Consider the following 101,340-nt stretch of genomic DNA (forward strand, 5'->3'; position numbering starts at 1 on the left):
GAGGATTATGATGTGAGAATGGACTCTTTCACCGGCAGAAGTGTTATTATGGATTATTTGGTCCATACATTATAGCTTAAAGTTATAATCCCTAATGATGGATGCGTTTCTTACAGACATGCACCTTTTCACTTCACAAGACATTGATGGACTGGAGTCGTATGGATTACTTGTGGATGTTTTTATCAGCTGTTAGGGCTCTCATTCTGACAGCACCAATTCACTGCATAGGGTTAGGGTTAGGTTAGGTTAGGTTAGGGTTAGGGTTAGTCTCATCCAGACTGCAAAGCATGGCAAAAATCTGTGCACTGTCATGTGAATAATCCCAGCCTTTAGTATGTAGAGAATATAAAATATCTAAAGACACTTTTTCCAATAAGAAGCTTTTGTGCAATGTAAAATTCAGTGTCTGTTAAACTTGCTTGATGGATTCATAGATGTTAATAATTAAGTTTTATTAGTTATAACAAAAGTGAATAGCACCACAAAATATGACATAATCTTTTATATGGTTTTTTATGTATTTTTGTTGTTCTTGTTTTTTTTTTTTTTTTTTTTTTTTTTGCATCATTAGGTGCTAAACAGATGTGGTTACTACAAACGGTTGTTTTACTGAAAATATGTTAGATAATATATATATCCTATTTTGCTTTTCCACTCAAAATCTATGGCATTTCCTAAATCAGAAAGCTTTTTATCAATATTATAAATGCTCTCAAGATGAATCTTTATTTCAGTCTCATTTAAGAGTTGCAGTGAACGGGTGACACCATCCGAATGTTAGCATGAATCGTACAGTGGCCTCAAAAGCGTATGAGATCAGACTTGCTAAATTTACTACCCTACTAAAGACAGGATGATTCTCTTGAGCTGCTCCCGCGGTCACCATATATTATTCAAAATAGTGCATATAGGTCCATATCCTATGCCTGTGTGTGTGTGTGTGTGTGTGTGTGTGTGTGTGTGTGTGTGTGTGTGTGTGTGTGTGTGTGTGTGTGTGTGTGTGTGTGTGCGCGTGTGTGTGTGTGTGTGTGTGTGTGTCTGTGTGTGTGTCTGTGTGTGTGTGTGTGTGAGAGAGAGAGAGAGAGAGAGAGTGAGACTGAGAAAGAGAAAGGGAGAGAATGTTCTTGCAGTGAGAGCTCTCAACCCAAACAGCACACCCTGCGGGAGATGAAGGGAGAGAGATAGAGGGTAAGAGAGAGAGAGAGAGAGAGAGAGAGAGAAAGGAAGAGGCAGAGATCGAGAGTAAAAGAGTGAGAGTGTCTAGGGAATGCAAAACTTGAACTAACTTTAGTATTTTCTGTCCATTTTGATAAGTGCTTACCGTCTCAAAGAGAGAAGAGAGAGAGAGAGAGAGAGAGAGAGAGTGTGTGTGTTTGTCTCAGCCAGCTGGTCCAACCCAGGTTGAAGAGGAAGCGTTTGTGTCAGATGGATGGAACATGGCTGAGTGGCCTGAAAATAATAAGCACTTTCGAACAAAAAATTTTGATTCACAATAAAAAATAAAAAGATTTTTAGATCGATAAAGTACAGTTCGTCGCAACTATACTTTATGGGACGTGGTGTAACTGAATCTAAGCATAAAAGAGCAAAGCTAAAGATATGGTGATAGATAGCACAATGGAGAAAATATATTTACAAAGTATCACAAATACTAAATCAGACTAAAGTCATAATAAAATGACTTTCAAAAACCCATTTTAGTTCTAAAATATATTTTAGAGCAAAATGAGATATTATATTTTCTACAAAAATAGCCTAAAACATTGTTCACAATATTTGACAGCCACATGACCTTTCCATTTATTTATTTTTTATTTGTATTTTTATTATTTATTTTATTTATTTTGTGATTTATTGGATAAGGATTAGAGATTTTTTACTCACAATCTACCTGATAAAATATTTTAAATAAAGAAAAATAAATATTTATTACTAAAAGGCAGATTTAATAACTTTATATATGAGAATTACACTTTTAAAATCTCATATATCCAGGGTTTAAGTGTGAATCCTGGTTCTCCAAAAAAATTAATAATAATAATAATTTAATAAAATATCTTAATTTTAGTTGCTTTTTTTTCGTATTTTAATGCCTTTTTATTGTTATTTTTAAATAATAAGTCATTTTGAGGCCTCCTTGAAGTTTTCAGAGGACCCATTGAGAACTAGTGTTATAGTTAACTAAAACTAAAACCATAAAAAAAATATTTTTGTTACTTGAAATAAAATAAACATTAAATGAAATCAAATAAAAGTGAGAAAAAAAATATTTCATTTCAGCTAGTTGCCAAGGCAAAATTTCTAATTTTCATTTGTTTAACTCTATATACTATAAGTCAACTAAAATCTAAAATTACTAGCTTCAGTAAAATAAAAGTAAAACTATATAGACATTTACAAACAACAACAACGACACAATTACTTTCCCAATAACTACCCAAATTAAAAATAAAAATATACAAATAAAAACAAGGCCTAGATGACGTCAGCTGTAAAGGAAAGTCATTTCAAAAGCAGAGAAAGTTACTTGGAATTGTAATATGAATAGGAATAGGAATATGTATTGTGGAAGTGAATATTCCTTTTTGATTTCATGTTGACTAAACAATATATATTTGCAATTTATCAATACAAAAACAAATCAAATAATCAAATATGAAAATGTGACGCTGCCTAAGAAGCCGTCTTTTGTACAGACATTCGCTCACAAAGAATCTAGTGATAAAAATAGGTTTTTGTTCACTCTGAGGCGTTTCTGAGATGCAGGTAATTTCACAGAACCAGCCTCGGGTCTCACTCTCACTTTGTGTGTGTGGCAGAGAGAGAGCCACAGACAGAGTTGGCCTTAGACAGAAGTAATAGTATTTGGAAAACGCTCCGGGGCTGGGTCTCACAGATCATTCGGTACATGAGAGGGACCACAGTATTTGTGTGTTTGCAAGTGGAACACAGCCAAGGTGGATGGGAGGACTCTGGCTGGGAGAGAGAAACATGTAAGACAACAGAGATAGGGGAAGGCCAGTCTGTATTTGGGTTAAAGGAATCTCTATGGTTTTAGTGGGGATGTTTTACATTTCTTGATCTTTTTTATACAATGGAAGTGAATGGGAATAGAGCGGTCATGCTGCAAAAAATACACTATGAAAGTAATTTATATGGCTTGTATGATTTTCAAGAGAAAGATTTAGGGAGATTTCAGGCCATCCAAGTTTTCTTCATTTGAACAGATTTTGTATTACAGCAGTTGTAAGTAGGCCTAAGTCAAGTTGTTTTAAAGCGATATTTCAATGATGGATTTGTTTCTTACAAACATGCAGCTTTTCACTACACAAGACATCAACTGATGAACTGGAGTCGGATTACTTGTGGATTATTGTGATGTTTTTATCAACTGTTTGAACTCTCATTCTGACGGCACCCATTCACAGCAGAGGATCCATTGCTGAGCAAGTGATGTAATGCTACATTTCTCCAAATCTGTTCCGATGAAGAAAGAAAATTATCTACATTTTGGATGGCATTAGATATTTTCAGCAACTTTTCTTTTTTTGGGGTCATCTATTCCTTTAAATACTGAGCATGACAGCCTGAGTCACCATTCATGTTGTAAAGATATAATAATAATAATAATAATAATAATAATAATAATAATAAAATAATAAGAAATTATTTTGATTGGTATTTTCATTATAGTCTATTTTGCCTGACATCTTTTGTGTTCGAAGAAAATCATTCAGGTTTAGAATGACAGGAGGATGAGTAGATGATGACACAAGTTTTATTGTATGTAATGTGTGCGTGTCGGCATTATTAAGTGTTTGTTGTGCATTATAGATAGGCACATTTATTTATTTATATACACATTTATTTCCTTCTTGTCTTTCTCTCTCCCTCTACCCACTCACGAAGCTTTGTTCGTGGTTTTTCTCATTCAGCACAGCACCAGTGAGCTCATCTTCTTTACAATACATTTCTCTCTCCAAGTCTCCCTCCCACTCTTATTTCTCTTCAAAGAGACAGAAAACCACCTTGTGTTGCCCTTTTTCACGCCAAAACTACTTTCAAACGAAGCGTTTAACTCATTTATAGACAATCTACGTCGACCAGACGCGATCTGCAAGAGCGATTTGGTGTTTTTTGGTGGATGTGGTTTTTCACGCGCTCGTCGTCACGCTTCTGTGTGTTGTTAACTGCTGCCCTCTAGTGGTGACTGATCGGCCTTACACCACAGAAGATAAAAACAGCCTCGGTTTCCCTTCGCTAGGAAGGATAAATAATACTTCTAGATATGTAACGTGTTGCTATGGTGATGGGCTCACGGTCGTCTGATTCGGAGGACACTGACAGCAGCGTAAAGGAATGCGGAGCCGATGACAGTGTACAGAGAGAGAGCGGGTGACCGATAAGGAAGCGTTCCACCCAACGCAACGCTTGAACGCTTATTTTATCAATGAACAAACAGGTTCCGCTTGAGAAAGAGGGAGAAGAGGATGTTGAGAAACCGGTGGAGAACGGTTGACTGAAACGTTCCGGATGTCAAGATTTTCAGTCTGTCTTATTGCTCCAGAAAACACAGGATTTTTTTATTTCATTTTTATATGTAATGTTTTATATTTAATTCTACTTCAATTATAGCCTATATTTAGAAGTAGTTTTGTCGTTATTTTAAATCATTTTGAGACTTCGTGTATTCAGTTATTGCTATTGCTTGGATCTTTTTTTTTTTTTACTTTAATGAGAAAAAAATGATGAAAACTTTAGTTTCAAAGTAGCAAAGATATCATAGTTCTTGCTACTACTACATAGTTATATTAAAATGTGTTTGCCTTCAATAAAGTTAAAGCAGTTTTTTTCTGAACTGTCATTTTGTGAAAATAGTTGTGAATATAGATGTATAGTTATAGAATTCATTGAACAGTGAAGAGAGAGGATAAAACAAATAATAATAAAAAAAAGTTAAGCGATAGTTTACCGAAAATGTATTTACCTACCCTTCATTTGTTCCAAAACTTTACGATAATTTTTTTTTTAAAAAAGTTGAGTAAATGTTAACAGAACTGTCGTTTTCGTGTTTAACTACTCCTTTAAGCCTGTACTAGGTCATATTTTTAGAATGATTTCAGCTTAAAATGTATATGACCTTATAAAGGAAAATCTTTATATTAAGTTTTGTTAAAGTTTTACTGGTGCTGTATCTGTAGTCCTTTTTTTAAGTTATTTTTTTAAATAAATTTTAAAGAATATTTAATATCATTTCAGAGTATAGCATGGCATACTGCTGACACCTGCCAGAGACATTTCAACAACTATCCGATTCGTTATGTTCCTTCAACAAAACTAATTTATTTTCCTTTTTAGTTCTACAAAACCCTATTAAAAGCCCTTTATATTTCCATTACGTTGGACATGACATCTTAAAAACTAAATTGTTTAATTGTAGCTAATATTGTGGGGCTGTAGCATCTCCGGCCTATGTATGCACATTCACTGAGTGTTCACACACAGCAGAACACATGGGAACAAGGAATCATTTTCAAAGCATTGTTATTGGCAGCTGTTGTTCACAGATTTTCAAGTGAACAGTAACAGATTGCACTTTTTTATACAACAGCATGTGCATTCAATATATTAGCATTTTAATCCAGTTTAATAATAAAATCCTATTTGTCCTGAAATGTGTCAGATGAAAAAGTTAACAGAAAAAAGGTAGTTAAAAGCTTGATTTCTTTAATGCAAGAATCATTATTGTACATTAACAATTCAATGGTCTCTGCACAGCTTTTATTTTTTTCCTTTTTTTTTTTACAATATGTACCACAAGTCTATGTCAGCACCTACATGTATTTACATTACATAATGTTACAGTGGAGACAAAGGTGCTGGGGAAAAGAGTGACAAAAGAGGATGAATGGAAAAAAGATGGATGCTCAGGAAGAATGAAGGGAAATTACTAAAGTAAGAGTGATTGAGAGATGTGCATGTCAGCGGATGTATGGCTATCACAGTCACACTTGTGCCTGCTACGAGAGCAGAATTAAGAGAAGAAGAAAAAACGCATGAATGACATTGACAATAATATTAAAATAAAACATTTGTTGCTTTTCAAAGCCGCAGCGTGGAAACTGAGAGCTGGGGCAGTGACAGGTGCTGGAGGAAGAGGCAGGTACCAAACACACGAACACAAAACTCATCAGTCATACACTCACACACATCAAGTACTTGTATACACACGCAATCATACAGACATTGCTCATTATGTTGCAAACATGCACACAAAAATGTTTTCTTGTTCCTGTATCCGATCGCATCTCAGTTCAGCCGTAACGCAACCTTACATGCACACAATCAGCTCACGCAGCAATATAGTGAATAAGTGTTGTGTGTTTGTCGACAGGATCCTATGAAAGGGCACTTAGGCCTCTGCACTTAACACCGTCTCCCACCAATCGCCTCAACTGGGCTCTTTAGACCAATCAGAGAACGTGCTGGGCTGTGGTGAGCACTGTTATTGGATGCTTTCATTTCCTGGTCTGAATAAAGATGGGAGGATGACTGAAGAGTGGCATTTGTTCACGTATTTCTCTGTTGTCGTTTTCTTTTCTTAAGAGCTCAGATCATCCTATTGCGTTTGTGAGTGGGCGAGTCTGTTATGACATCATTGCACTGTGCAGAACTTCGTTTCCGAGTTCCGTTGTCGAGGTGGAGGGCCATCTCCTCGGCAATAAAAGTGTTGAGGTCCACGTCGTGGAGACCATTTCTGCGGCGGCTGGGGGCGGAGCTGGCACTCAGGTGTGTAGGTGAACCTGGGGCTCCGGAGCGCATACTGATACTCGCCATGGCTCCGCTTAGACCTTGAACACGCACATAGGGAAACAAATACGAAATATAAATATATAATGCAAGCATTTCCATTTTGCAAATTGGACCTACAGCAATCAAGCAATTAAATGGCACTGTCGTCAAGCTCACTCACCATGCAGAGCAATGGCCTCCCTGAAAGGCTGCAGGTCTGTTTCTACAGATGAACTTGTCTCTGAGGACGTGGGTCGGCTTGGTGACACCATTGCAAGTCTTGGCGGAGCCCTGGAACTACGTGGCGGTGGGGCTTTACCACACAGGAAGCTGATAAGATCCTCACGCCGAATAGTCCGCCTCCTTTTCTTCACCCACGCCAGCACATCTTTATTTCGTCTTTGATGACCAATCTGAATACCCAGCTCATAACTCCGCTGATGGGCATCAACACTTTCTGGAAATTGAGGGGGGAAACTCAGCCTGAGCATTTCTGTACATATGTCAGGAATCAGCACAGCTGCATCAATTTCTCCTGGTGTTTTATGCTCAGTGATGTAAGTCTCTATTAAAAATTCTAATGACATTCAGAAAATGTTATACAGCATCAAGCAGAGAGCAAGTTTTTCTTATGAGGGGGAAACTGAACAGCAGGTAAATTATTGCTGATGATTAAAATAAGAAGCTTTTAATAATGTAATTATGTAAATGTTACATCATTAATTTCTAAAGAAATTGCGCAACACCATAAATTTAAATCTGCCAGAACAGCAGTATCATATCCGAAAAGAACAGCAGCAACTGTTCTACAATATTTTATTTTTAATCCATAACAGCAACAAATATACTGCTTCAACCATAACTGGCAGGCATGAAGGTTTGTTTCAATTTATAGGATTTCCATTGCTAGGCTGGAACCAGACTGAAGTGAATTATACGCTTACAGAATCGTGAGATGGGGTGCATGAAATGATTCAAGAGATCTCATCAAGGTAGTTGGAAGAATAGTGATGGACTAAAGAAAATACACATTCGAAATCCAGTCAAAATTCTAACTGTGAACTTGCACACTGAACTTTTGCTTGATAAATACAGAACTCAGTAAGCAAGCAGTCAAACTTGAACTGATCACATCCTATATGCTTTGAAAATGTCTTACAATAGCCAACTTGCTAAATCAGTCAATATGTAGGCAGTAATCTCCAGTAAACTGAACACACAAACACTCCCTGTTCCTGACAGCTGCTAATAGCGTGACTCAAATCATGCACATGACACATCTGACATCCTCCCCACCATATCATCTCTCATCACCCCAACCAAACAGACAAACTTTTGTATGACTCACGTTTTGCTAGCAGACAATGCTGTACAAGTCTGTGATGGGTTTAAGGTGTCATTACTGCAATCTATAATACACAACTACTGGAGTCTGAGAATCTATAATCTAGTCTCATTTGTTCCTGTGTTCTTTTCTGCAACGTACACAAAATTTATTTGTGCTCCAAGTTGTTGAATTTTTCACTTACCCCATTCAATAGAAAACAGTGTTTCACAACAAAACACTGGGCTTCACCCTTAGTATATTTTTTAACAAACATCATTATCATTCAGTCAGCAGCTATTCATTCAGGGACAAGCGGCCATGTCACTTCAAATGTTGCTCAATATTGCTCGATTATGACTCAAAATAATACATATTAGTACCTTACAGCAGAGGTGTTAAGTATTTGAGTAAATGTAATTCATTACTGTACCCGAGTATCTTTTTGGATACTCTGTAGTTTTACTGCGTATAAAAAAATCTTAGCAAACCTTTAATCTTTACTTCACTACATTTGTTATCGGTGTTGCAATTTCACATTACATTTTGCATGGCACCTAGCATGGCAAAAGTTTATTTGATATTGCCAACTACAGGGCACTGAAAGTACTATATCTTGTGTGTTTTGTCCTTACCTCACCCAAACCTGTCAACAAGGCTACTTTACGTGTATGTGAGTTCCTTAGCAATGGCATTGAGGCTGAAACCAGGTCATCCAGTGCAAGAATGCATTGACTTTACGTAACATTATTTTATCACTATTCTGTTATAATTGTAAAAGTTGAATAAACAAAGTAAAAAAAACAAAAAAAAAAACACTTAACATTGTTTATCTGTTATATCTTTTGGAAGTTTTTTTTTACCTTTCGATCTTTAAGTTTTAGAAAATAAAAGTGACTGCTCTCCTCAAAAATCAGCTCTTTTTTTCACTGGCATGTCTCTGACTACTCCACATTTGAGCCTATATTCAGTAAAATGCTTATCTGGTCTCACAGTGCAAGCATTTCACTCGCATTTGTGACTAAAATAGATGTTTGCAAACTGGAAATTGTATTTAGGAGCATGAGTGTGAATAAAATGTACAAAACATCATAACTTACACGGTAGCCTATAACAAATGTATTAATCTCATCAATTTATTCATGGGAAAACAGCGATACAGCACTTTGACCTCGGAACAGTAATATCACTCCTGAAAACTACCCCTTCCCCTCTAATTTCCGTCAATACAACCAACTTGAGGAGTTTTCAGGAGTGATGATATTCCTACGCCAAGGGTCGAAGTGCTGCTAAGTGCTTTTCCACCATACATTAGTTATAATTTTTTATCCACAAAATCGCCATGTTTTATTGTGTCACCATACTTACTCGTGTAACTACTCATGTAACCGTCTTCAAATAGGGAAAACATGGAAGTGTTTGGTGGCTTCTAAAGTCATCCCTGTTTGGAGCCTAAGGAATGAATGATGCTAAACTAAACAGTAGCATAGTGGCTCCATGCGATTACAGCAATAGAGTGCACGCACTGAGATAGGAGACGTACATTTCAACTCGTCTAAGTTGAGGAAAAAACAGTGTAATATAGAAAACTGTGGCATTTTTCTTTAATGAAATAGCAATGACTGCATTTATTAATCTTAGTTCATATTAAAGTACAGGTTGTAGGACCTGCCACTAGAGGGCGCACTACCAAAACAATAACAATCGCGATGTCCCATAATACTAATCTTGTTGATCGTTATAATAGCATATGTTTTCTGTAAAGATACAAATCAAAATGACTCACCTGTCGAGTAAAATACAAACTTTCTAGTTGAAGTTTGTCGTGAAGCTACTTCTGCATTTGTCCACGCGACACTGTTGTCAGGTGGTTTCTACATCAGTTAAGGCGGTAACAAGGGAAAACTACATCATTGACAGGCGACTGCACTGCCCCGTTTCACCGTTTAGAATGGGAATTTCTCATGATTTACAAGTGTTTGAAAACAGAGATATTGTTAGTAATCAGCTGGACAAAATATATAACCTAGTGGTTTTTGGATTTTTTTTTTTGTATCTTACAAAATTGTACCTTTAAATTCAACTTTTAATAAAACATTATATCAGCTATTGCACATTGTTAATGTTAACCTGCTATAAAGTTAACTAAAGGGTCCTTATAAAGTGTTACCTTATGTTATTTCATTCACACCAATCTTGAAACATTTGTTCAATTTACATTTGTGTATTTTTTTTTTTTTTAAATAAAGTATTTTAGTTAAAGATCTTTAATAAAGTGATTTAACCTGTTAGGAGGACAACACTTTTTACTACCTAAATTTTATATTGTGATAAAACCATATACCATCCAAAACTCAATAGTTCAACAACTACTGTGAAATGTGAAAATGTACATACAATTTAATAGCACTATAAATAATTACATAAATAGCCTATTAAATAGAGTCTGAAGCAAAATTATTTAAAAACCTTGTGTACTTTCTGTATTCTGGGAAATTAAATAATTGTGTTTGTAAATTTCTCCTTATATCCCCTTATTAAGATAACACATAATCTGAAAAATTTGTATTGCACCGCTAAAAATTTTTTATATACTCCTAACTTTTTCAACATAGGAGCACATGTGCTCCTTGGGAAAAAGGAAAGCGTCAAGCCCTGCCTAAGTACCGTTATATGATACTCTAAGACTTTTACTCAAGTTGTTTTGAGATTGGTGACTTGTAGTGGAGAGATTTTCACTGTTAGGTATCTGTACTTGTATGGTTTTAAGGTACGCTTTACAGCTCTTACTTACAGGTACATTTTAGAGAGTGTAGGTCCAACCAATGATTTTGCTCCTTACAGCCTAAGCTCAAATGCTATTGGTTTGTGCTATAGTTAATGCTCAATTCAACACCATTAACGTCAGCTGTAACGATAAAGTTTTAATAATCATTCTAATTCTATGAGAATAGGCAAGTTCACGCCGCAACTAGAACATTAGATTAGATTCAACTATATTCTCATTGCACAAGTAAGGTAACAAGGCAACGAAATGCAGTTAGCGTCTAACATGAAGTGCATTAAAGCAGTAAATACAGAATATACATTGTCTACACTACACGATGTTACAAATTTACATTAAATGTACAGATAAGGCTATGGACATTATTTACAGATATTTAAATACTTTAAATTATGTCCATAGCCTTATCTGTATATAGATAGATCTGTATAACAACATGTTGAAGAATGATATTGATGGAATCACTTTTTTTTCCAGCTGATGAACGCTAAAAACATTAGCCAATCAGAATCTACTTAACTTTAAAGAGCTCAAGCATTTAAAGCAACAGATGACATAACTGTAACGTGCTTATAATAAGTGGAATGCTTCCGTTGGTACTGACACCAGTTTATGTTGATCTGGACACTAATGTAGTTATCATTCGTAGTATGCATGGGTCTGTTGTCTTTGAAAGCAGGGAAAATGAACAAAAATAATGAGTGACTCCTTCACTTTGAGTTATTTAAAAACAGTGAGGTGTTCACACAAAAAAAAAAAAAAAAAAAAAAAGTAAACTGCAATCCTGCCAATTAAAGACAAAGAACTTAGAATACAACAGTTCATTTCTCAACTTACCTTTGTATAGGTTAGTGACGGCAGTTGCAGCATTTTGAAAGGGAACCCACAAGGAAAGGCCCTGTTGTTGACATACTCTATCTGAGGGAGTGAGCAGACAGGAAATGTTTACGTTGCAAAGTGGAGATACATCATTTCCCGTCCGAATAAGACACACATATTTACCCACTGTATTTAAAGACACTCAAGACAACTAAACCACCATCTGCTTTATATTTAGTACCTTAACAGCCTCTCACACTGACTGTGTGTCATGAGATACTGAGCTGCCTACTTACTGCACTTCTGGGCCGCATAAACGCGCTTGGAATGTTCCAAAAGCATCTATGATGACCATAAGTGCGGTCTACATGAGAAGCTCTATGTGTTTTGAGACAGCCATTAATTACACGACATCTAAATGTGATATGTAGCAAGAGGACTGACTCTACGCCATTTTGTCGACTAGCTTTAGTTTATCTGATTGTGCCGGTTTGTCCAAACCACAACTTTGTGTATGAAAACACGGCGTACTTGCAATTTAAATCAGCTTTTTAGTGTTTCATCAATACAACAACAAATGTCAACAAAACCCACTCTGACACAATAAATCACTCTCTTTTAACTTAGCCTGCTAATCCTGCCTTCGCCATTTTGTTTCGCATACTATTAATGTTGTTTAAGAAAAAACTCACGTCTTATTCCGTTCATAACGTAGTTTGTATTCCTAGATCTTTTCGTTTACATAAATGACGTCCGAGTTCATAACGGAGGAGTTTTCGCTCACAAATCGAGTTATTTTCATCAGATATACTCCTCCCTGCACTTCGCCATTTTGTTTTGCTGACAGACATCCAGCTGGGTGAAGCTTTTAATAGCTTTCAAAAATATCGTTAAAGACGTTGTAACTAGTTTGGTTAATAAACAAAGACGGGTAACCAGTGATATTCACGGACTGTATCCTCACAGAAACTGATTTGTGTGTCAATTTACGTCGCTCGTCTGCCACTTAGCATCAATGCTAATCTGTAACGACACCGACCTTCAAAACAGCCAAATAAGAGGCGAAATAATGTGAATAAAGCCCTGAATGTGTCTTTTACTATGAAATAACCCGTCTGCGTTTTAATTAGATCCCATTAGATTTAATTAGGTTACGTTAGTTATCCTACGAGCTTATGAGTTAGTGTCCTTTGTTTGCCAGTGTCAGCCGCGTTAGCCAGCCAAGGCTAGCTCTAAGTTACTTTTTATTATTCATTTCGCACCTTTATACAGTTGTGCGACGGCGGTGGCGGAGTTCTGAAAAAGATGCCAGAGTTTTTGCTGGCTCTGTTCGGTCTCCTCTTCACTCGGTTCCTCTTGCTCGGCCTCAGCTAGGCACTGCCGCTCCCATTTGGAGAACCAGTGCTCGGGTCCGTGTTCCTGGATCTCTGCTTCCCCCTCCTCCTTCTTCTCCTCCATGGCCAGAAAAACACTTAAACCGCTGCTGTAATGCTCAAACGTTCGCTTAAAAAGTTCTCCGTGGTGATTAAACCCGGCCGTGGTCGATTGTCGGCGGCGGCCTCATCGACAGCTTTTAGTTTACGTCTGCATAGCCAACGGTGCTTGCACTTCTGCCACACAGTCGATGAAAACAACTAAACGTTGCTGAGACTCAAACCCCGCCCTCATGAGTAATGCTCGACGCTCATTGACTACAGACATATGGGGGGCGTGGTTATGCGTCAACGCCTAACAGTTCATTAGATGCGTCAACTGTCTATCATCTATCACGGAGTGACGATGAATGAAGACACAGCCCCTGTTTATGTGAACTGCCACACTAAATACTTAAGCCTCAAGTACACTAAGTAGGAACATAATGACTCCCATTTCATGCAACCAGTGTCCTTTACAAAGTCTTATCCTCTTGCTCACCTGTTCATTACAGTATGCGTCGGTTAAACAAAGAGAAGAGAATTTGATTTTACTGCCTGTTGTGATTACCTTTTTTTGTCTCCAGAGGGCGTCATCATACAAGTACACGAATGCATCTATCGTGCTCAGAAGTCTGCACAGGTAGTAAACTAATTTAGAGAAAATACAACTTCGTGGTGGCATATTTTAAAACACTTCTCTTTTTTATGTACATACACAAGACTATAGATAATTCCTTCTAAGAAAACATGACAGCGTCGTTCTACATTTTTATGTAACCTTGTAGCTAAAAACTCACATATATTCTATTTACATAAAATGCACAGATATATCAGTTTACAGTTTACAGTCACACTTTATCGCCAAATAATATGTCTTGATATTCAATTTAAATTTTATAATCAAATCTTTGTAGTTGTCATTTTGGGGAGAAAATCATAATGCAGTACAACACAGTGATGATAGAGAGATATAAATGTTAAAGGCATAGAAGATTGTGGATAATTTAGAAATTTTCATATTAAATATGATTTAATATTCTTGGGTTAAATGAAACCCATGAATGAGCTATGCTAAATTTATCTTATTTCCAATTATGTTTTATTTTTTCCAATTTTTTTTTTTTTTTTTTGAAGGGGATTTAATTGAAATCGCATCTTATGACCCCTTTAAGGAGGATTTGATTACATTTCACAAAGCATAAAAAAGCATGTAGATGTTTAAACATTTAACACTTTCTGAACTGTGTTAAACACCTTAACCTTTTAAATGTTTTTGAAAGAATATTTTATGCTTATCAAATAAAATACGCTACGAATAGTAATATTTAGAAATATTGTTTACATTTTAAATACTTGTTTATATATATATATATATATATATATATATATATATATATATATATATATATATATATATATATATATATATATATATATATATATATATATATATATATAATTTATTCCTGTGATGCAAAGCTGTATTTTCAGCATCATTACTCCAGTCTTCAGTGTCACATGATCCTTCAGAAATCATTCTAATATGTTGAATTACTGCTCTATATTTATTTATATTCAGAAACATTTCTTATTATTATGGATCTCTCTGCTTAATATTTTTTTTTTTAAGTTTTTTATTTATTTATTTCAGGGATGAATAGAAAGTTCAAAATAATGGCATTTATTTGAAATATAAATCTTTGGTAACATTATAAATGTCTTTAATGTCTTTACTCTTTTTGTGTTTTTTTAATAAACATTTTTACAGTGCATTTGTGAGACTGTTTTGCTATTTCATGTTTCAATGATCATAAAAACCGGGTCTGAATGCAATTATGGGGGCAACAGGAAGTGGCAAAACATTGTAAGACAATCATCAGACGATAGAAAGCTGGCAACTGCACACAATTTCAAACTTTTATTTTTTGTGTGTGTGTGTGTGTGTGTGTGTGTGTGTGTGTGTATGTGTGTGTGTGTGTGTGTGTGAAAATTGTTAGATGTGATCACCCGTAGAAAGGATCCTCGTGATTTTCTGGTTGACAACAAGGTCGTGACCTCTGACCTCTGCCTATGTCATACCGGTGAGAATACAGAATTTTACCGTCATTAGTATGTCTTCTTTTGAATTTAAAGGAATATTCTGCTCTGTTGTGTAACACATGTAAGTGTTAATGCAGGAAATAATATTTTGTAACAGAATTATTTTCATGGTTTCATTTCACTGGATTTTATTCTTTAAATGTTCTTTGCTCTGTGTTTCACTGTCTGTCTCCTTCTGTAGGATGATATCCCGATGAGCTCTCTGACTGTGAGGGAGAATCTTTTATTCTCTGGAAATCTGCGGTTGCCAAGGAAACAGTATTCCACTGCTGATAAGGGAAAAAAAGTGGAGAGCATCATTCCAAATTTTATAATAATAATAATTAAAATATTATTTATATTTGAGAAATGTGTGTTCAGAAAATTAAGTCAAGGTCACAAGGTAACAAAAATCTTATAGAAAGATCTTTTTTATGACAGTGGCAGTTAAGTGTTAAGTTTGAAATGTATGTGTCCAGATTTTGCATGAAATTAACTTTGGTTATTAGTTGTTATCGGAAAATCAAACATGTTTTCACACTTTTGAGTAGTGGTTTGTTTTTTTCTCTTTAAGGGGAAGTTGTAGCCTAGTGGTTAGAGAATTTGACTCCTAAGGTTGTGGGTTTGAGTCTCGGGCTGGCAATACGATGACTGAGGTGCCACTGAAACCCCAACTGCTCCCTGGAGCGTGCACTTTGCATGGGTTAAATGCAGAGCATGGATTCTGAGAACGGGTAACCATACTTGGCTGTATGTCATATCACTTTCACTTTTTATTTAAAGTAATGTTTGCCTTAATTAATATGCTCTGGTTATGGAACATGCTTTTGTAACGGTGGCTTCCCTATAGTGGTTCAGGCTGTAGGATTGCCAAATGACTAAAAACGTTATTAGCACAATGGTATAAAACTGTATATTAGCACCCACTGCCATATGCCAACGACGGAAATAAGCACAGTTACAATAGCTAAATATGTAGGAGAGCGTTGCTATTGAGTGACTATATTGTATTGCAATCAGTAGCACTTCAAAATTAATATTGAATCTTCTTTTTCCCCTTCCTTGACCATGTGACTTCAACACAAATGTGAGACATTCAAACCGACCAATCAGCAGATTACAGCTTCACCCACTGGGCAAAAGGTGTGACAATTAGCAGACCCTCGATGTATACACATCTTGGCCTACAGGCCTTGATCGATATCAGCACTTCTGTGCCTTTAGGAATTTTTGATCTTTTGTTCAATGACATTTTTGACTAACAAGATAAAATTGAAATCTTAACAACCAAGCCTAAATTTTTACATCTTGTATTTGATCTCTTTCTTATGGTCAGGATTAAAGGAGAGATGGTCTGCAGTCTCAGGGGATCGACTAGTGTGTGGGGGGCTTCTGGGTATTATACTGGTGTGTATGACATTTGCACACAATCGCTGGAAATAATGCACATCTTTTTCATAACCGATTCTTTCATACACAGTATAATTTCATAACATCTTTATTTTTGTACACTAAATCCATGTAAATTATAATATTTTTCTTTCTGGGAATGACACTGATACCTTTGGAAATATTAAATACTCTCTGAATTTTAAATAAGTCATCTGTATTTAAAATGTATTGTGTATGTAAATGTTTTTCTGCTAAATAAGCAGATAAAACGGATAAAACGATTCACAAAGTTAACTAATTGTTTATCTAGCAAAATCACTGTATTTGTACAAGTGGATTGTTGATTTAAATTTATAGTATCTGGAATAAAGCCTTTGGGACATATGAAACGAAAATAAAGTTCTACATTTTTTGTGAACATGGAAGAAACTTATTTCAAAAAATATAAGGTCGTAGATTTCGGTCTGTTTAACTAAACAGTTCATTATATTTTAAATACATTTGACATATATTTTTATTTAGATGTTTTATAACTACATCAACATTAAAATGTACAGCCTATGAGTGAGCGAAAGTGATTCAATAGTATAGACGTTTTCTTGTAAGAAGTAATTTAACCACAAGGCGGCAGCACCGTTCTGAGTCTTGACCTGTTTACATTCTGCGTGTTTCTCCATGTCTTCCGCTGCCCTCGCATTAATAAAACACACTACTGTATGTTTGGATGTAGTTTGAATAATATATTTGAACATAGTAACAATAAGGCTTTTTTTTTTTGCTGTAGACTGAGCTCACACACATAAACCATGCAAGGCATGTTTACTGGATTTTTTCATGTTGGGGAAAATGCATTCTCAGCTCATCTTTGTTTATCTATAACACAGATGTAAGTGAAATCTGTCATATCATTTGACCTCCATTTGTTACTGTCTCTATAAGCTGCAGACAGCAGCTGCAGACATTTCTTTGTTATTGCCACATAGAATAGAATATTCACATCTGTTAGATATTAGTAAATCCTTGTGTGTGTTTGAGAGAGTGACCGTGTGTGTAGTGCAGTCTTCTTGAGTTTCATTCAGCCCCACTGTCAGCGCATATTTTTGGGAAACCCTCCAAGTTTGAGGTGGAGAGAATTCCAAGGAAAACAGGAACAGATGCACAAGATTGAGAAAAGTACAACTCACATTTGCACAATCTTTAAGTATTTACTTTCCAACATTTTATATTTATTTCATTGTCATGTCCAGTTACAAATGGCACATAATGAGAATAAAAATGAAGTTAAAAAAAATGAATTTTCACACCTTAGGAGATCTTGTCCCACTATAGGGAAGGCACAAACACTTCGTCTTTTTCTTTGAACACATTCACATGAAAAAGCTTTAGCCGAAAAAGTGCAAATCAACATGTTATCAACAATAAGAGTTATATTAAAAAAAACACTTGTTCCTGTAGTCAGAACAATGCCGAATAAAAGTCATGTAACCCAAAATGGCCACAAAGTATACATTTTTATCAAATAGATGATTTTCTTTTGACTCTTTGTGTGTGTGTGTGTGTGTGTGTGTGTGTGTGTGTGTGTTTGTGTGTAAGGAAATATAAACTTTGATAAAGAATATCTCTTTGTATTTGAGACTTTAGTCTTTGCAACTTTACTGATCTTCTTTATGCACCAAGAGAAAGGAAAACTTGAAATCGGATCATATGACCCCTTTAATGTCCCTGATGTGAACAAGGATATTTCTCCAGTATTCTCTGAGCCACGGTGCAGCTATTTAAAACATGGCCTGATTACAGAAGCCAGTTTACTCTAAAAATGTTTTTGGGAGAAGGAACAAACCCCATGGCTGAAGGCTCATGAGACACGACTGTATGCCCATTTTGCATTAGCAAATTATTGACCATTGTCTAATAGCACATTTAGATTCCAAATTACCTAGAAACAACTATTAAATTAAGAGAAATAAAGCCATGAAACCATTTGAGGGGCAATGAGTGAATTGAATGAGCCTACATTATGTGCATTAAATTGGGCAATGTATTTGTTTTCATGACAGAATTTCATCCAATTAATCTGTTATCTTGGTAAAACTTCATATTATGGTTGTATTCATTAACATTAGATAATGTATTAACTAACAAAAACTCACAGTGAGCAATATGTGACCCTGGACCTCAAAACAAGTCTTAAGTCTTGTTATTTTTAGAAATAGCCAAAAAACAATGTGTTGGTCAAAATTATCGATTTTTCTTTTACGCTAAAAATCATTAGGATATTAAGTAAAGAACATGTTCCATGAAGATATTTTGTAAATTTCCTACCGTACATATTCCAAAACTTAATTTTTGATTAGTAATATAAGAACTTCATTTCGACAACTTCAAAGGTGATTTTCTCAGTATTTTAATATTTTTGCACCCTGAGATTCCAGATTTTCAAATAGTTTTATCTCGGATAAATACTGTCTGATCCTAACAAACCATATATCAATGAAAAGTTAATTTATTCAGCTCTCGGATGATGTATCATCTCTTTTTTTTTTTTAAATTGACACTTAAAAGACTGTTTTTTTTGTCCAGGATCATATACATACATATATATATAATAAGTTGTTAAAAAGTACAGTTCTTCATTGTTCATGTTAGTTCAGAGTGCATTAATAATGTTGACAAATACATTTTGATTTAAAAATGTATTAGTAAATATTGAAAGATTAACTAAGATTAATAAATACTGTAGAAGTGTTGTTCATGTTCACTAGTTAACAAATGAAATCTTATTGTGACCATTATCTTAATCACTGAGCAAAGATCATCAACAGCTTGTGTGACAATAAAACTAAAAACTAAATATTATTATTATTATTAAGTGTACCATCAATCTGAGCTTCTCTTCAAGGGATAATTTACCCAAATTCTGTCATAATTTATTCTGGCATTCCAAACCTGTTTTTTTTCTATAGAACACAAAGGAAAAATGTAAAACATTTCTAAGATTAAAAATGTTCAAGTGTTTTTTTGTCCATTCAACAAAAATCTAAAGTGTTGTTTGCCCCCATGTTCTTCAAAATATTTCATTTTATGCTCCACAGAAGACAGAAAGTCGTTCAGGTTTCAGAATTGACAGAATTCATATTTTTAGCTGAACTATTGGTTACATTTAATACGTTTTTCTATTTAAGTTAATTTGTGCATTGTGATAACTGCTTTGTGAAAATTTTTGCATTTGTTTACTTTTACCTTCAGAGTAGTTTTTGTCTTGATTCATTATAGATTATTTTAAGCTATTTCAGTGTATTATGTGATATAGACTGTATGTTATCATCTTGTGCTTATGCTGTAGAGAATGTGTTATGCTTATGTATAGGTTTACAGAACACACATGTTTGTGTGTAGATTCATGAATGTTTCTCAGTATTCCCACAATGTTGCCTCAGCAATCCCCTGACCATTGGCCTTGAGCACCCCAGCATGGTCTCCCTTAAGATACTTGCCCTCCTTTGTCTTAATGGCCACTTTATTATAATCACAGAACTCAAAGTGGAAATATACAGGTGTGCTGCTACTGCTGATCACAGAGCCGTCTGCCTCTACAGTCCAGTATTTCCCCACTGAGTCTGACAAGAGAAATTACGGTCAGAGTAAGTAACAAACAACACAGAATTTCAGAAGAAAAAAATTCTTAGATCCCTGTCTATTATTATAAAAAATAAAAAGATTTCACCAATTAGATGAGCTTTTTGATTATTAAAATGTTAAAACTATTAAAACGAAATCAAGAAAAATGAAAAAAAAAAGAAATCACAGAATTTGGGATAAAACAAAACTGAAAAATTTAATTTCAAATGTAAACTTAAAATAAATTGTTGTTAAATAAAGATTCATGATTTCAATTATGTATGCTTTCTTGAGCACTAAATCTTAATTTAAACATTAAAATGAAATCCAGGAAAAAAAATGTAAATTTGAACATTTAAAATTTGATTTCAGTGATTTAGAAATGCTTTTTGAATACCAAACTGTAATTTAAGAATGAAAATTAAATTCCCCCAAAAAAGGTGAAAATTTTAAAGGACTCCAGAAAAAAACATAAAACAGAACAAACCTTTTTTTTTAAAAAAAAAAAAAGAAAAAAAAGAAAAAAGAAGATAAAACAGAATTTGGGGATATTATTGCCCTAAATAAAAATCCTACCAACTGTCAGTAAATCTACATGAGTCATAGTAGCACAATAACTGACCTCTCAGGCTGTAAGCGTTGTTGTTGTGCTCTAACTGGAAGACATCATAGGATGAGCGGCTGGAATCAAGTGTTCCGGTTCCTTGTTTGCGGCACCCAATGAAACCGTGTTCCCCACGCAGCACTATCAACGGCCTGTTGATGAGTTTCAACACAAACTCCTCTTGCTCACCTGTTAAACAAAACTTCGCCAGCTAAACATGCTGTACATAACCTATTATATATGTTGTATGTTAAGTACTTTGCTATGTGAGTTTAATGTTGTGAACTGGCCAAGATGAATTTCCCACAAATGGGAATTAAAATATATTCTATTTTATTGTATTGTATTCTATTTGCTGTGAATAATATGCATAGTCCTATTGATTTACCAATGCATGATAAAAATTCTATAATGCCATTGAGACACAAACCTGCAGAGTCCACAGCAGCCGCCAGCTGTCCGTTCTTCTTGGCTGCCAGGTATTTACCATTACTGGCCTTCAGTGCAACTTTTGACCCTTTCCACTCAAGCTCAAAGAAACAACTGGGTGATCTGGGAAAAACAGTCAGTTTCTTAAAAATCTACATGAAAAATAATCTACTTTGATTTAGTAATGTAGCCTACATATCTGTTCTTATTGAGCACAATTAAAAGCTTGTGTACTTTAGTGTATATACTACAAGTTATAATTAACAACTTGAGTAAACACATGACCATGCAAACAAATGTAAAAAAAAGACAAGCTTTCATATTTGCATTCCCTATTGCCTTTATTAATTAGCCTACTACCTTGTGTTTATTGTGTCCATGTAACATTTTCTGCACTTAGTTAAGTATATTTAATTGTTCTTACTTAGTGGAGGCAGAGCATTGGATGGCCCCACTTGGGGTCAGACTCCAGTACTTCCCATTACAAGATCGGAAGGCACAGCACTTTGTCTCCCTGTCCATCTCCATTTGAAATACCTCCTGATCAGACTCCTCATCCTGATTGGCTGATAAATCAACTCCTAAAATAAAATGATTCAATCAGACTGTGATTTCAGCACACAAACTGGGAGACATACAGTAGACTTGTATAAAACCTATTAATTTACATGTTACCATGTGAAGAATAGTTTAGGTTACCTGACAAAACATTTTCACAGTGATGGGTGTAAGACAAAAACTCAGATCCAAATTGGCCTAGGTTATGTTCTGTTCCATAGGTTTTGGAACAGTTCCATTTTTACAGTTTTCTCCGTATTTCTGTTTCCTTGCATTAGTTCGTTCCCTGGGTTTTTATTTGGCTCCACATGTTCTATTTTCATCTTTATACGTTCCCTGTGTATTTATTATTATTAATGTAAACTAACCCTTTAAAACTCACTTATGTTCGACCAAATAAGGTGTATACGTTATTAATAGTAGGCTATAATTGATTAATCAGCATGCTGCAGTCACATCTCACCCTGGCGCATGGAGATGTTTTTCTCGTTGCTGGCGGTAAGCACCACTTGCCCGTGACTTTGCTCGAGGACAAACAGCTCATCTTTCCCGACGCGCGAGCTCTTGCCAGACTTCATAGTCCCGGTAGGGCCCGTGGGCGCGATGTATTTTCCAGTGGCGTCCCGGAAAGCCACTTTCCCCGCGCGGAATTCCAGCGTGAAACCAGTGCCCGTGTCCGGTTTGGCTGTCAGGGCACCGCTGTACGTGAGAAAGCGATTGTCGGCGGTCTGCAGATGATACCGGTGGTCCAGGTACACGAGCGTGAGCAGCGAGTCCACACCCCACGGCACGTCGCGGTCCACGGCGAGCTCGTTCCTCTTGGTGCACAGGTGCGCATACCGTTTACGCGCGATGCTGTACACGTTCACCTGAGGATGGACGGCCAGGTGCACGTTCCATTTCTCCGCAGGCGAAATGCTTTGCGCAAAGCACGCAATCCGGTCCTCGGACCCGCCCAGGTAGCGCGAGTGGGGCTCGGACTGCAGGGACCACCGCCCGTCATCGTGGGCGATCACGAGGAACCGACAATCCGGGCCGGGCTGCTCGCTATCCGCGGTCACATTGCCGTCCTTATCGGTGGCGAGGTAGCGACCCAGGTGACTTTTGATGAACACGGCACTGGAGTCTACGTGGTCTCCGGACTGCTCCAGGGTCCACACCTGCTTCTTCTTCATGGAACTTGCGGAGGCGTTGATTTTAAAACCAAACGTCTCCGCTGTCAGATATTTGTTATCGGCGTTTATCAGCCCGAGCCGAATCACCAAAGTCTCGCCTAATCCTTCCGAAGACATGCTAGAGCTGTTTGGGTGTTACGGTTCGGTGAGAATCGGTGAGCAGCGGTTCCGAGGAGTGGGTGTGACGAGTGATGAACGATGGCGCGTGAGAGAGAACTCGTGTGAGAGAGAGAGAGGGAGAAAACGTGTGTGTGTGTGTGTGTGTGTGAGATCCTGATATGTAAGCTGTATGTGAACTTCTTAGATGTCTTGATATTTCAATCCACACTAAGAAGCATCATCTGGATAGCCGTTTGCACCATGTGATTTACTCTAGTAAAATATTAAGTGTTTGAACAGCTTCCCACGTCATCTCTTTGCTGTTGCTATGGGAAGAGTAGAAAAAAAGTGATCCTAAATTAAAAGTGCTTTCACTTGTGGAAAGAAGTAGCCTACACTTTTATGTGTCATTATGGAACGAATATAAGCTACAGTAGCCTAGTAAAAGAAAGTGGGAAAATAATGCGCTCACACAGTGTATAATGACTGATGCACATAATGCATAAAGCACTGTAATTAATTACACTTAAGCTATAATGCTTTTCATGTACATTAGAATGAAAATCTATTAAAGTTATATTAAATGCAACTAATTTAACCTAGGATTTTATTTATTTATTTTTTTGACCCATGACTTAAGTAGACTAATTGTATTTGCTTTGAAATAAGGTTAAAGTGTACAGTCTATTGGTTACAACAAGCAATGCACATTTAATTAATATATATTACATTTAATTGTTATATATCAAATAACACACCATAGATATTCAAATACGGTTGGGAACCAAGAACCGGTTCTTTATTCACAACCGGTTATTCTTATTCAGAACCGGTTCTGTTTTTTTTTTTTTTTTTTTTTTTTTTTTAAAGAACCGGAACCGTGAGCAATTTCTAAGTTTCGATTACGAAAACGGTTCTGGTGGGACACGTGACCAAGCGCTGTGAGCAGCCTTGCGCCGGTGTTCTGATGATTCGACGTTTCCCGTACTGGATGTCAAAAAAAGCACGCAGCACCTTTTGTAAATTACATTATATTTGTCTCATATTGTCATTAATATACATACTGACTTCAACTTGGACCACTAAATAAATAGACTGCTATTGTAATGTAAGTATGAGGGTTATATTATTTAGTGTACATGTCATTTCAAGAGTGATAAACAAAGGCATAGAAAATATTTATTTTTTAATGCATTTTAAATGTTTATAAATGTGGAAACCACTCATTGCATCACACCATCTCCTGACTGCATTCTTGTTTGTAAAATAGGGGCTTTGTGGAGAGTGTGTATACATGGTTATATAAGTATAACAGTTTATATTTCATTAATTTAGGAAAATGAACAAGTGTCTTCCTCAAGGTCCTATTTGGCCAACCAGATTATTCTGGCTTGAAAAGCAAAATGTTATTGTTAGTGTAAAAAACAAACTTTGAAGCACATAATGATTGATGGACACATTACTACCTTCCAGCAACACTATTCAATGAAGGTTTTTTTTTTTTACTGAAGTTTATTGAATATAATTTGCCAGCTTTACTTGACAAGTGTTTGTTCGGTCAGTGCAACATGAGTGAAATGCACAAAAGACAATGCAGAATGGCCACAGCTAAGATGAGCAAAATTTAAAAGACAGCAACCGATTATGAGTCTGCTTGTAAGGTGTGACCTTTTAAAATTATTATTATTTAATTTTAAAACTGTAAAATGTATTGGGGTGAATGGAATTGTGAAGAGACCTTCTGCAACAGATATCAGCCTGCTTCCCTCTGAGGACTTAAGCTTGGTCAGTATCTGAGGAGACACCTTCTGCGAAAGCTAAGGTTGCAGCAGAAGGAGGGCCAGAAGGGGGCGCTCATCATGTGCTCTATGTAATGCCCTACTAAAGTGACAATATTTAAAAGGCACCATTGTTCAAATGTGATGTTAAACCAAAGTTGTAACTCTCTGCTGTCAGTAAACCCTATAGGTCTTTCTCAGAAAGAATAGGGGTGTGACTCTGGTGTAAAAACTAATCGCAGCATTTGAACTATGGTGCGCCTTTGGTAAAATAAGATGTGTAAGAAAAACTGGTAAACTTCGGTCCGATTTTAACCAAAACAAATACATTTTTCAAGATTTACCTAAATAAATGTTCACATATTTTTATTACTATATAAAAATAAAATACCAAAGCTAAATCTAAGTTTTTTATCTAAATCTTCAATTTCAAATCTATCGAAATCTTCTATTTAAATCTAAATGTTAAATATTCAATTCTGAATGTTATATTTTAAGGTTAAATCTAAATTTAAATGTTAAGTGTAAATGTTAAATCCAAATCCTAAACATAACTGTGAATCCTACATGTAAATCTTCCATCTAAATATAAATCATATATATATGTTATAGCATCAAAAAAGTTCAAGTAAAACAGTTATATATAAGGAAATGTTGAAGGAAGCAGGAACTTGCTTAGGTTATTTTCAGGGCAAACAGCAGCTTTCCTCTTCCTCTTGTAAAGGACAGGATATTGATTTTGTCCTGTATGTTCTGCTGACTGTTTGATGGAAATTAAATCTCTCACTTATATTCTCTCCATTTCTTTTTTGCAAATGCACACATCAAGAGGTATAATTATTGATTGCATCAGGGATAATTTATTATTCACATCAGTTATTTTTTACACAGACAAATGTAGATGTAGTTGATTTCAGATTTCCAATTCTATTTACAAAATTTGCAAACATAGACTAAAAACGGTTATGTTTAGGTTACGTTCATATAAGAAGCTAATTAAACAAGCTTCATTTACGGTCTTAATGACTGAACTCTGATGTGGCCCAGGGTTACACATTGTTGACCTGCTTCCAGGCTTCCAGTCAGTTCTGTCAGTTCAAAATCAGCATGATGGAGATACACCCATAATCACTGTGTGCTATGAAGTAGCATAATTTTGCACAATGTGCAAATCTCTGGATTTAATGAGGTTAATCTGTCAAACCCAACTAATGAAACCATTATGTGAAAATAGCATCCTAATGCTGCAAGCTAGATTTAGTTTTTTCTTTCTGCCCAGTTAACTCAAAAATAAGTAGAATATATATTCTGAAATGTTGATGTACAATGTGGCATTCTTCTCACTTTGAAGTTAAGACTCTTTTGTTGGCCAATCAGCTCAAACAACATATTTTGTATCTCCGAATCAGTCAAAAACATGGCAACATCTGGACTGCTCCTTTCTCATTTTGTCTGTTGGGGATTTATTCCCATGATAAAGCAGGTATTCCAAAAAGTCAAGTGTGGCGAGTGGGGCGGGGCCGAGGGACGTGGGAACAAGGAGTGAGGCTGGCGGAATGATTGGGAAATCAGCGACACCTGCGCCCCACCGCCGGTCTCGAGTCCCACGTAGGAGATGGAAGGATATAAAACTGGAGCGACGATAGTGAAGGACGAGAGAGGACCAGGCCTGGGCATTAGATTATGTTTTGCTTTTTATTTGTGCGCATCAGTCATCCGTGAGGGGCTGATGCGTTTTGTTTATTTTGTGATTATTAAAGTTTCATTTTGATTGTGCGCCGGTTCCCGCCTCCTTCTTCCCGATGAATATGGAGATTTTATCATTACATCAAGGTATCTTGAAACCTTGAAACCAAACCCATTCTGTCATGAAAGTATTACATATCCTTGCATAAAATCTTGCATGATCTATAAGTGGTACTCAGACTCAACAGATCTCTCTGCAGATTATATTGTGCGTGTTGAAATTCAGCTCTTTGTAGTTTGCCCCTGTAGAAAATATGATTGTCAGTTATTTAAATTAGCACAGTTTTAATTTTAGTAATTTGTAAAGTTTATGTTGGTGAGATTTTAGTTGAAGTCTGAATTTATTTGATAAAAAATACAGTAAAAACAGTAATATTATGAAATATTATTACCATTTAAAATAACTTTTCAATTAATCCAGTCTGCACTGTTACACAATCTTTCAGAAATTATTCTAATATGCTGAATTGGTGCTTAAGAAACATCTCTTATTACTATTGAAAACAGTGATCAACTTTTTCAGGATTCTTTGATGAATAGAAAGCTCAAAAGAACAGTGTTGGAAGGGAAATTAAAATAATTATATAATTCTAAATATGATGAAAACATGTTATTATAAATATTATACAAATGATAATAATTTACTTTTAATTAGGTTATTATATACATTATATAAATAAGCTGTTCTGCGAAATAAACAGTATACAAAACAGAAATTAAACCTACTTACATTTAATTTTTCATTTTCATTAAATTATTTTTTTTATTTTTTTCAAGTGCTAAAATGGAGAAACACATGATTGCATTCATGTTTGCAGCCAATTGAAAAGTAAATTGAATCTTTTTTTTTTATGTTCCTGCGTTTATGCATGTTCTGACACATACACATTCCTGAAATGACAGCCACTTGAGCAACCATCCTCTATTCCTTTTTTAGTGTGTACAATCAGAACTTATTTGGAGTATAAATTGTGATGCATTATATAAAAGTTCCTTACCTTGTTGTTACAGTAGTAGCCTAATTAGGCAATATAATGTTGGCTTCTATCACATATCTCAACTAAATGCAAAGCACTGAGCTTTGAACTGCTCTTAGGATTAAGCAGGACTGACCCATTGCCATACACGGAAAACACATCGCAAAGGTCTGTACCTGCGGTAAACAAACATCAGGGTTACATCATGGCATGTGTGGTGTACCTTACTCAAAAGACCAATCATGCTTAGTTCCTTTCTTTCAACCTTAGTCATTTTTGGTTATATTTCCATATTAGGAGTCTACCTGTTCCCATTGCTTGAGCAGCATCCACCAGTAGATCTCATCAGATCTTTGCATGAGCGTGTGTTACCTGTCAATGTTTCCATATAGGGTACTTTAGGTCTGATAGGTGGAGACAGTCAGTAGGCCATTTATAGTGTTTTTGTATGTAATCTTATTGTGTATTTCTAGTCTCCTATGTTATATACAGTAAAGAGACAATAATGCTTTGAAAGGAATTAGAATCCTACTGAATAAATACAATGAAAGGAGAAAGAAAAGCAGATTCTCAATCACTCTTTCTAATTTCCGCTTTAAAGAGTCATGTGACTTTGCCTTGGCGTTCCAAAGTACAATACCATGTGACACATCCAGAGATTGCCTTATAAGGAAATTGGCTGAATATCTCTTAAAGGGGCCCTGAACATAGTTTCTCTGTAAACAAGACACAACACAAAGGTCATTTAATTTCCTTTATATTGGGCAACATAACATGTTTGAACACTGTGTATAGCTTTATGGAAGAAAATGTTTAATTTCTGGTTGATACGTATATGTATAAACATAAATAAACATGCCCATATGTCAAAACAGCTGCTTAAACTAATAAATGACTGAACAATCACCCTTTACAAGCTTACCACACAGTTCATGCTCTAGACTTAATTTCCAAGAGTGGCCTAAATGAAGCTTGGCTTACTTTATATTTCTTTTCTGATACAGGCTCCTGCGACTTCCTCTCAGAATTGTCACAATGGGCTGTGGGTGTAAGACTTTAAGTTGTCTATCTCTCTTCCTCTTCCTCTTTCAGTTTGAATCATTCTAAGGGCTTCAGTATTTTGCTGCTGAGAGAAACAATGTGGATTTTAAAACTGATACACCATCTTGAAAACACCATCATATACTCGTACATGATACTAACTGGTGGAGTCATAGACCCCCACACCCGCACATCAAGCTGATACTCACACACCCTGGAGACAATGAAGGCTGTTCCTATTGCATACATTAGGAAGCACTTTGTGAAAAAAGATGTGGCAATAGGTTGTAATGATGACTCATTCACCTTTGTGTCTAGGCTTATCTATTCTTTATGGAACCGGTACATTGTCAAAATTCAATATTAATACCATTGCACGCCTAAGCACATGTTTGTTTGGGGTGGGCAGTTGTACTGGGTGTCACTGCTGTTAAAAGGATCATTCCAGCAATCTCTTGTCACTAGATAAATCACACACTACACTGTACTGTGGTGACACTCTGATGCTTCAATATAACTAGCTCCTGAATGGTTCATTAACATAAAAGACACAGTTTGGTTGTCTTCGGTTGTCAGGTCCACACTGATAAGAGAAGAAATGCAGAGCACCCCCAGTCAAGACGTGTTGCCATGCGTCTAAAATTGCCCACATTGAAGGCAGTACAGGGATTATTACTTAGGCAATAAAATAAACTAATAAAATATGAACAGTTAAATAATAATCCATGTATATAAAGTGATAGTATATAACAGTATAACAAACTTTCATTGTTTTTTTTACTGGCATTTCAATTTCTTTCTTGATGACATTTGGGGCCAATACCAAGTTATCACATTTTTACTTAAACTGTTGAAGATAGCCTACCCAGGGAGATTTGGGCATCAAAATTGACGCATTTAATATTTAGGAAACATGTAAGACACATTCTATTAAATATATCAATATATTATATAAAGAATTTAAGTAACAAAGCATGTAATATATGTGCACTCCAAATATTGGTCTAAATGCAACAGCGTGAAACGTAATCGGCTATGACGTAATACGCAAAAGCCGGGTTGACAGGAAGTGTCCGGTTCAAGGGAGCAGCATGCCATTGTTTTGTATCCCCTGCATTGCAGACAACCCGATAACCTAAAATATTTCAAAACTATTTGACCTTACATACTTCTGAGCAACGATGAATAGAGGAGACGCTGGTCCAAACAAGAAACCCCCAACATTTCATTCATTTCTGAATTAACGTTACTCCTGAAGCATACACTGCCTGCAGTTTTACATTCACAGCATTACATTTAAGACAAACTGATACTAAGCGTTGTGCATAAAATTGGCCTCTGACTAACGTTACGTGAAACATTGCAACGGTGACAGATTAGTATATTTTGATGTTAATTTACAGTTGATCTTACAATGGTCATGAGAAATATATGTACTTTAAATGGGAGCCACGCCCACGTAGTTCATCTAATAGAAACTGAACAAAAAGCTTCTTATGAGCTAATCCTGAATGAATCGCTTTGAATATATATATATATATATATATATATATATATATATATATATATATATATATATATATATATAAAATGCATACATACATAATTGGAAAGTAAGCCGCTCAGATATGATACAATAGTGTCTCCTCTGTTTTGCAATAATGATGACTCCCATATAAGCTGCTACACCATAGACATCTATAGTGCAATGGCATTAAATACAAACAATCTATAATAATTAAAATATTAAAACAAGGACAGTATGTCGTAGGCTTCCAGTGTTATATGTCCTGACATTTCTGTAACCTGATTACAGGCTAATTTAAATAAATTTAAAGTTAACTATTCAGTCGCTATGTATAATGTATTTAAAAGTAAAAAGCCACAACCTACGTAGTACAGCATTCTACACTGAATCCCAAGGTATTGTGATTGCGTCCCATTCATGTCAGATTATGAAAATAGTCTTTGCTTTGTAATATATATGGCTATGTGGTATTAAAATTACCTATCGTGACTTTTGTTTCAAATAATTTCTTCTGTCCGATTAGCCCTGCCATACATTATTTCAATGCAGAACTTGAATTTCAAGCAACTAGCTTGAAACTCGCCAAGTGGACGACGGCTGGCCAATCAGATCTCTCGATGCCGAAAGTTTACCTTATATGGAAGGAGCCGGCCGCTGCGCCGGGTATAAAAGAATGACCCACCTCACACACACAGTATTGTGAGTTTTCAGTGCACGCTGAGGAGATCTTCACACCCGTTGTTCACAATAACCTACTAATACACAGGTGAGAATCGCTTTATATCAGTATTAAATGGTGTTTAGTATTATTTTAATATTACTAATGGCGCTGGTTTGGAGGCTGGTTTATTATTGCTGAAGTTTCATTGATTTGCATGTTAATGAGTGGCTTGAGTTTTAATTAAATGAGTAAACCGTGTAATTTACTATAACTGTATAACGTTAGGTCTAATTTCAAGACTACAAATAAGTGCCTTTTTTTTTCCTTTATCTCCGTAATTCAATCGATAGCATTTTAGCTTTCATGACTGGACGGATCTAACTTTTTAAACCTTCTTTCTGAAATCAGAGGGGCTTAATCCTAGCTTCTGCCAGTAAAGTGCTTTAATGCAATTACATGTGGATTTGAGTAACATTAGTGTCATTAGCTGCAGTGTCCGCACTTTGCAGTGTGAATGGTGGGTGTGGCTATTACAACACATAACCCGGCATCTTCCATCAGAGTCGGTTGATCCGTTCTAGAGGTCTACAAATCTATTTTTTTGTAAACCGTTTAGCTAAAACTGCATTTCACACGCCTGTCATTCACAATCGTCAAATGGGACCGCAGTAGCTATGTGCTAAAATGCCTGCATGTCATATCCTTTTGACACGTTATTTTGCAAGTATCATGATCACAATGGTGGTCGTCTGGTAAAGCGCTTATCTCGGCCTTTGAAACTGGGAGTGGTCCGTTGGTCTGATTCCACGCGCTGAATCGGCGGCATTGAGCTGCTCTAACATATTGCCATATAAGGCAATAGTGAGACTGCCTGACCACTTCCTTTGTCTCAAATCGCTTGGTTTCATCCCTGCGCCTTTGCGCCGCCTACTGGCCAGTCGTTAAATGCTTAAGACATCACCTACAAGAGATGCAGCCGATTGTCATTTTAACATTTCTCCTCTTTTACAGCCATGGATGAGGAAATCGCTGCCCTGGTCGTTGATAACGGCTCCGGTATGTGCAAAGCCGGTTTTGCTGGAGATGATGCCCCTCGTGCTGTTTTCCCCTCCATTGTTGGCAGACCCAGGCATCAGGTATGTAGAAACTAAAATTGTCATCACGGCATTAATGGTTTATTAGTGGTTTACTTCCCATCTCAAATATTTTATCTTAAAGTCAATGCAATACGTTTTTAAAGACACGGGTAGAGGTGTCTTTTGGGGAATATCAATTGTAAAGGTAAAGTTTTTAGCTTTACCAAAAAACTGTCACCAGTTTAGTTAAATGTTTTAATTCTGTGAGTCACTTTTACAGCTTCAATTATTTACTTTTAAGTCCTAGTTTATCTCTATTCAAACGAAGTATCCAATACTGTCAGTGCAGTGATAGTTGTCATTTTCTGAATTTTGACCTTTCCACCTGCATCCCTTTGAAACAAATTTTAAGTTCCTAGATTCCTTTTGGTTTCCTCATCGGTCTCTGGGATGATGCTTGATATATAAAATCTTCTTTCCTCCAGGGAGTGATGGTTGGCATGGGACAGAAGGACTCCTATGTGGGAGATGAGGCTCAAAGCAAGAGAGGTATCCTGACCCTTAAGTATCCTATTGAGCACGGTATTGTGACCAACTGGGATGATATGGAGAAGATCTGGCACCACACTTTCTACAACGAGCTGCGTGTTGCCCCTGAGGAGCACCCTGTCCTGCTGACAGAGGCTCCCCTCAATCCCAAAGCCAACAGGGAGAAGATGACCCAGGTTTGTCTTGATCAAGTATTAATCTGAATCGTACTGCTCTTCTCTTTTGTTCACTTCCTTTCTATCCACTTCCCCTCAGGCTTTCTGTCCTCTGCCATGATCTCCTGATAGGAGGTTCAAAAGGTTCATTCCTCTTTTGAAATGTTATTTCCTGCATGGTTGCTTCCCTAACTTAAATTTTTCTAACACTGCCTTGAGTTTGAGAGGTCTTAGCATGGTGTGCAAAGGAGGGTTTGCTACCTTAACCATGCAATGCCGTTTGGTTTAGATATGGATTGTTAACTTAAAGTGAAATATTTGACTCTAAATTTTGTTTTGTTTCTACAGATCATGTTTGAGACCTTCAACACCCCTGCCATGTATGTGGCCATCCAGGCTGTGCTCTCCCTGTATGCTTCTGGTCGTACTACTGGTATTGTGATGGACTCCGGTGATGGTGTGACCCACACTGTACCCATCTACGAGGGTTATGCTCTTCCCCATGCAATCCTGCGTCTGGATCTGGCTGGTCGTGATCTGACAGACTACCTGATGAAGATCCTGACCGAGCGTGGCTACAGCTTCACCACCACGGCCGAGAGAGAAATTGTCCGTGACATCAAGGAGAAGCTGTGCTATGTGGCCCTGGACTTTGAGCAGGAGATGGGAACCGCCGCCTCCTCTTCCTCTCTGGAGAAGAGCTATGAGCTCCCTGACGGGCAGGTCATCACCATTGGCAATGAGCGTTTCCGTTGCCCTGAGGCTCTTTTCCAGCCATCCTTCCTAGGTGAGTTTCATGCTGTGCATTAAAATGCAAGGCTCTTGTGTTAACCTCTGTGTCACTGAATTCCCAATGGCTAAAAACGCTTTACTTCATGCAGGTATGGAATCTTGCGGTATCCATGAGACCACCTTCAACTCAATCATGAAGTGTGATGTGGACATTCGTAAGGACCTGTATGCCAACACTGTGCTGTCTGGAGGTACCACCATGTACCCTGGCATTGCTGACCGTATGCAGAAAGAGATCACTTCCCTTGCTCCTTCCACCATGAAGATCAAGGTAATACACTTTTGCTTTGTCTGTAGTTGCATCTTTGCATGCAATGATTTAATGTAAGCTAACATGTCTCTTCTCTTGCAGATCATTGCTCCCCCTGAGCGCAAATACTCTGTCTGGATTGGTGGCTCCATCCTGGCCTCCCTGTCTACCTTCCAGCAGATGTGGATCAGCAAGCAGGAGTACGATGAGTCTGGCCCTTCCATTGTCCACAGAAAGTGCTTCTAAACAGAACTGTTGCCACCATTAATGGCCATGCAGTAGGATTCAAACGACCAACCCAAACCTCTCAAACAAGATGACATCAGCATGGCTTCTGCTCTGTTTGGCGCATTGACTCAGGATGCGGAAACTGGAAAGGGAGGTAGCTGTCTTACAGGGGTGGAGCTTTCCCTGAGAGGACTTCAATGTACATTTCTTCTTTTAGTCGTTCCAGAAGCGTCTACCACTCTGCCCTCACAGTGGGCATACATTACCTTTGTTATAGTGTTTGTAAATTATGTACTCCATTGTTTTTCTTGTTTTGTACTTCAGCCTTAAACTTGGCCCAGTTTGTTGCAATGATGGGGAAAGCTTTACCTTTTAAAATGTGGAGATCTTGCAGGACTCCCCTAGGGTATGTGAATGAGGGATGTCCCTTGCATCTGTAAGCCAGGGTGTCGCTGTACACTGACAAGTAAACCCAAATAAAACGTGCACATGTAAAACCACACTCTGTCTTCAGTTGTCTAAGCTGTTCCTTCAGTTTTAAACTAAACTTCTGCAGCATGCTATAGTCTTGGCCTCAAGTTTCCAGCTGGTGTCAATAGTGGTTTAAAGTTTATTTTTCTCTCTGGCTGCTGCAGTGTCTCAAGTGTCTTTCACATTTACATAGCGCTGCAGTTAAGGGCGCAAGTCTAAGAAGGCTAATTGATAGAACTGCTCTTGGTCACTAATAAGCAGGTCATATGTCTTCAAATGTAAGGTTTCAAATTCAAGATTTTTATTAGTCCCCTATATATATAGAGCCTATATAACCAATAATGAAATGTAAGTGGCTTTAATGTTGGTATGTAGTCTTAACTGCACTTTAAGTGTTTTTGGTTTTAGCCTTGCTTCATTGAGTGAAATATGCCTTTAACTGGTTTATTGTACCTTTCTGATGCTACCCACAATGTAAGAAGTCCCAAAAGCTTATGTGAACCATTTTAATGAGTTAAATGACAAATAGCACATTATAAAGCCGGTTATACTTACACAAGCTTGTACATTTCACATTTAGTCATTTATGAGAGGCTTCCATCCAAAGTGACTTCCAAATGAGGACAATGGAAGCAATCAAAATCAACAAGAGCAATGATATACTGTACAGGTGTTGGTTAGAATATCATCAAAAAAAAATTTCACTAATTCTATTCAAAAAAGTGAAACTTGTATATTCATTACACACTATGTTTCAAATGTTTATTTATCATAATTTTGATGGTTATAACTGACCACTAAGGAAAATTCTAAATTCTGTATCTCAGAAAATTACAATATTAAGACCAATTCAAAGAAAGGATTTTTAGAAATCTTGGCCATCTGAAAAGTATGAGCATGTTCAGCACTCAATACTTAGTTGGGACTTAGTGTTATGAGAGCCCATGTTGCTCTGATAGTGGCCTTCAGCTCTTCCGCATTCTTGGGTCTGGCATATCACATCTTCCTCTTCACAATACCACAAAGATTTTCTATGGGGTTAAGGTCAGGCGAGTTTTATGGCCAATTAAGAACAGGGATACAATGGTCCTTAAACCAGGTACTGGTAGCTTTGGCACTGTGTGCCAGTAAAATGTGTGCAGTAAAAATAAATCTGCATCTCCATAAAGTTGGTCAGTAGCAGGAAGCATGAAGTGCTCTAAAACTTCTTGGTATATGGCTGCATTGACAATGGACCTCAGAAAACACAGTGGACCAACATCAGCAGATGACATGGCACCGCAAACAATCACTGACTGACACATTTTTGAATGGGTTTCAGGGTGCAGTTAGCCCTATTGCTTGTATACTTTTTTTCTACCACATCTTTTCCTTCCCTTCGCCTCTCTATTAATGTGCTTGGACACAGCTCTGTGAACAGCCAGCCTCTTTTGCAATGACCTTTTGTGTCTTGTCTTTCTTGTACAAGGTGTCAAAGGTCGTCTTTTGGACAACTATGAAGTCAGCAGTCTTCCCCATGATTGTGTAGCCAACAGAAATAGACTGAATGACCATTTATAGGCCTTTGCAGGTGTTTTAAGTTAATTAACTAATTAAGAGTGTTGCACCAGGTGTCTTCAATATTGAACCTTTTCACAATATTTTAATTTTCTGAGAGACAGAATTTGGGATTTACCTTAGTTGTCAGTCATAATCATCAAAATTAAAAGAATTAAACATTTGAAATTTATCAGTCTGTGTGTAATGAATGAATATAATATACAAGTTTCACTTTTCGAATGGAATTAGTGAAATAAATCAAGTTTTTTTTTTAATGATATTCTAATTATATGACCAGCACCTGTAAGTGCTATAACAAGTCTCAGTTAACTTAAAGACAGTACACATAGCAAAGGCTTTTAAATAATATCAAAAGAAAACAGAATAGAGCAAGCTAGTGTTAGAAATAGTTAGAGTGTCAGTGTTTAAGCTTGTACATTAGTGTCCATGAAACCTGAAGTGAGGGCAACTTTTTAATTCATTTTGGGCTCATTAGAGTGGATGAATGTCTTACCTGTATAATACAGATTTATATATAAATATATTCACATTTCTTTATAATAAACCACATTAGTTAATTTATCTTTATAATTCTTGTGATAAGATATGTACACACACACACACACACACGTATATATATATATATATATATATATATATATATATATATATATATATATACATATATATATATATAGTCTATTGAAGTTTAGACCACACCATGGGATCCCTCAGATTCTTTTTGACTTTGATGTTAAATACCATAGTTTGTTCTATGAAAGCTATATATTAAAAAAGACCATTGGGGATCTTTTTAATAGTTGCATCGTACCGGAAATAGGTACGTCTTTCAAAAGTTCCGATGGTGCTACATCTGATCACCGCCTGCATTATTGTGTGCCTACAGCGGTAATCACGTTGTTTTCAATGGATAAATTATTACAAATTTGTTGAGATGGGAAGAATTAGTTTTTGTTTATTGCTGAAATACATATTCAAACACATTTCCTTAAAGCGTCATGGATAATCAAATAGAAACGGTAAGTTACACTTAATGCTGTGCATTAAAATGCAAGGCTCTTGTGTTAACCTCTGTGTCACTGAATTCCCAATGGCTAAAAACGCTTTACTTCATGCAGGTATGGAATCTTGCGGTATCCATGAGACCACCTTCAACTCAATCATGAAGTGTGATGTGGACATTCGTAAGGACCTGTATGCCAACACTGTGCTGTCTGGAGGTACCACCATGTACCCTGGCATTGCTGACCGTATGCAGAAAGAGATCACTTCCCTTGCTCCTTCCACCATGAAGATCAAGGTAATACACTTTTGCTTTGTCTGTAGTTGCATCTTTGCATGCAATGATTTAATGTAAGCTAACATGTCTCTTCTCTTGCAGATCATTGCTCCCCCTGAGCGCAAATACTCTGTCTGGATTGGTGGCTCCATCCTGGCCTCCCTGTCTACCTTCCAGCAGATGTGGATCAGCAAGCAGGAGTACGATGAGTCTGGCCCTTCCATTGTCCACAGAAAGTGCTTCTAAACAGAACTGTTGCCACCATTAATGGCCATGCAGTAGGATTCAAACGACCAACCCAAACCTCTCAAACAAGATGACATCAGCATGGCTTCTGCTCTGTTTGGCGCATTGACTCAGGATGCGGAAACTGGAAAGGGAGGTAGCTGTCTTACAGGGGTGGAGCTTTCCCTGAGAGGACTTCAATGTACATTTCTTCTTTTAGTCGTTCCAGAAGCGTCTACCACTCTGCCCTCACAGTGGGCATACATTACCTTTGTTATAGTGTTTGTAAATTATGTACTCCATTGTTTTTCTTGTTTTGTACTTCAGCCTTAAACTTGGCCCAGTTTGTTGCAATGATGGGGAAAGCTTTACCTTTTAAAATGTGGAGATCTTGCAGGACTGCAGCATCTGTAAGCCAGGGTGTCGCTGTACACTGACAAGTAAACCCAAATAAAACGTGCACATGTAAAACCACACTCTGTCTTCAGTTGTCTAAGCTGTTCCTTCAGTTTTAAACTAAACTTCTGCAGCATGCTATAGTCTTGGCCTCAAGTTTCCAGCTGGTGTCAATAGTGGTTTAAAGTTTATTTTTCTCTCTGGCTGCTGCAGTGTCTCAAGTGTCTTTCACATTTACATAGCGCTGCAGTTAAGGGCGCAAGTCTAAGAAGGCTAATTGATAGAACTGCTCTTGGTCACTAATAAGCAGGTCATATGTCTTCAAATGTAAGGTTTCAAATTCAAGATTTTTATTAGTCCCCTATATATATAGAGCCTATATAACCAATAATGAAATGTAAGTGGCTTTAATGTTGGTATGTAGTCTTAACTGCACTTTAAGTGTTTTTGGTTTTAGCCTTGCTTCATTGAGTGAAATATGCCTTTAACTGGTTTATTGTACCTTTCTGATGCTACCCACAATGTAAGAAGTCCCAAAAGCTTATGTGAACCATTTCAATGAGTTAAATGACAAATAGCACATTATAAAGCCGGTTATACTTACACAAGCTTGTACATTTCACATTTAGTCATTTATGAGAGGCTTCCATCCAAAGTGACTTCCAAATGAGGACAATGGAAGCAATCAAAATCAACAAGAGCAATGATATACTGTACAGGTGTTGGTTAGAATATCATCAAAAAAAAATTTCACTAATTCTATTCAAAAAAGTGAAACTTGTATATTCATTACACACTATGTTTCAAATGTTTATTTATCATAATTTTGATGGTTATAACTGACCACTAAGGAAAATTCTAAATTCTGTATCTCAGAAAATTACAATATTAAGACCAATTCAAAGAAAGGATTTTTAGAAATCTTGGCCATCTGAAAAGTATGAGCATGTTCAGCACTCAATACTTAGTTGGGACTTAGTGTTATGAGAGCCCATGTTGCTCTGATAGTGGCCTTCAGCTCTTCCGCATTCTTGGGTCTGGCATATCACATCTTCCTCTTCACAATACCACAAAGATTTTCTATGGGGTTAAGGTCAGGCGAGTTTTATGGCCAATTAAGAACAGGGATACAATGGTCCTTAAACCAGGTACTGGTAGCTTTGGCACTGTGTGCCAGTAAAATGTGTGCAGTAAAAATAAATCTGCATCTCCATAAAGTTGGTCAGTAGCAGGAAGCATGAAGTGCTCTAAAACTTCTTGGTATATGGCTGCATTGACAATGGACCTCAGAAAACACAGTGGACCAACATCAGCAGATGACATGGCACCGCAAACAATCACTGACTGACACATTTTTGAATGGGTTTCAGGGTGCAGTTAGCCCTATTGCTTGTATACTTTTTTTCTACCACATCTTTTCCTTCCCTTCGCCTCTCTATTAATGTGCTTGGACACAGCTCTGTGAACAGCCAGCCTCTTTTGCAATGACCTTTTGTGTCTTGTCTTTCTTGTACAAGGTGTCAAAGGTCGTCTTTTGGACAACTATGAAGTCAGCAGTCTTCCCCATGATTGTGTAGCCAACAGAAATAGACTGAATGACCATTTATAGGCCTTTGCAGGTGTTTTAAGTTAATTAACTAATTAAGAGTGTTGCACCAGGTGTCTTCAATATTGAACCTTTTCACAATATTTTAATTTTCTGAGAGACAGAATTTGGGATTTACCTTAGTTGTCAGTCATAATCATCAAAATTAAAAGAATTAAACATTTGAAATTTATCAGTCTGTGTGTAATGAATGAATATAATATACAAGTTTCACTTTTCGAATGGAATTAGTGAAATAAATCAAGTTTTTTTTTTTAATGATATTCTAATTATATGACCAGCACCTGTAAGTGCTATAACAAGTCTCAGTTAACTTAAAGACAGTACACATAGCAAAGGCTTTTAAATAATATCTAAAGAAAACAGAATAGAGCAAGCTAGTGTTAGAAATAGTTAGAGTGTCAGTGTTTAAGCTTGTACATTAGTGTCCATGAAACCTGAAGTGAGGGCAACTTTTTAATTCATTTTGGGCTCATTAGAGTGGATGAATGTCTTACCTGTATAATACAGATTTATATATAAATATATTCACATTTCTTTATAATAAACCACATTAGTTAATTTATCTTTATAATTCTTGTGATAAGATATGTACACACACACACACACACACACACGTATATATATATATATATATATATATATATATATATATATATATATATATATATATATATATATATATATATATATATATATATATATATATATAGTCTATTGAAGTTTAGACCACACCATGGGATCCCTCAGATTCTTTTTGACTTTGATGTTAAATACCATAGTTTGTTCTATGAAAGCTATATATTAAAAAAGACCATTGGGGATCTTTTTAATAGTTGCATCGTACCGGAAATAGGTACGTCTTTCAAAAGTTCCGATGGTGCTACATCTGATCACCGCCTGCATTATTGTGTGCCTACAGCGGTAATCACGTTGTTTTCAATGGATAAATTATTACAAATTTGTTGAGATGGGAAGAATTAGTTTTTGTTTATTGCTGAAATACATATTCAAACACATTTCCTTAAAGCGTCATGGATAATCAAATAGAAACGGTAAGTTACACTTAGGGCTGATCATTCATGCTAGTTAGCTGCTACATTTTGTTCCATGCAAAGCTTATTTTATTTTGCAAACAAAACATGTTTAAAACTATTAGGATACATGTATTTTTAATTATTGGGACAGAAAGATATTCAGAATTCATGTGGGACAGATAAGCAGAACCCCCTACAAAAGATCTTCATGTTAACCATAGTTTCTGCCTTCACATTACTGCCGGTTTTACTTCTGTAATACGCTGTAAATGCTACTAACACGCGTATAAATCGTAGAATAAGGTGACTAGCGTTCAGAAAGCCTTCTGGCATTTTTGACATCTGTTTTGACAGTAGTGGTTACCACAGTGGTATTCTCATAACATTATTTAGAAGTTGAGCATGCAGGAATTCAGCTTCACATTTAATAAACAACGAACTCCTTCTTTTAGTTAAAAACCCTGCTCATTCCAGTCAAACTAGTGCAATGTATGAATTACTCTTTCTTCTTGTTGCTCCACAGGCTCTGTGCTGCTCAGACAGCATTTCCCAGACCTCTGTCTCTATCTCAGACTTCTCAGATGAGATTTTACTGAATATTTTGCGATTCATACCAAGCCATGACCTGATGCTCAATGTGAGTCAAGTGTGCCAGAAACTTCAAACTCTCTGTCTGGACAAGAGCTTGAGAGCCCATGTACACCTGCATAAAGAATACACAGTAAGTCTGAAAAACACACTTACTGTCTCTCATGAACTATAAAGTATTTCTGACAAAACACACTGGTTTGATTAGTGCATCTATGTAAGGGGTGTGCTTTTTAATTTGAGATTACAGAACTGGCTTTTGAAATCTGGATTTTAATACTGTTATTGTGTAAATTTACTCTTGGGTTGTTTTTTTATTTCTGTGTTATTCAGCACTTTGGTCAGTCTTATTTGCTGTTTTTAAATGTGCTTTATAAATTAATTTAACTTGAAACTTAGTATTTTTCTTTTTCAACTGCCAACATTCTTACTGGCTCAATACACACACACATTTGGCTATCTAAAGAGACATTACACAGACTTCTATTTTTTTTTTCAAAGGGATGTACCCAAAGGGAGGTTCTTGGAGATTTTGTTAGCTCCCTTTTAGGTATACATTTGACCCCAAAATATGGATAAGTAGGTATACACACACACAAACACACACACAAATCATACATGAATGTTTTTTTTTTTGATAATTTAAATGTATAATTTGTAACAGTTATAGATTATAATTATTCAATAATTATTATGCAAGAAATTAACTTTAATTATTAAACAATTTCACACATTTTTCACACATAATGTAACTTATTTAATCAAATGCCTGAGAAAAATTTGCAATAATTGCTAGGAATTATACTGTTATTATAATTCAAGTGTAAAGTCCAAGACTCCGTAAGTTCATAAATACTTTTTCTGGAAAATAATGGCATACATGTCATTTTTATCCCATTTGTGTGCCACTAATATCATTCATCGATCAATTCTTGTAATTTGAAACAAAACTTCTTTATTAACTAATCAGATAATTTTACTTCTCTGATAGGTTTTTAAAAATGTACACACAGAATTTGCAACTAAATGGTTAACTATTCAAGGCCTGAAAATCTTAACTTTGCTTTGCTTCCTGTTCACAGGCAAATGACGATGCTGTGAAGCGGCTCTTGAAGAACTTTTCCAGTGACATCCAGACTTTAAACCTGAGTGGCTGCTACTGGTTGGCCGGCTCTACAGTGGATCAGGTCTCCCGCTGTAAGGCTGTGGTCAGCCTTGACCTTTCAGGCTGTCGATTGACTTCAGTTCGCCTCTCGCATCTGCTGACCTCTCTTCGTTCTCTTCGCTCACTGGCATTGGATGTGGGCCCGGGGTTTGACCTCCATCAGCTGAGTGCCGAGGGTAAGGCTGCTTTGGCACGCCTGCAGGAGCTCAAGCAGACATTGTTGACTCCCTCATACGGTGTGGTGCCATGCTGCAGTGCCCTACGCCGCCTGCACCTCTATCTAGAAGCCAGCGAGGGTTGGAGGGAAGCGGGTGGATGCGCGCAGCTGATGGTGGGCCAGAGCAGCGTGCCACACTATCAGAACCTGCGTTGGTTTTCCGCACGACTGGCACCTGGTGAAGTCAATCGCACTTTGTTGGCACTCTACTTGGCTGTTTTCAGTATGAGAGTCCCGGAGGGTCTTATGGGACTGGTACTGTCTGTGCCAGGCCCCGCGCCACCAAGGCCGGTTGCAATGACGGCCTTAATGGAGAGCATGGCGTCAACGGTGGGAAACACTGTTAGTGCTCTGCAGCTTCCACGTACGTGGTTGGATGGTGCTATACTTGGGCGGGTCTTGGCGCATGGCTGCCCTACTTACCTAAATGTCTCACGTTGTTCATCCCCAGGGTTCAACCCTCTTCATGTGCTCCTTAGTGCGGGTCGTGACCTCACGCCCCTACAGACCCTCAACCTGCGCGGCTGTGGCCGAGGGCCTCTCGCAGAGAGCTGTGGGAAGGGTGAGGAGGAGATGGACGCAGAGAGCATCAAATCACTTACTGAATGTTGCCCGCATCTTATTCATCTTAACTTATCTGCCACGCACTACCACCACGCTCTTCCCGCTGGGCAGGATGGACACTTGTGTGGTGCTTTAGGGCGTCTCACTGCCTTGTGCTCCTTGGCACTTCCAGTGTGTGCCTTGGCACAATCCCCTCCAGCACCTGTGAACCCCCAAGACTCCAACACAGACAACTCCTCAAGGTCACTACTTCTCGGCCTTAAAAAGAGCAGCCGGATCGGTGTGCCCACATATCGCACCGCAACAGAGGTCACTGCGGGTCAGGGTGAAGAGCAGCAAAATAGAGGCTTGTGCATTCAGCCACTGCTTCAAGGTTGCCCGCATCTAGTGGAGCTGGAGCTGATTGGTGCAGGATTTTCCTCTGCCATGCCACGGAATGAGCCGGCAATCCGCAAGGACCCTGCCGCGTGCCCCTGGTCCTACAACGTCGGAGACAGTGAGTTAGCTGCTTTAGGAGGGATGAAATTTTTGCGCAAGCTTACCCTCGCTCACTTACCGGGAGTCCTGAAGGGGACAGGACTGATCAAGCTGGTTCAGGGGTGCAAGGACCTTTCTTCGTTATCACTGGCAAATCTTGGATCTTTAAAGACCATGAACTACACGCATGCGCTGCTGGAGGCTCTTTCCTACTGTACACAACTCAGGGACTTAAGGTAAACACACACGCAACTGCACACTCCATGAACAAAATGTAGTCGACAGTCTAAGTGTTGACTTTGCTAAATATTAATATTTATCTATGACATTTCACTAGCCATGCCATAAAATCCTTTCATGTTAGCACTGTAGCTCACCTGTAGGGGGCAGCACCATAATGCCAGAAATGTTGTACTATATAATATTAAGTTATATTTTATAATTTTTTTAAGGGAGTGGGGGGCTTTTACAGTTATATAGTTATTTTACCCTTGTATATCAGTTGAGCATTTTGCTGAATATGGCCCATCAATCATTACGTTTTATTTTATGTTAAGTATTACGCTAAAAGTCGCAAACACATGGTAGATGTTTTCATCAAAGTTTCATTAATTTCATATGATGAAAAAATATGATACCTTGAGCCCTATTTGAACAATTATTGTTTATGGGGACACAAATTACATGAGTTAGTCTGTTGTTTTATTCCTGTCTGAATTTTTCTCCTAGTAAAAAAGTAAATAAATAAATAAAATGAAATTAAAGTATGTATTATATGTATTTGTATAAATTAGGGCATGCAGAACTATGCAGGATGGTGCAAATTCTAATATATTATTAATAAATCATTAATTGATTAATTTAATGAGTTTATTCACTACATTTATACATCACTGTTTGTATATGTGTAAAACTGCAGGCTGGAGCAGCCCTACTTTAATGCGAATGCTGCGTTTTTTGAAGCGCTCGGTCAGTGTCACCAGCTGCAGCGTGTGTGTTTCGTTTCTCGACATGGGACCTTCCAGCCTGCCGCTGTGGCGTCCTTCATGCAGACCTGCGCTGATGTCATCATGTGCCACATGTTCATGGGTGGTACCCTGGTGGCTTGTAAAACACTGCAGAAAACCCTGTTGGACAGGTTCGTTAGTTTGAAAGAATTCTTAATAATAAAGACTTTCTTAATGAGTGAATAATTTCACCAAGTGGCCTTCATGGTGTATGTCAAATATTTACTAGTTTTTTTTCTCTTCCTCCTGCAGTTTTTCAATAACTCGTCCAGCTCTTAGTGTGGTGATTTACCCTTTACTGCACGAGGACCTGGCCAATGTGATCAGAGGTATGCCACTTTGCCACCTGGACGAGATCACACTTTTCAAAAGCCGTGTTGCTGAAGAGCCTATAAAACAGTGACTGTGACCCAGGCGAAATCAGAAAATGGAAATCATGTGGTGGTGACCTGTGCTTGACCTGTGCTGTTTTGTGAGAGAGAAGTCAGAATTATGCATTGTAGTGATTTTCCTTTTGTTTATGTTAAACAAACATATATATATATATATATGAAACTATATATATATATATATGTATATATATATATATATATACATATATATATATATATGTGTATATATATATATATATATATATATATATATATATATATATATATATATATATATATATATATATATATATATATATATATATATATATATATATATATATATATATATATATTAGCAGTCTGGTGAAAGGATTCCAGAAAAAAAACTAAAAACATTTGTTTTCACTTAAAAGATCATTGAGTTAAAAGGACAATCACAACTATTAATAAGGTCATCATTTCCCATTAAAGAGGTGGTATAAACAAGCTCTTTGTCAGTTTAAAATGTCACCTTCGGATATGTGCCAAAATAAAACCTTGTTCATATCTTCATGCTTTGTGTTCACTGAGATATTCTCTGTCTTTTAGTTTGAGATGCTGTAGCCACACTTTAGGCTTGTGCCGTCTGAACATAATGAGCAGTTTTTTTTTAACAACCACTTTGTTTGTCTGTCCGTTGTTTCTCACACGTAATAGAAGAGCGAGAGTTCATTAGAGAATTTGAGATGTCTGATTTGTGAGCAAATTGATCTTTTAAATCACCATTTCAATTAATAGGTTAATGTGGTTCACAAAACTGGTCTCAGTGAGTTTCTTCTCTCATGAACACATCAAGGAAAAGGAATTGTAATTTCCTGACAGGTGTCCTGATTGTTCTTGAGTTTCAAATTAACTTTTGATATAATTCCTTTAAGTCTTACAATAAAGCATTCACAGATTAATATTCTTAAATATGAAATTTTAGATCACAAAATCAATTGATCACCTTATAATTTTTCAGTAACGTTAGTTGCTATTTGAGTTCACATTGTGATGATTTCAATTAATTTTATTGTAATGTGGTTGGTTTTGTGTAGAGTTTTTCCAAAAACACTGAGACATTTGGAATGTGTGTGGGATAAAAGTAAAAAGTGTTTATAGAAGGAATGAATGAATGAATGAATGGTTTGGGGAAATTTGACCTAAATCAGTTATAGTGTAAGTAATAATAATACAAAAAAAAAAAAAAACTAGCATTTTGATATATGATAATTTTTAGAATCAATGCCATATCATACAATTTGTGAATATTCAAGTATTCACTGGATCACTGGCTGTGGTATTGATCATATAAAATACTGAATCTCTGATCACGAAACTTTACGTGAAAATGGTGGGAAAAGGTTTTCTTCTAATTGCGAGACCACTGATAAATGTTGGATGTGGATTAATGCTTGTGTCTACGGTTGTTTTTTTGAATGTGGTGAAGATCTCAGCAGATCAATTGGAGGTTGTCTCGTTACAGCGAGATCATGAGTGCTATATATACATAGACCTGCTCCCTGGTTAAAGACCAGACACCGTGCTACTGTACGTACGGTTCTCATCTGCATACGCCTAGTCATGCTGGCTGAACACTGGCCAAAAGAGCACTGCAGTTGTCCTGACTTCAAATTACAATGATGGGAATTAGCGTTTTTTTCCTGTTGTTGTTAATCGCAAACCTGCACGATCAGGTATTTTATTCTTTATTTTTTAGTGGTTTAATATGAGATTCCAGTATTATATCAATTCTATTGTTTAATTACTAAACTGAAAGTGTTATGCGGTTTTCATTGTCACATTATATTCTCTTCATTGAATAGGTTAATAGCTACTCGCTCTTTGATAGTACTGCTATACATTTTGAGGTAAGTACAGTTATGCTATTTATATGATTTAAATATGATTTAAATACAAAATATAAGCTGTTATCACAGTTGCAAAAAAAATAAAAATGATAATAAAAGGTATTTTGGCTCTTGATCTTGCCGAGAACTTCATCTCTCAGCCTCTTCATCATGATACTGTTTCTTCACGTGCTGATGTTGTCTCTTCTCTCCGGTGGTTCAGCCAGAGTTGTGGAGAATTTTGAGAATTTTTTGCAACAACATTTTCTGGACCCCAGTAGAGGTAGATCTGCCAAACTCTTAAGTAATGTTCATTATTATGTCACATTTTATGACACTGGCAAGATTCCCTTGTACCCAGCCTACAAGTTATTGTTATTGTTACAGTTATTGTACAAGTTTGAAGGGTTAAAGAGCTGCACAAGACAAGACAAATGGTACATTGAACCTAAAGTAGGTAAGATACTACTCTAATTCTCATAAAAGTTGTATCATATTATTGTTTAGTTTTTTTGTATTGTTTTTTTTTTTCTTGTGGTGTGGATGGAGTCATTTCAAATGTATTGCTAACACTAACATATTTGCTGTTTATCCTCTTAAAATAACTCAAATAAATATTTTTTAAATGTATTATTTTCCTCATATATGTGTGCCACACTTACTGGCATCCTATCATATGTCATAAGTTTAAAGAAAAAATAATATAGGATCTGAAAGCTTTTCAACTTGCACAATATCTCTAGATCCATCAGACATCTGAGTTCCACACATCTCTAGTAAAATGTCATTGATTCATTCTTCAAAATAAGGGATTCCAGATCATAGATCATAGTGAATTGGTGGGTTTTTGTTAAATGTGAGCCAGAATCATCACAATTAAAAGAACCAAAGACTTAAACTACTTCAGTGTGTGTGCATTGGAATTTATTTAATACATGAGTTTCACAATTTGAGTTGAATTACTGAAATAAATGAACTTTTCCACGACATTGTAATTAATTGAGAAGCACCTGTATACATTACAAAGCTGAAAAGCAGAAAGAGCTGTAAAAAGGTGTGGTAGTGATGAATTTGTAATATATTTTGCTGGGATGAAGAACAACAATAGATTTGGAGTGAAAGTGTTTGCTGTACTTCAGCTAAAGTGTCTGTGTCACATATTTCTTTTCTAATGTGAACTGTCCTTAAAGGGTTAGTTCACCCAAAAATCTAAATTATGTCATTAATGACTCATGACCCTCATGTCGTTCCAAACCCGTAAGACCTCCGTTTATCTTCGGAACACAGTTTAAGATATTTTAGATTTAGTCTGAGAGCTCTCAGTCCCTCCATTGAAACTGTGTGTACGGTATACTGTCCATGTCCAGAAAGGTAAGAAAAACATCATCAAAGTAGTCCATGTGTCATCAGAGGGTCAGTTAGAATAAAAACAAACAATAAAAAAAGTTGTGAAAAGCTGGAGTTCAGTTTATTAGAAGAAATCATTGAAGATTTCATTATAATGGATTGAATTGTAATAGAGTGATGGGCATATTGAAATTACAAAAAAAATCAGCAAACTTCAATGAGTTCTGAGTTCTTAAAATGACAAGCGCTAATCTTTTTCTATCCTTTTCACACTTTTATTGACAGAAACAGTGTAAAAAGGACAGTAAATGACAGGATGACAATGGCGAAAGGGCTCCACAATTCATCCCAACGCAAGCACTGCAGCTTCCCAGGCTGCTACAACAACTGCTGTATTTGGCAAAGTTTGATCCGTGGAGTCAAATCTCATTTACACCATTTACACAAATCATGTTTTTCCATTACACTGTTCATTGTTTTCTATTTAAACTCCATAGACTGATGTGTTTGACCGTTGCACATTCTAAAAACGTGGAACTAAAAATAAAAGAACTTTTAAAAATGTAAAAAAAAAAAAAATTCACTTCCCTCGTCTCAAATTTGTCAAAGCAAAAACATGTTCTCTGTGAACTGTAAATCCTTCCTCCTACAGATTTACCTCAATGGGTGAATAATGAAACTATTGGTTACCTAACCTTGGTTTAAACAGGTCAAAGTGGAGGGTCATAATCTAAAATAAGACACCAACACGACTATAACAACCAGCCATTAAGTAGAATTACAAAGCATACCTTACAGTAAATTACACACAGTGGCCGTACATTTAAACATGACAGGAACACTCAATACATCGATTCATTTAGCAAGGTGATGGTTATTCAGACAGTCTTAGATAATGCTCTAATGAATATATCAACACATTTTATATAAGCCAACATCCCTGATGAACAAATCCGCATATGTAGCTGCTCACCAGCACATGTTGTGCTTTGGATACTGTTCCGTACAATGAAATTCTAATATGCTGGTGTCCCAAACTGGGATTCTTCACTTGCTTAACCAGCAGACTTTCCATGCATAAACCAGACTGGATCAGTATGCAAACTCTGGTCTAAGTTGGTATTTTCAGCAAGGATAGTCTCTGGAAATGTTCTTTATTCTTACACTAACAATTATACAAAACAGTGTGTATGTGATAAAGACGCTCAATGGCCAGGCATATAGCTCTGTAATGTGAGTGTGCTGTTGAGTTTCAGTGTGTGAGTAGAATGTGCCTGTGAGGTCAGGCTGTATGTTGAGTAAGACACAGCAGACCCCAGCATCAGTCCCGCCATATATGATACCGTCATGGTGTTCCCTGTAAAAAAATATTGGAGAAAAAAAAACGCTAAAGAAAAATCACAATAAATTTTCCATATATCAGTTGATTCTCCTAGACAGAGATGAGATTAAATGGTCTATTGCTTCTCAAACTATTCTCATTTCAAATAATACAATTATAAGAAGCCTCCAAAAATTGGCCAACAGTCAGAGAATTAAATATGAACTCACATTTGAGCAACACATTTGAAATATATTGAACTCATATATTTGAGCTAAGCTATCCACGTGAATTTGATCTCCATGAATTTTGAAAAATTCTCAGGGAACTGCAAAATAAATAAGAACATTCTGTTCATCCTTAAATAATTTTATAGTGATAAATCTGATGTTTTAAATCTCAAATCTAAAAATTTGTAACTTAACAGATATTTATTATTACAGTAATTCGACAACTGCATTTAAATTTTCTTCTCAAAGCACAACTGATAACACTTACAGCCCTAAATCTCCAGAGTAACAGATGTTTTACTTGTGTGTCAGCCATACTCACCTGCCACTTCTCGCTGTTGAAGTGGCACCTTGCCTGCCGCCTGTATCATTGGTACAGAGCCAAGGTATCCATTACTGATTCCCAGCATCAAAGACAGGCAGCAGGGCCAGGCTGGGTGCGCCAGCAGAGGGTGCTGCACGGGCGACACGCACATCACAAACAGAGGCAGAAAGAGGACCCGAAAACATGAACACACCAGCAGCTGCACACCACCCCACTCATATGGACACGCTGCTAAGATCTAAAGAGAGAAATCAAGAGCTTTGAACATTTCCATTTTTAAATGTTAATTCATGCTCATAGATGACATCAGACAGCTTTGTTTCACCTTGCCCACAAAGTCTGCCATGTTGAACAGAGCCATGGTGAGAATAGGCAGCCATTCTCCCAGAGTATCATTGCGTAACTCTGACTCCAAACCAGGGAACAGACACAGTGTGATGAAATATGTCACCAAAATTGAGAGCATATAGGGCCAGATCATCCGAGCAACAGCACACCTCTGATCCAGCAGCTCTGTAAGAAAGTCATCATGCATTATGTCAAAAGATTCCAGGCCTGAAAATGCAATGTTAATTAGATGTAAAACAACAGGTCACCAAAAATAAAATTCTAATTTGCTCACCTTCAGGCCAACCAAGTGTAAATGTAAATAATTTTATTTACTCATCAGAACAGATTTGGAGAAATTTAACATGGCATCACTTGCTCACCAGTGGATCCTCTGCAGTGATTGGGTGCCGTCAGAATGAGAGTCCAAACAGCTGATAAACACACTGCAACAATACATTAGTAATCCCCACGACTCCATCAATTAATATCTTGAAAAAGTGGATTATTGTGCTGTTTTTATCAGCTGTTTGCACTTCCATTCTGTTGGCACCCATTCACTGCAGAGAACCCATTGGTGAGCAAGTGATGTAATGCTACATTTCTCCAAATTTGCTCAGATGAAGGAACAAACTCATCTACATCTTGGGTGGCCTGAGGGCGAGTAAATTCTCAGTAAATTTTCATTTTTGTGTGAACTATTCCTTTAACTTTGTTTTGTAGTTCACTGAATAGCTACAAGCGTTTGTTATCAAACCTAAAGCTCACCCTTCACGCTCATCCAGGTCCTTTTGGTGTCTGGTTTGGGCACGTCAAACCTGACGTATATTCCGTCTCCATGGGAACCGTGACCCAGATTAACTGCCTCAGCTTCGTCAACTGTGCTTGACACCACTCCATCCTAATTTGTGGAACTGCCGTGAGTCAATGTCAGTTTTATCTTTGAGCAAATCATCCTATCTTAAAATCTGGTAGGGCTGTCTACTGCTTACAACAAATTTGGGCAAAATTAATCATTTTATATTGAGATGGAACCATTTTCTACGAAAATGTTTTAAATGATAAAAAATATATTTAAAATAAACATTTTCCTTGGCTAGTCTTGTTAAAAAAAACACTTTGGCATATTTCTAAAAAGATTACTTATTATGGAAATAAAATTCTTAAATGACTTCAAATGTGCTTTTGCAGTTCAGCAGATTTGGTCAGCACATTAAAAGAAGTGTACTTCTTTAAAGCATGACAAATTTGATTAGAAATCATGTTTTAAATTATAACTTTAAAGTAAAACTTTTAATTTGACATTATTACAAAGTGCACTTTTTAAAAAGTGTACTTTTGTGTGTTAAGAAACATACTCAATAAAGTGTACTGTTTTTTTTATTAATAATATATTTTCTCCAAGTACAGTATTTTTGAAATATACTTTTAAGATTTCAAGTACACTACAAGTGCATCTTTGAGCATACATGTACTTCTTTTTCACAAGTCTATGTCTATGACCTTGGATAAAGTGATTTTGCTATGGTTTGTCACAGTGCATTGTAAGATTGCCTTGTGTCAGAAGTGTGTATACATCCAGAAAGATTTTAGCTAGGGAGCTTTGAATAACTTATTACACCCATTTTGTTGCCATGTAAAACAGATGTATTTTCCTGGAATGTAATAAAATAAATAGTTAGCCACAAACCCACAGAAACCTTTCAAAACCTGTCAATAACATATGGATAAAAAACCCACACTCAAAACAATCCCAAAAGTCAAGTGCAAACCATTATTTCTATGTGTGAAATTACCTCTTCCTCTGCGCTGCTGTCATAATGTATCTGATAGCCACTGTGGTTTTTTGTCGTAAAATTATTAATTTGTCCTTTGAGCCAGCTGTGGCGAGCTCTATCGGTGTGATAACGGACAAAGTGTGTCCGTCGGACCACCACGTGTAACAGAAAACAGAGCGTCTCTATTGAGACAGAGAACAGGAAGAAGATGATGGTGTTTTTCTTCTCGTCTTCCACCAGCAGCTTTGTGAAAATCCGACTCAGAGAGACAATAACTCCTGCAGTGCCTGAAACAACCATAATTGACAAAGAGAAAATTATATATATATATATATTATATAGTGCTATACAAACCAACATTTCATTAAATCATGGAAATTGGGTGAATTCATATTTTGCAACAAAAAAAAATTACAAATCTCTAATTCATATTACCGTAATGCAAAAATAAATAAATAAATCTCATTACTGCAATGTGAATCTATATCTAAATGTTATATATATATATATATATATATATATATATAATTTTTTTTTTTTTTTTTTTTTTTTTTTAAGAATCTGTATTTGCTGTACTGCCTTTAAAGGAGACATTGGATGCATAATTCACTTTTACATGTTGTTTGATTATATTGTCTTAGCAGTGTGTGGACACAACCACCCTAAAATTATAAAATTCCATTAACTCTTTTTAATCTCCAGAAAACTTAAACAGTCTCAGTTTTCAAGCCGTTTGATTCTCTGAGCAATATGACAACATATTGCTCAAGCCCTGCCCATGAATAGTGAACTGTCCCATATAAGCATATTTCCACCCTCAGCCAGTTGTACACTGTCCATTTTATCTGTGCTTGAGCAGCTGATAACATCTCATAAGCAATGTAGATGTTTTGTAGTTGGATGTAAAAATTAACATAAGAGTCTTCATTCTCTCCTGACACAAGAGCCACTGAGGACGCAGTGGAATAGTTTTGTTTTTGATGGTAATGTGCCACCAAATGCACCTATATTCGTTTATGTCTGCATAAATCATTTTACTCCAGACTGCTTTCTAAACAAGGGACAATTCAAGGAAGGTCCTGCTAAAAACATTAAACTCAAGGATGGATCAGTTCCCACTGTTTGTGATCCAGCTGCACCTTTTTACAAAATAAAATTTAAAACAGGTATGTTGTAGGATTTTGATGTGGAAATCATTTTTCCCCTGGAGGAAGCATTATGGTATTTTGGTCAGAAGTGACGGTTTAAAGTTAAAACACCTTGATGGATTCTTACAAAAACACAGCTTTTTGCTTTACAAGATATTAACTGAGGGACTGGAGTCGTGTGGATTAACTGTGGATTATTTTGATGTTTTTATCACCTGTTTGGACCCTTTTTCTGATGGCACCCATTCACTGCAGTGCATCTGCTGGTGAGCAATTGATGTTATATACATTTGTTCGGTTCTGATGAAGAAATAAACGTATCTACATCTTAAATCTTCATTTTTGGTTGGGCTATTCCTTTAAAGAGCAGTTCATATGGGTTTTCGGAAAAAAAATTTTTTTTTGCAATTTGTAACGTAGCTATCCTTCGATTAAAACAGCCTGCAAAGTGGTTAATCAAAAAGTGCAAGATAAATAAAGATATTGTCTCTCAAAAGAAAGAGTCAACTCTGAACCACCTTAACGAATCGTTACATTTTTTTAAGTCTTCTGCCTGTTACCTATATATGTAACAAGGTAACACATTTGCATAATCCCCGCCTGCCCACGAAATACAAATGGAAATACTCAGGCTCAAATTGATAAGGTAATATCGATGTCATTTTTGTAAGCTTATAGCATTTTTGTTTAAAAATTAACATCCGAGGGAAAAAAATTATTATGGTAATGGCCGTTTTGTTTCTGACACGTATTATATACAGAAAGACCAATCATAACACATAACAGACTTGGCAAGCTGACCAATCAGAGCAGAGTAGGTTTATGGAAGGGGTGGAGTTTACAGGCCTTAAGCTCAGAACTGCTTCAAACAAATCGTTTTGAAATCATTGAAATATTATTCTGAAATTAAATTAATATTCTGAGAAAATGACAATGTTTTCTGACCTTAGATGCATTTAAATCTGTTGTAGGCGAGTCCACACAATATTAGGACACTTTATACCATATGACCTGTTCTTTAATACTTTTATACAAAATACTTTTTTTTTACTTTATTATTTAAATTACTGAGAGTCTTCATCCATTCAAAAAAAACAAATTGCATTACGGTAATGAGAATGGGAGCAAAATAATGTGAAGTAAATATTAAATTCATTCTAATGAATAAATGAGTCATGTGGTGATGGAAGTTTGGCTCACTCTCTCCAGTCATCACGCCCTGTGTGTACCTCTTGGGCAGCATCCCAGTGTAACCATAGAAACTGGATTGCTGCACTGTAAAGGTCAAAAGTATAATGTTTACAGATCACAAAAGCACAATGTAGGCCAGTCGCAAGAGCATGCTTGCTTGTATATATTTACCTGTGCATCCAAATGCAACAATGGCAATTGCAGCTAGAGTAAGAGCATAGGACTGCTGAGTGTCAAACAGCTCCAACCAGACGTCAAATACACTCACAAACACCAAAGGTCCCAATGCAAATAGATATCCTATTTATGCAACACAGGATAATTAGTGATACTGGAATCAAAAAATAAGTGTGCGTGCATGTAAAAATGTTGCAGAGGAGCTGGTGAGCTTGTTTTAGACTTTACATAATTTTCTTTTGAGGTGGTTTTTGCATGTTCTCACCCACACAGATGCGAGTGTTTAAGCTCAGTCTCTCCACAAGAGCGTTGTTCACAATGACAGCACTGAGAGCCACCATAATATACGTCAAACTCATGTCGAACACAATAGAGGTGCCTGATAATAGAAGATAAGTATTTTGACTGTGCAATACATAGCTGTCATTGATGTGTAACAGGTTGGTCGTATCTCACCTTTGAATTTGTGGTGGAGGTAGTCCACATCGGTGATGAAACTATTGTATGGCAGTAGAAAGCCAACACCAGCCAACAGCATGGCAAAGTAAATGCCATGGTAGCGATCATCAGGAATGGATTCCTCTGAGTCTGAAAAGAAGACACAAGCTTAAATGAATAGCAACCAGAATGACAGAGGAACTTGATAAACTTGAGCCCTGTTTTAATGAATAAAAAACAACTCAATGCTTTTGTGTTGTGTATGATGGTATCTTGAACTAATGCTGGGTTTTTAGAAAGTTGCATGGGGTTTGTGACTTGACAAAAAGCTTATAATTAATTTACAAAACAATTAATAAAAAAATATCTACTTAAAAAAATAAAAATAAATGTTAATAAATACAATTATAAATAAATACAAAATAGAGTTGTGAATGTACTTTTGGTTATATTATTGAAATATACTACTTAAAATCTCAGGGGGATTTTCGAGTACATATTCATATTCAAAAAGTTTGGGAATCTTTTCAATAATAATAATGCATGCATTATTTTGGAAATTCTTGCATGGTATCCACATATGATATAACCTTAATGTATGCACCAAATACATTGATATATACAAAAGAGATATATATGTGTATGTGCAATTTAATGTATTTTTTGTATGTGCAATTTTTATAGACCTGATTAGTATATTCGGTTATTGTTTAATATTAGCTGTTGTACATAACTCACCATGAAAACTGTGAGATTTTATCCGACCCCTATTCTCCTCCTCTGGCAGCTGACTGAAGCTGAAATTCGTGATCACAGCCTTCTCTCTACCCTGCCGATTTCTGCTCCACTCCTCAGAGTACATGCCTGGGAAAAAAATGTCAGAATTCATATATTGGGGAAAAAAAACTTGTGTGTGTGTGAATTCATATTATGATATCTTGCACCAGTATCCACATAATTTTTTATAGACCTATACTCTATTATTTTGTTTTATGCAACCAAGCATTGCAGTGGTTTCTTATTTGTTCCTACACCCGTTTTCATTCGAAGCATTTGGGCATGAATGTGTTTCTCTCCTACCAGTTGACTTTGTACAACCGCGCGCGGTTTAAATTTTACGGCATGTTATGAAACACAGTTAGACAATCAATTGGACTAGGTGATAAACGCGAGATTAACAATGACACGGCGAGGTCACCTGACCGTTCCACCAAAGCTATTTTTAGAAATATGGAGACTCAATGTCATAGTGTATTTTTCTACAGCGTGGAAAAAAAGAGATATTATATCACAATTGCTGTTGGAACGACGGATCATTTGTCTTTTTGACATGCTTCTTTATATATGCGCAACTTAATGCAATCGATACGTACAGTATGATAATAACTGAACATCTATCAGAGCTGTCGCTAGATCTCGTGAATGGATAACAGGTCTCTTACCTGATGTTCTAATGTCATTCACTTCCTCAAGCGAATAATCTTTAATTAAAATCCAGTGTCTCGTTTCCAAGCGGTGTTATTTGAGGATGCTCGTTTTCTGCTCCCTCATTCTCTCTCGAGGCTCCCCGCCCTCCTGAGCAAGTCACGGAATCATCACGCGCTTGACAATTGATCACCGGGGCTAGTTGTCACACTTTCTATAGAGGGGGTTCATATCTGTATAAACACATAGAACCTTAAATCAGTGTCTATAAAAAATTAAATAAATAATAAAATAAAAAAATAAAAACACTTGAAAATTTCCACCGTTACTGTCCAGGAATAAAAAATTAAGAATGAATAACATTTATTTTAAATAAATACAATTTATTTTCTACACTCTTAAAAATGTGCTACTTTTTGATGCTGTGAGGGACCTCTATAAAATATATTATGAATAAAGTCATAGGCTAATTGTGGAAATATTAATATTGTATATAAATTAAAAAAATGTCTTGGAAAATAATTAGTTTCTATAATATTATTTAGTTTTTTACCAAAACTAACTTTAGCAGTGTATTTGTTTTGTTTGTTTGTTTAAATCTTAATATATATATATATATATATATATATATATATATATATATATATATATATATATATATATATATTAAGATTTAAGATTAAGATTATATATATATATAAATTGAATATTTTCTTATTGTAATGTTTTATCAATTTTAATCCAATTTAATCTTATTATTATTATTATTATTATTATTATTAAAATTTTTACACTGTTTTTCAGTTCTCTTTCCATGGACCTCCTAGTACTTCCTTTTGGCCCCTCTGGGAAAAAAGATTCTTTGAGGAACCAAAAACTAAAAAATGCTTCTATGGCATCATTCCTTGTGGAATCTTTATTTTTAAGAGAGCATGGTTAGGACTGAACTAGGTTTGAAATTAACACACAAAAACACTGCAAGTGAAAACACATCTGTGTGTACATTTTTGACAGTTGAAGTTACTGAGATCCAACCACTTTGTCAAATGGCAACAGTCTTCCCCATTTAATGCAAATCGTGACATCTGCATCTGGATTTTTCAGCTAACCATATTCATGTTACCCACCACCATCTTGATAAGGTGCATTTGCATTTTAGGGAAAAGTGTTAAACAATTTTCTTCAATAATAAATATTTCTCTTCTTTTGTAGTTTGAAGTACTGTTTTCACATGCCAATGGCTTTCTCCTGGGCAAAAGACCTCAGGAGATTTCAGAAGTAATGCAGAACTGAATGCTTAAATTATCTATTATCCTCATTTAGGTCACTCTATAAGACCTTATCTTATAGACAGGTAAGTTCTTATCAGAGTAAAAAAAAAACAAGAAAAAAAGAAAAGAAAAAAACCCAGTAATATTCAAAAGCAGCAGAATTTTTATCAAAGGAGATTAAGGCAAACACATGAAGACATTAAAGCTAATTTAGATGCACTGGAAGATAATTTTAGAAACATGTTGTCTGTGAGAACAAGTGTGATTGTGTCTTTTATTCCTACATGCTCAAAAAAAGAACAACACACACATATATAAAGTGTCATCTCCATGGAAACATTGTGTGTGAGATCTCTCAGGAGATGCTGAGGAAACAAAACCCTTCATCCTCATCTTCTCTGCAGTATGTGGGTGGGTGCGCTCAGCAGTCTTATGGGGGGCTACACACAGTTAGCAATCCTGCATTGCAGTCTGTCATGGAAGATAAAGAGAGAAAAATCTACTGACTCGATATGAGAGCAAATACACACTTGCACACATACTGTACACACAGCTCAGTATCTTACTATTACATTAGTCTTGTTTTGTGCATCAGTGGGGAAAGACAGAGGAGTTAACCAGAAGTGATTTTAAATGTCATGAATAATCATTTCACATGCTGCAGCAAAGTGTCTCCATTTATACATGTATACTATGGCTGTGAACCTCAAATCGAAAAAGTATATTTTTAGGAAACTTAAAGATTATATAACTGTTCTTGCATATTATAGAATATTACTGAAATAAACACTTTCAATACACTTTCATGACTTTTAATAGTCACAATAAAACAAAAATACATAAATCATTATGTTTTAAAAAGTAATTTGTTGTCAGTGTGCTTTAAGTGAAGTGACATTCAGCTAAGTATGGTGACCCATACTCAGAATTCATGTTCTGCATTTAACCCATCCAAAGTGCACACACACAGAGCAGTGAACACACACACACACACACACGGAGCAGTGAACACACACACACACACACATAAGTGGGCAGCCATTTATGCTGCGGCGAGCAGTTGGGGGTTGTTCAAGGGCACCCAAGACGTGGTATTGGCAGCCCGAGATTCGAACCCACAACCCTAGGGTTAGGAGTCAAACTCTCTAACCACTAGGCCACGACTTCCCCTTAAAGGAGTACACTTAATCAATAGAAATAAACAGGGAACGCCTGGAATCAAATTAACACCATGGGGACAGGAACAAGAAAGACCAAATATGGGGATGGAAACACATGCACACAAGGCACACAAAAACAAGGAACAGAGTCTGAAATAACGCCCCCCTCCAGACAGCATTTCCTCAGGACAGACTTCTTTGGTACAGGGACGCCACCAAAGCAGTACCAGATCTGGGCAACCCATGCACCCAGTGGGCTTGACATCAGTGCAGTCAGAGGGCTTGAGGAGCAAGCACATCAAGGAGGGTCCCACTTTATATTAGGTGGCCTTAACTACTATGTACTTACATAAAAAATAAGTACAATGTACTTATTGCGTTCATATTGTATTGTAAAACACTTTTGCTGCTATTGAGGTGGGATAGGGGTAAGGTTAGGGAGAGGGTTGGAGGTATGGGTAAGTTTAAGGGTGGGTTAAGGTGTAAGATATGGGTCAACAGTGTAATTTTAAATGTTATTACAGAAACTAAATACAGATGTAATTACATGTAGTTTTTTTTTTTTTAAATATAAGTACAATGTAAAAACATGTATGTACACAATAAGTACATTGTACTAAATTATTAATTAAAATGTAAGTACTTAGTAGTTAAGGCCACTTAATATAAAGTGGTTCCTCAAGGAGCTTGAGGAGCTGGCACTTGAGCGAGCTCTGTGGCTGGAGCCGACAAACGGAGCAAGCACTGGGGCTGGGATGAGGGCTGTGAACCATCTTTTCCTCAACCTCCTCCCATGGTTATGGGTGAATTGGGCATGCCGGCAGACTTGTGTGAGCCACAGTCAGTGAGCTTGACATTGGTGCAGTTGGTGGGTTTGACTGCTGAACAGCCGGTGGGTTTGTGGGAGCCGCAGCAAGTGGGCTGGGCATTCGAGCGGCCAGTGGGCTGGAGAGAGCCATGTCCGGCGGACTTGCCTTTGGAATGCACAGCATTTCTGGGCTGAGGATGGGGTTGCTGGGAGGAGATGGGTGGTCGGAACATTTGGCTAGGTATGTGGAGGACATTTACATTATCAAGGAACATTATCACTGACTTCAGTCTAGCATGAGTTTAAGCACATTAACTCACTCAAAAAACAAACAAACAGACAGACAAACAAAAAACTACCGTTATAATCAGTGGAGCTGACTACACTGTAAAATGAATCTCATTTGGATCGCGCGAACATCTGCGCTTTGTTGTTTATGATGAGAGAAATCGCGAGAGGGCAGATTTCTGTGTCAGCGCAACCATCCAGCTTCTCAGCAATGACTCATCTAAACACCTCTGATTTGCCATTGCATTCATAAGCTCAACACAATCATGTGTGATTGGTAGTAATGCTCAACGCTGTAAAAAGATATGATTCAGCATGAGCAGATAAATTCAGTGCCCTATTGTTTAATTGCGCAGAGCTATTTGGTGCCATTTTTGGCCCAAGCCCACATTAAATTCCGACCTGTAGCCTGCAGCCTTACACACGCTCCGCCTAGGCTTATTCTACTTGAATAGTTTTTATGTAAATGTAAATGTATCTTCAGGGTTATAAAAAAATTGTGGATAACTTGAATGTAAGGGATCCAGAATGATTTTCTGAGCCCTTTTCCACACTCTGGATGTACACAGTTCTTGAAGGGTGGGCAGGGGAGCACCAATAATCCTTTTCAGCAGTCCGAACCGTTCTCTGTAGTCTTCTGATGTCTAATTTTGTAGCTGAACAAGTGAGAGTGAAGCACCTTGGCTGCCATGTGCAGCACCATCAGTCTGAAAAGCCATCAGTCTTTATCACATTCTTTTGGCAGTGAATGTTTTGGGTGGATTTTTTTCTTGGAGTGGGCGGGTTTTGGAAAGCTTTTGGGCTGACAACATTTCCAATTTTGTCAGAGAAAATTACAGCTATATGGCAAACCTTTAGAACAGGTGAATGTGTTAAGGTATCTAGGGATTTGGCTGCATGCTAAACTGACATTTGGAATACATATAGTAGTGTCACCAATGTCACGGTGGCTGTTCTCTTTATCATTGATAGATCTTCATTTCCAAAAAATGGTTAATTTTAAAAATAGGGTGAGAACGAAGGATGCATTGGTTATGTAGTGTCTTGAGCAGAATTATAGTTTAATAATAACAATTTTCACTGATGGATCTAAAGATCCAGAAACAGGTCGAGCTTCAGTAGCAGTATATCCACAAGATAAAAAAATATATCAAGATAAAATTGTTAAAAGGGTATCTGATCAAGTAGGAGTTTACACAACAGAGATGGCAGTAATATTGTTAACCACCAGGTGTTCAGCATTCTGTCTCGGCATTATCAAGTCTAATAAGTGGAAGATCCTCAAGACAAGATATTCTATATGAAATTTGTTTAAGTATGTACAGGATAAATACATGAGGAAGAAAGATATGTTTCCTGTGGGTTCCAGAACATGTGGGAGTAGATGGAAATGAGGAATTGGTTTATAGCAAAGGAGGAGCTGAAATTATCTTATATATAACTGAATATTCCACTTTGTAGATAAGGCTATAATTAAAACATCAATAAAAGGCAAATGACAGGTACAGTGGAATGAGGAGGGAAGAGGAAGACATTTATCAGATTCAAAATAAAATTGGTGGTGAAAGAGAAAGTCGAGGCAATAGAAGAGAAGACACAATCATTACAGACTTCGCCTTGAGCATGTACAGCTGTTAATTATTTCCTGTATAGAATGAACAAACATGAGTCTGGGAAATGTAGTCAGTGTGGATTAGCAGAAACTGTAGAGAGCATGCATTAATATGCTGCACTGCTTATCAAAATGAAAGGATAATTCTGGTGGAAGAGTTAAAATAAATAGTGATAGGAATATTACACTTAAAAAAAACTGCTGAATAATAGCTCGGAAAGTTATAGAGTAGTGATCGACCGATATTGATTTTTTATAACCGATACCGATACCGATTATTTGTATGTTTATGTACCCGATAACCGATATGCAGAACCGATATTTATTTACTGTTATACTTCTGTTTCTGACAATTATTACAACACAAATGAGCTGAAAAAAAACATTTTATTTATAACAATCACTCCCTCCTTGCATACAAAAAAAAAACATTATATTAATACAAAAATAAATAGAGGGGTCTGAGTCCAAAAAATTTAAGCGCACTGTTACTGTGTCTTTGTTTTAAAATAAAAGCTTTGATGAGGTAAAAAAATAAAAACAGGTTAAAAAATTAAGCACAAAAATGATTCTAACATATTGGTGGGGGCGGGAGGGCTATTTAGGAGTGCATAGCCATTTACTCCCAGCTAAGCAGAACTAGGTTTTAGTGTAGAAAACAGAGTCTTTCAGCATTCTGCCTTGTAAGCCTGCTTCCTTCAAAAATTTTATGCAGTGGCATTGCTTGAGGCTTCCTGATCATCAACCCAGTCAGGTGCTGAGCAATATGAACGAACTTTTTTTCCCGAGACTATATAAAGTTAAACAGCACTTGTCAGTTGGCATTTTATGATCTAGATTCAATCTAACGTTAGATCATGAAATGCCAACTGACAAAGTGCTGTATGACTATAACTTAATCAACCGCGATCGCGCATGGAGATAATAAATAATTAATTTCCACAAAGCGGTATATGTATATGTGTATTAGCGAAATAATTGTTATGTAGTAAATGATAATATAATCTAGTGTGTTTAAACAAGATAATCTTGTCAAAAGTTTCATTCAGTGGCATTGCTTGAGGCTTCCTGATCATCCACACAGTCAGGTGCTGAGCAATATGAACGAACTTTTTTTCCCGAGACTATATAAAGTTAAACAGCACTTGTCAGTTGGCATTTTATGATCTAAATTTAATCTAACGTTAAATCATGAAATGCCAACTGACAAAGTGCTGTTTGACTATAACTTAATCAACCGCGATCGCGCATGGAGATAATAAATAATTAATTTCCACAAAGCGGTAGGCTATATTTATATGTGTATTAGCGAAATAATTGTTATGTAGTAAATGATAATATAATCTAGGGTGTTTAAACAAGATAATCTTGTCAAAAGTTTCATTCAGTGGCCGTGCTTAAGCCTCCAGATCATCTGTCAGTTGCTAAGCAATATGAACGAACTTTCTCTTCTAGACTAATGGTGAGCAAATACAACATATAGAGAATTCAGTTCAACGCTTTTATTTTCAACATGCACTCATTCATGTCTGTTTTATTTAATTCATGTAAAGATACGTCTTTATTGGGGCAGGACATGATGAATTACACTACGTGACTCAATGAGTTCGTCTCAATTGTTTAGAAACAAGCTGCATAAATTAACTATATCAGGAATTTATGTCTCAGATCTCATTTGTGCATGTCTTTTATGTTAAATAAAGTTGATTAATTAAAGCAAACCAAGTAGAACATATATTTACCTGTGCACCTGAGTTGTTGTTGACTGATCTCCTCAGACGCCCGGGCTGCAATGGCGGAAATCTCAAAACGGCCACAAGATGGCGCCATAAATCGGCGAATCCGATATTACAAAACCGATACCCGATTATGGAAAAATGCTTAAATATCGGGAAAAATATCGGTAAACAGATACATCGGTCGATCACTATTATAGAGAATATAAAGCACTAATAAAATATTTAAGAAAGGTGCATCTGTTTAAGAGGATTTAAAAGCCAATTTATTATTAGTGATACTTTTTGTTTTTTCTCTCAGCTTAGTCTTTCTTCCTGTTCCATCAATGAACCACACTCCAGCTCAGGTTTCGGGAATGCGCCTTTATGTTTGTTTGCCAACCGACATAAAAAGTCAAAAGAAGACCATTTTGGAAAACACCATAACATCTGCTGCCAAAAATATATTACAGAAAGAGAAATATTCAGAAGGACACCACAGTAAATACTAGATACAAAGCAAATACTCGACCAAACCGGAAATTATACTTATTTAATTGAATGCTTGAGGGAAAGGTTAATAAATATAATGTACAGTATAATTTTATTTAAAAAAATTTAATTTTATAAAGTTCTGTTACTCTGGTCCATGCTACAGTATAGTGGGTAGCGGTAACGTACCTTAGCGTTGGATGCCCCCCCCCGACATAGAAGAAGAGGATGATGATTTCCTCAGAGTCACGTGAGCCAGCTAAAGCGCCAAACTTTGAACGCGAGCGGTCGCTGACGGTTCATTCGATAAAACATGTAAGTTTTTGACTTAGTTACAAAAGATATCGAACGAAATAAATGGTAAGTGTTTACTTACGAAACGCACACAATGCCAGCTGAGTTAGCCTGGTTTTAGAGGTAGTCTCCTCTTATTGATGTCATGTTTTGTAGGACGGAGCACGACATACCTATAATCATTTTGAGCGATGACGACAACGACGAAGACGATAAAGGTGACATCTTGATGACCCACAATGATTCCTCTGTGCTGATCGTTGAAAATGAAAGGAACAAAGCAGGTAGTCTGTGTTACATAAATAATTAAACATGACACACAAAAAAAGTTATCATGGTGAGCACCATAAACGATATACCATACAGCAATACCATGTATTATTTGCATATACTGTAGTAGTAATGGCGGTTTTTTTTATGACCATGGTAATATAAATTTTTCCTTCTTGTACAATGGCAGTAACGTTACATAAAGGTCATTAACGTACCATATATAAACAATATGGTTTATGAATACAGCAGTGCTTGACTAGCACTGTGTTCTGTTTCTCTTTGGTTTCTGTTGATCTCAGATGTATCAGAAAATCTCGAGGAGTTGGATGAAGACTTGGCCATCACATACTTCCAAACTGCAACAGTGCTTCCACACGCAAGATACGACTGCACCCTGGCATTCTGGTCAGTACAACAGGGACTCCTCTCTTATGTTAAGGACTTGTTTTGTGTCTATGAGTGTTTATGTGTCTTTATGTGTTTGTTTTTTTCTAGTCGAGCAGAGCAGGACCTTTCAGGACCTCTAGAAGATAATGAAAAGCACTGCGATCAGTGTTTCTGCTATATCTGTGACAAACTGGCATCCATGGTGAGATCACTTACTTCTAACCTAACTCAGACTCTCATATCTGTCTAGAGTTTGCTTTAGTGGATGAAACTTATATGCAAATTTTATCTAATGACAAATCAGAAGGCGATAGAGCCTATTACATATTTTTTTCATACAAGAAGTGAATAATGTTTTGGGATGTTGGAACCATTAGAATTATACATTTTTTAAATATTTTTTTTCTGAACTAAATTGATTAAAATCAGCAAAAATAAATGAAATTAAACTGTCAAGGAAAGTCACAAATAAAATGTAAGTCTGACAGCAAAATTGTCAAATAAGATTTATATGTGTGATACAGGGTAGTATCATACAGCCGGAACACCTCGGAAAGCTACAAAGATGAGCTTTAATGGGCTAGTTGCATATCTCCGCCATCTTGGATTTCCGGTCTTGCGAGTGTGTGCGTAGATATTTCCGGTTGTGCTAAACATCATTGCAGAGAACCGGAGAAGTCCAAATATTACCTTCTATATGTTAACAGATTTATAATACCACTTCAAATGCAAATAAGATCACTATACTATACTATCACTATACTATAAATGTATAAATGAAACTTGCGCATGTTTGGGTCCGGTTAATGAATTAAATACACTAATGTTCTCCACTGTTCACGAGATGAAAGTTGAACTCATGGTGTGTATACACAGCTATATATTGTATTTTTATCTTACCAAATATGTAAATGTACAAATAACTTATTTCTCGAAAATGTTTGCATTATTATTATTTTTGTTATATTAAATATTTACCTCGTGAGACGTGGGCTGCGATTTATCTTCAGAAGTATCCATTTCTCAATTGTACACATACATCAGTCTGTCTCATCATTATTTTCACAACATATTTTATTATTTACACCGTAAAAAATACATGACTAATTTTAATATCTGTTTAATCTGATAATTAATGCAAAAGAATAACAATATACATAGCTGCTCATAGACAGATAATGATTTATGCTGCAGATCTTTCACAAAACAAATAAACATAGATAAAAACACACATGAATGCAAACAGCGATCTTTTATTTAATGCAAACCTACCATAATTATATTACGTTTAATTGTACAGTTAGTTATAAATTATGTTATCAAATAAAGTTAATAAAACATGCTTTATCAGAAATCTCTGTGCGTCTTGTTTGACAGTCAGAAACACTGATCTTATATAACAGTCAGAACTAAACCAGCACTTAAAAAATTAAAAGTATTGCATATTTGAGTGGTTTGTGTCTGAAAGAAGAAATCCCTGTGGACAAATTAACCTGACGTCGATGCTGATCCGCATAATCAAGTATAAGGCAATCTCCGCGTTGTATCCTGATGAATTTCCACACAGAGGTACGCAAAATGTTGGGAGGATGTTTCCCCGTGTTTTGATATAACACTATCCACTGTTAAATTTGAAAATCATTAATTATATAAATCTTGCCAAGTTTCGTATGCAAGTTTCCCTTACAGTCAATGCGAGCGTCGCAAGACCGGAAGTAAGTATGCACACACTCATGTCGCTGAAGCTCACCGGCGCCATCTTGTGCACCTAGCCCATTAAAGGTGCTGTAGGGAACTTTTGTAAAGATTTTTTTTTTGACATATTTGGTAAACCTGTCATTATGTCCTGACAGTAGAATATGAGACAGATAATCTGTAAAAAAATCAAGCTCCTCTGGCTCCTCCCAGTGGTCCTATTGCCATTTTCAGAAATTAATCCGCTCCCGGTAAGAAACAACCAATCAGAGCTGCGGTCCGTAACTTTGTTTGTGTTCAAAATGTAGAAAAATGTATATAATAAGCGAGTACACCATGAATCCATTTTCCAAACCGTGTTTTTGGCTTGTCCTGAATCACTAGGGTGCACCTATAATAAGTGTTTATATTCGGACTATTTTAGATTGCTTCGGGGATACCACGGCGGAGTAACCCAGTACCTTTGTGATTCTTCATAGACATAAACAGAGAGAAGTAGTTCCGGCTACGATGTTCTTCCGCAAGACGCAAGCAGTTCTGTTTATTAACCGCTAGAGCGTCAAAAGTTACCGACTGCAGCTTTAAAGGATTGGTTCACTTCCAGAATAAAAATTTTCCTGAATTTATTCACCCCCATGTCATCCAAGGTGTTCATGTTTTTCCTTCTTCAGTCGAAAAGAAATTATAAATAAGATAAAAATTAAATTAATAAAAATTAAATAAGAAATTAATTTTTTGAGGAAAACATTCCAGGATTTATTTTTTTCCATAGAGTGAACTTCGACAGATACAATGGGTTGAAGGTCCAAATTGCAGAATTGATGGAGCTTCAAATGGCTCTACACAATCCCACCCAAGGAATAAGTGTTAAAAGTTAAAATAAGAAAAAAATTCTATACTTTTTAACCAGAAATGCTTGTCTTGCACTAGCTTGGTGATTTGCGTCCATTACTTCATGCATTACATAATTGTGTTGGAAAGGTCATATTTTTTCCTAGTGGAAAATATCTTTTAGGTTTTAAAAGATTTAAACATCCAGGATACGTACTCAGACGGTCCATTTTAAACAATAAACTGATCCAAAGACATGTGTGTCTCTTTTCCCATTGGTACCTGTTGAATTCCACTATATAAAGAAAAATCCTGGAATGTTTCCTTAAAAATCTTTCCTTTTCGACTGAAGACAAAGACATGAACATCTTGGATGACATAAATGGGGTGAGTAAATTATCAGGGACTTTTAATTCTGGAGTGAGCTAATACTTTTAAACATTATTATTTTCTTAGTAAAATCGTATATATTTATTTATCATGGGACAAAGACTTTGAAAGTTCATTGGACATACCAATGAACAGATAATCATAAGGCATCCTACTTTTATCATATATCTACACTTTCTGGATCATCTTCATCCACACTGGTCTTCCTCGACATTCCACAATATGCTTACCTTACTTACTTGAGTCATTTTTAAATGGAAACATTTTATTTGACTCTAGAGCAGGGGAGTCACACTCAATTCCTGGAGGGCAGGAGTCCTGCAGAGTTTTGTTCCAACCCTGCTCTTACACGCAGGTTGCTCTGCTACTAAATTAATTTAAAAATGCCAATCCATATACAGCTATGATCAGCTGTTCCTTCATCTTGGCTTAGCTGAACTTTGTTACGGAAAAGTGAGGAAGCTACATGACCCGTGGTGCGCTTGCGGTATTCTGAAAAGTTGAGATGTTTTTAACTTTTCCAGGTGCATCCGCACCGCATGGAGTTAGAAACATCTAAACTTTTCAGAATACCGCAAGCGCACCACGGGTCATGTGGCAAGAACTAACCAGTAAGCTTTATCCTTTCCCATAACAAAGTTGAAAGCTCAGCCAAGATGAAGGAACAGCTGATCATAGCTGTATATGGATTGGCATTTTGAAATAAATTTAGTAGCAGAGCTACTGCAAGCGATTTTTAGTGCTGCAAATCCATTTATCCTTTGCTGAAATTTTTGCGTCTTCATGGAGAGAGCAGGTCATGGATGCTTAGTAACGGCAGACGCCTCATGAGCGCAACTGCCCGAGCGCTTTGGAAAGACGGAGAAAGCCGTGTGCCTAGTGTTTTCCATGAGTTTTTAAGCGCGATATGTGAAAGGCCCCTTACTCGTCATTGGGGAATCTAGGAGTGTGACGTGAGGGGATCCCCCAGTATTACAGCACAGCGGCACACAAGCCATGACACAAATTTACGGAAGCTAAACAACCAAAAGCAATATATGTCTTCCTCAGATGTAATGTCAGTTCTGTACTTCAGCGTTGGGTAAAATCCCATTATAATCTCCTTTATGGTAGAGAATGCTGCTTAATAGGCCACAGTAACCGCCTTTATACAGTCTATGGTAAAGGCAAAGATGTTGAAATAAACATTCACATTCACACAATCAGCTTTTCCACATGCCCAGATAATCAAAACTTCTGCTTAGCGTCTGCTCCATTTCTGCAGATCAGTTTTTGTAACTGTATTACTTAATCCACCTGTTGCTTTGGTCTTCATCAGAAGCCGCTTGCACCACCTGCTGGTGAGCGACTGACAGGAGATGGAGATCATGCCTCTGTGCTCTACTGCTATTCCTGCAGCTCCAGGATGTGAAAAGGCAAATTATCTGCCGAATTTTAACCACTGAATTTGTAGAAGCCAATTTGGAAAGTGAAATGAAATGGACCGACATTTGTCTGTCGAATATTATACATCGTATTTTTAAACCGATTGAATATTTTGGAAGTGAATTCTGGAACGTGAATATTAATTATTGATTTTTTAATTATGAAAAGGTGTGTGAAATATTTTTAATTGAAATATACATTTCAGGACCTAAAAATGCAATCCTTGGAAATACAAGGCATTAAAATGCAAGTACTGTTAATGCAATGCATTATTTTTCAGTTAGTGCTATTCAGCATGCTTCTTTGTTTCAAAGACATATGTCATTATTTTACTTCCATAACTGAATCCTTCCTGAAGACAGTTTCTTCACATGGTGTATTGATGAGTCCTAGGCCTGGATTGTGTTTTGATGGAATTTGTCCATCTTTACTGATTTAACAAACATCAGGCTAAAAACATGCCCACTTTTGTTTTTATTTAAAAGTGTGAGTTTTGGACCATCCCTGGGATTTGCCACTGTAATGCCCATAAGCACAGTGTCTACTGGAAGGCCCTCCGTAATAAGAGTCTGATAGGATTTCTGCATGAGCTGAACTTCACCTTTGACCCACTGGACATGGATTCAGACCTACGACATGCAGGTATGTTCTCTGACTTGACTAATCTGCAGCTTTATTGTCTTAGGTCCTTTGTGGATATTTGAATCGTTTTTGTGTGTTTATGTGGTAGAAACTTCACTGCAGAAATTTGCTGGAAGTTTAGCAAAGAAGTATGCTACTTTTTTGTTGGGCTTTGAGAATTCCGGCAAATCCCCAAGCTGTCCGTGCACCTGTCATCGCAACATTAACAGAATTACACATTGTAAACCCATTGGACGTAAAGGATGTTATAAACGTCACTTAAAGCTTCAGGAGTATGAGTGAGTGATTCTTCTTTTATATTATTTAAACATTTTGTAAATGTTATTTTGCTAGTTGAATCATCATAAAATTATTTAATAAACCAAATTTTGAAGAAAAAAATGGTAGCTTAATTTAGAAATAGTTTCATTTAAATTATTTAGGTGGAATTAAGAAAACTGGTTTAATGTTATTTTAGGTAAGAAATAAATGTTTTAAATGTAGTGTTATAGTAGCAAGATTGTATGTATGATAAATAATAGTGATTCTTGGCAAACACCAATAATTATAATCAAATTCAGTAATCAATGCAAAATCCTGAATGCTTGCTATGTTAAAATTGCTCTTTTTGATTCTTGCAGTTACACTGTTGTGAGTCAACATATCAAAATGTTTTTGAATGAAGCAATGAAAGAGAATCCAAAGGCTTGTGTTGTGATGCTATTAGGGGCTATTAAGCTCTTTGTCACCCACACGACTCCTGGGTAATCTATTTTACACTCTTGCACATTTGGATCCCTGTTTTTGCAATGTAATGTATAATTACAGGTCTTAGTGTGTTATATCTCCTTTTGCAGAAATATACATGCTACTGACACTGTATCTGAAACTGTGTCAATGCTCCTGTGGAGGTAATGGTACAAACAAAAGTCATTTTTTAATGCGTTTACTAGTCATGGGCCGATTACCGGTTTCAAGGTATACCGCGATTTGAAAATGTCACGGTTTCAAAACCACTTTTATTTTCTATTTATACAGTTCCTGCAGTATGCGCTGTTTTATATTATTATAACTAAATGATATGAAATGATATGAATATGAATTATATAATGAAATGATATGAATATGAATTATATAACTAAATGATATGAAATTATATGAATATGAATTATATAACTAAAATTAATTAGCTAATTACAGATTTAGGTTAAATAAAGATGTCAGTATTCAATTTTTTCTTTTTTAGGAAACAAATCAAAGAAAAAAAATTATTCTACTGTTTTTAATGTTCTGTTTGTTGCTCAAAAACTACATATATTGGTTTAAATATACCCAGTCATTTAAAAACATTTCATGGCTGTAACACAATGACGTGAAACCCTGATATTTTTGCTTAAGGTTATCGAACCGTAAAAATCTCATACCGGCCCATGCCTAGTGCTTATTTTACTTTGAGTTTGCTTTTTCTCTGTCTTAAACTATGTTTGTCTTCCAGATTTATGATCAAGGTGTGGACGCTTTTAGTTGTCTTTGATTTTTCCAGCTCTTTTATAAAGCACTTGGAGTCCTTCTACCAGAAGCTTCCTCTGCCTTCAAACTGCACATTGCCAAAAAGGTAACACCACCTACCTGCTGTAATTTTTTTTTTATTTTTTTAGCTTGCTTATATAGTATATTGTTTAGTTGTGGTCTGTGATTGATTGAATAATGATTGAATTATCTTTTCGTTGGCTACAGTCTGAGTGTGCTACCTTGGGATGATTCCTTGCTCTCTGCTGTGATGAAAGGTCAAAACATCACTGGAGAGAGTCAGGGCAAAGGTCGGAGGCATAAAGTCTTGTGTGAACCTGTGGTCGTGATTCAAGCGAGAGTCAGTAAACTTCAACAGCAAAACAAGTAATGCCACTTCCTTAGTGTACTTTTTATGCTCTGTTTACTAGATATTAAAACACTCTGCATTTACTTGAATGATATTTGCAGTAAATCATATAGGCCTGCAAAGAATTTGCACACAAAGCTCAGCAGCTGTTGAATTCAAATATCGGTCATTCAGGTTCTATGCATATTTAAAGGAAAGGTTTTTTTATTTTTATTACTTGGAGTAATTTAAATAATGTAGCAATAGCTAATAATAGTTTACCAACGTGTTTAATACATTAAATACAACCCTTATTAAATCCATGCCAGGGTTTTTTCACTTGTAAAAAGCACAGAGCTTTGACCTTGCTGTAGGCCTTGCCCACTATAATAAAATTATAATCTATCTTTTTAACATGCTTGTTAGGAACCGTGAGCTGGCTCGCTATCTCAAAGTTGTCAAAAGCATCAATAATACCACGTGAGTTCCAGCTGCGTATTATGAACATACATTGTGTTATATATGGAGATTATTGTTATTACTATTTATGGTACTGTCTGTCTGGGATTTAGGATGCAGAGAATGAAAGACTTGGTTCCCCTCTGCCTGTGTAAGGTAATTAGAAATGAAGCCTTTTCCTTCAGTGCTTTTTACATTAATTCACTTCATATTCACAATTCTACACTCGTTTTGAGAAATAAAATAATAATAATTTGCCCAAAAAATTTGGTTAATTTACTTGCCCTCACTCATCCTATGCAGTGAATGGTTGCAGTCAGAATGAGTCAAAAACTGATAAAAGCATCACAATAATCCCAGCCATCAATTGACCTAATTTTAAGCTTTAATAAATTCAAGATGGTTTTAACTTTTAAACTGCTGCTTCCAGCTGTAAAGCTATTTCATCTGAATTAGGAGAGAAATATCCACAGATCAAGAATTTAACAAGTTTAAAAAGCTTTGTTTAGTGTTGTTGTAAACTCAGAAGCATAGACCAGGAGACTCATGGGTATCTTCAGCAGGACTCCTCATTAAAGGGGGAGGGATACATTCAGTAGAGGTGGAGACAATCTCACCCATAGCGTGCAAATGAAGTACAGGAATCAGCCCGACACTGGCATTTTCCCAGCCTTGATCTCATCAGCATAGTGTCATTCAAATGCATAGGTGCTATTCCAGTCAGTCTGACAGTATTGCCATATTTTCAGATTATCACAGAGACAAAGGTACAGTTGTGCCTTGATCTTAAAAAGCCAAATGGTCAGGAAGAGCATAAAGACAAAAGGTTATCTAAGACACTTGGGCTTCCTGATTTGATCTTCTTAGAAATATCATCCTTTTTACCTCAATATGTAAATGTACATAAATTTTTCAGTTTATATTTTATTACATTGGAACCTAGATTTAACATTCTACTAATTTGTAATCCCACACAGTCCAAAATGTGTCTGTTGAGTTTGATGTGTGCGGACAAGATCACTGGATGAACTGGAGGAAGGGTTATGAACTCCTATTTTTGACCAGAAGCAATGGTTTAAAGTTAAGACGTCTCAATCGATTTGTTTCTTAGAAGCAAGCAGCTTTTTGCTTCATAAGATGTTAACTGATGGACTGAAGTCGTGTGAATGGTGAATGTTTTTGTCACTATCTTTTGATAACACCCATTCACTGCAGAAAAGTGATGTAGTGCTGGATTTCTCCTCAAACACAAACTCATTTACATCCTGGATCTCCTGAATGTAATTACGTTTTCAGCAAATTTTCATTTTTGAGTTAGATATAAAGTCATGACTCTCTGGGGTTTTCAAACTTTAAGGAATTCACGGCCAGTAGCCAAGGACCCATTTCCTAAATTATAAACCTGTATGTTTATGTGTTTAGGATGGCGACTACACTGGTGCAGTGTCCCATATTTTATCACCGATGCCTGGTGCCATGTGCCTCGCCTCCCGTCTCACACCTCAACAGTTCAGAGCTTATCTCCGAATTCTCACGTCAGGCCACGCCCCTGATGTAGCACAAGAACTTGATTCAGCAAATGGCCATATGATCCCACCGGATCCTTTACTGAGCACTCAGTGGAGACCCATCAAAGGTAGAGAATTGACAGTATTCTTGTCAGAAACATACGCAGAAATAATGATGGTAGGTTCAGATCATATGACCTATCACCGTTGTGTTGCGTAGCACTTTCATTGAGTAAAATGTAAGAAAAACTGACAACTCTTAATAGTTTATGTACATTAAAACAGTCAGGTGTATTCGACTTGTTTTTTGAAGAAATGGGACTAACTTGGTGACAAAAGAACATACTTTTCTAAATAGTTTTTTTTTACTCAGACGTTTTTTCAGTCCTTTTTAATCCTATTCAATGAGGAAAAATAATGTATACATTTGCACACTCATTTGACAGCTGCTGATCACATAACTTTCAGATGAACGTGACTTTTATGAGCAGTAGCATTCAGACGGAATGCTTTACACGTGATGTGTTTCTGTGCCTTCATTAAAGGTTCAAATCCGTTCAATATGATGGAGGTACTGAAGTTTGCACTGAGGGTTTTGGACTGTAACCGCATTGTTTTTGCTGATGTAGGTAATACAGTATAAAATGTCACTTTATGTAACTTATTATTTCATGTGTAAATACTCAGTGTCCTTTTTTTTTATTACACTCAAGTGAATTTAATACTTTTACCATAACATTTTATATATATTTATCGCTAGCTACCAAAATACACTTGGCATTCATTATCAAAAAACATTTTGTCTCTGTGTCAAATAGTTTATTTAGTTTTTTTTCCTTGCATACTGAATGTGCAGGAAACAGCTCTGGTCATTGTGATCATCAGTTAGATGCCACCTGTTATAAAAACATCATTTTTTTAACTCTTCATGTGTGCTGGCTTTGTAGGCTTAGTGCTCGCTTGCAACGAGAGTGTGCAGTAAGTGCCCTTTTAAGGTCTGGCATCTTTTATAATGGATGTCTTTATATGTTTGTAGTCAGAAACTTGGGTTTATCTGCTCAGCGTTGTCAGTTCCAGTATTACTACTGTAGATGGTATTCCTGTTGGAGCCTTCTATGCTGAGCCTGACGTCACCTATCAAACGGTGAGAAGAGTATATTTATTTATTGTCTGTTTGGATGGGGAGAGGGTGGGAAAACATAAGATGTTTTAAGATGGAGACTGATAGATGTTTGTTTCTGCTCAGGAGACCAGAGACGCTGCCAGTGCAATTCTTAAGGAGCTGACGACAACTTCCTGTATACAGATCCCCAAAACCTTTGAGAGTGTGAGTTTTAATCAATTAATTATATCCATATTTTTTTTGGTCTAAACCATAGACTGTAAAAAAATATGGACGTAGTGTCCGTGACGTCACCCATAGACTCCTCAATAGCGGTTTTGAAGCCTAAAGTGTGCAGAGCGGGCCGTCGCCATCTTGGAAGCGTGTCACCGCGCGACTCTCCCGGATAATCGAAAATGGGCAAAAAGGCGGTTTGCTGAAAAAAAGGTGGATTGCTGAAGCCAACCCCAACTAGCGCGACTGCATTGTCAGCAGCGGCAATCCACCTGTCACTCAAGTGGCCACGCCCTTAATTATGCAGAACTTTAACGCTTAATATAATTTAAACGGATGAGTTATAAAAAAATTCACCCCCCTCACAGCTGTCATGAAATTAGCAATATAGACCAAAATCTTTTTTTGAACCAGGCTGTAAACATGTTTTTTTTCTGCTGTAAAGTTGGGCATTTTAACATGGGGAATCTATGGGACTGACTCTCTTCTGCAGCCAGCCTCAAGCGGCCAGTCGATGATTTGCAGTTTTAGTCACTTCCTTTTTGGCTTCACGAGAGAGAGCGGGAGGTTGCCGCTCGGTCTAAACCTTAGATTAGTGGAGACTGGTATTTGTGGTAAATGGCAATATCTATCAATCAGGGTGTTTATTTATATATATATATATATATATATATATATATATATATATATATATATATATATATATATATAGGGGTGTAATGGTACGCAAAAATCACGGTTCGGTACGTAGCTCGGTTTTAAAGTCACGGTTCGTTCATTTTCGGTACAGTAAGGGAAAGAAATGCGAACATTAAACTGCAGGTTGTTTATTACTATAAACTTTTTTTAACAATTTGTTTACACTTTTTTAAAAAAAATACTTCTTAATAAAATATATATAAAATAAAAAAGAATAAGAAATAAATTATTGCCGCAAAATTCTCCACTAAATAAAATACTCTCAGTCTCAAACCAGTATCATATAATAAAATATGATGAAAAATATAAATAACTATGATTACAGTGCAGCATTACCAATAACTCATTATTTTAATTTCATTATTCCGTTGGACCAATCAGAATTAAGAGCAAAGGTCTGTTTAAATGCAGACGGGAGCTGCGTTTGAATGACAATCGTTTTTTTCCTAGTTGTAGTGATGTTCACACTTGCGTGATGCCTTTTGAAAACTTTAGGCCGGTAACACACTGGCATATCGCACCTGTCAAACATATACTGTTGACGGTGTCCTTTATCAGTAGGCTTTATATTTATGCTCAACATGAAGTATAGATATTGTTGTCGTGAAGACCAGATCCTGGTCTATCGGCGGCCTCCCTCTATGTCACCTACAGCAGCAGCAGCGCTCCAGCGCCGCGTCAGGCACGATTCTGGTGTGTAAAGACACAGAAAACTTGAGGCAGCCATCTCAAGTTTTATTATATATATATATATATATATATATATATATATATATATATATATTAGTGCTGTCAAAATTAGCGCGTTAACGCATTCGATTAATTTGAAATATTTAACGCGTTAAAAAAAAATAACGCAATTAACGCGGTTGCAGTTTTTTTTTATTTCCAGTTGTGGCCTATGTGTGTTCAACGTGCAAAGAAATATGGATAAGACCAAGGAAGGACTTTTAGACGGAAAGTTTCAGTATAAAACACATTACTCTTCATTTAGTCTGCCACAAGAAACAGCAACATTAAAATCATGAACTCAAATGTCATTGTTTAAAATAAAAAAATAAAAAACAATGACTGTAACAGTGCGCAAATCAGACCTTTCTGTAACGCTAACGTTAATAAGCTTAAATGAAAATAACGAAATAATTGTGTAGCGGAGTATTTTTTGTACACAGTGCCGCGAACTGTCAATCACTCCTGTACGCGCGCATCACTGTCCTCCTCGGCTGCAGCAACTTGCGCTCTCTCTCTTCATCAAGATTTAAAACAAAAAGGGGACAAAAAGATCATATTGTCTTTGTGCATAGGCTATAGATTAATTAGATAAATGAATATCTAAATTTGTGCCTTGCCGTCTACGGTATTTTTTTAGAACTTAGAAAAAAGATGCTGCAGCCATTGAGCAGCCAGCGGGGGCTGCAGGACGACTCAACCTCCGCAGACATTTTTTAATGTTTATCAGACAATAAATACTCAAGATTTTGCTTTAGTATAACTCACAACGAGTTTCACACACCTTCTCCGGCCACGTTGAGTTGTTGACACTTAACAGTGGGAAAGCGCCACAAATGCGCTATTCACTTGTATAACTTAAGGGTGAATGGGTAATGTAGTTTCTGCTCTGGGTGGGATGAATTAGGAAGCTTGCATTGTGAAGGGCGCTCTGAAAATCGGCAGTGCAGGTAAAAGATTAAAACCTCTATTAAAACAGATGTCCAAATGAGCGTACCGGTACGCTACAAGCACGTTCTGGGCGCACGGAGAGGTGGCGGTACGCTCAAGAGCTATATTTGGAAGTGGTGGTACTGAGTACCGGTGCATACCTGCCCACTTAAAGCACTGGCAATGACTATACTTTGGAATTTTTTTGCAGTCCACTTAGAATTCAACATGGAAATCATTTTTGTTGTTTATTGGCATTGATTGTTTTGAAATTCAAATGGTACTTACATGCCTGTGTTTTTATTTCTGTAATAAATATGGCTTTCAAGCCAACAGTTAATTTGGAGGATATTGATGGTTTATTGCAGGTATGTTGTTTACATGAGAAAATCTGTGTTACAAGTTAAACAAAAATTCCAATAAACAATCATATTTTGAATTTAAATAGTTTCTTTGTCTTGAGTTTACATTAATTATTTACATTTTACATTTACATATCCAAAAAGTTTCAGTCTTTTAATTGCGATTAATCGCGATTAATCGCGATTAATTTAAAAAAATTGTGCGATTAATTAGTTAATTTTTTTTAATCGATTGACAGCACTAATATATATATATATATATATATATATATATATATATATATATATATATAAAATTGAACAATAGTTACATTGTTCATGTAAAAATAAAAAATAAAATTCTTTGTTGAATTTTTTTTCTTGATAGTGTAAGTTATGTTTATTTCACCTAAAAAAATCAACGTTAAGAGACTTCGCAACATCATTGCATGCCATAGATGCGTATGTGTGCATGTATATAGTGATAGCAAATTAAATGCACAATTTGTTTTTTATATATGCCTGACATAGTTTACATAATACTTGTTTAGATATTATTCATAGTTTTTGATTATTGGTGCAGCATGTAATGATGTTTTACTTTCTTTCCATTAGGGTTATCCTGACCAGGGTAGACTGCTGTTGGCCACTCAGGCTTTGGTGGTGCGCATTTTCCACTCACAGCTTAGGCCCATCCTCAACGTCATCATGTCTTTCAGGGTGCTTATTTTATCTAGTTTTTAGTCAACATGGGCAAGTTCAGACCTTTCATGTACAGCTAAAAAAAAAATAATAATAAATTTAGAAGTGTTAGTATTGTATCATCCCATGTTAAATTCAGTAGTCCTGATTTTGTGCAGTGTCTTTTGCTTTCAGTTCAACCTCTGGGCGCTCCGTTGGTTGTTCTACAGTCTACTGGTGAGGCCAGAAGTGCTGCACTACCTCCTTTGCTGTCTTCTGGAGGAACTGTCTGATGAGCGATACCAACTCCTACAGAGGTAAGAATGTGTATTCTGCTCACACACATTCACCAAAGCAAAAACCTTCATGTTTAGCATGTATGTGCTTTATATCCACTTCAGAAAATGGACTGAAACCGAACATTCCCTGGTTGCATACTTTCTCTTCATGTACTTCTGGGAAAACAGTGTGGTCCTGGACCTGAACACCTATCCCACCAATAGCCTGCTTGCCACTTGGAATGAGTAAGAAGCAGCAGTACATCACTATAGTATAGTAACATGTCATGTCATTCATGCTCTTTATTACATAATCATCTAGATATCCATTACATATTTCAGCACAGAGTGTGACGGATGCTTGAATATTAAGAGGCAATTTCTAATGTGTTAGATTGCACTGGATGTTTTGGATATTCCTGGTTTATTTTGTCCAATGGGATATATAAAGGATGATTGGGGATTAAACAGGAATTCCACTATAAAGCAATTCAGCAATTTGATAATTTGTTCAAATAAAAGTGCATATTATGGAAATGAATGTCAATAATTTGCAAATGATCTTTGATTTCAGATCACAAAACCCTTGGCAGTTAAGCTTGAAACTGTATCTTGAGTGCAATGTAAGATATTTTCCATTAATTCATGTCTTGGTTAAATATGAACTTTCAAATATATATTTGATTAAATCATAATATCTTGTTTTTAATGTGAGCTACCTTTCTCTCTCTTGCAGGAGGCCAAACTTACTCCAGAAAAACGTAAAATCCTGCATCTAATCCAGCAGCAAGACAAAATGGGTCTGACCAGCATCTGACCGTTTTAAAAACAAATAGTTTTAATGTGCATACAGTGTGGATGTAATGTTTTCAAAGATTATAAGCGTCAGATCTTTTTTTTTTTTTTTATATTATCCAGAACTTTGTTTTTCTTGTCTGGTAATTTACCGTTATTTTGCAACATTATGCACAATTACAGGACTGTGATCAATATCTGGCGAATGTTAAATAGTTATATTCAGCAACAGAACAATACACAATTCTTTGAGCATCAGCCGTAATGTAAATAAATGATAGTTTTAAATCCAACACTGATATGAAGCTGTTCAATTTTGCTTTGTTGTAGATTACTTGGTTGTAAACTGATATTTCTCTGGAATCTTTGCACAAGAGATTAGACCAAAATATTACAACTTCAATATTCAACATCCTTGTCAACAAAATATCAAAGCATGCAGAAAGTGTAAATATGTTGTTATTGCTGGGCAAAAGCAAATTTTCATTTGAAGGCAATAAAATCTAAGCATTACAGTGGTGCAGTACACACATTGTTGGCAATTGTTACAAAAAGTTTGTGTAAATGACTTTTTCAGAGTTTGAAAACAGAGTTTGTGGTGTAGCTGAATCTGGGGAGATTGGGTTGAGTCTCCATGAAGTGCATTTTGTTGAGTTCAGATAAATAGTTGAGGATTTTCTAATCTCTAAAAATTCGGAATGAAAACATTGTGCCCATGTAGTTTCCCCAGGCCTTCTAGGTGTATTGCAACATTGTGAAAATGTTAAAAGGAATGCTCTGGTGACAAGCTTGCTTTGCATACTTTGAACAAACATGAAGTATGTGTTTCCACGTTTAATGTGGCTCCTTAGTTCCACCAGCAGGTTGATAAGAGTACTGCTGTAAACAGGGCAGTGTCTTCTGATCCACATCTTGGAGGCCAAGATGTTGGCAAGTAAGGGAAAATTCGTGCAAGTCAAACAGGACATCCTGAGTAAATTTTTGTGTGCATATATATATATATATATATATATATGGCTTCAAATTAACTGTCTGTAATGTTTTTATCTTAATGATAGCTGCTAAAATGTACTGAAAGGGTGACCAGATTCCATTTTTACAAGTTTTATTGATTTATTTTTAAATATCCCTAGCAAAAATTCCTCTGACAGTTGCTGAATATTTTAAGCTCATCAAGAAAACAGTGAATGTTTATGCTGCATACTAGTGGAATTTAACCCTCCACCTGAAAGTCTGCTTAATAAGTCGACATTTTGACCTTCCATTGTTTCTGGGTCTGAGCCTCTAACCCAGGTCCGAAGTCCAAACTTGGTCCGATGTCCTGAAGAGTTTAGCTCCAACCCCATTCAAACACACCTGAACCAGCTAATAAAGCTCTTACTAGGCATACTAGAAACTTAAAGACAGGTGTGATAAAGCAAGTTGGAGCTAAACTCTGCAGGACATCGGCCCCATGATATGGACAGCCCTGTTCTAATACATTTCAACAGCCATTTATGATCAATATATTTATAGCACACCCTTAAGCTTTTAAAGAGATAGTTCACCCAATAATTTACCAAATAATAACCGTTAGAGGGAATGTTATTTTTAGGTCATAAAAAAATAACCATCCTGCAACATTCTGGGAGCGTTATTTTATGATTGCAAAAACTAAAACCTAAAAATAAAGTTCCTAGAATGTTATTTCTTGGTTCTCAAAAAAATAAATAAATATCCAAACGGGAACCAAAAACTAACATTAAAGGAACGTTCTGTGTTTTCTGGGACATAACCTTATCAGCAATGTAGGATCTGTATGAACTACCAATATTTTTGTTTCTGCTATTTATTATTTTTTAAACCAAACTTGTTTGCAAGTTATCATTTTACATGTTAAATTTAAGTTTAATAATGTATTTTCAAAGCCATTTATCCTAGTATTGACAAAATGCTAGAATGTGGATAGGTACCTTTTTAGATAACATTTTTCCACAAACACACTCAGTAGGTTTGCTACTTTATAAGCAAGAATAACAGACCAAAAGAAAATTCAATTTAAAAAAAGTATATAAAATATATATATGAAATATATCAACAAAAGCATTGCATTACTGCTTTATTGTCTTAATATTAATTATTTGCTTCTTCAGAGTTAACACAGCTTTGCGTAGTCTGTGATTTCTGCCATTGTTTATAAAAGCTAAATAATAAAACATATACTCATGGTAAACGCAGAGCTCAGAACAGGTTACCAACCAAAGAAAATCCATCTTAAGTCACAGTCAAATGGTCTGAACTATGAAAAGCTTTCTCTCACTTCTTTAAAATCTACATCCAAGCAGAGTGTCTGTCTAGGTATGTGCTGCATAGTCAAATGGAGCCAATGTCACTTCAAAATCCCCTTTAAAGGAGTAGGTAATTGGAAATACACATACATTTTCACACATAAATAGACACCTTATAAAATGATATGTAATTTTACATTCATTGTTTAAAGGTGCATTAATGCCAGTTGCCATAGAGAGTTTTGATAAAAGTACTATTCTGTGCGTAGAAGGAATAGGAGGAGTGTATCAGATCAGTAGAATCTCAGGTTCAGTTACAGCAGAGTACAGCATATAGCCCATCTCATCAATGTCGTCCTCATTCAAACCCTGAAACAGATTCAAATTAGGTTTGAAGTAACTAGGCAAGATTCCAGTTTCCAAATATCCGATTAGCTCAGTGATCGCCTGAAGGAACCTGTCAGCGAACGCTGATTCCGTCCAATCTGCTTCATTTTCACTCATGTGTAGGATGACATTGCTAAGATGGCTAGCGTTGAGCTTGCGCAGTGAAGGACAGTTGCAGCACACCGCCTTTAGTGTTTTCAGGCACTTCCTTCTGACCCCCGAGTCTGCTTTGTCAAGCTCTGCTAGTCTGGCTGTTTCGCTAGTGTATAGGCTCTGGTACCAGACGTAGTCGAATGACCCAGTGATCTCTCGTTGTGCCATAAGCGTCATCTCACCAAGGCGCACTGTTGGCAACACTGTTATATAGAAGCGTTCTCCACTCTCATAACTGCTTTGACTTAACCCTTTAATTTCCAGTTTGAGCTCAGGAGACCCAAGCACCGGTCGCACCTCGCACTCCAGGGTTCCGGTCAACAATGGCCAGTTCATTGATTCCATCACTGTCTTGCCTAGTTGCTCAGAAACAAGCCGCGATGACAAGTATCCAGCCAGCAAATGTCGATCCCAGTAGCTCCGCCCCCTTGGGAAGTACTCAAGGTTTTCACGGCGCACCATGCAGAATTGAGGGTGACCCAAAAATGTGTCCTCTCCCACAATAGGTGTCCACAGACTGGACTCCAACTGTATGAAACACATTTGAAACAAATTTAAATACAATTTCAGGGCCAAGCACATGGCCATTGTAAGGTCAATACTTAAGATCAAAGATCCAACTACTAATATTGGAAGGCTTGTCTGAATATTATCTAAACTAAATATTGTTACAAAAAAAATTATATATTGTTTATTATATTATATTATATTATGAAAGGATGTCCAGTTGTAGGTAGGAAGGCCAACCCTAGCTCCGCTCCTGCATTGATTGCATTAAATATAATTTGCAAAAATTAACTTATATGATATTATAAAAATGTATTATATACTGTATAATAAAAACATTTATTTGGTGTTTTGGAAATTTATGGGGGACTTAGTTTTTATTTATATATAATATAATAACATAACATAACATAACATAACATAACATAACATAACATAACATAATATAATATAATATAACATCCTGGCGTGAAAATGTACATGGAGATTTGAACAGATAATGGCCCAAGAAGATTTGAGACAATAATATACAGAAAAACAAATATATTTATGATCACCATAATATAATATAAATGTGTAATAAAACTGCAGGCTATGAATTTCTATGGGTCTTTGAGATGTATGGGATAGCAATTATTGTTAACAGCAATTTTCTTTTTTTACACCTGCAAGTAAACAAGTGGTCTACATAGAATCTTGATACCTGTAGGGGCACGATCAAGCAAGCATGGTCGGCTTTAACCACTTGCAGGTTGTCGATCAATGATCCCGCCAGCGTCATGTCTCCCAGTGGCATATCTGGGTGTTTGTAGTGCAGGAAGGCCTTGATCTCTGTGGCTATATCTAACGCTCTCTGCTGTGCGACAGACACCTCCTCTGCTGACAGACAAACACGTGTTCTGTAGTACTGCTGCAGACGGTCCACAAACGTCATCACACACAGATCCATGTGTTTCCGTCGCTGAGGTGGGTCAGCGTCACAGCAATGGGGCTCAGGTGAGGGCAGGGGAATGGCTTGGGACAGCTCCGCTAAACACAGAAAAGGGTTTCTACTTAAAAACAGCATTCACAGCCAATTTTAGTTCCATAACATGACATATTTTTTAGTGACACAGATGTTCAGTAACAACATTAATGCTTAAATAAATACCATTAAAGGGGGGGTGAAATGCTATTTCATGCATACTGAGTTTTTTACACTGTTAAAGAGTTGGATTCCCATGCTAAACATGGACAAAGTTTCAAAAATTAAGTTGTACGTTTGAAGGAGTATTTTTGTTCCAAAAAAACCTCTTCCGGTTTGTCACAAGTTTCGGAAAGTTTTTTTCGAGTATGGCTCTGTGTGACGTTAGATGGAGCGGAATTTCCTTATATGGGTCCTAAGGAACTTCTGCCGGAAGAGCGCGCGCTCCCATACAGCGAGGCTGAGCAGCACAGACATTTCACTGATCAGAGCGATTCACTGATCAGAGCGAGAGCGTTGCGAAAAGTCACAAAAGGAGTGTGTTTTTGGTTGCCAGGGCAAGACAACCCTGCACAGATTACCAAAAGAGAAACAGCATTAAGGGCCCAGTGGATGGAGTTTATTTTTACAGAGCATCAACGGAGTTGTGCAAGTGTTTTTGTTTGTTCCCTGCATTTCGGATTGCACATTGTTTATTTCTTAAGGATTATGCAGTCCCAACGAAAAAGGGTCACGATTGTGTGTTGGAACCGCAGGCGGTGAGTAAAACTGCTTCAAATATCTCTGTGTTGTTAACTTAGCTATCAGCGCGTAAGCACATCAAGTAAACAACATGCGATGTTGTCATCAAACTGCACTTTCCACATGTACAGCTTAAAAAAAAAAAAAAGACGACATAAAGTGGAACTTAGTCATTTTCCAAAACCGCTAAGCAAGTATATACAGTTTAAGTACATACCACATAGAGACGCCTTTGCTGATGCTGCTCTTGTTAAATTTCAGCCTCTGGATCTGTGTCACAGCTTCCACATGCTCTCAACGCAAAAGCCTACTGGCACTCGTGATTCTTTAGCTCCGCCCACACGTCACGCCTCTAGGCGCTCGTGTTTTTCCGGGAAAAATCGGTACAGACTATCTTTCTCTCATAAATATAATAAAAATAAAGACTTTATGGAGTTATGAAGGATGCAGTACTACTCTATAGGTACTCAAGATTAACAGGATATTGAGTGAAAACGAGCATTTCACCCCCCTTTAAGACATTTACAAATTTGAAAAGTAGAATTAATACATTTAGTATTAATATTTTTTGGCACTAGCATGCATAGATGAATTGTGCAGAATAAGACCCTATATATGCTCATTGTATTCACTTCTTGTTGTCTTTTAGCAATAATTCTTCTTAATAGAGGTTAAGCATGTTCCACGTACCTTTCTTTGTTGCGGTAGCAATCCGTTTCATGACCACTCCTTCTATACTCTTGTGCAGCAGTTTGGGGGAGGCACGAACCAAACTTAACTCCTCCCAGCTGTCTGTCATCTTGTCAGGCTTCTCATCAGGAGGCCTACCAGCACGTTCTATCAGCTACGACATCACAGGAAGAGGAGGAGGAGACCATTTTTTTTAAATAAATAATCAAAACAAGCTTAGAATATTAGAATAGAATATATATATTTTTTTAATGGAAACTTACAAACCAGTAAATGCAGACCTACTGTGAGCTACAAGCTTTTTTAATTAATTGTTTACGCACTCTATAAACAATATAATATCATCTGACCAACCAGAACTGGGTAGTAAGCAAAAATAATTAATAATCACCCGTTTCACAGCTAATGTGGCAATGCCCAGCACCGCAGCTCCGCCGACCCCCAGCACCAGCCGGGCATTGGACAACAGGAAGTCAATGACAGCGGCAATCCCATCTTCTCCTCGCCTTTTACCAGAATAATACATCACTTCCTCTGTGAGACTGTCTGAAAATGTCAGTAGAGACTTATAGTGCATGACCATTTGATGTCACTTGCTCTTCCACACATAAGGGTACCTCCATGGTTTATAGAAATCTATCATGATACATTCTGGGCCTCTCTGAGGACAAAATAAATTATCTATCTATCTATTATCCAAATGGGCATTATGGGCAGGAGCCCATGCACGCTTGGGGCTCAAGCAAGGGGAAGACATTTTTTTCAAAGTGTCTATTTACACTAGTTCTGCATACCAACGTCTGGTTGATATAATCAGCAGAGGTGCTTCCAACAAATAGTACTGTATAATTGTGTGGGGCGGGGGGCTTTACAAGACATTGTGCCCAGGGGCCTGTAATCTATAGATCACACTAGTAAATCATGGGTGAATATCTCATAGACACCTTTTAGGCTTAATATTTCTATTCCAAAAAGATTAACCGGTTCACACGCCTGCCAAGAACTAAATTCCTAAAGGTATTTTACAAAAAATAACAGAATATTCTTGGCCAGATCGCATGCAAATGAAAACAAAATAAATTCTACATTCATTGTTAGAATGTTACAGTTAGTACACATTAAATTAAACGAGGCCTGCATACAGATGGACTTTAAAACCCAGATAATTGTGTTTTCAGATAAGACAGTCACAGTGTGCAAAACTATTTTTAACTCTCAGTGGTTTACATGTGTCATGTTTACAGACGTGCTATTTCACACGTTTAACGATGAATTGTTTCCCTTGCTTAATATTATACCTCCAAACTCGAATACTTGTTTTCAATTGTTCAAATGATTGAGAATCAGACTACACTGAATCAAACGATATTGTTTCGCTGTGTTATTAGCGTTTGCTAACATCACCAGCTGCCAAATGCATAAAACTAACACACTTGGTGGTATTAAACAATTAACAGTTTATAAGCACGAGTTAAACCGCTACCTTACCTTTAAAGGGTAATGTCAATTCAGAGCCATTGGAGTATCAAATTGCGTAGTTTTGTCCAGCACGTACTTGCCCTCTCAACTATAACAAACACCTGATACGTCACTATCCATCTGATTGACGTACATATGGACCAATGAGATCACAAATAGAAATAAACGTCAGAACTTTACAGTGCGTTTCTTCATTTCTAAGCACGGACAAAAAGGAAAAATCATGTACAGTCATTTATTTTATCAGAACGGCCCAACATTATTATTTTTTTTTTTTCATAAATTTAAAGTACTTTTTTATGTGAATTAAAAACGTTTTTATCATTTTGATACATAAATTGTATAATTTCGTATTATTTTTAGGTTCTTATACTGGTATTTTCTTAATCCATTGCTTGTGTAATGTATGGAAAATTTGGTCACAAATTGGAAAATGTAAATATTTAAAATATTTTTTATAAAATTTCCTTTACATTTGTATGGCGAACCGTGAAACAAATTAAATAATTAATTTGTACTTTAGTACTCAATTGTACATTCTGCTGTTAAATGAAATTGTTTAAAACACTCCAATCTAGTTACTATCAAGTGTTATATTTGTATTGCTGATTTAATTTACTCATATATACACTCTACTATAGCCTATATCATTTATTAAAATTATAATTTCATTTTTAGTACTTTGGCTATACATTTAGTGCTGTTTTATCACCCCTCTATAAACTGAAAACAGTAATACGTCTCCCCTAGAACCTTATGTAAAGCAGTTACATTAACACTAGCCTATAAGCAACACAGTAATCAACCCAATATGGCAGGGATAGGCAACATGTGGGGCAAGTTTCTTTTTGATGGGCGCTCGAAGGGGGTCTTGCCCAGGGCGTATAGATGTGTGATAGATGAGGAAGACTCAGAAAATGTGCAGTGCTGGGGGTGCTCGCAGGACCGGTTTGAAAACCACTGTTCTAGTGGACAGTTACGCACTCTTTCCGCTTACAAACAGCACTTGTAGTAAGAACCTGTGGGACATTTATTGGGTGACGTCATGGTGCTATCACACCTGACTCACTCATCAGCTCATTAGTGGAGACTGTAAGACCTGAAGTTTGTGTGTCAGATAGAGGGAGACATACAAAATGTGCAGTGCTGGGGGTACTTCGTGGAGAGGTTTGAAAACCACTGACCTATTCCATATAGATTCAACTCTAATTAAACACTAATCAGTCCTTCAGGCTTCTTTGAAAACTACATCGTGTGTGTTGGCCCACCAGGAATTGAAAAAAAAAGAAGTTTGAAATTGCTTTTGAAATTTAAAAGTGAGCTACAAAATACAACATATATGAACCTCAGTTTTCTTTAGAACAAGAACAATAAAGAATAGACAGAATCTTTCAGGAACATCTCCCTTTAATATTTTATGCATTCTAATCTGCTCCATTTGTTTTCAACCTTTAAACAAAAATAGATTAATCTGTCAGCTTCTTAAATACAAACTGTATATAGAATCTCATGTAGTCAAATGCACATTTACATCGTTCTTCTACATTTTTATTCATTCTCAGAAACACAGTATGAAAATAATAAAAATGTTGTCATTATGACAGTCTTATAGAGGTCTCGAAGGTCAGCTGTTATTCTGACAATGAATTCTTTACTTTGGAAATAAAGAGATAAAACAAATCACCATGGTTGTCAATCAGAACTTGTTATAATGGCAACACCACTCTTAAATGGAAAAGAAAGAAATAAGTATTGAGAACAGAAAGAACTTCATTCAAATGAAGCGATGACTATTTCTTTTTTTATCCTGTTTCTAGAAACATGGGGATCTAATATTGTGCATGTCAAGCATATCAAAGATGATTCTAGGTCTGAGATTCGATTTGGTCTTTGTAAGTAAAGTCATTGTGCACTGGCAAAACAACTGACAAGCCACTGCAATCGAATCAAAGATATTTTTATTATCATACTTTTAATTTAAGTCAGTCTAATGGCATGAAAAAAAAAAAAAATCATTTTCTTTCTCACTTTTTGTGACTTTTAAGATTCTGCAAAAATTAAAAGTAGCTTGATTGCCTGTTCTAAGCTATTGTGTTTAAAAATGTATTCAACAAATCTGTTTACAAGTTTAAAAGGAGCAGTTCTCAAAAATCTATCTTTGAAAAAAACTGACCAATACACATTTTTATTTGATATTGTTATGGTAAATGAGCTGTATGCATAATGACTGATGAATAGAATATGCATGCGAACTGGGGAAATAGGATTGAATTCCACTAGTCAGCATAGATGTCTTTTTATTCCATACATTTCCTTTAAACACACAGAACAAAATATAGTGGATTTTAAAGTATATTTTTTGATATGTCTGAATAGATAGATAAAGCCTCTTAAGTAAAGCAGCGACTGTCTGATGTCCTTGAATCCACTCACTCCGGAAGCTTCTCTTTTACTGAGTCACTCTGTTGGCTTCCCATCCCCTCGAGCAAACGTAAAAGGTGTCTACGTCTCAGTGACGTCTCATCTTGACTCGTCGTGTGGTCGCATGATCATCTGTGTAGCGTGAGCCCAGCTCTCTCTCGTCAGCTCTCCTCCATGAGTTCTCTGAACTGCTGTCACCATGACGTCTCTTTCGGGAGGAGAGGGAACGCCTCTGTAACTCTTTGTCCATCTCTAAAATACGAGGCCTGTGTAAGGGAAAAGAGCAAAATGCTTTTAGCAAATTGTATGTGTGGACTGCAGCCGTTTTGTGAGTCTTAAAGACTCTTTGTTTTTAAGTATGGAAGGTCTTCCAAACATGTATGATGTTACTTTTTTCCATGGAACAGAAACGGAAAAAGAATCTTTAATGCAGCTCTATTTTCAATGACAGTTCATACTGTCCCCAGCATAAAGGTTTGGAACAACATGAGGATGAATAATGAAATTTTTTTACGTAATTTTATGTTCTGCTGATTGATATGACAGCACTCTTGTAGCAGAAATACCACCAATCCGAAAATATTATGAGGCGAAAAGCAGTGTCAGATAATAGGTTTTCTACACTGGTCTTTAGTTTACATCATTTTAAACATTTGTCATATTTAATTATTTTGCTGTAACACTATAATCTTTCTACACATTTAATATAAATTAGGATTTCCCATTTTAGGAGTAGAAAACAAGCCACACTATTTTGGTAGCCTTCATGTTGGTCCGAGTGAAATGGATTATCAAAAATGTAAGATGTGGACTATGTGAACTAGAAGTTGTTGATATGATGGAGACAGACCTGAATGTGGTATGAAAGTCTTGGCAAGTACCTGTGTGCAGCATCTGGGTCGGCCTTGCGGTGTGAGCGTTTGGCTTTGAGTATGTGTCTTCTCTCAGAAGAGTGGATGGACGGGCTCAGTGAACTGGTGTTCAAGCGAGGGGCATCCGGCCTCGTTCTAGAGCAAAACATGAGCAGATATCAGAGCAGTGTACGCCCCTAAAGACGCTTCCAGATCTTTCAAGAACAACTTTGACTGAACACCAGAGCAACTCACTTTCTCAGAATGATGACGGCTCTCCTCTCCTTAATGTCCTGTGGGCGGATGCAGTGTGTGATGTCATCAGCTGCATAGCCACTAAAATCAAAGCAGTAAAAGCATGAGCCAGAGCTCATTATTTTACTACATTTTAGCACGATTACAAAAGCACAAAATAATGTTTTTAAGACATGGTTCATAATGAAAAGCTAATAATTCATGCAAATAAAAAAATTAAATATTTTTTTGCATGTCATGTTAAAATGAACTAACACCACAGGATAGTAAACATGCAAATTGTGGGATACTTTAAGTAAATATTTTCTTATATGTACTATAGTAATAATATGTATTTTTTTTGGCTTTACCAGAATGGTAACACCCTTACAAAAAAATGTGGCAGTATCATGGTACAGTGATGATAATGGTACAACATTTTGAAATACAGGTGCATCTCAATTAGATTGTTGTGGAAAAGTTCATTGATTTCAGTAATTCAACTTAAAATGTGAAACTCGTGTATTAAATAAATTCAGTGCACACAGACTTTAGTAGTCTAAGTCTTTGGTTCTTTTAACTGTGATGATTTTGGCTCACATTAAACAAAAACCCACCAATTCACTATCTCAGCAAACTAGAATATGGTGACATGCCAATCAGCTAATCAACTCAAAACATCTGCAAAGGTTTCCGAGTCTTCAATATGGTCTCTCAGTTTGGTTCATTAGGCTACACAATCATGGGGAAGACTGCTAATCTTACATTTGTCCAGAAGACAATCATTGACCCCCTTCACAAGGAGGGTAAGCCACAAAACATTCATTGCCAAAGAAGCTGGCTTCTCAGAGTGCTGTATCCAAGCATGTTAACAGAAAGTTGAGTGGAAGGAAAACTTATTGAAGAAAAAGGATTGTCAAGCAAAATTGATTCAAGAATTTGAGTGAACTTCATAAGGAATGGACTGAGGCTGGAGTCAAGGCATCAAGAGCCACCACACATGGAAGTGTCAAGGAATTTGGGCAAACATGGGCAAAGGAGAAGACCTGAACTGTTGCCCACTGGTCCAAAGTCCTTTGTTCAGATGAGAGCAACTTTTGCATTTCATTTGCAAACCAAGGTCCTAGAGTCTGGAGGAAGGGTGGAGAAGCTCATAGCCCAAGTTGCTTGAAGTACAGTGTTAAGTTTCCACAGTCTGTGATGATTTTGTGTGCAATGTCATCTGCTGGTGTTGGTCCATTGTGTTTTTTGAAAACCAAAGTCACTGCAGCCATTAAACAAGAAATTTTGGAGCACTTCATGCTTCCTTCTGCTGACCAGCTTTCTGAAGATGCTGATTTCATTTTCCTGCAGGATTTGGCACATGCCCACACTGCTAAAAGCACCAAACGTTGGTTAAATGACAATAGTGTTGGTGTGCATGACTGGCCAGCAAACTCACCAGACCAGATCCCCGTAAAGAATATATGGGGTGTTGTCAAGAGGAAAATTAGAAACAAGAGACCAAAAAATGCAGAGGAGCTGAAGGTCACTGTCAAAAAAACCTGGGCTTCCATACCACCTCAGCAGTGCCACAAACTGATCACGTCCATGACATGCCGAATTGAGGCAGTAATTAAAGCAAAAGGAGCCCCTACCAAGTATAGAGTACATGTACAGTAAATTAACATACTTTCCAGAAGACCAACAATTCACTATTGGTGGGTTTTTGTTAAATGTGCTCCAAAACCATCAATTAAAAGAACCAAAGACTTGAACTACTTCAGTCTGTGTGCACTAAATTTAATATGCGAGTTTCAAATTCGGAGTTGAATTACTGAAATAAATGAACTTTGCCACGACATTCTAATTTATTGACATGCACCTGCATACCATGGTACTGAAATTTAAATTCAATGCTATTTGCATGATATTTCTAAGAACATCATGGTATAAACATAGCAGGGTTACATTTAACTAAAACTATAAAACAACATTTCTTCCAATTGAGTGTTAACTGAAATAAAATAAATAAATATTACATTTTAAATTCAGGGAACGCTTCTTATAATCATTTAGTTAAACTTGCACCAAAATAAATTGAAATGATGAAAATCTATAGATATATATATATATATAAAAATAACAAAATTACTACAACTATAAAATAAAAACTGAAAATATAAAAGTATAAATGTATTAAAACTATGGATAAAAACTATAATTGTAACGTTATCTCAATGATACTAAAATAACATTGGACCATACTATCTAAAATAATATGGTATCACGATGGTACCATACTATAGTACTTTTTGTGTAATTTAATCTTTTGAAGTACTATAATGTACCATTGTATACATATGGCAAGTGCATTGTTATACATTACATTATAAATCAAAAGTATTAAGGTAAGACAATATCACATATAACTTGCAAAACAGTACCAAAACGTGCTATGTTAATATCATGGTATTTTGGACATGCACCATAGTACATTTCAAAAATACTATGGTACTGCCACAGTACTTCTTCGTATGGATATACACATGATGTTTTAAAGAATCGCATAATAATAGCATGCTCTGGAAATGAATGGTGACAAAGTATTGTCCGGACTAGTAACGTTACCGACCTGAGGACGGTGACGCTGCCGCGCCCCACGGGCAGGTAGAGCACGGGCTCGGACACGCGGATGGGCTTGAACTGGAACTTGCATCCGAAACAGAGCGCGCTGTCGCTGAAGAACGACACGGACACTATCGGTCGCTCAAAGATATGAATGGGGTCCACGTGGGACACGATGCAGCCCCCGGGCTGGTAGTCATTGATCACGGCGCTATTAACAAAGCCCTCCGGTATGACGCCATTCGTCACGAGGCGATCGATGACCAGTTCGTGCACCCAGTCCGGGATCTCGTCCACCTCGCCTTCGGAGTACAGCCGTTCCTGCCCGGGCCCGCGCTTTTCAAGCTGCGAGCCGTACGTGTAGCCCTCACCGAAAAAGTACTTGTTTCTCAGAGGCGCCCGGTCTACCGTGTGCTCCCGGTAGAGCCCCTTGTCTCCCTTGGCAACCACTTCGTCTATCTTCGCCTCAATGCGCGCGCACTCCTCCTGCGTGAAGATATTCGCTTGCTTAATGCTACTTTTAACTTTGCTCGCCTCTGCGTCCCGCCGCTCCTCGTGCTCACTCTCGTCGTCATCCGAGTCGTGGTATTTGCGCTTCTCTCCGTCGCTGTACTCGAAAACTTTGTCCCTGTGCGGTGTCATCGACTTCAGCTTCTCCCGCAGATCTGTAAAACCGGCCATTTCAAGAGCGAAGTCCGAGAAAATTGCGGAAAAGTGTTGTTTAACCTGAATTCACTTTAGGTCCCCATGTTATAACGTATCGGTCACTGAAGTCGTGTGCGACGTGACCGAAGGCCCGCAGCGGTAACGCCTGCTTCCTCTCCTCCCCGTTTAGCAAATTACACAGACCGAAGCTTCCACTGCCCCATTCCAGGATCAACCCGATTAAATCCGTAACACAAAGCAGTCAGTGAGCTGTCAATCACAGGCGGCGTTTCTCCGCGGTTCAGTCTCATAACATTAGCACGTAGCACAGCTTCGTTACCACTAGCTTCCAGAGATTTACAGCTGCTTGTTGTTTAAAACGCACGCCTTCTGGCCTCGGCCACCGCCGGGCTGATCATCCTAGTTTAATGTATCCAAGAAATAGTAATCATTATGCTGCCGCAAGATTGTAGCCTACAGAGCGGTGGAAGGAACACAAACTCGTGGAACCACAACTGTTTGGCGATTTATGGCGAACTGCGCATGCGCATCATGCTTTGCGCTTAAGCATACGGGCACGAGGTTCTGGTCCAGTGACAGCCAATAAGCGAAGCGAGCAGCTGTCAGCAAGCCCCTGCAGCTATAAAAAGCAATTTTATAAAAGTATTGCAATATTTACGAATGATTTCGAATTTATTATGAATACTTAAACATGATATATATATATATATATATATATAAATACAGAAAAGGACGCACTCTTAAGTGTTCTGACATCATTATTGCGTTTTTGTAATGGTTTTGTAACATTAAGTACAAAACGTTAAATATATCAACTTTAATAAAACTAGAACTGAATTTAAATAGTACTTTCTTCTTAGAAATGTTTTAGGTCTACTGCCCATAATTGTTTGTAAACTAATACATTTTAGTCAGGGTAAATGTCATGTTCATTTTTGTTTTGATTAACTACTCAGATTTTGTCATAAAAGGTTAGGATGCAAAATTTGCATGCAGTTAAATAATTTACAAAAGACCATGACGTTCCATGCCTCTAATGTGAAGGGGTTTCTTGGTAGTTTTATATAGACAATTACAGGACAATGTTTAAACAGGTTCCAGCCAATAACATTATTAAGAAAACTCTTGAAAGAAAAATACAAATATGATGACCATAAGGATTCATTTGTTAACTTATAGCTAAATGTAAAAGTTTTACTGTGAAAAAATGTTGTTATATTACTTTGAAAACAACCATTTCAATGTCAGTCTGCATGTGTGAAAGAATGTGAGTGAAAAAATGAGATTACATTCATGCTGTTCTTCTAAAAAACATTTTTTAACTAATATGAGCATGTGGTAGAAGTTTAATATAAAAACATTTCAGTAGCTCCACATCTACAGTACCAAAGGACAATTTTGCATAATAATATGCAATAATATGCATTCAATACAAAAATAATGCTTTTTATTCATTGTCTCTTCTATACAGGGCTGTATTAAGACCTCAAAAAGCCCCCCCCCCCCCCATTCAGACATAATTAAGGTGATTTCTCAAATGTAATTCATTAACTTGCCGTATTTTTCAGACTATAAGTCGCACCTAAGTATAAGTCGCATATATAAGATGCACTGGACTATAAGTCGCATTTATTTTAGAACCAAGAACCAAGTTAAAACATTACCGTCTCCAGCCGCGAGAGAGCGCTCTATGTTTTCAGTGGTAGACTACAGGAGCACTGAGCAGCAGTGGTTGCCCGCGGTTACGAGTCATCCAAAAATATTTTTAAAGATATTCAGGTCACAGTCGGTTGGGTCGTTTCAAATACCTTTGTAATTTATATAGTACTAGACACAATTGAGAAATACATAGGCCTATACTTTATTGGCTGAATAACTGGCGCGAATAGAGTGAGCACCTGTCCCGCTTTGTTGTACTGTACAGCAATTTTACCCTTTGTCTCGCCTCATTCAAATTGAGCATCTGTCCCGCCTCATTCAAATTGAGCATCTGTCCCGCTTTTTCATTCGATCCTGCCTAATAAATACACAGATACGTCCATGGGCGTACTGTTAACTAGGTCCAATAGTTCAGAGGAGAGCAATAAAAGCTTAAGTCGATAGGCTGAGTCGTACGTCAATCAAACTGTTGACTGGCCCACAAGCCTCCTCAAGAATCTCAAATTGGAGAGCGCAAGCGCGTTGTTCGGTCAGGTTAAGCAGCCATGGCCAGTGTGGCCACGAAAAAGAGTAGATACACTTTTAATAGCGAATGGACCGCTACATAGCCTACTCTTGGCTAAGACCTGTAGATAGCGAAGCAGAGAGAGGACATGGTGGAGAATACGATGTGAGCGACAATGTGCATGTGAGTACCACAGAAAAAGCACATCATCAAGAAACATGTAAATCAGTGCAATCATTTTACAATAAACCAAATGACACACAGGCTGACAAAGTTTGGGCAGCAGAAGTGACGAGCATTTATCATTCCGCACATCACACACATTCATATCGCTCTACCGACTGCAGTAACAAGTTAACGTTAGCCCCAGTAACTTTTCCAGATTCTGCAGGGTTATTTAATTGGGTAAATACCACAGTATTTTAAAACGATTCTGCGGGTTAGTGTAAAACATTGGTCGGGTGCGGGTTGTTTATACATTGTAGATGGTAATGTTTTAACGATTCATTTCTCTTGGTTCATGTCAAATTAATTTTGATAAATAAGTCGCACCTGACTATAAGTCGCAGGACCAGCCAAATCACGATCAAAAGTCTAACTTTTAGTCCGGAAAATATGGTACATACATGTAGGCATACGAGCAGCGAGCACTATATTCAAATGTCTCAATTCAAAATGACAGTGTCAATTCACATTTGCCCAAAAATAATAATAAATCTATCAGGTTTTTTGCCTTTAGCAGAACTGCTTCTTCCTTGATTTTGCAGTCGATTGCATCTGTATCAATGTCGTCCTGAGCTCATTCTTCACTCGTTTAAAAAAAAACTTTCGATCCCTGGAAAATTTTGAATCGTAGCTAAATGTCTAGCGTCCTTGTCTTTCTTTAACTTTCTTTTTGCAAAAGCACTCAATTGACGTCTGTCCATTTTGATAAATTTTCTGTAGCCGTTAAAAAAAATGACACATTTGCGCGTACTTGTTGTGGACCAACTCAACTCTGATAGTGGTCATGTAATCTTTATTTATTTATATTTTATTATTATTATTATTCATTTTAAGCTAGTGTTCATAAACAAGTTATGTATGGTCTTTCAAGAATTTCAAGTTAATAATAAAACACGAAAAATATTTTTAAAACTTGTGTCATGTGGTGCCCCCCTAGTTGTTGTGAATGGTTGGTGCCCCTGGGCACTGGCCCAAGTGCCCTTATGGATAATCCGGCTCTGCTTCTATACATATCATGTGAATAAATACAAATGATTAGTGCAAACATTGCATTAAGAGGTTTGGTTAAGTTGCGATGAGACAATCAGTAAATAGAAAATAACCAAATAATAGAGATTACACATTAATAAATCATTATATTTGTTTGTATACAGTCTGTGTGTTTGGTTTTGTTACAGCATGGTGATTTCACTGGGTGGCAGTGTCAGCCTCTTCTCTCGTACAGAGAGCATATTCTCAATGTGCAGGGCAATAACCCGACACAGCTCTTTTCTACTACATTATTGGCATAACTTAAAAGTTTGAAAATTCAACTTCCAACTGATCTATATTACTTTGTTATTAACTTTGTACACAAAATAACTTTTACTTTACCTTCTGCACAAAACTGATGTTTTTACTGTATTTTTGTCATTTTCCAGTGCAGATGTCAGATGCAAAAATTACATATGATAAGAAGTCTTGTGTTCTGCAAAATATATCAAAATTAAGCGAATTTACGATGAAAAAAACTAACTATAACCATATCTATAAATGGGATCAGAAAAAAAGCAACTATTTTCAAAGGGAATTTTTTTTTATATACTCACTGATAGATATTTGTTTTTTTTTAGGTAAACTTTCCAAGACTTCATATTTTGCATCTCAAGTAAGTTAATTTTATAGATAAGATATTTGTAATGAAAAATCACAAAAACACTGAGGAAAATATTATTTTTTTTGCAATGTATGCAACATTTCATTTTAAGGCTTCATGAATTTAAGATATCCTGATCTTATTTAAGACATTTTAAGGCAATAATTTGTGGAAGGGCAAATTGAGATTTTTTTTAAAGACCTGGATTCCCTTTAGAAGTCTGTGTGTGTTTGTAATACGCACATCTTTGTGCAGATAAAGTTGGATAAGTTTTGCTTGTAGTCCAGCACCAAATGCATAAACCAGCCTGGACAAGCAAAGAAATTACGGCTGGTTTCAGAAGAGAGCATTAAATGAGTGTGTTTACCTCCAGGCTGAAGAGCAACATTGACCCTAGCAGGAGACTGTGCTTCATTGCCACCTACACCTCATCTACCCTTTATCCTTCCAGACAAAATGCATCAAGATCCTACATAAAATTAGTTAGTTAGTTAGTTATTAAGGCCACATGTCTCTCATTAAAAAAATATTTAATAAAAAATTTAAATAATAAAAATAAAAATAATTTGTTACATAGTGCTCTGTGTAAATGATCATAGAAAGCACCCCCCCACCAAACACACACACACAAACCCACAATCAACATGAAAGAATTAAGTGTGTAAAGTCAGTAAGTCTGTTAAGTGATCTTACAAACTGTCTCTCTCTTATTCACATTTGTGTGTGAGTTAATTAGGTGTCACCATACTCCAGTTCAATCTGACAGAACTGGGTCAAAGAGGCTGTCCAAATACCAGTCCATCTGTCTCTGAGTGGTATCAAAGGGTGGTTCTGAGTCTGAAAAAATTAATGATTTTTTAAATAAATGAATGCTTCTAAACTGATATTAGATATTAAACTGATCAAAAGTGATTTTTCACAAAAATATTAAACACCAAACTGTTTTCTACATTGATAAGAAATATTTCTTGCGCAGGTAATTATTAGAACATTTAGAATGATTTGTGAAGGATCATGTGACAGTGAAAAGAGTAAAAGCTGCTGATAATTTAGTTTTGCAGCACAGGAATAAATTACATTTTAACAGTGTAAATAATAATATTTCCCAATATTACTGTTTTACTCTTTTTTTTTTTTATCAAATAACTGTAGCCTGGGTGCAGTGGCGGCTCCAGACAATTTTGATTGGGGGGGGGGGGGCATTGGGGTGTCCTGGTCTTTCAAGGGGGGTCCTCGTGAAAACCAACAAAAAATACAGTGGACTTGGCTAATAACTGCATATTAATGCTACTAAACAACAAAAACACCTTTGCAATGTAAACAAATGACATTCCAAAAATGTCTAACCTAATTTTGAAACAGGAGTGTTTTAAAGGAATCATTTCATTCAGAATAAAATCATAAAAAATTTAAGACCTCTTTACACTGTAAAATATACTCTAACTTTATTAAAACCTCTACCCTATATATATAAAAAAGCTGTACACATTTTTTTTATCCCAGACTGATGAATGGCCAACAAATTCTAAGGGTCAGAAAAATGGTAATTAAAGAGCCAGTAAGATGAAAATTCTAAGCTTCCTATCACTGTTTATAAGTCCTGTACAATAGGTTTAAATCCATCCAAGGTTAAAGAACATTGTCATTTTGTCAAAATATAATTTTAAAATTACCTCAATTCTCAGAGATCCCCAAACGGTTCGCGCGAAGCTGTTCAAAAGATTCAGTTTCCATAAACCCCACCTTTCGGTAGCATACTGTGTTCTGATTGGTCAACCATCAGGTTTGATTGGTTGTTCCACACACAACTTCATGGTAAACAATGCGTTAGCATCTTTTTGGGGTGAATTATGTCTTATTCCTCTCATCGCGAAAGCAAATGGTAAAATAAAAAACTTGAACAGTCTTGCTGCTTTTTCTTCTTTGTGTGCGTATTCAAGCCGCGCGCTTCAGTTTGAATCTGAATAGCGCGTTCAGTGTGGGGGCGTGGTCACATTAGATATAATGAAAAGAGACTTGAAAAACAGGCATCGCATTGTTTTCATATCGATTACTTTATCACAGAATATCTGTTAGCAGCACTTGTTTAGTTTTAAAGAAGAAATGCAAAGCTTTCTATAGATATCTCTCTCATGTCTCTTCGTTGAGTATTCACGGAGTTACACTTCATTTTAATGACATGTTTGTAAATGAAAATCAGCACAGACAAAGGCTGCAGACAGCACACATACTGATAAGACGCTCGGGAGAAAACAAACACATAACTTCATAATCATACTTTGCGTTGTGATTCGGAGATGCTTGTTGGTCTAAATAAAGTTGGTAATGAGCCCTCTTTTATGGCCAAACGCTTTGAAAATCCCGCCTTGTACTCACCGAGATTAGAAAAGCAGTCATCAGTGAAATGTTGTGAACACAACAAAAGGGATTTGTTGTACTGCTCTGGTATTGTGGTAAAAATGAATTTTAGCCATTGGTTCTTCTGATCTTCATTCTTTGGCAGTGAAAATAAAACAAACTTGCCTTTACAATTAAAAACACACTGTCTCCTCGACATGATGCTATCACACCAACCAGAGCGTCTGTGTGGGGGGTGGGGCAGTTCAGAGTTCTGTTTCTCCCAAGACGGTAGGCGGAGATTATTATGCAAAGTGTTCCTAGTGACGTACATAGAGATGGGCAAAAGATTTGAAATCTATAACGACTCGTTTCAGCGATTCAGAGTCGACTCCTTACTTTAAAAGCCAATAACTTTATAAATCGTGTACTTTTTGGTTTAATTACTTTGCACATTGTTTACACTGATGGACAGCTACATCATACACTGTAATACAGGTAATTTTTGATTTCCCATCTGTGTGGCTCTTTAAACAAGTTCATTTGTTAGTTAACCCAAAAATCTCATCAAACCAAGTGAAAACAGGTACCCAAGCAGAACAAACCACTGCCTCAAAAAGTTATTAATGAGCAATGACCTGTGCATTCACTCCTACAAGACCTCTTAAACCTGTATAATGTTACTCATCCTCTGAACACACAGAAAGGTTACAAGAACACCATCAGTGTTAGTTTAGCTGTATGTAACCTAGCCATTCTGTTTGTATCTGATTCTACTTGACCTGCTACTGCTGATTAAAGCAGGGGCTCTAGTTTATTGTTTCTTGAGGTTATGCTTGGTTATTCACTGAACAGGCCATGGCGTTTTGGCAGAATAACATTTGTCATCCAATCACATTGGGAAGGGTCAACGACTCTATGTCCTTTCACTTATGAACAAGTGTATGTTGTCCTTTTTAAAGACTGAAAAAGCTACCGTAGACTGGAGTGACCTTCAGGAATTGGTAGACTGTGGGTTTCAATGCCGCTTGTTCGGTTGGCATATGACAGCGGTCCATCCTCATCTTCTTCAAATCCACCGCCAAAAAGACTTCTGCATATAAACATATGTGTTAAACATTGGCACAACAAACCACAACAATGGAAACATGTCGGAGAACAACTACATTTTCTGGGATGCTTACATGCATGCACTAAGCTGTGCCTTGCTGGGTCAGTAGAGAAGATGAAGTGTGTTTTCTGTTTGGGGTCTGGCAGCAGCTCCAGGTCGCACACCAAATCCAGAACATAATTGTGACCTTCTAACTTGTGTGCCTTGGGGACAGATAGAAAACAAAACATTTTCTAAAATCTCCAACAAATCGGTCTGAAGCTAAAAAAAAAAAGTCCCCATCATAAACTACATGATTTTCTGTGAAATCTGGCAACTCAAATCTGGCTCTGACTTTAAGCAACTAGTGCTGACTCATCCAGACTGCAAATCTGTGCAAAAGTTGGGTGGTGAATTCCAGCTTTAGTAACCTCTGAAAATTTAGGCCATTATTATTATCTTTTTTCTGTATCTCGAAAAAAGCCATGTCCTGCAGGTAACAAAATAGGAGATAAAATGATTTTTAATCTGACGCATTTTATCTGATCTCTGATCTAGATTGTCAACTGCTGGGAAAAGGCTAATGTAGGCCTGTCTCAAACACAATTCACATCAGTTTTTATTTTTAGTG

General features: G+C 36.6%; 8 protein-coding genes and 2 long non-coding RNA genes across 17 annotated transcripts; 4 read left to right on the top strand and 6 right to left on the bottom strand.

Moving 5' to 3' along the window:
- Window positions 1-5,710: 5,710 nt before the first annotated feature.
- LOC127986163 (HUWE1-associated protein modifying stress responses) lies at window positions 5,711-13,370 on the bottom strand. Its single transcript, XM_052588441.1, has 4 exons — window positions 12,986-13,370; window positions 11,742-11,822; window positions 6,977-7,252; window positions 5,711-6,854 (listed from the first exon to the last, which is right to left on the bottom strand). Exons 1-4 carry the CDS (start codon window positions 13,179-13,181, stop codon window positions 6,613-6,615), a joined length of 795 nt encoding a protein of 264 aa, XP_052444401.1. The 5' UTR covers window positions 13,182-13,370; the 3' UTR covers window positions 5,711-6,612.
- A 4,433-nt stretch (window positions 13,371-17,803) lies between these two features.
- On the bottom strand, window positions 17,804-23,183 carry LOC127986248 (fascin-like). Its single transcript, XM_052588546.1, has 5 exons — window positions 22,282-23,183; window positions 21,685-21,841; window positions 21,262-21,383; window positions 20,850-21,020; window positions 17,804-20,226 (listed from the first exon to the last, which is right to left on the bottom strand). Exons 1-5 carry the CDS (start codon window positions 23,108-23,110, stop codon window positions 20,021-20,023), a joined length of 1,485 nt encoding a protein of 494 aa, XP_052444506.1. The 5' UTR covers window positions 23,111-23,183; the 3' UTR covers window positions 17,804-20,020.
- Window positions 23,184-24,951: 1,768 nt separating this feature from the next.
- Window positions 24,952-30,687, bottom strand: LOC127986710 (uncharacterized). 3 transcript variants are annotated; one of them, XR_008160963.1, is made up of 3 exons: window positions 30,643-30,687; window positions 27,615-28,716; window positions 24,952-26,859 (listed from the first exon to the last, which is right to left on the bottom strand). It is a non-coding gene; the product is annotated as an uncharacterized LOC127986710 (long non-coding RNA). The 3 variants fall into 3 exon arrangements; XR_008160964.1 differs by lacking the exon at window positions 30,643-30,687 and having other exon boundaries at window positions 27,615-28,309; window positions 28,575-29,940; XR_008160962.1 differs by lacking the exon at window positions 30,643-30,687 and having other exon boundaries at window positions 27,615-27,769; window positions 27,899-29,937.
- Window positions 30,688-30,786: 99 nt separating this feature from the next.
- On the top strand, window positions 30,787-37,882 carry LOC127986574 (actin, cytoplasmic 1). 2 transcript variants are annotated; one of them, XM_052588969.1, is made up of 6 exons: window positions 30,787-30,928; window positions 31,835-31,959; window positions 32,385-32,624; window positions 32,952-33,390; window positions 37,023-37,204; window positions 37,286-37,882. In XM_052588969.1, exons 2-6 carry the CDS (start codon window positions 31,837-31,839, stop codon window positions 37,427-37,429), a joined length of 1,128 nt encoding a protein of 375 aa, XP_052444929.1. In that variant the 5' UTR covers window positions 30,787-30,928; window positions 31,835-31,836; the 3' UTR covers window positions 37,430-37,882. The 2 variants fall into 2 exon arrangements, with proteins under 2 accessions (XP_052444929.1, XP_052444852.1); XM_052588892.1 differs by lacking the exons at window positions 37,023-37,204; window positions 37,286-37,882 and adding exons at window positions 33,485-33,666; window positions 33,748-34,375.
- LOC127986326 (F-box/LRR-repeat protein 18-like) lies at window positions 36,731-44,871 on the top strand. Of its 4 annotated transcripts, none has more exons than XM_052588676.1 (5): window positions 36,731-36,923; window positions 40,971-41,168; window positions 42,118-43,694; window positions 44,378-44,596; window positions 44,718-44,871. In XM_052588676.1, exons 1-5 carry the CDS (start codon window positions 36,903-36,905, stop codon window positions 44,866-44,868), a joined length of 2,166 nt encoding a protein of 721 aa, XP_052444636.1. In that variant the 5' UTR covers window positions 36,731-36,902; the 3' UTR covers window positions 44,869-44,871. The 4 variants fall into 4 exon arrangements, 3 of the variants coding, with proteins under 3 accessions (XP_052444636.1, XP_052444582.1, XP_052444709.1); XR_008160889.1 differs by lacking the exon at window positions 36,731-36,923 and adding an exon at window positions 40,277-40,465 and having other exon boundaries at window positions 44,422-44,596; XM_052588622.1 differs by lacking the exon at window positions 36,731-36,923 and adding an exon at window positions 40,277-40,465.
- A 236-nt stretch (window positions 44,872-45,107) lies between these two features.
- Window positions 45,108-47,113, top strand: LOC127986941 (uncharacterized). Its single transcript, XR_008161004.1, has 4 exons — window positions 45,108-46,554; window positions 46,684-46,728; window positions 46,931-46,990; window positions 47,095-47,113. It is a non-coding gene; the product is annotated as an uncharacterized LOC127986941 (long non-coding RNA).
- A 1,040-nt stretch (window positions 47,114-48,153) lies between these two features.
- slc29a4b (asolute carrier family 29 member 4b) lies at window positions 48,154-56,624 on the bottom strand. Its single transcript, XM_052589144.1, has 11 exons — window positions 56,432-56,624; window positions 55,728-55,853; window positions 55,008-55,139; window positions 54,817-54,930; window positions 54,546-54,674; window positions 54,384-54,458; window positions 52,054-52,322; window positions 51,026-51,158; window positions 50,256-50,443; window positions 49,928-50,168; window positions 48,154-49,411 (listed from the first exon to the last, which is right to left on the bottom strand). The coding sequence occupies exons 2-11, from the start codon at window positions 55,849-55,851 to the stop codon at window positions 49,260-49,262; spliced, it is 1,557 nt and encodes a 518-aa protein (XP_052445104.1). The 5' UTR covers window positions 55,852-55,853; window positions 56,432-56,624; the 3' UTR covers window positions 48,154-49,259.
- A 7,388-nt stretch (window positions 56,625-64,012) lies between these two features.
- LOC127987002 (uncharacterized) lies at window positions 64,013-79,820 on the top strand. 2 transcript variants are annotated; one of them, XM_052589301.1, is made up of 21 exons: window positions 64,013-64,075; window positions 64,211-64,338; window positions 64,627-64,732; window positions 64,823-64,916; window positions 69,541-69,697; window positions 69,786-69,975; window positions 70,318-70,440; window positions 70,534-70,587; window positions 71,172-71,291; window positions 71,414-71,572; window positions 71,961-72,014; window positions 72,107-72,149; window positions 73,416-73,629; window positions 74,047-74,126; window positions 74,538-74,645; window positions 74,748-74,828; window positions 78,152-78,256; window positions 78,413-78,534; window positions 78,619-78,741; window positions 79,070-79,118; window positions 79,232-79,820. In XM_052589301.1, coding segments are annotated over exons 1-21 (2,193 nt in total). In that variant the 5' UTR covers window positions 64,013-64,073; the 3' UTR covers window positions 79,313-79,820. The 2 variants fall into 2 exon arrangements, with proteins under 2 accessions (XP_052445261.1, XP_052445331.1); XM_052589371.1 differs by having other exon boundaries at window positions 64,029-64,120.
- Window positions 79,821-81,375: 1,555 nt separating this feature from the next.
- LOC127987134 (mitochondrial dynamics protein MID51) lies at window positions 81,376-86,626 on the bottom strand. The gene is made up of 5 exons (XM_052589438.1): window positions 86,488-86,626; window positions 85,391-85,545; window positions 85,000-85,153; window positions 83,308-83,633; window positions 81,376-82,625 (listed from the first exon to the last, which is right to left on the bottom strand). Exons 2-5 carry the CDS (start codon window positions 85,523-85,525, stop codon window positions 81,846-81,848), a joined length of 1,395 nt encoding a protein of 464 aa, XP_052445398.1. The 5' UTR covers window positions 85,526-85,545; window positions 86,488-86,626; the 3' UTR covers window positions 81,376-81,845.
- Window positions 86,627-88,758: 2,132 nt separating this feature from the next.
- LOC127987222 (RNA demethylase ALKBH5) lies at window positions 88,759-93,785 on the bottom strand. Its single transcript, XM_052589518.1, has 4 exons — window positions 92,599-93,785; window positions 90,006-90,086; window positions 89,781-89,906; window positions 88,759-89,165 (listed from the first exon to the last, which is right to left on the bottom strand). Exons 1-4 carry the CDS (start codon window positions 93,270-93,272, stop codon window positions 88,988-88,990), a joined length of 1,059 nt encoding a protein of 352 aa, XP_052445478.1. The 5' UTR covers window positions 93,273-93,785; the 3' UTR covers window positions 88,759-88,987.
- Window positions 93,786-101,340: the final 7,555 nt, after the last annotated feature.

Source organism: Carassius gibelio, chromosome A1, assembly GCF_023724105.1.
Source record: "Carassius gibelio isolate Cgi1373 ecotype wild population from Czech Republic chromosome A1, carGib1.2-hapl.c, whole genome shotgun sequence".
Classification (NCBI taxonomy): Eukaryota; Metazoa; Chordata; class Actinopteri; order Cypriniformes; family Cyprinidae; genus Carassius; species Carassius gibelio.

Excerpts from the sequence above, each read along its gene's own strand:
- LOC127987222 (XM_052589518.1), bottom strand. The coding sequence starts at position 93,272 with ATGGCCGGTTTTACAGATCTGCGGGAGAAGCTGAAGTCGATGACACCG. Across the intron at positions 89,907-90,005 it reads GCCGTCATCATTCTGAGAAA|AACGAGGCCGGATGCCCCTC; the intron begins GTGAGTTGCTCT and ends GTTTTGCTCTAG. Across the intron at positions 89,166-89,780 it reads GACCCAGATGCTGCACACAG|GCCTCGTATTTTAGAGATGG; the intron begins GTACTTGCCAAG and ends TCCCTTACACAG.
- LOC127987002 (XM_052589301.1), top strand. Across the intron at positions 74,829-78,151 it reads TCCCCAAAACCTTTGAGAGT|GGTTATCCTGACCAGGGTAG; the intron begins GTGAGTTTTAAT and ends TCTTTCCATTAG. Across the intron at positions 78,257-78,412 it reads ACGTCATCATGTCTTTCAGG|TTCAACCTCTGGGCGCTCCG; the intron begins GTGCTTATTTTA and ends TTTTGCTTTCAG.
- LOC127987134 (XM_052589438.1), bottom strand. The coding sequence starts at position 85,525 with ATGTATTATTCTGGTAAAAGGCGAGGAGAAGATGGGATTGCCGCTGTC. Across the intron at positions 83,634-84,999 it reads TGCTACCGCAACAAAGAAAG|CGGAGCTGTCCCAAGCCATT; the intron begins GTACGTGGAACA and ends TTCTGTGTTTAG. Across the intron at positions 82,626-83,307 it reads GCTTGATCGTGCCCCTACAG|TTGGAGTCCAGTCTGTGGAC; the intron begins GTATCAAGATTC and ends TGTTTCATACAG.
- slc29a4b (XM_052589144.1), bottom strand. The coding sequence starts at position 55,851 with ATGTACTCTGAGGAGTGGAGCAGAAATCGGCAGGGTAGAGAGAAGGCT. Across the intron at positions 51,159-52,053 it reads ACAGCAGCGCAGAGGAAGAG|GATGGAGTGGTGTCAAGCAC; the intron begins GTAATTTCACAC and ends TCCACAAATTAG. Across the intron at positions 50,169-50,255 it reads TGGCAGACTTTGTGGGCAAG|ATCTTAGCAGCGTGTCCATA; the intron begins GTGAAACAAAGC and ends TTCTCTCTTTAG.
- LOC127986248 (XM_052588546.1), bottom strand. The coding sequence starts at position 23,110 with ATGTCTTCGGAAGGATTAGGCGAGACTTTGGTGATTCGGCTCGGGCTG. Across the intron at positions 21,842-22,281 it reads AAACATCTCCATGCGCCAGG|GAGTTGATTTATCAGCCAAT; the intron begins GTGAGATGTGAC and ends ATTTTATTTTAG. Across the intron at positions 20,227-20,849 it reads CAACGCTTACAGCCTGAGAG|ACTCAGTGGGGAAATACTGG; the intron begins GTCAGTTATTGT and ends TTCTCTTGTCAG.
- LOC127986163 (XM_052588441.1), bottom strand. The coding sequence starts at position 13,181 with ATGGAGGAGAAGAAGGAGGAGGGGGAAGCAGAGATCCAGGAACACGGA. Across the intron at positions 7,253-11,741 it reads CGTCACTAACCTATACAAAG|AAAGTGTTGATGCCCATCAG; the intron begins GTAAGTTGAGAA and ends CTCAATTTCCAG. Across the intron at positions 6,855-6,976 it reads GGAGGCCATTGCTCTGCATG|GTCTAAGCGGAGCCATGGCG; the intron begins GTGAGTGAGCTT and ends TGCGTGTTCAAG.
- LOC127986574 (XM_052588969.1), top strand. The coding sequence starts at position 31,837 with ATGGATGAGGAAATCGCTGCCCTGGTCGTTGATAACGGCTCCGGTATG. Across the intron at positions 31,960-32,384 it reads TTGGCAGACCCAGGCATCAG|GGAGTGATGGTTGGCATGGG; the intron begins GTATGTAGAAAC and ends TCTTTCCTCCAG. Across the intron at positions 37,205-37,285 it reads CTTCCACCATGAAGATCAAG|ATCATTGCTCCCCCTGAGCG; the intron begins GTAATACACTTT and ends CTTCTCTTGCAG.
- LOC127986326 (XM_052588676.1), top strand. The coding sequence starts at position 36,903 with ATGGATAATCAAATAGAAACG. Across the intron at positions 43,695-44,377 it reads ACACAACTCAGGGACTTAAG|GCTGGAGCAGCCCTACTTTA; the intron begins GTAAACACACAC and ends GTAAAACTGCAG. Across the intron at positions 44,597-44,717 it reads CAGAAAACCCTGTTGGACAG|TTTTTCAATAACTCGTCCAG; the intron begins GTTCGTTAGTTT and ends TTCCTCCTGCAG.